Source organism: Mytilus edulis, chromosome 10 (assembly GCF_963676685.1).
Source record: "Mytilus edulis chromosome 10, xbMytEdul2.2, whole genome shotgun sequence".
NCBI lineage: Eukaryota > Metazoa > Mollusca > Bivalvia > Mytilida > Mytilidae > Mytilus > Mytilus edulis.
Window position 1 is genome coordinate 39399999 of NC_092353.1, and position 144179 is coordinate 39544177.

General features: G+C 32.3%; 7 protein-coding genes and 1 long non-coding RNA gene across 12 annotated transcripts in view; 4 read left to right on the forward strand and 4 right to left on the reverse strand.

The window, feature by feature from the left end:
* The first annotated feature begins 3629 nt into the window (after positions 1–3629).
* On the forward strand, positions 3630–14625 carry LOC139491106 (betaine--homocysteine S-methyltransferase 1-like). Its single transcript, XM_071278473.1, has 7 exons — positions 3630–3766; positions 6172–6362; positions 7300–7494; positions 8190–8301; positions 11282–11460; positions 13175–13256; positions 14106–14625. The coding sequence occupies exons 1-7, from the start codon at positions 3754–3756 to the stop codon at positions 14393–14395; spliced, it is 1062 nt and encodes a 353-aa protein (XP_071134574.1). The 5' UTR covers positions 3630–3753; the 3' UTR covers positions 14396–14625.
* Positions 14626–18037: 3412 nt separating this feature from the next.
* On the reverse strand, positions 18038–23335 carry LOC139491107 (uncharacterized). 2 transcript variants are annotated; one of them, XM_071278474.1, is made up of 2 exons: positions 23131–23335; positions 18038–19190 (listed from the first exon to the last, which is right to left on the reverse strand). In XM_071278474.1, the coding sequence occupies exons 1-2, from the start codon at positions 23212–23214 to the stop codon at positions 18069–18071; spliced, it is 1206 nt and encodes a 401-aa protein (XP_071134575.1). In that variant the 5' UTR covers positions 23215–23335; the 3' UTR covers positions 18038–18068. The 2 variants fall into 2 exon arrangements, with proteins under 2 accessions (XP_071134575.1, XP_071134576.1); XM_071278475.1 differs by lacking the exon at positions 23131–23335 and adding an exon at positions 20019–20133.
* A 6947-nt stretch (positions 23336–30282) lies between these two features.
* On the reverse strand, positions 30283–42737 carry LOC139491109 (chromatin assembly factor 1 subunit B-like). Of its 3 annotated transcripts, none has more exons than XM_071278480.1 (13): positions 42644–42737; positions 41301–41423; positions 39744–39849; positions 39271–39297; positions 38739–38850; positions 38237–38340; positions 37460–37556; positions 36449–36721; positions 35363–35469; positions 33918–33972; positions 33306–33431; positions 31657–31810; positions 30283–30646 (listed from the first exon to the last, which is right to left on the reverse strand). In XM_071278480.1, the coding sequence occupies exons 2-13, from the start codon at positions 41421–41423 to the stop codon at positions 30350–30352; spliced, it is 1581 nt and encodes a 526-aa protein (XP_071134581.1). In that variant the 5' UTR covers positions 42644–42737; the 3' UTR covers positions 30283–30349. The 3 variants fall into 3 exon arrangements, with proteins under 3 accessions (XP_071134581.1, XP_071134582.1, XP_071134580.1); XM_071278481.1 differs by having other exon boundaries at positions 31669–31810; positions 42516–42709; XM_071278479.1 differs by having other exon boundaries at positions 42516–42709.
* Positions 42738–42927: 190 nt separating this feature from the next.
* Positions 42928–87564, forward strand: LOC139491108 (DNA polymerase theta-like). Of its 2 annotated transcripts, none has more exons than XM_071278477.1 (27): positions 42928–43025; positions 47093–47227; positions 48152–48203; positions 48626–49640; positions 50413–50562; positions 50940–51094; positions 51572–51728; positions 56482–56608; positions 57083–57447; positions 57845–57982; positions 58507–58722; positions 58963–59105; positions 59774–60103; positions 60405–60729; positions 65487–65730; positions 66114–68884; positions 69934–70068; positions 71753–72052; positions 72401–72613; positions 72940–73067; positions 73972–74338; positions 75020–75190; positions 77663–77847; positions 79182–79293; positions 84089–84213; positions 85055–85190; positions 87124–87564. In XM_071278477.1, exons 2-27 carry the CDS (start codon positions 47148–47150, stop codon positions 87354–87356), a joined length of 8373 nt encoding a protein of 2790 aa, XP_071134578.1. In that variant the 5' UTR covers positions 42928–43025; positions 47093–47147; the 3' UTR covers positions 87357–87564. The 2 variants fall into 2 exon arrangements, with proteins under 2 accessions (XP_071134578.1, XP_071134579.1); XM_071278478.1 differs by having other exon boundaries at positions 42936–43011.
* An 11059-nt stretch (positions 87565–98623) lies between these two features.
* On the reverse strand, positions 98624–105014 carry LOC139492758 (uncharacterized). Its single transcript, XM_071280909.1, has 4 exons — positions 104342–105014; positions 103305–103441; positions 100840–101835; positions 98624–99271 (listed from the first exon to the last, which is right to left on the reverse strand). The coding sequence occupies exons 1-4, from the start codon at positions 105012–105014 to the stop codon at positions 98624–98626; spliced, it is 2454 nt and encodes an 817-aa protein (XP_071137010.1).
* Positions 105015–113824: 8810 nt separating this feature from the next.
* LOC139491110 (protein FAM151A-like) lies at positions 113825–120573 on the forward strand. The gene is made up of 6 exons (XM_071278482.1): positions 113825–114069; positions 115216–115365; positions 115781–116033; positions 116982–117469; positions 118614–118753; positions 119772–120573. The coding sequence occupies exons 1-6, from the start codon at positions 113961–113963 to the stop codon at positions 120285–120287; spliced, it is 1656 nt and encodes a 551-aa protein (XP_071134583.1). The 5' UTR covers positions 113825–113960; the 3' UTR covers positions 120288–120573.
* Positions 120574–123608: 3035 nt separating this feature from the next.
* Positions 123609–133761, reverse strand: LOC139491111 (uncharacterized). Its single transcript, XM_071278483.1, has 6 exons — positions 133684–133761; positions 130075–130146; positions 129522–129667; positions 125474–125650; positions 124845–124960; positions 123609–123943 (listed from the first exon to the last, which is right to left on the reverse strand). Exons 1-6 carry the CDS (start codon positions 133737–133739, stop codon positions 123797–123799), a joined length of 714 nt encoding a protein of 237 aa, XP_071134584.1. The 5' UTR covers positions 133740–133761; the 3' UTR covers positions 123609–123796.
* Positions 133762–143845: 10084 nt separating this feature from the next.
* LOC139492423 (uncharacterized) overlaps positions 143846–144179 on the forward strand; it is a 1515-nt gene continuing 1181 nt past the window's right edge. The window contains exon 1 of the long non-coding RNA XR_011656830.1: positions 143846–143938. This is a non-coding gene — a long non-coding RNA (uncharacterized lncRNA). The remainder of the gene's footprint in view (positions 143939–144179) is intronic.

The window sequence follows — 144179 nt, forward strand, 5'->3', positions numbered from 1 at the left end:
TGGTTCCCGCGTTCCTTTATTATAGATTGTCGACTGTTAATGCATTTATGATCGATAATGATAGATTGTCGACGATAATTTCGTAAATGCATTTACGACCGTAAAGTATACTTTACGCCGTACATCTATAATGGGCGACCGATAATCTATCATTATCCCCGATAAATTGTGATTATCTCATTTATGTGGTTCCCGCGTGCCATAATCCCACTATTTTGATAAATTGTATTATCTGTTCTCATTCATTCGATGGACAAGACCATTTGAGTTTTGATATTATATATTAGAGCGCTGGACACGAGGCTAAGCGATTGGAGTTGTAGTACTAGTGTATCAAAGTGTGAGTTCGGATCCTGTTCAGGGACAACAGCTTAAAAATGTCATTGTCATAATTTGAGGACTCTCAGGAAGATAACTGATTACTAGTAGTTTTAAAAAATAGGATCATCCTCTTCAACTTTAGATTATTTATTTATTTACACACAAATCAATCAATTATTTTATCATATACTTAGACTAAATAACAAATGTTTTTTACTGTATGATACTAACATTAAATGAACGTAAACTCCATATCTTACGCATTGGTGCTTAGCGGGCTGATATGAAAAGTTTATCACATGCTTCGATTGTTATCACATGCCTTTCCGTAACGTTATCACATAACATTCCGGTGATACTCGGCAAATATCGGAAAATACACAAATACACCTCAATGCTACGTGTTCAGTGACAAACATTACAAAGTAGTATACAACACAATTATTTGGATACTGGAAAGTATATTGTGTAAAATAATAAAAAAGAAAAACAACAAAAAAACCAATTATTAAATAAATAATTACATTACATGTATGTTTCATTAGAATCCGTAATTTTGATTGGCTGACAACAATCGCAAGGCACTCCAATTTCAAATTTTATTTCCGTATAAAATACTACAGCTCTTATTGCACGTGCTATCCGTGAAAAAATACAAAAATACACCTCAATGCTACGTGTTCAGTGACAAACATTACAAAGTAGTATACAACACAATTATTTGGATACTGGAAAGTATATTGTGTAAAATAATAAAAAAGAAAAACAACAAAAAAAACAATTATTAAATAAATAATTACATTACATGTATGTTTCATTAGAATCCGTAATTTTGATTGGCTGACAACAATCGCAAGGCACTCCAATTTCAAATTTTATTTCCGTATAAAATACTACAGCTCTTATTGCACGTGCTATCCGTGACAATGTTAAAACAATACCAAAGAAAAACCAAATGAAAAGCTTTATATATTACTCTTAATTTAATGGTTGTAGCGTACAAATATAATTATAAGAATTTAATGCTTCTTTTTAGAATTTTATAGGGTTGTAAAAGCGTGGATCGTGCGCACATTTTTAGAATGAAGCGCTTCCGCGCTTCATACAAAATGTGCTTCGGTCCACGCTTTTACACCCCAATAAAATGATAAAAAGAAGCATTCAATTCTTAAATGCATTTTTTAAGTTTCAAACATAATTTAGAAAGGTTACTTTAAAAGAAGTTGACTTTTCCAAACAGTGTTCATTATGTATATTGTTGAATTATTAATTTTGTTGATTCGTCCATATTAAAATATTTTTCTTCTCTGTTGAGGCATATATGACCCGACAATTGTTCGTTCAAAGTTCACATTTAGGATTTTGTATATTTTTATAAATGTTAGCTTTTTATTATTATTCCGAGTCCTGATTGCGTTTTAATAATTTATTAGTTTATTGTATTTTACGCTATTCAAAAGTTACTTGTATTTTACACTTAACTATAATCCTTTCATTCAGATTAATTATCAAAGATTTATATCCGTCTTGAAGATAAAAGGGTTCTGTAACAAAGAACATAGATAATTTGACACTAAGTGATGACTGCCGAAAGCCATTCTTGACAAACTTATAAGAAGCATGTTTTTAATCCGGCAAAACGCGAATTAATATTATCTAATAAAAATATAGTTTTAGTATTTCAATTGTTTAAATGTATGTTTAGGTTTTGCATTTATTTTATTATTCTAGACTTTGTCGTAAATTTAGGCATAAGTGTTTTACACAGATTATGTGTCATAATCTTGGACAAAGGTCTTAAATGCATTTACTCTATTTATTTCATTATTTATTCTCTGTGACAGTTTGGACTATAATTTACGCGTCGGAAACTAATTACTCTTTTAATCTATTGTTATTTCTAATTTGTCATTTGTTAATCTTCTTAATCCTTTAATTGATTGTGCCTATATTTATTGTTATTGTTTGTATGTTACTTTACATTTAGTTTGGAGTTTGTTGTTCGGTCTTGCCGGACTGCTGAAATAAAAGTTTAAGGAGCGAAATCTTCCTTCTTGATTTACATTTAGCCGGAACGACATTTCACCCGGCTATACATATAAGATTTCATATCGAATGTACTGAATCTGGGGTCCGACGTCCGTGAACTTTTCAATCTTTGAACTTTTATATTGGAACCACGTAATAGGATCATCATTATATGAATCTGTTATTTTTCACCATTGTTGAAGCATATGATAAAAAGATCCTAACATGTAATTTTTCACATCTCATGTATTATCAGACCTCGGTCAATATCAGCCATCGAGCCATGCGGCTCTTGTGCTGATTTTGAACCTGGGGCTGATAGTACATGCTATTTAAAAAATGCCATGTAATAATCTGAAACTATCAGATTATTACATGGCATTTTTCATAACTATCAGATTATTACACATGGCATTTTTCGTATAGTATGCATTATCAGCCCTAGGTACATATCAGCCAAAGAGCCGCATGGCTCGAGGGGTGATATTGACCGAGGGCTGATAAAACATGCGATATGAAAAATGACATGTTATGATCTTTTTATCATATGCTTCAACAATGGAGAAAAATAACAAATGTTGGACCAATGGGGAATCGGACTAATGGGGCGTCGAATAACAAGGATACCCCGTTCAGATTGTTTTGACATACGGTTTGAATGTTCCCCAATATTTGGCAAACCCGCATTGCATGTGTCTTTCGATAAAGATCCATTTCTTTTACGATCCGAATTCAGATCTAGCCGATTTTATCACATTACTTTACGATCCTTATTCTTTCATGGAAGTTTTTCACGGAGGGAAACTTAAATTAACATCAAGTAGTGTGCGAGGGTCTTCGAACAACCACGTACGTCCTCGTTAATAGAAGCCCGGTATAGATTACGACAAGTAATGCAGTTGAAGTAGATTATAAATTGACTTGGCGAGGATTGTGAAACACCCCTTTTTTTCTCCTTTATCCTTAGTTGAAAACCCTCCTTTTAAAACTATGTGCGCGAGCAAACGAGAAATTCATGGCCATTTAATACACGATAAACGAAAATTGAGAAAAAAAAATCTAACACGTTTCTTTCCCCACAATTTGTACAAAACACGGTTCAAATAATTGATCTACAAAAACGTAAACATATGAAATAACCATCGTAAACACGATGCACGAAAAGATCTCCTTTTACATACACTCCTCTATACACTCTCATTTAATAATATTTATCAAATATAATCCTGTTTGTTTACGTTAATATTTCCTGAGTGACAGGTCAAAAAGATTATATAACCGTTTGAATCTACAGAGTTAAAAATTAGAACGCTTAATTCTATTTATCTCGTTGAAAAATACAGTATCCTTGTTGTAAACATTGACCCGCGTTATTCAGTATAAGCTGTTATTTGCGTGAAAAGGATGTCAACGCGTGGTGAGTAAAGCAATTCTTATATATGTGTACATATATATTTTGTAATCGACCTATCTTTTTAGCATTCTAACATTTTCATGTGTTTATTTAACAACAAAACAACACCAGTTAATATATTTTTGTGAAGGTGCAATTGAGACTTAATTTTAGAAGTTGTTCGACCCATATCTTAACCTAATTATTTTTATTTGTTACAGTTTTATTTTTAACTTTTATTCAAATGCTGCAAGATATAGAAAATATATAACAAAACTGAAAATAATGCAAAATATATAGATTTTGCTAAGCTGTGTTGTATTTTATTATTGATTTCCACGTGTGTATAGTGTACGTAACGCACGGATATCATATATCATTTACTGTAGTGTGTTAATTGTGTTGCGTTATATCTTATAACTTATATGATATTTGTACTGTATAATAGTACTAGTCACTGATTAAATGGAGGGGTTTATAGTTGAGAATAAAAAGTAATGGCGATGTATTTCAGGGATATTTGTCTCTTCCGTCAAGTGCATTGCATTATTTGTACAGCTTCATTTAGAAATTCTATATGGAATAAGCTAATAAAAACTATTTCGGGACTATCACTTGAAGTTTGGTTGTTGTTGTTGGTTGTTTTTTTTTTTTTGGGGGGGGGAGGGTTGAAAGGGGGCAGTAGGATTTTTTCGGATTAATCATTTATTTTAATCTGTTGATTTGCATGCTTAATGTTTTGTTTCGTAAAAAGTCCTGACGCATACTGAACCGCTTTTCATTGATATAATAATAATAAAAGTACGCACTTAGGGGAAGAATTTAAAGCATTATCTATATTTACAACGGTAAACATAATATTTGTCTGAAGGTCATGATGAAAAACAATAGATAAAACTAAGTAATCCGCTTATTTACTGTAAATTCCATATAAGAGCTATTAGTACATATACTAGTTGACAAAAGAAATGATACAAGACAATTATATAAAATTATATATGTATTTTCCATGTGTGATAAAATTTGATACACTGTATCAAGGTAAATAAGAGTGTTATTTTCTCATCAATACCATTGATTTAAGGCAAACACACTTTTTTGATATTTTTTTATTTCAAAACAATTTAAAGCAAGTAATAGCTACACATGTCCGGCTCCTGTCATTTTTTTTTTGAATTTGTTAAGTTTTGTAGTTCTCAAGTTCTGGAACTTTAATGCCAGAAATAAAGGGAATGAGCACACAGAGCACTCAAGAATGTCGCGACTGTTTTCTCTGTATACAATGTATGCCTATAGGTACATAATTATGTACACAATATGCATATAACGTGTGTGTGTTACTAAACATGTTGTTTTCTTAAATCTATTTTGTTTTAAATCCCTGACCCAGTTTAGCGTACAAAAAAGCATGACATGTATACATAATATTATCACTAAGGCTAGTATGGTAGGTCATAAAAGCGTGTATTAAACTGTAAACAAGAAAATTTTCAAAGGTAACTTAATTTGTGCAAAATTAGTCTTTGCAATTTGAACAATTGTAAAACAAGTATATATGTCCTGAATATGAATAAGATATATCAAAGCTTTAGAATCATATTCAAAACAGTGTGGCTGTGGCCATTGATTGAAGACCTCAATTATCCCATTGACTGGGATAGATTATGTGAACGTTTGTCTGTAACGATCACTGCTCACTATATACTTGTTTAAGACACTGAAACTGTGGGGTCACCAAAGGTTCTCAACACCTAAATAAAGTAATCCGAAAAACTATTCAGGAATAATACGATGTTTTGATTTATATCAATAATATAAATCAAAACATAAAGGTTGTCCCTGATTAATTTTCGAATTATTTTATTATTAAAGGCGTTTAAGAACCTTTGATGACCCCACAGTTTAAACTCTATAATAAGTAAGTAGTGATCAGTGATCGTTATAGACAAACGTTCACATAATCTGTCCCAGTCAATGGTATAATTTAGGTCGTCAATCAATGGCCACAGCCACACTGTTTTGAATATGATTCTATACTTTGGGAAAATATTGCAATGATAGTACAGTCTGACACATCAGCACTTGAATCAAACTATAAGAAATATAAAATTGAAATTGGTTGTGTACATTGAATTTAGGTCGTCAATCAATGGCCACAGCCACACTGTTTTGAATATGATTCTATACTTTGGGAAAATATTGTAATGATAGTACAGTCTGACACATCAGCACTTGAATCAAACTATAAGAAATATAAAATTGAAATTGGTTGTGTACATTGTTTATAGCAAGTTGATTACGTAAATTCATTCTTGTGGGTAAGCCCGTTAAAAGTCCCGAACTTGCATGTAATATTTGTCGCTGGACATCTGGATTACCAATTAATCAATTTCTGTTCATTTATGAAACCATTTTCCATTTCATTTAAGGATTGATTGAACGTTTAAAGAATGGAGAGTGTATCCTCAATGCAGAGGGTTACATGTGGGAATTTGAAAGAAGAGGATATCTTAAGGCAGGGGCTTTTATCCCAGAAGTTGTATTAGAAAAACCGGAACTCATACGACAGATGCATTTAGAATTTGTACATGCAGGCACAGACGTTGTTGAGGCGTTTACTGTAAGTTTGATATAAATTGAAAGGAGATGTCAGCTAAAAAAATGCAACCCCTCCGCTCCAACAATAATAAATAAAAAAAAGCCAAAAAAACAACAATATTTAAACAAAAACAAAAACAAAATACACGAAGAGTATGCATAAGGTCTTGAACATGCTATGTGTCGATCGATTCCATGTCAAGCTCTAAATAAAGACGACAATAGTTAACCGATGTTTAAATATCGATTAAAATCGATTCTTGATTTATAAATAGATTATTGATTGATAAATCGTTTGTTGATTGATAAATCAAGGTAATGGAGAGAAGTTGAGGAGTTCGCCTACACCTAAAAGGAGCGAGAGCTGGTGCATCGACAGGGAAAGTTCATGCAAGTTTACACTCAGTAATATATGTTACAATCGATTAGCTTATACATCAGACGACTATACTGGAATCGAGACGACATGTCGCTAGTGAATTGAGACATCAATGAAACGTTATTAATCGCTCAAATACGGAGACTATTGGATCTACCATCATTATTGATCCTTAAATAAATGACAAAACATAAGCTCTGACGATATATATTCAGTGGAAATGGTAAGCATGAAAGTACTATAGAATTTATTTCAGTATTAAAAACCTCGATATGAATAATACTTTGTTCAAATAACACCTGGGCTGGCTGCCTGCTTTTTCAGCTAGTACACTAATTCCTGTAGTATTTTATTTGTTTTCTAGTCTTGATGTCGTTTTCGTAAAGCAATTTTGTTAAAAGTTACTTTCGAAATGTTCAATAAGATAATCAACTAGGTTCAGTCAATTTTAAATGCTACAAAAAACAACATCTCTGACTTGAAGGTTACGATCTTTTAGACGAAGTTTCTAATTTAAACTATAATTATTAAAACTTTTTCAGTTCAAGTCTTGATTTCCATTATATTATAAAAATTACAGTACTATGGTCATAGGGAAAAGTTACGTTTAATTGGTCGTGAAGAAGATTTGGAAAAACTCAATCGCATTGCCTTAAAAATAGCTAGAGAAGTTGCAGACGAAACTGGAACTCTAATGGCGGGAGGAATCTGTAACACAGGCATATATGTAGTCGGGGATGAAGAAGCTAGCAACAAAATACGAGAAATGTTCAAGGTAAATCTATCTTAAATTACCTTTTCAATTGGAACATCATATAATAACTAATAAATATTTTGAAAAAAATCTATAGCGTATATATAATATTGTTTACTTCTATTCATATTTTCCATTAAACAGACTGTACTGACACTGAACGAAGCAATTGCATGGTTTTTTTTTTTGGGGGGGGGGGGGGATTTATATGCTTCTTTTTTAATTCCACAATTTGGTGACCATTGTTCATCTTTTTATACTAAATCAATATGCTCCCAATCCCATGTTCGAAATTGCTGTCATAAGCCTAATGTTCCCGACTGTCTTGATAATGAAATTCTAGATCGGGAATAATATGGGCCAAATCTTCTGGAAAATATTACCCAAAAAATAAAGAATAGAGAATAATCATATATAATGGGCAAAATCTACAAAAACGATATTCCTACTAAAATATAGGGTAAAGAATCTACAGAAAAATATCACTCAGAAAATAAAGAATGGAGAATAACGGACCAAATCTACATACAAACAAAAAAATAAAAAATTAGAGAAATAGAGACCAATAAAGTAAACAATTTGAAGCATGAGGCACTAACATACTATAGAATTCAGAAAAATGGGCAAAAAGACAACAGAAAATTTACCTAAAACGTGAAAGAATACTGAAATGATGTCTAGAACACGAGATCGAAAGATTTGTTTTACATTTGAAGGAACAAGTAGAATGGGCAGTGGAAGAGAAAGCAGACTTTATCATCGGAGAAACTTTTAACGACCTAGGAGAGGGCCTGTTAGCATTAGAAGCCATTAAAAAATACGGCAATGGTTTGTATAGTTTTACAAGTCGCCATTTTGATTTGAGACACATTGACATTTTTTAATTTGCACTACAGTCGAACTCGGTTGTGTCGAAAAGTCGGATAAGTCGAAGTAATTTGTGGGTCCCGGTAAAATTCCCGTTTGATCAATGCATAATTACCTTTGATGATAATTTGAAGGGAACGGTACAATCACCTTGGAGCCGTTAGTTTTGACAATGAAACTGCTTGGGGTTTTAGAAAATGTGTACTGAATGTATGTACATTTTACAGTACAAATTACTAGTAGAAATTTGAAGTCTTATTTTTATTCATTCAAATCCAGTGCAAGTCAGGATTCCAACATTTTCTTATATATTTCTTCATTTTAATTCTCTTAAATCGTATCAACTAACACAAATGCACAGGTCTATACTAGGATCAATATAAATATATTGTTATTTTTGGAGCATTTGAAAATAAGTTGACAAACTAAAACCACGTACATCTATCTAGGTCATTAACTTGTAAATGGTCGTCTATCTATGTCATTACCTGTAAAAGGTCGTTGACCGATTGTACAATGTACATTATATTTAGGTACATAACCTCGATTATCAAATAGCATAACTTTAACTTGTTTTATCGTTCATCGGCATCAACTTCTATACATGCATTTATTAGAAGAGGTGGCACGAGTGTCAATGAGAAAACTCTCCATCCAAGTCACAACTTGTTAAAGTACACCATAATAGGTCGAAGTACAGTCTTCACCACGAAGTCTTGGATCACACCGAACAGCTGGGTAGTCCGCATATACATGCATTTATTAAAAGAGGTATCATTTATCAGCAAAAGTTCAGATTTGGGCAATTGAACTAGAAAAGTACAGCGATTCATATTGCCATATACAAAAGAAGTAATAAGCAGTAGCGGATCCAGAACTTTTCCTAAGGGGGGAGAGGGCGCTGATTGACCTAAAGGGGGGGGGCCTCTCCAGTCATGCGTCAGTGATTCCCTATATAATCAACCAAATTTTTCCCACGAAAAGGGGGGGGGGGCACGAAAAAGGGGGGGCCTGCCCCCCCTTGGATCCGCCTATGATAAACTATAGATTTGATGGGGGGATCCATGCATAACTAAGAAACATCTTCAAAATGTTACTGCAACTTTAAAATTTGATATTATGATACTTTTCCTGTTTAATCAAACTTATTGCTGTTGTAAGAACGACAGAAAAGATAAAAAAAAAATTGAGAATAGAAATGGGGAATGTGTCAAAGAGACAACAACCCGACCAAAGAGCAGAAACAGCCGAATGTTACCAATGGTCTTCAATACAGCAAGAAAATCCCGCATCCGGAGGCGTGCTTAAACTAGCCCCTAAACAGAAATGTGTACTAGTTCAGTGATAAATAACTCCCAAATATATAAAGAATACTAAAATTAAAAATCATACAAGACTACCAAGGCTAGAGGCTCCCGATTTTGGATAGGCGCAAACAATGCGGCGGGGTTAAATATGTTTTTAAGATCTCAACACTACCCCTTAATCTTTAGCCAATGTAGAAAAAAAAAACATACATGTAGTAATTTGATAAAATATTCATTTATAAATTCTATGTAGATCAGATTTATTCGTCTGATATCTTCAGGATTATCGCCACTCAGATATGAGAAGCTTACATCTAATACATAAAGTTTGGTTTTTGAAGCAGAAATGAAATTTGGGATGATTTTTTATTATCTTCCAGTTTTTGTTTCAATTATTGATCTGTGTTACAAAAAGGGGATGTACATTTTGAAAAAGAAAAAAACCATTTATTTAAATTTTTAAAAGTATAAAATAAACAGTTTACAGGGCATGATTTCGATAATATGTAGCTTGGTTTCGTGTTTATTTAAGTCTTGACGCCATCTCATTTACTAACGAGTTGACCTCCTAATACCTCCGATGGTCATATACACGATATAAACATAAATATAAATGTAAATACACGCAAACACATGTAATTGAATTTTTCACGGTCTGTTTAATTTCATTTTATAGATTAAAATTATATGTTAATCATCGGGTTTTCCTGTACAAGAATGATTTTTAGTAAATCGTATCAGTCAATTAAATGATTTACCTTCGTTTCACTTTCAATGTTGACATTATATTCCTTTAAATAACCGAACACTGCATGCATTATTCATCTATAGATAAGAGGTTAAATTGAAGTCCACATGAATACGGATTGTATGAGGTCGAATTATTCACTTGCAAGTGAAAAAATCATTATCAATATTTCTTAGTGTCATTTGACAAAATTGAACCATACTGACTGCTAAAGGCGAATTATTATTTCACTTTCATTAATGATTGAAAAAAACCCATCAATCTTTAGATTTTTTTATATATCTCGTAGCTAGTGTCCCTTTAAGCCAAAGAAAGAAAAAAGGATGGACATAGGTCCTCGTCACCCACTGAAGAAACCACTGGTTGTAATTATTTTGATTAAACCTAAGCTGTAATTCCCCCAAGAGATCATTCACATATGATTCACTGCTTCTGTTCTTGAACGCTTGTTTTATATACTTTTGAGCAAAGGTTTAGTTAATCTTATGAATAATTTACACAAACTCGTTAAGATGCTATTTCGTCAAAAAGAGAAGAATTCATAAAAGGGCAAAACCCACAAGTTTGAGGAAACGTAGACTCTTAACTAAAATCGACCAACGTACAAAAAAGACAACAAAATGCTACACACAAATCTGAAGATACAGCAACGTACACGAAACCCATCACGCACTGGGGTGAACTCCGTGCTATTCAGTTACTGTCCCATAAGAGGCACTAGCTGTGCTATTACGTGTGGCTAATAACAAATTAATTCAAAATTCGTTAAAATGTCGCATTCGACGATGTCACAAATCGGACATATTTGTTTATGAAAATATTGTCGAAAACATAAAGAAAGAGCAAAATATTTTTTCTTAAAAGAAATGTATTGCAAATCTTGTAGGTGTACCCGCTGTAATAACTTTAACTCCATACATTCCTGATGAAACAACTGACGACGTACCCTTCCCAGAAGCCTGTCGTCGTCTTGAGGAGGCTGGCGCAGATGTCGTTGGAATTAATTGCGGCAGAGGTCCAAGAACTATGATTCCATTATTACGAGAAATTAAAAAGGTTTGTCAGGTGAGTACACTATGAATATCTTTTGTTTTCAAAATTGTGTAATCCTGTGTTATAATACATGTACCACAAACCCAGTTTGGTGGAGGGTTTGGCGCCTGCAAACCGATTACTCCGTCCAAAGTCCGGAGTATGTCAGTGACTGGTCGTTTGTTGCTGCTTATCATATTTGCGTTTCGTTTTTGTTTTGAACAGTTTGTTCTTGTGTTTTTCTGTTGTTGCACTGTCCGAGGTTTGGGGGAGGTTTGGGCACCCGCTTACACGTTTGAGCCCGCCACATTATGTAAATACGTGCCTGTCCCGAATCATGAGTTTGTAACTCAGTAGTTAAGTTGTCGTGGGTTGCTATATACTAGAAAATGTATCATATTTGTGGTAATGTTTTGTGCATAAATCAGGCCGTAAGTTTTCTCATTTGATTGTTTTAACATTTGTTTGAACGACAAATGTGTAGTGTCTATAATTAGTGCAACTTAATATAAAAGTTGATGTTTCAAACTGTGAAGTTTTGTTAAACACCAAAGCCAATCATTAATACAATGCACATCATATTTTTTTGTTTATTTGGTAGCCTTGTTTCAACAAAACTTCAATATATGTAAACTGTCTTCTTAATAGTTATTAAAAATATTGTCCCTCAACTCAAAATCTTCAATAATGATATTCTATTTAAACATTTATTTATATGTTACATAATGTCTCTTATTTAACTATGCCACAACTAAATATGTTAAAGAAATCGCACATTATCTATGAAAATAAGAAGATGGTATGATTGCCAATGAGATAACTCTCTACAAGAGACAAAATGACAAAGAAGTTAACAACTATAGGTCGCTGTGCAGCCTTCAACAATGAGCAAAACATATACTGCATTTTCAGTTAACAAAAGTCCCTGAAATGACATATCAAAAAGAAAACAAATGGCCTAATTTATATACAAAACAATGAGCGAAAAACAAATATGATATACAGCAACAACGACAACCACAAACATGTAATTACAGACTCCTGACTTTAGTATACAAAATGTGGTGGGTTTAAACTGGTTTAAAGGCACCAACCCTCCCATTACCTAGGTTAGTGGTGTAACAGAAGAACATAAGAACATTACTTGGGTTAGTGGTGTAACAGTAGAACATAAGAACATTACCTGGGTTAGTGGTGTAACAGTAGAACATAAGAACATTACCTGGGTTAGTGGTTTAACAGTAGAACATAAGAACATTACCTGGGTTAGTGGTGTAACAGTAGAACATAAGAACATCACCTGGGTTAGTGGTGTAACAGTAGAACATAAGAACATTACCTGGGTTAGTGGTGTAACAGTAGAACATAAGAACATTACCTGGGTTAGTGGTGTAACAGTAGAACATAAGAACAAACAATAACAATCAGCTAAAGGGGGCTTAACTTATTAAACCAGAAAGACATCTAATATTATATGGTTCTGATTCAAAACCGTATTCATTTCGTAGAGATAGTTCGTCTGTGTTATTCGGTAGTACCCGAAGTTCATTACTGAATGAACTCGAAGAACTTTATTCTCGCAAAACTAAAAGGCATAGTTACAGAGAAAATATTTATTTACAATAACATAATATGTATATACATGTATAAGTATAGTAGTAATGGACTTCTGGTAGTACTGTTTTAAATCCAAAAGTTCTAGATTAATTTGTCATATACAATTATTGATAAACTGAATATATTATAGGGTCCAGTAGCTGCGATGCCTGTACCTTTCCGCACAACAGATGACCATCGAACATTTCAGTCCTTGTTGGACCCAGAAACAGGTTTGTGTGCTTAACGCTTGTCAAAGAAATTAAAAAAAAATGTTTAAAAAAGTAAGCCAAATTCCCTTTTTATTGGTAATTTTTCTAAAATCTTGAATCTCCAACAAATTTCACAGTATTACCTATTCCCTTTTAACTTAAGGTTAAAACAACATGACAAATTTCTTAACATTTGATAAAACCATAAATGTGTATCTATATGAATAAATGAAACGTATATACAGCTACCAATAAACATACAACTTGCACAAGATGATGTCTGTTTTGATAACACTCACAAAGACAAAAAACAATTTCAATTCCAATTCCAAAAAATAAATGAATGATAATTTGAATTTTGCGTCGAATTAGTCTTATGGGTCAATTGTTAGATGAGGGGGGTAGGAGGGGTCCTGATCCCGAAATCCCGGGCTTAAAAACACGAAATCCCGAGGTCCCGAATTTAAATATAGTTAAATCCCGGATCCCGAAATTTGAAAAACAGAATTCCCGGATCCCGAAGGGGTAAATCCCGAAATCCCGAGCTTAAAAACACCCAATCCCGGAGTCCCGATAAAGGTCCTATCCCCCCTCTTAGATAACAATGTGAGGTCTGTTTTCTGCTGTTGGGTTGTTGTCTATTTGTCACGTTCTCCGTTTTCATTCTTTATTCTGCTGATGCTTTTTAAGAACAATGTCATAGTGTTTATATATATTGATAGTTTTATTTTGATTTGTTATAACCTAATTTAAGCATTTTTTGGTTCTTTAAATATCTTTTTTTCGTGACCTTTCTGTACAGCTTTCTAGTGTATATAAACGTATCATATTTGGAAACAATATTAAAGATTATTTACGTCTCTCTTGTAGGTAAATCTTTGTATCCACTAGATTTAGCTTGTGCCATGTGTAGCCGTTCAGACATTCGACAGTTTGCAACAGAAGCAAAAGAAATGGGAATAGAATATATAGGATTATGTTGCGGAAATGCACCAAATTATTTCCGAGAATTGGCACAAGTTTATGGAAGACAGCCTGAAGCATCAAAGTATTCACCTGACATATCTCAAAGCTTTATTTTTGGGGAAAAAATAAGTAAAAAGTATTCAAGCTCTGACAAGCTTAGGCAGTACATGGTTACCGGAAAACCCACTGAATAAGCTATCATGATTTAAATAGCAATTGTTTTATTTTGATGCTTACTGCACTTGTTCACTGCTTTTTGGCTAGTGCAATTATTGACAAAAAAATACATATTATTTGTTATATTTACAAAACAAACGTTATACAGGCTGTATAACCTGCCCTACATATATTATAGAATTTATGATGACCATGCGTGTCAAATATATACACAAATAGAAATGAATAAAATTTAACGTTCAGAATGATGTTGGCTTTAATTATTTGATTTTAATGCACTTGGACTAAAAGTGATATTTTTTTATCACTTGGCGTCGTCGTCCGTCTTCGTCAGTCACGGCATTACCTTTTATAATTTTTTACTTCTTCTAGAGAACCACTGAAAGGAATGACACCAAACATTGCATGAATTTTCCTTATGAGGTGCTTACCAAGTTTGTAGCTGGTTCATCATCTAAGATGGCCGCCAGCGGGAGACGTCTTTTAACATAGGACCCTACGGACAATACATACACATGTCTTCCTTTAGAGAACCATAAAACTGGGATGCAACCAAACATGGCATGGATGTTCCTTATGAGGTCCTGACCAAGTGTTGTTACTTTGAAGACGATCCATAATCCAAGATGGCCACCAGAGAAGGACTTAGTTTATCATAAGATCCAATGGGAAATACTTACAAATGTTCCTTTTAGAGAACCACAAAAATGGAATGAAATAAAACATGGCATGAATGTTCCTTATGAGGTGCTGGCCAAGTGTTGCAACTTTGTAGGCGAGCCTATCAATCACCCAAGATGACCGCCTTCGGGGACTTAGTTTAACCCTATGGGAAACACATACAATTGATTTTCTTTTAGAGAACCACTGAATTGAATGAATACATTCATGCATTGAAAGCTTTATTTATAGTCGGCATGTTACATAACAAATAAACATAAGCTCTCTGATCTTTTATAACCGACGAATACATACATTTTCATAATAATCATACACAATACTAATTTTAAAACATAAAAGATATAATATATACTTTTCATGCACATTTAGGCTGGACTAATTTAAATACTATATATTATACACAAACATGAGCACTAAGCTAAAAGCAACATAAAAACAGCAATCACAAATCACAAAAAAGCAGCACTATTATGTTTTAAAGCTGTAACATAAAACATAAAAACAAACCAAAGCACATGCATTGCTAAGGCATGAGTTGCCATTCCATGAGTTTATTAGACTCTTGAATTGGGTAAAAGATGTTTCAGTTCTAAAGTGGTTTGCCAACTCATTCCATAGTTTGGCAGCAGAATATCTGAAAGATTTCAAGCCATACCTTGTTGTTCTTACGTCAGGTATTTCAGCTAAATTTTGTTATCTGAAAGAATATTTTGGTTTTTTTTAATATTTATAAGATCATGGAGGTATACTAGATTTTCATGATTGACTGTTCTGAAGACCTATATTGCCATGGTACTTAGACGTCTTACTTTAAGTGATGGCATTTTTTATTGTAAAAAGTAAGTCTTCATATGTGCTATTCTGATCCTGATAAATGAAGCGAATTGCTCTTTCTTGTACTTTTTCATTTCTGAAGTGTTGGCATCGCTGCAGAAATGCCAGGACAATGAGCAGAAATTAAAGTTTGACATAATAAAGGAGTGATATATTGTTAGTTTTCCAAGTTTGTTCAAGTATTTGCCAAGTCTTTTCAAGACATTTAGTTGTCTGGATGCTTTTTTGCAGATGTTTGATATATGTGTGTTGAAATTTAGTTCAAAGTCAACGGTGATGCCTAATAGTTTGACCTCTTTTTCATATTTTATTTTGTAACCTGCGAGATCAAATGTAATGTTTTGTCCATTGTTTTTTGGCCAATTGCCAAAGCTTGAAATTTATCAGAGTTTGCCTTCATTTTATTGGAAGAAAACCAGTCTATCAGAGTCAAACTGTCTTTTTCATTTTTGAAAAGTAAAGGACGAAGAATATTAATAGAACCTTGTGGTACTCCTTTGTATATGTTTTGCCAATTACTCACACTAGGGCCAACTTGAACACATTGTTTCCTGTTAGATAAGTAATTTTAATCAGTTTTAATGATAAAGTTGAAAGACCATATGCTTCAAGCTTAAGCAGTAGAAGATCGTGAGGAAGACAGTCGAACGCCTTAGATAGATCCATTAGTATTGATCCAATAAACTTATTTTGATCAAGTGCAATTTTCCAGTCCTCGATGATTCGGAGTAGAGTAGTTTGACATCCGTATTTTGGTCGAAAAGCAGATAAGTATGGATGGAAGTGTGTGTTGAAGTATGACATGAATTTTCCGATGAGGTGCTGTCGAAGTGTTGTTACTTTGTAGCCAATCAATGATCCAAAATGACTGCCAGTGGGGAACTTAGTTAAACAAAAGACCATATGTGAAATACATTCAATGGTCTTCTTTTAGAGAACCACCGAATTGAATCAAACCAAACATGGCATGAATGTTCCTTTTGAGGTGCCGACCAAGTGCTTTGTAGCAAATTCATCTATAAAGACAGCTGCCAACGGGGGACTTAGTTTAACAAAGGACCCTACGGGAAATATATACAAATGTCTTCTTTTGATGTGCTGACCAAGTGTTTTTATTTTGATTTGTCGTCCAAGATGGGTCCCAGCTGGGAGAGTCATTTCAACATAGACCCTATTGGAAATAAATGCAAATGTTTCCTTCTATGTATCCCGTAAATATAATGAAACTAAACATAGCATGAATGTTCCAAATGATATACTGACCAAGTGTTGTTACTTTGTAGCCAAACCATCATCCAGTATAACCGCCAAAGATGAACTTAGTTTAACATAAAACCCTATGGGAAATATATACAACTGCTTCTTTTTGAGGAGCACTAAATGAGTCGTTTTAGATTTTGATGATGTGATAAGGTGATAAATATAGACGCGAGAACACTTAGATTTTTTTCAGAGGCCTATAACTTCCTAGAAATATTAAGTCAAGTCAGTGCTGCTATTCGAACTATTCCGATTTGTTGTTGATACAAGTTAACCTTTGGCATAAATTTCATTTCACTCAAATAAAAAATGTTTGCAACATTGCTCTTTCAATTATCATTTTCTCCCAAAACTATAATTGGACCACACTTATCGATTTCATTCCTAGATATTGCTGATGTTAATTTTTAACACCCGTTTCATTATGAAGTTTAAGTGTATAAATCTTCTTTTTTTTAATTATTGAAAAATGTTTTTTTGTCGGAGTGTTACAGGGTTTCAAATTTTTATTCACGTTAATATAACCAGTTGTATATTCGGCGGGTATATATGCACTTAACATAAGGATTGTTGACATGGGTTGTGAGTTCAATGTTGATATTGACTAGGATTGTGAGTTTTTCTGCCAAAGGTCGGTTACTCCAGCTTCGCCCTTCATCAAAACCTTAGCGTCACAAAAAATCCATTAGTACTGAAAGTGGAGTTAAACACCAAATAAACAATCAATCAATAACTGGAAGAACATATGTATTTCTCACCTATCGTTCTGATATTCGTTGCAGTGTGTCCGTCGTTTGTTATGATCGACAATTTAAAAGTAAGTGTCATATTTAGATTTATTTTGGTTAATTATCAACATTTTTATAACAATAGTTTCATAAAAAAAAAAATAACAATTTAATGAAAGTCTTTCGATCATCTAGCATCTATATACATGTTAGAGTCAATCTGTCTTATCTTATTGTCTAGGAAATTTGTAATCTTATTTCTGACGGCATCGTAACGTTCCATTTCCATGGCTATTTTTTGTCTTGATCTGAGTTCGTCTTCATCAATAGTCTGTGAATTTCCTTCTGACGAATTCTTTCTACGATGATCTAATCCACTGTTCATTGAAACATTTGTGAGACTTCGTAACATTCCGGGTGTTGTCGGAATAGGTGGCAGTGCTGCTATGCTCTGTGACCTTTGCAAAGCAGGAACGCATACTGAATGTCTTTTTTGTTGGCTCTTCAATTTTGACACGTCAGGAATACTGGCAATTACCGATTGACGACGAGGATCGGACATTTGCTTTTCCAGAGCAGCAAGTTTCCTCTGCATAGAAGGCGGGAGTTCATAATTTGAATTTGACTGTTTTCGTTTCCTATCAATTTTACGCTTCATTAGTGCACATGCACCGTTTGTATAAACATTCAGATCTGCGTCACTTCTTGAAGGTCTTAGAACCACAGTTAGCGGAGGTTGGTGTTCATTTGCCTTCATTCTAGTCGATATATTTTTCCGCAGTATTTTGACTGCGTGTGTCATCTTGACAATTTTGTTAACGTCTAAATCTGTCACATTTTCTTGCTGATAGAGGGGAGTATCCGGGACTAATTGTTTTGAATTTTGGTTTTTAGGGATAGTTAAAGCAGTCAAAATCTCAGGAATAACAGATGATAGTTTTCGATGTTCCTCGATAAGATAATCGTTAACTGACAAATCTTGTGCAGCCTTAGCAGACGTTCTTCTAGCACGTGCTCTTGTCGCTGTCTCTGGTATAAATCCATTTCGGTTATATTTTCCCATTGCATTATTTAACTCGCTAATTGTTATCTGTTTCTTGCTATTTTGTTTCCATTCTTTCTCAACACGATTCTTTGCGAGATCCATTTCGATTTCTCGGTCACGTGATTTCAAATGAAGTTGTTCCAATTTATATTGTAGTTGCTGATCCTCTTTGTGGTTTATAAACAACATTTTCTCCATATATTTTGGAGGACCGTTTTTCCTCTTCTTAGAAGAAGACTTTGAACCCATTTTCATCACTTTAGGCTGAAAAACAAATTAGAAAAATGATAGATGTGCATGTTGAAAATAAACTTTTCATAGATACCAGGATTGAAATCTTATATTTGCGCCAGACGAGCGTTTCGTCTACAAAAGACTTATCAGTGACGCTCGAATCAAAAAGGGTTAAAAAGACCAAATAAAGTATGAAGTTGAAGAGCATCGAAGCACTTCTGAAGGCTAAAATGTAAATACAATTTTATAACAGCCAACCAATATTAAAAAAGATTTATTCGTTTATATTTTTTGGAACGGCAGATTCGTTTACAAATACGGCTTATGCAGACCTACAAGTTTCCACAAAAGTTTACGCTGTCTTAACTTTAGGATATAATCTACATATACAGAAGAAAAATGCCCATATTTCAGGGGAAACACCGGATTATTCCAATTACACAACACTTTAGAAAAGTGTAAACCTTTAATATTGGAAAAATTAATAAAATAGACATATTTTTTTACTAATAGGAGGAGGTTTTCTTTGTTAACATTTTTTAATATATAAGTATGATTTCCTGTGATTGGTGGTCAAAACATCTATGGCAACTTACGCGCAAAGCTAGTTACTGTTGGTTTTTTTTAACGTATAAGATAATTTAAAGCTTTTTAACTAGAATTTACAGTTAATTTTGTTTTTGAATATTCAATGTGTGTTTTATTCTGTTTGGCTTTGAAAGAAAATGCATTCAGTTTTCTTTTGTTTTCACACTTTTAGGAAAACGAATAGAGAAAATTAAATTGTAAATACCATAAATGTATCTGATTTAAATTATCCAAATAATTTCTAACGGAAGGAACTATTTAAAGCATTACCTTATTTTACGACTTAATATTCCAGTATATACATACGATATGTTAAGATTCGTCAGAGTATACGTTTTTATCACCAAGTAATCGAAACGAGCCTTCAAACTAGACATGCGAAAATGTCTCATGCATTGGTATTGTTTTGGTTTACAACAATCTTTAAAAAGTCATTTATTTCCAAAATTTATCAGAACTTGTCTTGAAGTTTATTTACCTACAATTATATTGTAGCATTTGATGTTGATTTTCTACATTCCCTGCCCAAGATAAGCCTTTCACATGGGGTGTCGAACACCTAAAGTTTGGTGATAACAGCGACGTTGATTTATACACATTCGGTTTTCTTACGTGATAGTTTGGTACTACTTAAATAGTACGACTAGCTTTACATGAAATATATGTACCTTTAGGTAAAACATACATAAAAAGGTCAACCTTATTTCGAAATCTTATTCAAAAATAATAATAGTAATGAAAATGGAGAGGTCTTAAGGAACGGAAACTAAGATTGATTTTCGCTCCGTATACGTAGGATTGATGATCCAGTACTTTTGAAGGAAAAACAAATTACGCGAATGGAAATTGTTTATGAGACTTTTTTTGTGACATAAATAATTCAAATACGGATGGAAATGAGCTTATCATCCCCTAACACTAAATCAGTACCGAAATAATCATTTTGCCAATTAAAGTATGTATGCAGGGATAGCGAACAAGGACAAATAATAGCCCCCCCGCCCCCCCTCCCCAGTATTTCAGTGAATAGTCTATTCCATTGGTAATTAGTCACAGTTAAAATTAGAACTGTTGTTATGAATAGCTCACTTCATTTTCCCCCTGTAATAGTATGAACTCGTTCAGTAACTTTAGTGACGTTAAAAACAACTTAATTCTACTCAAAATGCTTGAGATTTTTTTTTTTAAATAGTAATCAAATTTTTTTTCTTCTTCAAAATATAATATTTCTAAAGTCAAATTGTAAGTAACTTACCTGTAAACAGTTAAGTGACAAAATGGTCATATTTTAGGGGGTTGTATAAATTTTATATTACTTTTATTATGGAATTTTAATTTGAATATCTAGTTTTCGATGGAAAGTGAACTTGATGGGGCCTGGGGTAAACTTTTTACTGTAAAACTTAAGCTCGCAAAACAAAATTTTCATTAAATTATGGGGGATATGTTTAATGTATTATACGCGCCTTGTAATGATGTGTTGCTTAGATTGGAATTGGATGCTCGAAGAACAGGATGAAATAATAATAAAAAATAAAATAATAAAACGAATTTTAATCTCATTGAACAGTTTCCCCTTAGTCCGATTATCTAAAATATATAAATGGAATGTTGAATTGATATTGAATTGATGGCGTATACAAATACATTAAGGGTCTTGTATCTGTCACAATGCATACTCAACAACCCATTAAGTGCTTTATTGCAGTAACATTATCATAATTGAACTAGTATTAATATAAAGTACTATAATTTAGGAAATGAAACATGTCAATAGGTCAAGTATGTATTGTTTTTAAGCTTTGAGGTATTTATGAATAACTTTTACTCGATTCTATTTTATAGGGGAAAACAAATACATTGCATCTCCAATAAAAATATGAATTTTCCAAATTATCTATAACCTTTTGTTTTCATTTTTTACATTACTGGATATATACCTCTACTCGTGGACTCTCAGTTCTCGACAGTATCACCAGCTCAGTAGTCAGTACTTCGACACTGACATGATACTTAAGAAGCCTGTCTAAAACTGCTCTTTAATAAATTTCGAAATCATAAGGAAACCAAATCAATTTCTTTGAGCAAAGTTGTCCTAATGCGCATTTGACTATTTTGTTTATGTCCTTTTTTTGGTTATATACAACTGTGTCGGTTCTTATACATCATTGGCTTTCAAATATTCGGTTTGAGCGTGCCTGATGAAGTTACTTCAAGAAAAGCGCGTCAGACGCATGAAATATATAGTGTGTTGTTTTCATTTGTTTTTTTTTAAAGTTCAGTTATCTCATCTCTTTTAATTTGATAATACATGCAATTAAAAGGATAATAGAAATCACCCAAAATCCTGGATAGTACACAACAGACCACATAAACTACTAACACTCGACTACTCAGTAGAAAAAACAATGTGTTCATAGTACACGGATGCTCCACTCGCACTATTATTTTATATGTTCTGTGGACCGTAAAATTGAGGTAAAAACTCTAATTTGGCATTAAAATTAGAAACATCACATCATAAGAAACATTTGTAATAAGTTTCAAGTTTATTGGCCTTCAACTTTATTAAAAACTACATCATAGCTCAAACATACGACCAACAACTTTAACCTAAAACGGGCGCCGGACAGACGGACGAACAAACAGACGCACATAACAAAAAACATAATGCCCCTATTCTATCGCAGGTGGGGCATGTTGCATAATAGTTGGTGTCTGGGTGAAAAAGGGGGACGACAATGATCTTGTTAATCATTTACACCTATTCAGTAGGGATATATAAATAATATACGACGAAAAAGGCTAAGCGTTAATTACATCCTTTTGAATTCAAATAAGATTAGAGACACAATTGAATTGTATAAGTTGTTCCAAAGGTTAACTGTCGAACGGAAACTAACAAACATTAAAAACTGGCATCGAAACCAGTAAAACCCATCAGTAACTTAATCTTGTTCCAAAACTTGAAAACATGGAAAGTCGAATGTTAACGCGCCATAAATTACAGTCAGAGAAAGGAGAGAGAAAAACAGCGTTCGTTCAAATTTCTACGAAATTTTACACACAATTGATAACTTTTTTATACCTTTTAACACCCTATAATGTTCAGACAATTTTTACGAATCCGATGACTTTAGGGTCGCATATCCCCATCGTTAACAGAACAACGTATATTGCAGTCAAGACAACTACAGGCTACCAAAAAAAGTTCACACCCCAAATTCAAGCGAATGATTGAGTAATGGATGCTTAACGCCACCCTGGTGCAAAATGTTGTGTCTGCGTATATTCCAGTGAAAAAACACAAAACATCAAATTATTCAGCCATATAGCAGTAGATATTAATGAAGAATAATTAAAAATGAACAAAACACATTACCTTAGGTGGCCATAGAATAGATGCACAGGCAGGGTATACACCCCCATTAGTGCAATAATCACACGTTGTAAGATCCATAGTCATATCCAGAACTTAGTGAGATATCATATTCATATAGAGTAACAATTCATATGTAAAATATCAAACTGTTGCGGACCCAACAAAATTTTTTGCTGTACGTCTGCCGAGATCTAATCCTAATCAAAACTTCTATTTCATACGGATAATAGGTTCCCTCTGATTTAAATTTGAGACTGTAGAAACAAACACATAAATAACCAAATTACGTGATCTTAAATAAATTTGTATTTACAAGAATAAATGGATTAGACCTAACAACTTTATTTTGAAAGAAATTAGTGAATTTCATGTTTGAATCGGAGAGTTAATTGTATTTATTTAACACATAATAGATGAAAGGCCAATTGTTTAAAATCACATTAAATACTTATGGTTATTTCTTATTATTGTAAAATGTTAAATGTCTATTCTGGATAGAGTAGAAGTTTTTGATTATTTTTATGAAATAGAATTTTGAAATAATGTATTTGTACAAATTTGAAAAGAACAAACGTTCTCAACACAATGATATCTAAATATAATAACTTTATTAAAACATGAAACACTTTATATACCCTTGTAACTTTAGGGAGAAAGTACATAGTCAGTGAAACGACACCGTTATAACGACAGTCATTTCGTGTAGCATAGTTGGATACAACTGAAACTCTCTAAATGAGAGAGCAAATGAAACTCGCGTAGAAATGTATGTACTCGACAAACAAACAATATTTTGTTTTTGGTGTTGTTCATAAGTGTTTCTCGTTTTTTATATAGATTAGACCGTTGGTTTTGCCGTTTGAATGGTTTTACACTTATATGTCTAGTAATTTTTGGGGCACTTTATAGCTTGCTGTTTTGCGTGGAGCCAAGGCTCATTCATTACTGTGATTTGTAAAAATAGATAATTCTTACGTCCATTTTCGATTTGACCTTTATATAGTCTAATACAAGAGTGAACACACTGAAATGTCTCGCCTTCTTTACTAACCATTGGTATTGTGTTGATAGTCCTAAATATAAGGCTTTATTACAACTGTCACATAAACTTAACATTAACCAAGATTCGCACATTATATACAATGATTAAATCAAAAAATACTTTAAATGACCCAAAATTGTAATTACCCAATATCCTCCAACCCCAAAACTCAAGATTAAATTAAAAAAAAAGTATAATGTAGGTTCGTTTCTGACTAGCATTTCATGTTAATTCTACTCGTATGAATGAAGCAACTGTAGCAATAAGATATAGAATAGAATATGAAGTGACAATAATGTTTTATTTGTAAACAATTGAAGTGTCTTATACCTGTCAGTATTCATACCCTAAGTTATTTCAGTGGCCAAGTATGGTCATCAGATTGCCCTTGAGAAAACATTTACTAATTTAAGTAACATATACAAGTATTCAGTGTCAATACAAGTCAAAGACTTAAATGTCCAATGATGTTTACACCTGTACAACGTACCAACATAAATCATGTTCAAATGTTTGACCGTCCAGTTTAAACAACAGTACATACATTTGTAATTAATAAAATTGATACAGGAATCATCAAATATACTAGACATTACAACAAACCAAATGTCAAAGTTGTGTTTTTAATTCAACATTAAATATAAAAAAGAAACCACATTACAATTTGGCTCACTTCGAAGACTTTACCTTCGATATAATTCAGTATTTTTTTTCTGCCTGAATGCTTATTATTGTGCGATTCGAGTAAGTTTTTGGGAATGCATTCGATTGAAATTACTTTCATTTTCTAAACAAACTATACTAGGATATACAATTTTTCATATTTGCACCCTATTTAGATATTTAACCACAATTGCACTAATAACTCAGCTGAGCGAAGTGGCTATTATACACAGTGACCGTCGTCCGTTCGCACATTTGTATCGGGAATGTTAATGTTTTGATCTGAAGAAGTTTTATTCGGAATCCAATGGACTTTAGCATAGCTATACATATGAGAGCGTATATAGTATGAATTTGCGAGCTTATCGTATTGTTGCAAGTTTTGTGTTTGAAGAATTGACGAAAGATTTGAGATATAAACACCAGCTTTGTCTACTACGTTTTCGGGGGATTCTTTTACCCGTGCAATAAGCCTGAACAACCGTAAAAACTTTAATAACAAAATGGGCTTTATAAATATACCAACAGAAATTTTAAACTAAAGAAAATTTGACGCTTTTACCATGCACTCTTAATATCAAAGTTTACTCTTCATATTTCGTTTTGTATACAAACATGGACATTGCATTGGGTTTTTACGGCTATTTTATTTTAAAAAGCTGTATTTAACAGTTTTGTGCAAGCGTAAAAAATAACAACTTTTTGTCTGAATAGTACTATATATAACCCCATTTACATTAAATTATATTAACCTTAGAAAAGCGTTTAGCTATAGTTATTTGTGGAAACATATAAAATAAAATAAAGGAGTAGGTTCAGTAAGACCCCTTTTTGGCCCCAAAATATAGCAGATTTAGAAAATTGTGAAAATGTAATCTTTAAGCTTTATTTTGGAATGTAAAATGCTTCTGCTACATAAATATGAGCTGTTTTTGACTATACAAAGCACAAATATCGCGCTCTAGCATCATTAAGTCATGCTAAATTACTGAAATCTTCAAAATTATAGCATTTTGGTTAATTTTTAGACGGTTTCCGTCTAAAATGAAAGTGGCCGCATTCGTGTTCATTCATAATATTGTAACGTAAGTTGTATTTGATGATAATACAAAACATATATAAAGGTTGAGGATGAACACGGATGCGGCCACTTTCATTTTTGACAAAAACCATCTGAAAAGTGACGTTTTTTGGCACATTTGATAAATTTTTCATATTTAAGCTTGAATCAGAGCGTTTTAAATGACTAAATCAGTTGAAATAGACACTTAAGTGTTTAAAAAGTGTCCAAAAACTTTCGTTAGATGAACCTGAAATTTGAGGCCAAAATCGGCCCTTACCGGACCTACTCCTTTATTTTCTATTCAACAATTTGCATGCAAAATGTCAAAGATATGGATAAAACATTAAATTTAATTCAATCTGGCCTACTTATGCCTGGCTTGTAGATCTAGTGGTTTGTATATATGTTATTTTGAAGTTATACACACAAACATCAAAAGCACGTCAACCAAACATTAACTGACTTTATCTTACCTCTTTCTATAAGACTTCCATGGTTCTACTGCGATATTTTAAAGATTCTATCGCTTTTGTACAAATCGAATAAAAACAGTTGATAAAGGTAGAAATCTCGAACAAATTAAGATTAATTTCAAAGGTCTACATTAAGTCGAATTGTTTACTTAGTACGTACATTTGATTCTGTCTTTTATTGTAAATATTGTTTGTAAGCGGCCAATAGCATATTTATGACCGATTGAATGCTTAGTGTACATTGGGTGTAAGAAAATATTTATGGAAAACATCAAACAAGAAAAATTACAAAAAATGAAAGGAAATTAAGTTCAAATTAAATAACAATTTAGAATAATAACTAGCGTCACTGTACCTTTCAACATTCATTGTAACAATGGATAATTCTTACGGTCCATTTTCGATTTGACCTTTTTCTAGTCCTTGTAGAATATTTTTTTCTCAATTTTACAGAAGAATACAGTGTGTCTCTGGAATGCATTTTAATTTTAGGGAGTTACTATTTGATTTTTATGTAGTGGGGTCGGGGACAAATGAGAAAAAAAGGCAATATGAACTATTAAAAAAGCAAATTTCAACTAAAAAAATAATGCAAGACAAAATTATTCATCCTCCCCCTCCCCCCATTAAAATCAAACGGTATCTCCCTTAGCGGATGGAAGTTGAGACATATGATATTTGATAATTTATCAATTGACTAGAAGTTGGGGATCTCGGATTTGAAATAAAGGTGTGTGTGTGTGTGTGTGTGTGATTGTGTGCGTTGAGGGGGCACCAAGACAACGTCTTGGGTGTTACTTGAAAAAAGTCTATTAATAAACCTCATTTTTAGCTCAGATCCCCCTTTTTATTTACCTATGACTACGGGTTTTAATAGGACCAAGATTAAGGACATATATCTGTCAACACTAAACAAAGAAAATTGGAGGCTTTTATAATTTAATCGACTTTCCAACTAAATATGCATTACAAAACGCACCGGCATTTCGATCTTTCTCGCTTTGTAATGATACACTTTTCCCCTGTCATATGTTGTCTCTCAAGAAAAGTACTTGCTGTCATAGTCTTGTGCTTGTTAACAAATGTCAAGTAAAACATGTCCAACATATCCTTATTATTCAGGGCATTCAATTTTGTTCGCCCTTTATTCCAGTACTCCTATACCTCTGCATTATTGCAAAAGAAGTTGTTAGGTTGAGATTTTTATGCCCCATTTATGGGCATTATGTTTTCTGGTCTGTCCGTCCGTCCGTCCGTCCGTCCGTCCGTCCGTCCGTCCGTCCGTCCGTTCGTTCGTTCGTTCGTTAGTCTGTCCGTCCGTTCGTCCCGTTTCAGTTTAAAGTTTTGGTTAAAGTTTTTGGTTGAACCGGGTAGTTTTTGATGAAGTTGAAGTCCCATCAACTTGAAACTTAGTAAACATGTTCCCTATAATATGATCTTCCTAATTGTAATGCCAAATTAGAGATTTTATCCCATTTTAACGGTCCACTGAACATAGAAAATGATAGTGTGGATGGGGCATCCGTGTACTGGGGACACATTCTTGTTTTTAAGAGAAATGCATCACTCATTGATTCATTTATAACAATAATATCTTCTATTAAAGTAGATGAATATATATATATGTATCAACGTGTAATGTTGCTTTTAATCAATATCAATAATATATTTTCATGCAAGCTGTTCAACACTCAACACTGATTTAATCATAAAAAGTTTCTGACAAAATTTTCAATCCATACTGTATATATTCATCTACTTTAATAGAAGATATTATTGTTATAAATGAACTACAAATGATTTCTTTCGTAATGTATATGTTGGAAGGTTTAATCGTAGTAAATTCGAGAACAGTCGTAGTCAATGTTATTAATAATATGACAATGATCAGCTCAACCAGCCTATTGATGTGATATCGATGTTAATCATATCTAGGTCAGATTGGTTGATTAACCATGTTAACACCCAGTAGAGATTGTTTTATGCATATTCAGAACGAGAACATTTTAACCATTATTAACTGAGGTATAGGCCCTGTAAGGTGGGTCTACCTCGATGAAGGGTTGGAAACTTCAAATGACATCGGAAATCAAAGGCGTGTTGAGTAAGGGCCGAAATCTTGTTTTACTATGAGCCACCTATTGATTCAGTAAACACTTGTAAGAGCCTCCTTGAAGCAAGAGATTTTAAGTGTATAGGTAGCCTTAGAACCGACACTTCTACAGGAGGCAAAATATTTTTACTTCTCTTATTCATTCGGATCAGTGTTTTCCATTCAAACACTAACAGACTATCAAACAGCCATAAATATGTAAATAAAAACGAAACCCATATCTGTTCAAATATACAAAAAATCATATACCTATTATAAGCTCAAGTCATATCAAGAGGTGTCTACGTGACTGGAAGCTGGATTATTCAATTGTTTAAGATAAGGGAGAAGGTTTGGTACCATTAAAATGTTTAATCCTGCTGCAATTGTGTGCACCTGTCCTAACTTGACTCCGACTCCTAAGTCAGGAATTTGATGTTCAGTAGTTGTCGTTTGTTTATATGGTTCATAAGTGTTTCTCGTTTTTTATATAGATTAAACCATTGGTTTTCCTGTTTGAATGGTTTTACACTAGTAATTTTTTGGGGCCCTTTATAACTTGCTGTTCGGTGTAAGCCAAGGCTCTGTGTTGAAGACCGTACCTTGACTTTTATAAATTGTGACTTGGATGGAGAGTTGTCTCATTGGCACTCATACCACATCTTCTTATATCTATCTTACCGTAGTCTTATGGTGCTCATTTTGCTAAACTAGTACGATGTCAAATATTTTCACTCTATCTTAATACAAATATAGATCTATACAAAAAATGCCATATTTTAAATACAGCAACTCTTTGAAGTAGCATCATCTTTAAAGATGCATTCCAAGAACATGCTTCTTATATTTGAAATGACAAAGTCAATGTGACAATTGTCAAGATTTATTGGAACAGTGGGCTTCGAGTGTGGCATGTTAAAAGTCAAAGCATTCTTTTATTGGTCATATTTGCTTTTACAGTTTCTGTCTTTCTTTTTTAATTTTCAAAGTATTAGGCAAAATATCTAAAACAAGCTATTTAGGGGCAATAACTTCAACCAGGAGTTTAATTTAGCAAACTCAAATAGATTAATCTTAAATACAATCCATTTAGATTCAAAAGTCATAACAAACCTTTTCTATAGGTGTTTACAGTTGTGCAACTAAAACGGAATTAGGCAGAAAACTTGACAATTGTTGACCCTGCAAATGCCGGGAAAAGCAACATCCATGTCTCACCTTCTAAGACTTGTTGCAGAGGAGACAATAAAACCAAATTAAATCAGGACTCCCCAAATGTAGACATAAAAGTAAATTTATAATCTACAGTTTCAATCTCTCCTACCAAATTAGTTTTATAGAAAAGCATAAAGATCATTAAAAAACTTTTTTGTTAACTTTTGATATCATTAATGCATGAAATTGTATAGCACTCATGTAACTGTTTTCAGACTTTCTCAATGCATTATGAAGTTTCTTAGATTTCAATCATAAACATTGGGGTTTAAGACCACAGATACCTATATCATGGTTGCCAGTTTTTATTGGTGAAGGGAGCTGGAGTACCGAGAGAGAACCTAGAAATCCTTATCAATTAACATCAAAGTAATAATCATATTGCCAGGAGGAGGGTTTCAACTGTTGATTGACAGGCTAGTAATCAGTGAAGATAAACAACTGAATTCACTCAGCCATTGAGAGATCCCTTTGATTTCATGAAAATATGCAATCACAAACAATCATACTGTTAATTACTCAATCCAAATTAAAGCATCAAGCAGAACTGGACTTCAAAAATCAAATTGAATTATAATTTGATTAAGTACTAAATTAAAAATAATAAAAATATACATACATTTTTATTTCATTGATATAAATACATTAAAGTGACATTCTATATGATTTTACTAAGATTTATTTGATGACAATGTTATTAACTGAATACGTCTAGATTTCTGGTTTCCTGATGCTGATTTTATCGTAAGTCCTGTAGATGGAGCTGCAGGGGTTTTCTTATTTGCACTATTTTTGTCTGCCTCTGTTGATTTATTTTTGTCACCATTTTCACTTGCTGGTCTATCTGATTGGTCAGTTTTTGTTCCCTTAGTTACAGGACTTTCAGCCAACTGAACATCATCTGTGCTTGTTTCTAAAACCAGTTTCATATCTTCGCTGTCTGTATCCATGACAACTGGTTCCTCATTCTAAAAAGAGATAAAAAGATATCAGTAACTTTATCAAGACAAAACAAAAAAGTTTAATAATTTCTGAAAAATCAACATTATGTTATACTGTTATATACTTTAATTTTCACTCTAAAACATTGTAATGAATTAAAAGAACTTAGAAATACTACCATTACTTGAGACTTAAATATGTTGTCATATTCTTCATCCTCATTTTGTGTGGACTATAAATCAAGGACTTGACTCTAAACAATTACCTGGACTGACTCAACTGATTAAATAAGGATAACAAAAAGGTTTACTTCTTGAACATTAACACAGCTAAAAAAATCATTGTAATCAGAATGTAATCAAAAAGTAATCAGGATTACAGGGTATTTTGAAAAGTAATTGATTAAATTAAATTACATGTAATCAGATTTTTGGCTGATTAATGATTACAATGATTACTTGAAAAATTGTAATCAATTACAGCTGATTAACGATTACAATTACAATTACCCCAAGTCTGTCTGACTCAAAATCAGGTGTTTGAATAATGCAATATCAACTGTCACATCAGATAGTTTACAGTGTGAACTAAAAATATCTGGAAAACCGCTACCAAATGATGCAGAGAATAAGTGAAAAAATAAAAAGGTCTATAGATACTAATTGATTTAGACTCTTTAAATAAGATTGAGGTTGATACCGGGTGCATATATGTATGATATTTTTTATATTCTCCATTAATGTACTGAGAATTTTGTTTGAGTCATACTGGACTTTAATATCATACCAACATAATAGTATTTTTACTTCATATAGTCTTCATTTCAGAAATGACAACAGGTATCATCTATGATTTGCACTGTTTGGATCATGAGTTCATCATGATGAGGATCAGTTTGTAAAAAATATCAAAATCATAAGTTACTCTTAATTCTGCATTTTCCTTTTGTCTTAAATAGAATCGTACGTTCAGTTTAATCATTAAATAATATAGACATTTAAACACATATTGAGTTTAGAACATAAAAAATAATTACCTTAGAACTTACAGAGGATGCTAAAGGACTACTTGTTTTCTCAACTTCTTCAAGAGGTTCAATATATGGGACACCAAGTTCTTCTTTGTCAAATGTTACTATGGTACAATATCCATCTGTAGAACTCACAATGAGAAACTGTCCATCTTGGGACCTGAAATGGTAAACAAATCATCTGTAGAACTCACAATGAGAAACTGTCCATCTTGCAATCTGAAATTGTAAACAAATCATCTGTAGAACTCACAATGAGAAACTGTCCATCTTGCAATCTGAAATCGTAAACAAATCATCTGTAGAACTTACAATGAGAAACTGTCCATCTGGGGACCTGAAATCGTAAACAAATCATCTGTAGAACTCACAATGAGAAACTGTCCATCTTGCAACCTGAAATCGTAAACAAATCATCTGTAGAACTTACAATGAGAAACTGTCCATCTGGGGACCTGAAATCGTTAACAAATCATCTGTAGAACTTACAATGAAAAACTGTCCATCTGGGGACCTGAAATCGTAAACAAATCATCTGTAGAACTCACAATGAGAAACTGTCCATCTTGCAATCTGAAATTGTAAACAAATCATCTGTAGAACTCACAATGAGAAACTGTCCATCTTGCAATCTGAAATCGTAAACAAATCATCTGTAGAACTTACAATGAGAAACTGTCCATCTGGGGACCTGAAATCGTAAACAAATCATCTGTAGAACTTACAATGAAAAACTGTCCATCTGGGGACCTGAAATCGTAAACAAATCATCTGTAGAACTTACAATGAGAAACTGTCCATCTGGGGACCTGAAATCGTAAACAAATCATCTGTAGAACTCATAATGAGAAACTGTCCATCTTGCGACCTGAAATCGTAAACAAATCATCTGTAGAACTTACAATGAGAAACTGTCCATCTGGGGACCTGAAATCGTAAACAAATCATCTGTAGAACTTACAATGAAAAACTGTCCATCTGGGGACCTGAAATCGTAAACAAATCATCTGTAGAACTCAAAATGAGAAACTGTCCATCTTGCAACCTGAAATCGTAAACAAATCATCTTCAGAAATTAGGAGCTGTTCATCTGACTGCCTTTAATTTTGCAAAATTAACCTCTCAGGCTACCCACAAGGCAATATCAGGATTTCCCTCTGAACAATACTGAAGGACTGCAAGCAAAGCTCCTAAAATAAACCATAAGTCCCAAAATATCCATTGGTTTGAGTGGGGTTGTATCTCTTCCTATATAAAGGTACTGTAAATTCAGAAATTACTATGTGCATTTTTTTATTGTGATTTTGTCATTCTAAACTAAAATGCGATTTTTATTTTTGAGATATTGAGAAAAATGAGACTTTAAATTAATGTAATTATAATCCATATGCAATATTTACCATTATTTCTGAATACACACAGAAGTGCTGCTGGTATGGGTTTCTCTTTTGGAATGTCAAATATATCAATGTGGTGTTATTTCACAGAAGTAATTTACCAATGGGTAGACATTTATGTGTCGATTGGTCTTCTTCTTAAGATATGTCTGTCAAAATTGTGTTCTAATCTATTTATCAAATGATACATACAATTCTGAAAAGTTTCTATAAATTCTAATGAGAAGCTTCAAGGATACAAATATTAAACTATCTTACCATGCTAAATCACTAATTTGATGATAGTGTATATTAGTCACATGAGCAAATGGCATCTGTTGTTGTGTATCATAGAACAATACTGAGTCTTCTGTTCCTACAGCAAACACTGTTCTGTATGGTAAACTGTCAATAAAAAACACATATTGATTCCAGAAACTGAAAATGAGACAACAACAACTTAATTGACTTCTCCATAAACAACTCTTGTCATATTCCAGATATAGTTGAAACATAAGTAGCTTAACTCAGAGACAAAAGGTATAGAATTCTTGTGTTCACATTTTACCACATGGGACCTATAGCTGACTATGCGGTATGGGCTTTGCTCATTGTTGAAGGCCGTAAGGTGACCTATAGTTGTTAATGTCTGTGTCATTTTGGTCTTTTGTGGATAGTTGTCTCATTGGCAATCATACCACATCTTCTTTTTTATATATCATTGAACATCTAATTTAGTTCTTATGTTAGATATACTTGATCTTGACATCCCTGTATATGATACTTATTTCTAAGAACTTTATTTACAAAGGCATTATTTTCCCTTAAATTACTGCATTTATATTGTTTTAAACATCCTAGATTTGAAAAATATTAACACCTCATACTTACCTAAACATTGTTAAATATTTCTCCCATTCCTTCAAATTATTATTGTTGGTCTGATCTGAAAGAGAAATCATTGAATTAGAAACTGACTTCAAACAATAAGCACCTGAAAAATTAAAAAGAATATTACTGATTACCTACAAATATTTGCTTAAAGAGGTAGGAAAAAGGATCTGCAGTACTTTAAACCTTCTGTATTTGGTTCTAGCTGAATTTGAAAGATATCACTCAAATGTCATTTACTTATTTTTATTTTCCCATAATTGTCCTAAAATATTGGCACTCAAATGTCCTGTACTGTGACATTCAAATGTCCTTTTTTATGGCTGAAATGGTCTGCCATTTCTTTCAAATGTCCATTGACACATTTTAGTATACTCATGTATATGTGAATAAACAAATATATGGGGTATGTGTCTATGTGACAGAATTTCAAATCATGTGTGGTCGTTTTCATGGAAAAATCTGTATTCCATCATCAAACAGAAGCTAAAACTGCTAGTAAATGATTCTAGAACACTTCATGATTGTTAAAAAAAGTCTAAATCACACAAAAACTTTTTAAAAACTTGTGTGTTCGAACAGGAAGTTTGAATAGCATGTGTAAAAGAAGAAGAAAAACAATGAGAGTCAAAACCCCTACATAATAGATAACACTATAATTCATCTTTGAAAGTAACACAGTTTCTTCCTTATGAAAAACAGTGTTAAATATATCTATCACATTAATGTTTGAAGGGTTTTAAGCTAATACAACACATATTAGTGAGTATGAAACACCAAAACAGAACAAATTATAACCGATTATGCTTTTTTCTAGTTTACACATCGTAAGCTGGTTTACAGTTGTCTTTTTTACTTATTGTACCGTTTCATTCAAGTAGATTAAGCAATGCATTCAAAAGAAACCAGAAATTTGTAATGAATTGTTTAATTTTTAAATTTATCAGTATTAATTTGATATTGAATAAAAATAACTTATTAATATGGATTAGGCAAAATTAAGTTTGAAAATTATAAGAGCCCCCTCTACAATATCGATAACAAACAGGGCAGACAGTAAACAAACCACCTTGCAAAACTGATTTTTTTTCTCTTATTTCTTGCTTGCTTATTGTACTCTACAGTCTGCACACCTCTCTGGCAAGTAAACTTTGGAAAATAAAACAGATAATACAAGCCTTTTATTGGTAATAGAGGGTTGATGATTACAAACTGCTACTTCTGATTTTATCTATCATAGGTTCCTTTTATGTTTTACATTACTTTATTGCAAAAGAGGTAAATTCTGCATTTTTGTTAAGCTTTTTTAGTTTTCAATCATCAATTTTACTGATTACATCGCTGAGAAAAAAATTCTCAGCTGAGAATATTCTCAATACCCCTCTATTACTTCAAAAGTCATTATCTATCTACAAACTACAGAAGAGAAATCTACACATGAATACCTTCTGATCCAGATTCTTGTCGACTTATCTTTTTCAACTCAAATTTCTGCGGACAACACCGCACACATACAGTTACTTTATTTGGACTAGGTAAATATACAGAAGGCCTGAAAGAAAACAAATACATTCATGTCAGTATGTTGAACTTCTATTGCCTTGATTCTGTGATGCTGGTTTAAATTTGAGGGCCCTATATTAATGTATAACAAAAAGAATTTTGTGAACAACTTAAAGAGCAATCCTTTTTAGAAAACTATCAAGCTTGTCTTCCTTAGCAATCTTCCACAAAAACTTCTTTCATAATTAAACTATTCATACTAATGCACTGATATGTATGTGCAATTTAAAATGAATAAAATTTTATTTCCAACAACAGGAATTTTTGTGAAAATTGAAGAGTGAATGAAATATTAAAACCTGAATTGCATAATCTACATATATAATTTCTTCAATTTAACCTTATCAAATAATTTTTTGGAAATACATACCATATCTGTCAACCTGTGACGATGAAAATGCAGGTCATGACCTGCATTGAAGAATCAAATCTAGGTCATAACGCGTACGAACTTTTTCGAGCTGAATTTCAGTATTTATGGTACATTTTCTTATAATGTATATCAAAGATACCAAAATATAAGGAATAATTTTGAATGGTGACAATAAGGGGAAGTAACTCTAGTTCAATTTGTAAACCAATGGTGCAATTTATTTACGACCTAAAGCTAAGGTAATTGGTGTTAATTAACAGTGTGTTTGACACCAAAGCTGTCAAGTGAAGCCATGCACTTAATGGGTCACTTAATTTGACAGTTCATATAGCTAGATGAACTTCCTGTTCATGGAAGAATTACGAATTTGCCTGTATTTCAAAGGAATATTACTTATGAAATCAATCTCAAGGCTAAGAAATACGAGTGAAATCGGGTCATTTTCGGAATTCCCAGGTTATTTCAATGACCCAGCGGGTGTTCCGGGTGATCCCTCAGAATTGTGAAAATCTTGGGTCACACACGCAGAATACGTGTCAGTTGACAGGTATGACATACAACATTTACAGAATTTCTATAGATTGTCTATACTTACTTGGTAAGCAATTGTCGGGAAAACATATATGTAGAATTAATCAATTTGTCACCACATTCAATGCATCCAGCTGGAACAATGAGAATTTCTCCATCTTGTGTGAAAGTCAAACGACGAAAGAATGATCTCATTGTATCATCATGGAACATTTTGAAAGATTTTGGCTTAATTTCTGATGGGCTATCTGATGATTGTGTTGCTGGCTGAGGTAACGACATCTTTGAAACAGTATGTAAACACTTATCATTACTAAGATTAAAAATTCTCAAAGACCTGGAAAAAACAAGAAGATGAACCATTAACCTGCTTTTGGTGTATTTATTATCTATTTCAATAGGAAAAAATAACAATCTTTTGTTGGAGTTTTGAATAACAGAGATTTCGTAACTTTTTCAAATTAAAAATTTCATTCCTAAGTTTAATCAATTCCAGTATAATTGTGGTTTGGGATCAATTCTGGATCCAAGGGATAGAGACATCTATATTAAAGAATTAAAGTGTAGATGTTTTTAACTGCTTTAAATTCTTTAATGGCAATTTAGGACATCCCCCTTTAGCAGTTTAGATTGCCAAATTATTTTATTATACCATGTTTTTCACTATTAAATTATGATTTTTTTAGCATAAAATTGTCAATTTTTGTTTTTACTGTATTAGTATATAATCCATTTTAATGAATGATGCCTCAATCTCCCTTTCAGAAATCCTGGATAGTGTTGATTGAAGACATTAGACCAAACTTGTATGAAGAATTAATTATTTTTAGAATTACCCAATAAAAACTGACATATATATAAGACACTATATCCCCCTTCCATTATATATTTTGGAAGTCTTCAAACTATCCTGGTTGAACATTCCTGAAATAAGAACTAATTTTGATGGTCGCTTGAGTTTTTTTAGTGGTAGCTTTCAGCTGTTTTCTGCTTTGGTCGGGTTGCTGCCTCTTTAACACATACCCTATATCCATTCTCAATTTTATTCTGCATGATTTCTTTACTTTTACCTTACCTATCTGTACTTAGTGTAGCGACAAATTCATTTGAAGGATCAAATGCTACTCCTTGTACAAAACTTTTATGATCATTAAACAATGCCACCTTTTCACCTAGAAGTAAATAATTTAAAATAACTATTTTTAAAGCTTTCAAGGAAAGAATTGTGAATGTGGAAATTGGAGACATGGAAGTTTCGGAAAGAAATTTTCTATATTTTTAAAACAACTATTACAATGCAAACAAATCAACTAAAGATAGATGGAACAAGAAAAAGTATCTTTCAACCCTTAACATTCATCTCTTTTGGGAATTAGTTTTTTCTTCTTCAGTGTGCTTTGAAAACCATGCGTGTGGTATAATAAACTTACAGTGTTTAGTAATTTCAAGTTGAGCAAACTGCGTTTTTCTTCTTCAATAAATGAACATATGCAGAAATTGTCAAAAAATGTAAAATCATTTCAATACTTTCTCTTATAACATTTTAAGTTTAACATTTACACAATCTATGTGAATTATTAGGCATAATAAAAAGTATTTGTTTTTTCTGTATCCATACCTACCCTTATTTTTATCCACATACCCTGTTTTTTTTAAACATTTTTTTTAAACATTTTTTTTAAACAATTTTTTATAAAGCACTGATAAAGTCATAATATTGCTCCCATACTCGATGTACAAAAAATATTATAAATAAAATAAAAATCCTAACTACCTACCCTAATGTTTACCAGCATGTAAAAGTAAACACACATACTTTTTTGTTTTGCCTTAGCAATGGATTTCGACTTACCTTTCACTATGTCCCAAACTATAGCTGTATTATCAACAGAACCAGAGATCATTCTTTTCCCATCGGCTGACCAGCACAAATCATAAACATCTTCTAAGTGACCCCTGAAATAAAAAACACATAGATACAACTTTCAATGTTCTGACAGATATGCTAGATAATCTGCTTAGAGTAGAAATGTTATAATATGGAAACTATGGCAAAATTCAGATACCAAAACTAAATTTGACCTTTACACCGAAATCTTTCCTTTTTTTAATTTCTGCCTCTAGCCTTAAAATAAAACAAAAGTTAAAATATTTTTTTCACTTGATTTAGGTCAATCTTATTACAAACTTGCCTGAATAATCCAAAAGAAATAAGTTTTGTAGCCTATTTAAATATCAAAACACATTATTTCTTTAACATTTTTTCTAATAGTCAATAAATCTTTGAGGGTGGTTGGTCAGGAGGCAGGAAGTATATATTTTGACCTTATCTGTCTTACAAATTGTTTTAATACCTTAACATTTTGAATGGTGTCCAATTCTCTTTGTTATCTTCTTCATCTTCATTAAAAATATTATTTTGTGGCACAGGGACGTCGCTTAACTTCCAAAACACAATTACACTGTCTGAAAAATAATGATTAAATTATGTTAACTGGCATTTTCAAAGTATCAACCTGTTTGAATTGTTTTAACACCCAGGCTCTGTGTTGATAGCCATACTTTGACATATAATTGTTAACTTTGATACATTGTTACTTGGATGGAGAGTTTGTCTCATTGGCACTCATACCACATCTTCTTATTTATTTATATAAAATTAAGAAGATAGGACACAGTGGATGACTAAAATAGTTTGGATAATGAATATAAATACAATTTAGTATACTAGTTTCTTAAATGACAATATTTCAGTGAAATCTACATTTATTTGCTATGGAACTACGGAATCAATGAGATTTGGAATATTTTGTTTACTTTTCTTTAGAGAACTCTCAAATGTAATGTAATAACAGTTGAATATGTAATATGTTAACATCTACCTACCATCTCCTGCTGTGGCCAGCACTTCTCCTGTAACAGAACAAGCTAATATTACCTAATGAGCATACTTATTAAGTATATATTATATCAAAATTTACATATTCATGATATTTGTGACAGACTCCAAAGCCTGTAATTGAAGATATGTAAGTTGGGATTTTAACAATATAATAGAAAATTATAGAAATATAGTAAAAACTCGTTTGAATAAATTTCATAATAGAGACTCTTGAAACGTTTCGTAACACCATATGAGTTCATATCTATGAACTGAAAAATATTGAAAAATATCAAATCTTAAATCTGCATCATTTGTATTTAAATAATACCACATTCTTTGATATTTAAGTTATTTTACTGTTTTATTTCATATAACATATAAATACTAGGTACATTTTGTTATAATATGATATTTATTTCTGACTAACTTTTTCTCAAAACAGAAAACATAGCCAGAAAAGATGTATAAGTCTTACCATCCGGGGAAAATCTGCAGACATTGACAGATTTTGTGTGTCTTTTCAAGTTAGATATAAATTCGACTGTCCCTTTACCATCACCACCAACTTTGATTTCCCATATCTGTTTAAAAAAAGAATTGAAGATGAACCAAGAATGCATCTGTTGTCTCATAAAGAATACTCATAATTAAAAATTTATAAGTCTCGCCTACTTTTGCTGTTAATCACACACTCATCAAAAATGATGAAAAAAACCAATAAAATTATTCCTCTCGATACTATCTTTTGATTGTGAGAAGCTTCTGTCCAAGTTTGGTAAAAATCCAGGCTAGTTTCAGAATCTTAAAAATGTTTTAAATACTTTAACTGCAGACTGTATGTAATGTTAACTGGAAGAAAAACTAAGTCCATTTATAAGTAAAATACGGGAAAAAATGGAATTTTATTTTCACAAAATTTACTTCTGGATACTATCTCCTGATCATAAACAAGCTTCTGGCCAAGTTTCTTACAATTCCAGGATAGTTTAAGAAAGTTATTAAAATTTTAAAAACTTTAACCACAGAGTGAATGTAATGTTTCCTGGCAGAAAAAACTCAGTCCATTTATAAGTAAAATACGGAAAAAATGGATTTTTTTTTTACAAAATTTACTTCTGGATACTATTTCCTGATCATAAACAAGCTTCTGGCCAAGTTTTGTACATTTCCAGGATAGTTTAAGAAAGTTATTAAAATTTCAAAAACTTTAACCACAGAGTGAATATTTGTGGACGCCGCCGACGGAATGTAGGATCGCTATGTCTCGCTTTTTCGACTAAAGTCGAAGGCTCGACAAAAACCAGAGTAGGTGTCTTACAGACCCCAAACACACAGAAGCACTATTACTTATCACAGACAAAATTGCATGTATACAAAGTTCCTATATGTGTTTAACGCATGTTTGGTAGAAATGAAAACAAAATCATAATGTTTTCAAATTTTAGCAGTTATCTATTATTATTTATTATTTACTTTATTATTTACAGTATTTATATAGTGCATTATCTAATTAAAATTACCCTAAGCGCTTAACATAAAACAATCAATGCAGTTATCTACCGGTACATAATAAAACCTGAGTAAAAAAGAAACGGATAACATGCATACATGTATATGGTTAATAGGTACAATATTTCATGTGGAATCACAATGATGGCAGAGAAATACAATATTTAAACATGATTATTGCTGTGTGTTTGTTTTTTCTACATTGGCCAAGAGTTTTAGGGGAGGGTTGAGATCTAAAAAAAAAGTTTAACCCTGCCATATTTTCGCGCTGTCCCAAGTCAGCAGCCTTCAGCCTTTGATAGTCTTTTATGATTTTTAATTTTAGTTTCTTTATTTAGTTTGACTTCTATTATCACCATGATTACTGAACTAGTACACACTTTAGTTAGGGACCAGCTGAAGTATTGAAGACCCATTGGTGGACTTCGACTGTTTTTTTCTGATTGGTCGAGTTGTTGTCTCTGTGATACATTCCTCATTTCTTAATTCTTTTTAAATTTGCTGGTCATTTTCTTATACTTACACGTATAAACTTGTCTACACCTGTTGTAGCAATTCTTTTGACTTTTCTGTTACCAGGTTGGAAATCTACACTATATATTGGATCTCTTTCATGCCAAGATATTTCTGGAGTTGTTACTTTCATCTGAAATAAAACAATTTAACTTGCTTTATTTAATTATTTTTTCTATAAAGAATACTTATTTTATACATGTTATATAAAATGTGTTTCCATTGCCACTTTAATAAATTATTAGGATAATAGCATTAACATTTTTAACTCTTCTGTTTCTGTATCGTATCTTTATTAACTATGACACAATGGTGAATTCAGCTCCAATTATAATTAGGTAGTGTCTAGTCCAGTGGATACATATATGTTCCTGCTATCAATGACGATTTCATGGCAAAATCGGGAAGGAAATTTCTGTCTGGGAAAAATGGCTTCATCATTGTGACGTTGTAGGTAATAGTCACAGCAAACAATTAAGATAGTCTCTAAAGATGTCACATTTATTTGATCTAGATTATAATTTGCATGAATGACGACAAGATGCCTTATGAAAAATCCTGATAGAAATGAAAAGATGCAGATGAAGCAGTTTTAGTACCATTCATTTAAAGGTATAGACCCGAATTGGAACTTCTACCATTATCGCAATATCTTCATGAAGAATAACAGTAAAAATTCTTGCCAAATGACATCAAAGGTATTATTTCCTGCATGACAATAAACCTTACACTTTGTTTTAGACGATATAAACAAGCCACTGACTTTGAGGAATCACGTTAATTTTAATCCAAAAATAACGGCAACAAAAATAATGTCAGACCTCTGACTAATTTATACCCCTTATCGTTATTACTGGTTGACCCGAGAATCTGTACTGCTTGAACTTTTGACGTCATACAACAATCACTTTTCCATTGTGGCCTCAGATGTGTTGTATTATGACGTTAAAATTTTACGGGAGCCTTTTTGATGTCCAGTAATGTCGGACAAATACAGATAAGGATGTAAGGTGTATCACGACATGCATGATTAGGATATTTTGACATATCACAAAAAATATAAACCAATTTTACGCAAATGGCAGCCCAAGATGACCCTGACACCTCATATATAGAACATAATTCCTACCCTTATGAATGATTCTTTTAGCAGCATATTAAATTTAAACAAAAATTATTGAAATAACCATAAATTATTTTTGTTGACTTGGGGTAGTATACTTACTGTGTTATATTAGATTGTTTCAATATTTTTGTAGCCCTTTCAGAGTTTTGACATTTTGTTCTTAATAATTAAGTTAATTCTAAGTGTTCTAGTGTATTGAAATTTTCCTATGGTCTCTGTAATGGCACCTTCTTGTGTTTTTATTTACTTCTTTGTGGTATACATCTTTATAAATTTGGCGGTAGTTTGGTCTTAATCAATTTAGCGCTTGATATCCGTTTCTAATAAAAATCAACAGTATTGCGGTATAAGATTATAATGGGTAAATCTTAATCGAATTGAGTACAGGTTGTTAAATTGCATTGACCAGAGGTAATAGATTGCCAAAAAACATGAAAATATCAACCGTTATATTGCTATATTAATTCCGGAATCGCGTGTCCGCACTTGACCCGAAGTTTAGAAATCAAGCATAATTTTGACTTTGATAAAAGCGGAAATTTCGAAAGACTTTTGAAGTAAACAAAGTTTTCAGGCTACAAAAATTTAAACAAGCGTTAGTTAACATTGGTAATTTTTAATATCCCTTAATTCTACATTTACTCGAAACTTACTTTTTAAAGAAAAAGTTCACTTATACCTGTTTTTTTTCTCTCCATAGAAATTAAAATAATATTAACCAAATTATCGACTGCTAAAACTGTCAAATTGGCATCGGATTAGGCAATTCAGAACCGAGTCAGATGGGGACCTGGTTAATATGTCACCTGGGAGGTATCAGGTCTGTTCGCGCCCAATATACTTTGCACCCTTAAGGTACGCACCTCACATGTTTGCACCCGACACGTTTGCGCCCAATTTGTATTAGAATTTCAGTTGAATTATTAGATATTTTTTTATATATATATACATACCAAATAATTTAATTTTTTTATCTTTTAACATGCTTTGATGTAACTTAATGTTTAAAGTATATATGGCAATAAATATTAGAAGGGGGTCTCATTGGGGGTTCTGATCCCGGATCCGTTTACTGTTTTGCCTCAGATTCCCGTATCCCGCTTACACTACATGTACATGTATGTACGTAAGTAATTCTATATTTTTGTAATTTCCTGTGTCCTGCTAGACTTCATTTCGCGTTTTCATGGCACAATAATTTGACTTTCATGTGTCACGCTTACAAAAAAATCGGCAATCCTGTGTCCCACTTAGACCCCAATGAGACCCACTTTTAATGTAAATAACTGCATATGTTTCAGTCCGGAATCTACTTCGTCAAAATTATCTCCACATTACGTCAGTTTATTTTTATAACCGTAGAAATGGAAGCCATTGTAGGGATGACGCGCTTCGAATTTAGCTCTTGAAAACCGACAAAGTTATCCTCATAGCACCATTACGATCCTTATATATGTCAGTTGTATTATTAAAGGCAAATGTATCTACCAGATGACTAGCTAATGAGCATCAGTTAATGTTCTTGTATGCATTGAGTCAACTTAAAACTATTGTCTTATTGGTTCTCAGGTGGTATTTTCGAAAAATTCATAAATATTTAAAAAATTCTAATTAAATATTTCGTGGAAGGGCCGACTAAAAAAATTCAGTGGTTGTAGACTATAACCCCTAATTATTACAAACAAAAAATGAAGTGTTTTCGAAGATATGCATTTTTGTCATCCAACTTAAAAGTTGGTCGTCAAGTACTTTTAGTAAAAATAAGCTTTTAAATCACACCTACTCTGTTTTTGTGATTCATTAGAAAGGTATTACACTATTTAACCTTTTAGTACTGTGAATTTTTAATGTTATAAAGTCAACCTGTAGCCTTTATATATATAAAAATTCGTAAGGGTTCAACAGAACCCGGTGTCTTGCCTACTTTTTCTGTTAATCGCAGACTCAACAAAAATGAGGAAAAACATCAATAAAAATTTCCCTCACGATACTGTCTTTTGATTGAAAGAAGCTTCCAAGTTTGGTAAAAAAATCCAGGATAGTTTATAAATCTAATAAATGTTTTATAAACTTTAACTGCAGACTGTATGTAATGTTAACTGGAAGAAAAACTAAGTCCATTTATAAGTAAAATACGGAAAAAGTGATTTTTTTTTTTTACAAAATTTACTTCTGAATAATATCTTATGATCAGAAATAAGCTTTTGTCTAAGTTTGGTAGAAATCCAGGATAGTTTCAGAACATTATAAAAATTTTAAAAACTTAAACCACAGAGTGAATGTTTTGTTTCTGGCAAAAAAACTAAGTCCATTTATAAGTAAAATACGGAAAAGTGGAAATTTATTTTTACAAAATTTTCTTCTTGATACTATCTTATGATCATAAACAAGCTTCTGTCCAAGTTTGGTACAAATCAAGGATAGTTTATGAAAGTTATTAAAATTTTAAAAACTTTAACCACAGAGTGAATGTAATGTTTCCTCGCAGAAAAACTAAGTCCATTTATAAGTAAAATACGGAAAAGTGGAAATTTATTTTCACAACATTTCCTTCTTGATACTATCTTATGATCATAAACAAGCTTCTGTTCTAGTTTGGTACATATCAAGGATAGTTTATGAAAGTTATTAAAATTTTAAAAACTTTAACCACAGAGTGAATGTAATGTTTCCTCGCAGAAAAACTAAGTCCATTTATAAAAATGTATAAGTAAAATACGGAAAAAATGGAATTTTATTTTTACAAAATTTACTTCTGGATACTTTCTTATGATCATAAACAAGCTTCTGTCTAAGTTTGGTAGAAATTCAGTATAGTTTAAGAAAGTTATTAAAATTTCAAAAACTTTAACCACAGAGTGAATATTTGTGGACGCCGCCGCCGACGACTACGACGCAGACGACGCCGGAATGTAGGATCGCTTAGTCTCGCTTTTTGACTAAAGTCGAAGGCTCGACAAAAATGATAGAATCTGAATCGAGATGATGCATCAAATACTCTTGCTTTATATGTTTTCAAGACAAAATATTTCACTCAAACACACCCTAACATAAAAACGTGCACTCAACTTCTCTTTTCGATACAATTGATACCAATTTTTTGGAATTTTTTCTTGAGTCACATAATGGAAGGGCAGACACGAAAATTACAGAACTAATAGATTGATATGTTCTCCGTACGTGGTATTTTTCTTTTAAAAATCGGAGGTTATGCATTTTCTACATCCAACTTGATAGATACCCATGTCGTCGACATGATATCTAATAGTTCTGCTTAACTATGTTATAGAAAAATTGGAAACTTATGCACATGGTGTTTTTAAAATTAAATACTTCATAATTGAGCTGAAAATTGTCATTTTATTTGTTTCTATTAACTTTTAAAATTTGTGTTACTATAGTAAACATTACAGTAAGCATTTATCACCTTCTCTAACAAAGATCTTGGATTCTTTTGTTCTATTTCAACCGGGTTTCCACCTGTTTAGCTTGGTATGACTAAAACTTTGAAGATTTTAAATAACATATTGACATATATGAAATATAATTGTTTTTAACATCTTGTCTCCTTTGATCTCATGTGTGTTTGGTCAAGTATGACAATATGATGGCTAAATATTTATAGCAATACACTTTTCAAAACTCGTTTACAAATTATTAAACAACACGAATGGGTGCGAACGTGATTGGGCGCAAACGGACCCAGATTCACCTGGGATCACTATACACCTTATTCCTATTTGTCTGCCATTACTGGACATCAAAGGTTCCCCTAAAATTTGTACGTCGTTATACAAAATATCTGAGGCCACAATGGAAAAGTGATTCTTGTATGAAGTCTTTAGTTCAAGTGGGATAGATTCTCTGGTCAGCCAGGAATAGTGATAAGATGTATTATGGCAACCATGGTTTACATCATTCTTTTCCTTGTTACACATGTAAGTCGGTCTTATAGGCTTGTCTAAAAATACTTACATTCACTTCATTTGAGCTTTGGTGGATAGTTGTTTCATTGGTTTAATCATACCACATCTCCTTATTTTGCCGCGATATATTTTTGTGCTAATGCGGCGTAAAGCAGCCAACAATCAATCAATCTCATTTTTATAGCCATAGTTTAATTGTCCCGAAATGTTAGAATGTGTTTCTTTATATACATTTGTATATCAATGAACTTTTTAAGTGTAAATGAATGTTAAATCCTATTGATTTTATAATATTTAAATATAACTCTTTTTGTCCACTTTGGTTTGCCATGCTGCCTATAAATAAATAAATCTAAGTTTTAATAACCTTTGTAGACATTTTTTCCTTGAAAATGTTAGGAATAGAAAATTGTATGTACATTAGTGTTGGTGAATGAAAATTTAAAGGAAAAAAAGAAAAATTGATGGAAAATAAAAAAAAATTATGCTTTTTAAATTTAAAAAGTTGCATCCAAATCATAAATTGGTGGAAATGTCAATGAAGGTTCAAAGAGAAAACAAACATTTTTGCAGTAATTCCCAAGAGAGTTTGACATAAATCAGCTTTACTACAACTATTTTACTAGTATAACATACTGGTATACGTACATGTACATAAAGTACATGACCTACATTCAAATAAATTAGACATGAAGTTCATACCATCTATTCTGACCATAATGATATATCTATTGTTTTACATACATCTAGGTTACATCAAAATGAAAAGAAATGGATTCAGTTGACAGTGTTCTGGAGTGCTACCATGGCAACAGGGCATATTCAGACATCAAGAAGAAGACTGGGCAGAATTCCTGTTACTACAACAGCTCAAAGGAAAAACATGTAAACATTTTATAACAACACTTTTAATATGCAATGTCTTGTCTACAAATCAAAAATATTTTAGAGGACATACACTGTTGTCCTAAACTTACCAGAATCTGTTGTAATATGGATCATGTTGATAGGTATTTATTTTTCCTTGTACATTTTTAACAACACTACTTTTGTATAGATGCACATGTATGTAAAATTCATGATCTGGTACTAGTAGTACATTTGTACCTAAACTTCTTACACTTACATTACTTTATCACTAATTTAAACTAATATTAGACTAGGGCCACACACCATATTCGGACATTTGCGCCAATATAAAACATTTTATTTGCTCCATTTATACAGGTATATAGTATAAAAAATAGTTTTATTCAAAGATACACAATGATAACACATGTTTTATTGCATTATAAAACATGTCCCTCCAAAATAAGTCATCGTAACCATAATGAAAGCACTTTACACTGAAAATTTCTTAGAGAATTTTCATAATAATTTTAAAACAGAATTCTGCTTTAATCATAAAACATGTAAAAGAAAGCATGATACACTGGAAAAAAACTTAAAGTTTGTTCTGACACAAGACTGTGACGTACTTGTAAACACTGGATAACTGATATCTCACTGATATGTGTATTTTTTATTTGTTGGCCCATATGAAATATAACATTGTGGCACAAATGAAAGATTATATTATGTAAAAATTAGTGCAAACGCAATACCCATCAGATAAGAGAATTATCTGTGACAACAAATTACGACACCTGTTAATATTGATTAGCAATGGGTCATATATTTGCCTTTTACTTGAAAATTTCCTTAATTTAAAGCTTGAGATTTATTGTTTTATTTCTTCATTATTTTATGTTTTCCAATTAAAACAATCATAGAATGTGGAAAATAAATATATGGAAATGTATTTTTCAGATGTTTGAACCCAAATTCCACAGTAAAAAACACAGATGGAAATCAAAATAAGGTAATGAAAAACCATTCGATACTAAAACACAAAATAAAAAAGCAAGGTTTGTAGAATTTGTATTTAACTGCAAAAAAGAACATTTAGCTTGTTAAAATCCTTGTTGATTATTGCCAGAACATAAATGTTGACTCAAAAATCTTAGGCAGTTATAGCAATAATATACTAGAAAACCGTCAGACAAAAATGTTCTTAAAAATGAATATGAAAAAAGGGATCTGGTATTAGGTACTACCAATGAGAATAATAAGTAGGGATACAGGTTAGATCTTGAAAGGAAATTATCAGTCAGTAAGATGTAAGGAAGATTTTGTAAAATAGCGATATTATATATACTTATTTCTGAATTTGAAGCTTATTTCATAATTCAGAATTCTTATTATTGACCCTTTATATAATGTTATTTACATTCTTTTCTGCAGGATCAGACTACCAACATGAAGTCAATTCAAAACAAAGACATGATGGCATCTTTCTCTTCGTCATTTTGTACTGATTTGGATGTTGAAATGTTAGATGTAATGGATCAAATGGAGGAAAACTTCAATGTGAAAAAGTCCAATACACCAAAATCAAGAAAATGTCAACTTCAGATCCAGACGACCAAGTCACCAGCCAATCCAACTAATAAGACATCTGCATTCGTAACTAAAAAATCATCTGTTCATTCAACAACAAAGTCATCCATCACAAGAACTTCAGGAACTAATTTGATAAAAAATGCTTCAGAAAAGACAACTGTTAATTCTGGAGCTAATTCTGCCAAAAATTCAGCAGATACTTTGAAACAACAGTCCGCTGTTGGCGATTCAACTAGATTTCTTAGAAGCAAACCTTTAACTGGTGCACAAATTATTCCAGTAATGAAGAGCCACCCTACAACACCAAGTGGAACCAGTACATCAATTAGAAATAACGATGTTTTTAAGTCCCCATTAGATTATTCAACAGATGGAAAACTTTGTAATCAAAGTACTAAAAAATCTGTACATCATCTAAAAAATGATGATAACATTTCATGGCAAACACCAAAGATTGCTTCAACTCCTCAAACTACTCCTAATTCTCGTAAAGAATTAAAACTGACAGCATCTCATGTTAAGAGGCAAAATCATTTGTTAAAGTCATTATTTACACTTGAAACCTCTATGAATATATCTGATATAATTTTATCTCCTTGTGTAGAAAGTACAAAAAAGTCAGAAGTACAACAAAATAAATTGTTGAAACAATTCCCTTCTGTTAAAGAAAATAATAAGGAAAATACTGTCAGTAAATGTAAGACATCTCTGATAGAAATGGTGACACATTCACATCAAGCAGATGCAAACATTGATGGAGGTGTTGCCAGGCAACAACTAACAAAAGATCAGAATCATCAAAATAATCAAAAAGATAGGATGGAAAAAAACTTGAAAAGAAAATCTGATTTACATGGTAAGAATACAATGGTTTTATTCAATTTCAAGATTAGCTTGTACAAATATTTTGATAGATTATTAAAAAATTCATTCTTTTTCGTTGTATGGCCTTACTTCAAGTATCATACATAATTTTAAAAGCATTCCTGGTAAATATGGTCTTGTTAAAAGACTCAAAATGTTAAATTTACCCTATTTCATGAGGCCACACTTAAAAAAATAGTTTGGTTTGCCCAAACCCTACCCAACATTGAGACAGTGGGTAGGTAGGTAGGTAGGCATTTTCTTTTTTTTAGGCAAAGAGAAATTTAAGTATCAGATGTTTACTTGTCTTCATGCCTATATCATGTATAATATGAATAAAAAAAAAAAAAAAAAAAAATCACATCAGGACAATAAAAGATTTTGAGTAGGCAGCTATTTTCTTGGTAGGTAGGCTTAGGGCAAACAAACCTACTCTTTATTATGGCCTGATTAGGTTTGGTTTTGATATGCTTTTTGAATTAGAATTTTCTTGTATGTTCTAGGAGAGCATTCCAAACTGCTTAAGTAAATTCTTATCATGTTTTATGAAGCAATAATTCAAAGCTCTCCCCACAAATTTCATACATCATTCCAGTAGATTTGTTCTGAGGAAATTTTAAATACGTGGTGTTTCAAGCAATTATAGCATCACATCTATATAACAAATTCCATGAAGCTGAATGGCTTTGGGAGAACACTAAATATTCTAACATGGGATATATATGTATGTGCATATTCATTTAATCTATTTTGTTTTTACTTAGAAAAATCTTCTATTCTAAACATTAGTGGAGATAAACTTAGCCTTAGTAACTGGGGACTTCCTGAAACAGTGTTAAACCAGTATCACAGTAAAGGAATCACAGCAATGTTTGAATGGCAAGCTGAATGCCTTTGTAAAGGAAATACCCTGGGTAACAAAAGTTTTGATTTTGATTCATTTCTTTTAATTGTCAAACAGCATAATGATGATTCATATGTCAGATGCTAATTGTTAAAATTCAATTGATCTTGTACTTTAAAGGCATGCTTCATAACTGAACATGTACATGTAATGGAAAATTAAAATGAATCAGATACACATTTTAAAGTTTTATACAAAACCATGAAATATAGAACTTTACTATTACATTATTACTTATGGTATCATGAAAAGAGAGTCCTGTTTTGGGGTTTTCCTTAGCATATACATGTAATGGACACTTCAAGGGGTGGGAAATCTGGGGATACAATTTTGTGAGCTTTGCTCACATTTTCTATTGTCCTAAAATTGTAATGATTTTCATTAAAGCTGGTGGAAATCTAGTATACTCGGCTCCAACAAGTGCAGGCAAGACCATGGTTGCAGAACTATTGGTGCTAAAGAGAGTTATGGAAACTAAAAAGAAAGCTATATTTATATTACCCTTTGTATCTGTTGCCAGAGAAAAAATGTTTTATTTACAGGTAAGTCTTCTGAAAAATATCTTAATCGTGAAACTGTAAGGGGTAATTGGCACGAAATGAGGGAGTTTTTTTCCTAATAATAAATGGTATTTAACACATATGAAAGAGCTTATAACCATAGAAGTAAAAATCATACAGTTTACCTAGAAATGGTCTTTGAATAGTGCTTTATCCAAAGAACATAACTTTGAACAATAAAAAATGAAGAATTGAAATCACTCTTGTCTAAAATTTTCATAGCCTCTACCGCTTCAACACATATTTCTAAAACTTATAGCATTGTTAGTACATCATAAAACATTTTACATGAAGACTGCATCTTTTTCTAACAACATACGAAACTCTCAATATTTTCTATTGGAATAACAACATTTGGAAGCCAAATGTCTCTCCAGTTAGGTCTTTGCTCATGTCAGAATATTAATTACAAGTTCAGGAATTGAAATTATGCTGACTATTTGTTTTTATTGACAACAGCAACTTTATCAAGATGCTGGAATTCGAGTGAGTGGATTTATGGGGAGTTATTCCCCTCCAGGAGGACTCAAATCTGTAGATGTAGCAGTTTGTACAATAGAGAAAGGAAATGGTCTAATTAATAGGTTACTGGAACATAAAGAATTAGATAAACTGGGTAGGTATGAGACGTGAATGTTAGTATTCAGTGTTTCATTAATTTTATTTTATCACAAACTACCAACAAACAACATAAATCATGAACACTGTTTAATATGTGATAGGGTAATCTAAGCAACTACATGTCAGAGAAGAATTATATTTTGTAAACTGGCATGTTTTTCATATACAGTGAAACCTGTCCAAACCGAACACCCACAGGACTTTGCTTTTTGTTCGGTTTTCACAGGTGTTTGGATTGTAGAGGTAGACGGAAGTCGACACCAAAATAATTTTGACAAGAATAATAGGTGACACAACAGCCGACAGTTTATTTTTGTGTTGATTTAGATGTAAATGTAAAAACAAAAGAAGATAAAAGATAGACGTTTTGCTACATTTTTGTTTATAAATCAAAAGCCACTCCGTCAATCACGCTCGTTGTTGGGAGATGTCCGACGTGGAGCGATTTTGCTTTTTATAATTATTTTCTCATCCGTTAATTCACTGACCAATTCAGATTCACAGTCACTGTCATATGACGATTCCGTAGTTGAATCAGGAATGTCATTGTACACACGAGTTCTCGGACTAAACTGGTCACCCGCTGATTGATACTTCGGCACACGATAACAGTGAAACAACAGCAGGGGTCCAGTTTATTCTCGGACTTTATCGTTGCTAAATAGCTAACCGAAGTCTTCGGGAGCATTCAAATCAAATATATAGGGTCTCTAATGGGAATCCAGCAATCAAAATCCATTGACCTTGTTGTGTTTCACGACTTCTTAATCCGGTGAAAGGCTTTAAAACTATTATTTAATTAAACAGTTTAGCTACAGAATGGCAGTTTCGATTTTGTGGCCGTAATTATTTGAGTAAGGTGCATTTAATTGATCTGAGGGAAAGTTCCTTTCTTGTCATTATCGGCGATGGGGGTAGCTGACCAGTTTAACGTTTCTTTACAAAAAAATCACTTTATACATGCACACAGACATGCTAATTAGTTTGTAATAACAACTCACAAGTTCATTAAACCTCAAATACCTTCGGGGATACTCTGCCATCCTGTGTTTGTTTCATTAAATCATGCAAATAATTAATTATATTTTATTGTTTTGATATGTATTGATCGATTTTGACAGATAATTTTTAGATACAAATTTACCAACAAGCCTTCAAAAAGCGTTCGGAATTCGGTGTTGACAGGGTTCGGTTTTTTCAGGTTAGATTAACGTTAATTGATAGGGAAATTTTGTGGGACTTTGAAAATTGTTCGGTTTAAACTGAAATTCGGTTTTATCAGGGTTCGGTTTACCCAGGTTTCACTGTAGTAAAAGAAATTCTGTATATAAAGCCTTTTAAGTTTGCTATTTAATTCCTGATTTAAGCAACTTTAAGCCACAATTGAATGATAATACATTTAATTCAAATGTCAGATAGTGGGAATAAAAAAGTTCAGTAACAAATGTTTTATTTTTATACGACCGCAAACATTTTTGCAGTTGTATATTGGAATCACGTCGTCGTCGTCAGCGTTGTCCGAAGAAAGATAGTTTCCGGATATTAACTTAAGTATAAATTAATAGAAATCAATAAAATTTTAATACAATGTTTATAACCATAAAAGGAAGCTTGGGATTGATTTTGGGGGTTATGGTCCTTATGGTTTAGGAATTAGGGGCCCAAAAGGCCCAAAACAAGCATTTATCTAGTGTCAGGACAATAAGTTGTGTATAAGTATTTCAATTGTTTGATATGTACCACAATGTTTAATACCATAAGTAGAAGGTTGGGATATATTTAAAGGGTTATGGGGCAAAAAGTCTAGGAATAAAGGGGCAAAAAAAACAAGCATTTTTGTAGTTTCAAGACAATAAGATGGATTTATCTTTCTTTGTCCAGAATGGTTGTCATTGAGATCATTTTTGGAATAAGGGAAAGGGGGAGGTGAAAAAAATTGGGGGGGGAGGGAAATTTTTCTCATTTCAGATTTCAGAAATATAAAGAAAATTTCTTCAAACATTATTTTTTTTTTGCGAGGATTAATATTCAACAGCATAGTGCACTGCTCAAAAGCAAAAAAAAAAATTAAGTTCGTTAGACCTAATTCATTCTGTGTCAGAAACCTATGCTGTGTCAACTTTTTAATCACAATTCAAATTCAGAGCAGTATCCAGCTTGAATGTTGTGTCCATACTTACCCCAACCATTCAGGGTTCGACCTTGCGGTCGTATAATGCTTTGCCCTGCGGAGCATCTGGTTTATTAGCTCACCTGGCCCAAAGGGCCAAGTGAGCTTTTCTCAGCACTTGGCGTCCGGCGTCCGTCGTCTGTCGTCCGTCGTCTGTCGTCCGTCGTCGTCTGGCGTCGTTAACTTTTACAAAAATCTTCTCCTCTGAAACTACTGGGCCAAATTTAACCAAACTTGGCCACAATCATCATTGGGGTATCTAGTTTAAAAAATGTGTCTGGTGACCCGGTCAACCAACCAAGATGGCCGCCATGGCTAAAAATAGAACATAGGGGTAAAATGCAGTTTTTGGCTTATAACTCAAAAACCAAAGCATTTAGAGCAAATCTGACGGGGTAAAATTGTTCATCAGGTCAAGATCTATCTGCCCTGAAATTTTCAGATGAATCGGACAACCCATTGTTGGGTTGCTGCCCCTGAATTGGTAATTTTAAGGAAATTTTACTGTTTTTGGTTATTATCTTGAATATTATTATAGATAGAGATAAACTGTAAACAGCAATAATGTTCAGCAAAGTAAGATTTACAAATAAGTCAACCTGACCCAAATGGTCAGTTGACCCCTTTAGGAGTTATTGCCCTTTATAGTCAATTTTAAACCATTTTTCGTAAATCTTAGTTATCTTTTAGAAAAATCTTCTCCTCTGAAACTACTGGGCCAAATTAAACCAAACTTGGCCACAATCATCATTGGGGTATCTAGTTTAAAAAATGTGTCCGGTGACCCGGCCAACTAACCAAGATGGCCACCACGGCTAAAAATAGAACATAGGGGTAAAATGCAGTTTTTGGCTTATAACTCAAAAATTTAGAGCAAATCTGACATGGGGGTAAAATTGTTTATAGGGTCAAGATCTATCTGCCCTGAAATTTTCAGATGAATCGGACAACCTGTTGTTGGGTTGCTGCCCCTGAATTGGTAATTTTGAGGAAATTTTTGCCGTTTTTGGTTATTATCTTGAATATTATTATCGATAGAGATAAACAGTAAACAGCAATAATGTTCAGCAAAGTTAGATTTACAAATAAGTCAACATGACTGAAATGGTCAGTTGACCCCTTAAGGAGTTATTGCCCTTTATAGTCAATTTTTAACCATTTTTCATAAATCTAAGTAATCTTTTACAAAAATCTTCTCCTCTGAAACTAATGGGCCAAATTAATCCAAAGTTGGCCACAATCATCTTTGGGGTATCTAGTTTAAAAAATGTGTGGCTTGACCCAGTCAACCAACCAAGATGGCTGCCACGGCTAAAAATAGAACATAGGGGTAAAATGCAGTTTTTGGCTTATAACTTAAAAACCAAAACTTTTAGAGGAAATCTGACATGAGTAAAAATGTTTATCAGGTCAAGATCTATCTGCCCTGAAATTTTCAGATGAATCGGTCAACCTGTTGTTGGGTTGCTGCCCCTGAATTGGTAATTTTGAGGAAATTTTTGCCGTTTTTGGTTATTATCTTGAATATTATTATAGATAGAGATAAACTGTAAACAGCAATAATGTTCATCAAAGTAAAATTTACAAATAAGTCAACATGACCGAAATGGTCAGTTGACCCCTTTAGGAGTTATTGCCATTTATAGTCAATTTTTAACCATTTTTCGTAAATCTGTTATCTTTTACAAAAATCTTCTCCTCTGAAACTACTGGGCCAAATTAATTCAAACTTGGCCACAATCATCTTTGAGGTACCTTGTTTGAAAAATGTGTTCGATGACCTGGCCATCCAACCAAGATGGCCACCACGGCTTAAAAAAGAACAGGGGTAAAATGTAGTTTTTTGCTTATAACTCTGAAACCAAAATCATTTAGAGGAAATCTGACAAGGAGTTAAATTGTTAATCAAGTCAATATATATCTGCCCTGAAATATTCAAATCAATTGGACAACCAGTTGTTGGGTTGCTGCCCTCCAATTGGTAATTTTTAAAGAAATTTTGCTGTTTTTGGTTATTATCTTGAATACTATTATAGATAGCGATAAACTGTAAACAGCGATAATGTTCATCAAAGTAAGATCTACAAATAAGTCCACATGACCTAAGTGGTCAATTGACCCCTTAAGGAGTTATTGCCCTTTATAGTCAATTTTTAACAATTTTCATTAATTTGGTAAATTTATGTAAATTTTTACCAAATATTTTTCTCTGTTACTAATGGGCAAAGTTCATTATAGATATAATTGTAAGAAGCAAGAATGTTCAGTAAAGTAAGAACTTCAAACACATCACCATCACCAAAATACAATTTTGTCATGAATCCATTTGTGTCCTTTGTTTAATATGCACATAGACCAAGGTGAGAGACACAGGCTCTTTAGAGCCTCTAGTTTTTTAAATTGCAAAATGTTAATGCTGCCATACTAACGGTAATGTTACTTATATTCAATAAATGCCCCTGAATGTTAAGCAACCAACAATCAATCAATATATTCAATTTACATATATAGATACATTGTATTTATCTTGTCAAATTTAAGTAAAGCTTATTCATTTAGATTACATATTTTCTTCCAGGAATTATAGTTGTAGATGAGTTACATTTGGTAGGAGATTCCCACAGAGGATATCTGCTGGAACTTATGCTGACTAAGATTTGCTATGTAATGAGAAAAGAAAAGGAACAGCTAAATATAGACAACCAGTAAGATTTCAAGACCCCAGTTGTTGATATTTCAAGCTGTGGTATTTTGTGAAATTGTGCAGTTTATAATTTATCTCTGAAAGAAACCTCATAAATATCTCTGTGTCTTTGTATTTAAAGTTCTATTATGAAATCGCATTGATATTTAATTCTAATCAAGAGTTAAGAGAAAAAGATATGAAAATTTAGTAGAAAATCCAACCAAGGGAGACAATTCAGGATCTTACATCTATCATTTATATAGTTCAGAGACTACTTTGTGAAAATAATAAAAAAATTTCTAAATCATTGAAGAATGAAGAAAAGGAAAAAATGCTTTGTAATATTTAACAACTAAGAAATGGCCTGTCTTTTGGTAAAACTACTGAAGAAAAATCACTAATTTAATCTCTTTTATTTTTATTTTAATAATAAAAATTTAGACACAAACTCATGAATTTTGAAATTTATAAAGATAATGTACTTTTGTTTCAGATCTACAGATGTTCTCAATGGTGTGCAGATTGTAGGGATGAGTGCCACACTACCTAATCTAGATCTCTTGGCCAGATGGCTGAAGGCTGAACTGTATCATACAGATTATAGACCTGTACCTCTAACAGAATGTGTCAAGATTGGTACAACTCTATATGATAGTTCCCTAGTGAAAATTAGGGATGTTGATTTGACCTTGACCTTTAAAGATGACTCTGATCATGTGATACCTCTGTGCTTAGAAACATTAAAGGGAGGTCATTCAGTTTTGATATTTTGTCCAACCAAGAACTGGTGTGAAAAGCTGTCAGAGTCCATAGCCAAAGAGTTTTACATGATTTTAAGGAATTCAAAACCTCAAAATGGTGTGTTATTTTTATCACTTTAATATGCTGTTGTTTACAAACAAATGATACAAAGGTAACTGATACAAAAATATAATAAAATATATCATTTAATTTGTTTTGAATATATACAGTATTAACAGTAATCATTTCACAACTTTTTGAAGCATTAGGCAGAAAGTTTCCAGTTAAGAAGGCCTATTAGGCTACAAGATTTGACATTAGTCTAAATACTGAACAACTAGATTATTGTGTAGTAAAGCTTATATCAAATCAACAATTGGCTAGACTTTTCATCTTAATAAATGAAGCTTTACCAGAGCGCTCAATCAACACATAAGTTGACTATTTATTTTACATCTCAAAAGCAAGTGCAATTACTATTGAATACATTATTTCAATTGTTCTCTTATACTAGGTGAGAAGGAAGAACTACCTCTACCGCTGAATGGTAACAGTTTAATGGATGTTGTAGAACAGTTGAAGAGAACACCTGTAGGTCTAGATAGTACACTTGGGAGAACAGTTCCATTTGGTGTGGCATACCATCATGCAGGTTTATTATATAAATTGATATGGTGTATACTGTTATTCTGAAATAAATGCTATGCTTTGATAATGGGAATAATGTGAATAAAGGACTATTGCAATAATAAGAACTCATATTCTGATATCTAATACATATATATGTATGTAGATTTTCATGAAATCGCAAAAATTAATCTTGCATTGATGTCCATTCTTCAACCATCTCAGTGATAAATGCAAGCAAAATTTCTGAATTTACAGTATTCGTTATTCTTTTTCATGTTTTGTTTTATTATTTTTATTTCTAAAGCTGTAACAAAATTGAGATTGTTCTTTTAGGAATTTATGTTATTCCAATGATCAAGTTTAAATGTTGGATGATTGAGTGCTAAAAACCTTACAGTAAAACTTTATTGTCTGTCTGATGATACACCTGTCCAAAGTTAACATCCTTTCATTTGTCAACTTTAGTTCTAACTTATTAACTCAAGAGTTTGGTGACAAAGATATTTATGCCAATACCATTTACATATTTTAAATGTTTCATTTTAGGACTGACATTTGATGAGAGAGACATTATCGAGGGAAGTTTTAGACAAGGAATCATCAAAGTTCTAATAGCCACATCAACTCTATCTTCAGGAGTAAACTTGCCTGCCCGTAGAGTGATTGTGAGGTCACCTACATTCCATGCTGGCAAGATCATTGATATCTTAACATACAAACAAATGATTGGAAGAGCTGGCAGAAAAGGAGTTGATACTGAAGGTAAACTCCCATCAAAATGTATTCATTATAACACAGTTTATTGGTTTGGAGTTATACAACTGGTTTTATTTGAATTTGGGACTTTAAGACATTTTGAAAAGAAAGATTTAAATGCTTTCGATAAAAATTTTGCAAATATTTACAGAAAAATGAAATTGTGCAATTGATAGATTTTTCCTTTTATAAAATTATATTTCTGATTTGTAAATCACTTTTGTTTTATTTTAAATTTTTTTTTAGGAGAGAGTATTTTAATCTGCCGACCAAATGAGAGAGATAAAGCTGTAACATTGATATCCTCCTCACTACCTCCTGTACAAAGTTGTCTAGTCAGTAGGGAGGGACAGGAACTCAGCTCTAGTTTAAAAAGGGCCATTTTAGAGGTCAGTAGATTCAATTAATTGGACTGTCTTAAATTTCCACTGAGTTGTGAGTCTTGTTCTCATCTTGAAGGCCTCACTGTGACTTTGATAAAGAACATAAATGAAATCACTGTTTTTGCAGTAGGTCAAGTGTGTGTAGGAATTTAGTATCATGCATTTCTACAGCATACTACATCTTTTCCTCATTAAGTGAATTGAAGTCATCATGTTCTTTAGACTTTTGATCACAGTTAATAGATATATTGACAGCCAACAAGCGATCTATTTTTGTGATTGGATCCTGCTATATTAAAATGCACGAAGGAAGGTGGAAAATTGCAAAACTAAATTGCTCAGAAGTCTTTAACAAAAGACTAAGCATAAGTAAAGTATCTGGGTAAATAAGTTGGTTCACAGTAATTATAAAAATAAGATGATGCGGCATGATTGACAATGAGAACTCTTCACAAGAGACCAACTGACACAGAAATTGACAACTATAGATCATAGTACGGCCTTCAACAAGGAGCAAAGCCAATACCACATACTGGTTCACAGTAATGCATACTAAGACTAATATATCTTTTAAAACATTGATCGACTTTTAGTTATCTTTGTTAACCAAAAATTATGAAACTTCATTTTAAACCATACAAGTAGTATTTTAACAATGTAATATTTTCTTCCAGATTGTTGTAAGTGGTGTCGCCACTGTCCCAGCAGATGTTGCCTTGTATACATCCTGTACCATGTTATCTGCTGCTATCTCAGAAGACGACAATGGAAATGAGGACATGATTGCAGCCTGTATCAAATTCCTACAAGAAAATGAGTTTGTATGCCTACAAAAAGTTGCAGTGGCTGATGGGAAGGAAGAAGAAAGATTTTGTCCAACACAACTTGGATCAGCTGTTTTGGCTTCATCACTATCTCCCCGTGAAGGATTAGTGGTGTTTGCTGAGTTACAGAAAGCTAGGCAATGCTTTGTCCTAGAAAATGAACTTCATATTATTTACTTGGTATGACAAATGACAAAACTGTTTATTTTGTATTGATATGTGATCTAGTCTGTTTTTCAAACGTATTCTTTTTGAGTAAAAATAGCCAAAGCAAAAACTCCAAATGAAAAAAAGAAATGTATAGTAAAGGAAATGCATATTGGTTTATTGTTCTGTTTTATCCTAATTTTGTAAATTTAAGGAATTTTTGTGGTCAGATTAAGTTAAGAATTCAAAGTTATAAGTTTTAAAGAGATTTCTTTTGACAAAAGAGATAGGCAAATTGTCAGGTTCATATAAGTCCATATTATACATTTTACAGGTAACACCTATTTATAGTATGGACTTTGGTACCAGTTTAGACTGGTACCAATACTATTGTCTTTGGGAAAGCTTGTCTGTTGGCATGAAAAGAGTAGCAGAGCTTGTTGGGGTACAAGAGAGCTTCATAGCTCGGGCCATCAGGGGAAGGATTCTGACTAAAACTGAGGCCCAGATGAGAAGTCTTGCAATCCATAGAAGATTTTACACATCCCTTATATTACATGATTTGGTACATGAGGTTCCTCTTCCTGAGGTGGCCAGGAAATATAATTGTAACAAAGGACAGCTACAGTCATTACAACAGTCAGCTGCTACTTTTGCTGGTTTGTATTTACACGTTTAACATTTATAATATAAAATTGAAAATGGAAATGGGGAATGTGTCAAAGAGACAACAACCCGACCAAATAAAAAACAACAGCAGAAGGTCACCAACAGGTCTTCAATGTAGCGAGAAATTCCCGCACCCAGAGGCGTCCTTCAGCTGGCCCCTAAACAAATATATACTAGTCCAGTGATAATGAACGCCATACTAATTTCCAAATGTACACAAGAAACTAAAATTAAAATAATACAAGACTAACAAAGGCCAGAGGCTCCTGACTTGGGACAGGCGCAAAAATGCGGCGGGGTTAAACATGTTTGTGAGATCTCAACCCTCCCCCTATACCTCTAACCAATGTAGAAAAGTAAACGCATAACAATACGCACATTAAAATTCAGTTCAAGAGAAGTCCGAGTCTGATGTCAGAAGATGTAACCAAAGAAAATAAACAAAATGACAATAATACATTAATAACAACAGACTACTAGCAGTTAACTGACATGCCAGCTCCAGACTTCAATTAAACTGACTGAAAGATTATGATTTCATCATATGAACATCAGGCACAATCCTTCCCGTTAGGGGTTAAGTATCATACCATCATAACATATATATGAGAAGAACATAACCCGTGTCATGCCAACAACTGTTTTTAGAATAAATGTGTTTAGTTCCGATGCAAAGACCTTATCAGTGACTCAATATTAACGCCAAAATATGCAATCTTTAATGACTTGACAACAGAATCGTAATTATATCCCTTCTTAATAAGTCTATTCAAAGGTTTTGTAAGTTTCTGAGGTGAATACTGACACCTTTGTGCTTTATAAAGAATATTTCCATAAAAAATTGGATGTAAAATACCTGAACGTATTAGAAGTCTGCATGTTGAGCTATATTTACGAATGATGTCTTTATACCGATGATAAAATTTAGTAAATGTTTTGACTAGTTTGTGATATCGAAAACCCTGGTGTAATAATTTTTCAGTAATACATAAATTTCTCTCGTTAAAATCTAAAACATTGTTACATACACGAGCGAATCGTACAAGTTGAGATATATAACACCGTAAGATGGTGACAAGGGAACGTCACCATCTAAAAACGGATAATTAACGATAGGAAATGAAAAATCATCCCTTTTATCATAAATTTTAGTATTCAGCTTTCCATTAGTTATATAGATATCAAGATCGAGAAAAGGGCAGTGGTCATTGTTAGTATTAGCTTTATTTAAAGTAAGTTCAACAGGATAAATTTCATTAATATACATACAGAAGTCGTCATTATTGAGAGCCAAAATATCATCCAAATATCTAAAAGTATTATTAAATTTGTTTATCAGATGTTGTTTCGATGGGTCTTTGCTTATTTTTGTCATAAATTGTAACTCATAACAATACAAAAACAGGTCCGCAATAAGTGGTGCACAGTTAGTCCCCATTGGAATTCCGATAATCTGACGATATACGGAATCCCCAAAGCGAACAAAAATGTTATCTAGTAAAAATTCAAGGGCATATATAGTATCAAAGTATGTCCAATTAACATAGTTTTTTTGTTTATTGCTACTAAAAAATGACCTAAAGAGTTTGAACATATATATTCACATTCTGATTTTTTGAATGCCCATTTAATTAGGTGTGTGAATTTTTTCTTAATGAGAATGTGAGGCAATGTGGTATACAGGGTAGAAAAATCAAAACTTTGAACAGATTCAAAATCACCAATATAAGCATGCAATTTATCAAGTACTTCCAACGAGTTCTTGACACTCCAAAAGTAATTTATTCCACTATTTTCGAAGGCCTTATTTGAACAATTTATTATCAGGTTTTTAATTGTTCCAAGTGTGCTGGTAAAAAGAATAGACAATTTAGTAGTTGAACAATGACTTGAAGACGAAATAAATCTATATTTGTAAGGAGTTTTATGTAGCTTCGGAAGCCAATACATAGTTGGGACTTTCATTGTATTTGGCTCTGCTTGTAAAGCGGTGGCTAAAAGTTTATGTTTGTTACAGATTTCGTTTTCTGAAAATGGAGTCAGTTGGAATGTTGGTGAATTGGTGATTTCCTTTATCAGAACCTCAATGTAAAATTTAAATCAAACAATAATAATATTATTAGCAGCTTTATCGGCCGGAACAAAAACAAATTCCTTGGCTAGTTTTTTTAGTTTATGTTTGATACGAGAAATAGGTTTATTGTGGTTATTGTTTAAAGTAAAATGTTCTTTAAAATGTTGAATACGTATATCAACTATCTTCATTACTGAATTAAAAAAAGAGTCCAAAGATTTTTTGTCAGCTTTTTCCCGTTTTATCCATTTCATACAGTAAGTATGGAGTGAGTCGTGGATGATATTACGACACTCATTCCAATTAATAATTGACGGGGGACGATATTTAGGTCCTTTACTGAGGAATGATTTTAACTCTCGGTCTTGAACGATGTTAAGATCTCCTGTTATAACATGGGAAATGGGTCCATAAATATATTCGGAATTACTGCAATTACATGAAGTAGATGTATTTTCACTGATATTAATATCTTTACACAATTGACTATAATTAAACACAAATTTCCGGGTAGATTTCTTGTAAATATAACAAATAAGAGGTAGCTCAGTATTGTCAAAATATCCAGGAATTTGTTCTTTAACAGAATGGTCGTTAAATATACCGTCAATATTTACAAAATCAAAGCCTTTATTGACATACTTAATTTTAATAAAATGTTTTTTATGATCTTCAGGGCGATCAATTTTGGGAAATAATTTAGAATAACAATATGCCATAATAATTTGAACAATTTCATACTTAGGACTGCTATATGAAATTGTGTTGCAATCCTCCAAAATTTTATTTAACTTATTAACCGGTAACGAACAGAGTTTTGTTAACAGATAATGTCTGCCGTTGTTTTTTGAAATAGAAATTAGGTTCGAAATATTGGTATGATTGGCCCGAAATTTTCTTTGATTGCGATTTGTTCTACGACCGTGAGAACGTTTTTTACGAACAGTTTTAGAAACTATATCCAAAATGTTAACGGAATTGGTTCTAGATATATTACCAATTCCCATGATATTATCAATTATTTTCCGTGATCGTACAAACTTTGAATGCGATTCACCAGGCTGCTTATTTACTACTTCTAAAGGTTGAACTGCTAAATATTTAAAAGGATGGTTGTGCTTCTTAAGGTGTTGGTAAATGATACTTTTGAATTTATCGGGTCTTTTAAAACGATACAGATGTTCTTGAGTGCGTTTAGATAAATATCGCCCAGTTTCTCCTACGTACTGAATACCACACCCCGGTTTGTTTCATGTGAGTAAATCAATAATACTGTTTGTTTTTCAAGTTATATCAGTTTCAAAATTTAAAGAAAATGTGCGACCATTAAACGTGGACCTTACTGTATTGTTGGTGGAAAGACGGGGACATGTAAGTCATTTTTTGGTATGACACTTATCGATAGAAGGGTAACCACGATTTTTATTATTAAAAATGTTAGCGATGGTAGTATTTTTAGATAACCGATTTTGAAAATTGAGACGTGTAGATACCCTTTGAACAAGTTTAGTATTTAGTAATTTTCCATTTCTAAGCTTCATAATTGTTTTGTAAGTGAATTATATAATAAAGGAGCAAAGATTGGCGTCAAGAATATGAACCAGCATACAATAATTTAAGTTATATAAAATGGATAAATTTGTTCTGCTAAAAATTTCAAACGCTATCAGTATTAATTACCCGAAAAAGATAGGGTATATCAGGGTAGGACTGATGGCTGACTAAATAGTAGAATGGGGCTGAATATTGAAATACTACTTTTTGATAAATATTCCTAAAGTAATGAACTAGAGCAGTTCTGGCTCAGACACACACTCCATAATCTAGTATATTATAAGAGCATAAACCTGAGGCACGGGGAGGCACTCTACTGCCTCCACACGGCACTAAAGACAAACTCTGTAAAAAATAAAATTGAAAATGGAAATGGGGAATGTGTCAAAGAGTATGGCTGTAATGTAATATATAAATAAAGAGATGTGGTATGGCTGTAATGTAATATATAAATAAGGAGATGTGGTATGATTGCCAATGAGACAACAATCCAGTATTTCTAATGCAAAGTGCATGAATTGGTTGATGTTATATTCTATACTTAAGACATTAATTACTGGGGAATAGCTGATCCTAAAGTTTTTACCTGCATCCTACCTGAAATGAATTTCCCTTTAGTTTAACTTACAATTTTATTTGACCCTGATGCTGTTGATATCACCAATTATTTGAAAATTTCCACTATGCCATCATACTGTTTGAAGTATCTCACAAGAACATCGTCAAAAAGGGGATGCTTATTTAAAGTAAAATGACTAATAAAAAAACAAAAAAGTATGAAACATTTACTGCATGCAGAATTGAAACAAGCAATGTTTTAGTAAACCTTTTTGGAGAAAAGAGGTATGAGAAAAGACATATTTGATTAAAACAGTTGCTTTGAGGTAGGAAGGGTCTTTCAAAATCCACAAAAATTAACATCTTTTTTTTTTTTTTTTATTGATAATGCTTTCATCAAATGAATTAACTACCATAGTAAGTAAGACTATTTTTGAGATATGGCCCATGTCCAAAAATAAAATTCTCTTTCTACCCTCTCCACTCCTTTGAAATGGAATAACTGTTATAAGTCTTTGAAATTTTTAGTTTACAATCATTGAACAAGTTTATTAATTGTAGGTATGGTTACTGTATTCTGTGCACGTCTTGGATGGCATAACCTAGAATTGATACTTTCTCAGTTCCAGAATCGTCTAACATTTGGTATACAGCGAGAGCTATGTGACTTGGTCAGATTAACATTATTAAATGGCCAGAGAGCCAGAGTCCTTCACAATGCTGGTTACCATACTGTGACAGCACTGGCTAATGCTACTGAGGTGGATGTAGAATTGGTTCTGAAGAATGCTGCCCCATTTCAAAGGTTTGTTACTATTGTGGAGAGTTATATAAAATCAATTTTCATGAGGTAGGAAGAATCTTTTAACTTATTTGATTGGTAATGGTTCAAGATCAGCACACAAATACAGTAGAGCAACTAATTTTCACAAGTGATTCATTGACGCAAATTTGTCAAATAGAAAAAATAATTTAAAAAAAACAATCATTTTGTCAATGTGTCAATCCTTGTACGAATACTTCAACAAAATGAGAAAAACACCACTGGAAGTAGAAATCACTGAAAACTACTGGAAGGAGAAATCACTGAGAGTCAGCTAAAAATGGGGGAAAAAGTATCAATAAAATAATTTTGTAAACAGTTTATAGGGGTTAATCAATATTCCAAGTTTTATCTGTATTTTTCAGTAAGAAACAGCATGAGAATGAAACTGAATATGAAGCAGCACAAAGACAGAGTAGTAGATGTATATGGCTGACTGGGCGTAAAGGTGTGACGGAACTTGAGGCAGCCGAGGCAATCATAAGCGAGGCAAAGTCACTCATACAAGAGGAACTTGGTGGTCTTGGAATTCAATGGAAAAATGATCAGGATTCTGTCAACAAAACTCAAGGTCAAAATGAAAGGTCAAGTGTATTGGTGTCTCCAAACATTTCAAATTCACGAAACAGTTCAACACAGAAAAGGACATCCACTAATAGCTTTCATAGAAAAAAAACAAGTAAAGGAAGAAGGTGTTCTTCTACAGGATTGAAAAGACAAAGTTTAAAATCGGCAAATTCAAGTATAGCAAACGATGAGCTACATGGTCAGGCTGTTGTAAAACCACCGGTCTTAGAGAAGCAGGATACTAGAAGTAAGATAAACTCAAATTTAAATGAAACAGAGGAAAAGGTAATGATGAAAAAACCTGACACAGATGTAAACAATACAAACAATGGTGAGGCAAGTAAGACTGAAAGCTGTCGTCCATGTCAAATTGTACCAAAAACTGTTGACGTTGAAATTGAAAATGTGAGCAGAAATGTTGTAACGATACAAGCTGATGTACATCATGAAGTTGGTAAGGGTGAAGAAAAAATGCAAGTTGACCTTGACTGTAATTTGACTAATGACCTTGAAGATTTTTCACAAATAAGTTTTACAATTGGTAAACATTGTACAGATATTGAAAACATTGACAATAATATAAATGATCAAAACATTCTTCAGACTGAGAGATTTGAAAACCCTCCAAATGATATAACTGAAAAGAGAAATGGTCAACCAGTAGTAGAAAATATCAAATTAAACATTGAAAGGGAAAAGCATGGTGAGTTCTTTGGTGGACCTTTAGATAGTGTGAGTGATAAAAGAAAAATTGATGAGGTACAAGAAAGTGAAGATTTGTTCATTGGTTTAACCCAGGAATTTGAAGTGTCATGTCAGCCATTTGACCAACAGCAGCAGACCAATGAAAATACACTAGATAAACATTCAAGTAACTCAGACTTAAAACATTTATGTAATCTAGACAGAAAAAGTACCAGTAATCAGAAAATACATGTAAATAATGAAAATGGAAACTTTATAGAGTTGGAAAGAGATGGAAATGCTGACAATGGTCATGATGAATTTGAAGATAGTTTCTGTGTAGACACACAAGTTGCTATGGAACTTTCCCATCATGAAAACAATTCTAAAAGTCTTTTAGGGTACACTGAGGACAAAAAGGAAGGTAACATCATCAGAAATGGGAACAATACTAAAGCTAAGAGTTTCGATGAAAGGGGATTGCAAAGAAATTGTAATAATGAACTAAAATTAAGCGATGGTCAAACAGTTGTGAAAACAAAGGACAAAGTGACACCAACAGTTGATTGTGATATTATTGAAATAAGTCCTGTTACAGAACCACCATGTAAGACTGCTATGTCAGTCCCACGAGCAGCTACCCAAGATGCATCACCAATGATGGCTGACATTAAGAAAGATGATTTGCTTGATAGATCTGAAGTTTTAATTGCTGCTAGTAACTTTGAACGATGTATGTATGTTAATTCAGAGGACATATTTGAAGAATCAGGTCAGATCCCACAAAATGAATCCTACCAAGATTTACACATACCTTTTCAGAGTGGACAGGAAAGAATTTTTGAAGAGAATGAGAAGCAGCTCCCCAATGTTGTCTCTCAGTATCATAATTTGCAAGAGGACTTAGCTGTTGCCATGGAAATGGGAGATACATTTTCATCAACTCTTCTTGGTAATGACAACAATAAAAATCAGCAACAATTGGCAACTCAGAATAATGAACTGAGTGACTCGTTAACATTGTCAATGGTTGAGAAAGTTTTAAATGATGAATCACCTGTACATAAGGTTGGTAGTAAGAACAAGGATGAGAACCGAATTATTAGAAATTCAGAAAAGATTGCAGACGACAGTAAAACTGTCAAAGAAAAGAAAACAAACAGAAAACCAATGAAAAGTAAATTAAGCCCTGGAACTTTAGCATTTCTTGATAGTATGAATTCATTTTCTACGGAAATTTCATTGGAAGGAGATAAAAATCAAAATCAAAATGACAAAAAATTAAAATCTAAAAAAATTAAAACAAGTAAACCTGTAGCAAGCCTTTCAAATTCTAAGAATGATAGAAAATTTTTTAGTAATGGAAATACAAGTGTAGAAAATGACCTGTTGCCTCCAACACCACCAGAGAATAATGCATCGTGCATGTCACCTCATTTGACCTCTAAAAGAATGACCCCAAATAAGTTAAAATTGACACCTAGGAAAGGAAAAATAGGAAATATGTCTGCAAGATCAGTTCTGCAGGAGGAAAATACAACAGCATCAAAGAAAGCAAAAACAGCTGATGTGGCATCAGATTTTGAGAGAATAAAACATCAGATTTCTCAAGTGGATGATGAAGATGATATGTCAGATTCTGAAAAAGATGTTGATTACACGGAAAGAACATTTGACTTTGAACCAGATCTTTCAGGAATTACATCTACACAAACTGCACTTACTGTAATAGATGTATGTGCAGATACAAGACTGTTTGATACTTTTAGGAAGGAGTGGTCAACAAAGATGAAGTATTCTGTGTCTCTTGCCTGTGAGAGAAAGAAACCTGATCTTCCAAAAGGTGGAGGTATAGGTGGGAAGTTCATCAGAGGAAAAGAGAAAGGTGATAATTATTTCTTTACTAATTCTATCATTTTGAAACTCTCCATGATTTTTTTTATCATATATTTGTGACATTATAATCGAATATTTGACTTTGTTGTGATCAATTTAATCTAGACTTACCAACAATGATGTCAAAATGTGAGACCGAACATTAATCATGCACATATTTGTTTACCTGAACTTCTTTAGTATAATTCTCTTAAGCTTTTTAAAAAAAAATATTTCTTAGGCTTTTAAAAAAGAACAAAAATAATGGGCATATCAAAATGACACTAAGTTTTAACATTTGTTATAAATAATGTTGATTAGCAGCAGATAGAGCCCAATTGCATCTTCTAAAAATACTTTGCATTCATCAATTCAGAAAAGGGTAAGTGCAGGCTCATTTTCAAAGTGCATGATACGTAAACCATACATTATGGATACTAGCCACCATTAAAGACATATTTGTGTGTTTTCTTGTTATGTTTAAGTGCTCTACTAGTATTTGACATTTACTAAAATTTCTTTTATTGATCATTAATGTTGATTAGAATATAGGATTTCCATATGGAATATTGATAATAAAAAATAAATGGATAGTATATTTGATATGAGATGTTTCTTCCTACTTACCCAATTTGACTTCTGCATTTATGCCGGGAAACTATTACTTTGAGTTTTTCTGTATTTTAAAAGTGGTCTTTGTTTCTGTAGTTGTAACGATCAGATTGTACATTTAGTATATTTAGTCGGATTGAAATGATTTTAGCATACACTATTTTTAATCGTTTTTTAATTGAGTTTTTCTGTATTTTAAAAGTGGTCTTTGTTTCTGTAGTTGTAACGATCAGATTGTACATTTAGTATATTTAGTCGGATTGAAATGATTTTAGCATACACTATTTTTAATCGTTTTTTAATTGAGTTTTTCTGTATTTTAAAAGTGGTCTTTGTTTCTGTAGTTGTAACGATCAGATTGTACATTTAGTATATTTAGTCGGATTGAAATGATTTTAACATACACTATTTTTAATCGTTTTTTACATATGATATATTATATTCCAGTCCAGTACGTTGAAAAGATTGATAAGAATGAAGGATTTGCAGTTGATGGAACAGATCTGATCATTGTCGGTCTGGCCGTTTGTTGGGGGAACAGAGACTCTTACTACATCTCATTTAAAGATGAAGATACAGAAAGTAAAAAATTATGGTGTTATTAAATGATTCATATATTTTGCATTTTACCTTGTCTGTCAATGTTTAAGAAATATCTTGCAATAATTACATTAGAGGTAGGTTTCATTATAATACGTTATTCTGATTAGCAACACTGCAATCTTGCGTTATTCCTATAACAACTTCATTACACAATAAAATTTATCATTCATGATGACACGAGGTCCCATAATAAAGTCCACAGGTAAATTAAATAAAAATGGATAAAATGGATAAAAATCGTGTTTTCATGATCCTAGTAAAAAATGTAATTTTAAGTATTGAATGCTTCTTTTTGTAACTTCATAAGGTTGTAAAAGCGTTGACCGTGCACACAAATAGAATGAAGCGCTTCCGCTTCATACAAAATGTTCTTTGGTCAACGAACTTACTTACTTAAATTGATACTTCTAGTAACCATAAAAATCAACCAATTTTTCTTTTAGAAAGAAGCAATCAACACAATCTATATATCAACAATAGATGTTTTTCTCATCTCACTTTGGACTGATTGTAATTACCAACTTTTCTCGAGGCTCGAGGGTACAATATTTCAGAAAAATTAAAAAAATTTCATTACAAATTTTATTTATTACTTCATTAGTTGTTACTTATGGTACAAAAAATCAATTCATTTTGGTGCCAGATAACTTTTAAAATGTATATATCATTGAAAAAGCTCCAAATTATCTCCCTTTGGTGCAAAAATGAAATTTTTCAAGGGCATTAAAATTAAAATATATATTTTTTTACTCATCGGTGACCTATATTTTTTTATTATTTTTTTCAAATAAGCTGTACTGGAACTAAACTATTATAAAATTTGAGTGATTTCTGTAATTTATATCTTTTTTTGATTTCGATATTACCTCTGTTTCTTCTATTAGTTCTACAGAAAAAAAGTATGCTTCTTTTGAAGGCAGATTGTGAGCTTAAATGAAAGGTGACCCCATTTTTATGCCCCATTTATGGGCATTATGTTTTCTGGTCAGTGCGTCCGTTTGTTAGTGCATCCGTTCGTCCATCTCTCTTCAGGTTAAAGTTTTTGGTTGAGGTATTTTTTGATGAAGTTTATGTCCAATCAACTTAAAACTTGGTTGTCCCTTACGATATGATCTTTCTAATTTTACTAACAAATTAGAGATTTCCCCCTATTTTCACGGTCCATTGAACATAGAAAATGGTAGTGCGGATGGGGCAACCGTGTACTAGGGACACATTCTTGTTTTATTCTATATTGCTATTAAGTATATGATAAAAGTTCATTTATAGAAAAATATAGCGAAATCCTATATTAAATAAAAAAAATGATTTATACCCGCCAGCCCCCTTAAGAAGTGTTGTTAATAAACAGCTGTGTAAAAAATAACCATCATGTAAACTGGAGACAAAAAGTTTGAGATATCAATTAATAAATCATTTTAATAACAACAAAACCAAGTGGGCCTCAACAAAAAGGATAATAGTGTCTTACAGTCAGCTCTATTGCATAATGAACTCAATGTTAATTTTAGATAGTTTAGAAATCCTTCGTAAAAAGAATCTTTTCGTCTATGCTTATTAATAAATATTTTAAGTTTTTCAAAATGTCTATTTTAATTTTAATGAAAAACATACAGTGCAATACCATTATTCACTATTTGTTTTTTTTCTAATCCATTTTCAGAATGTCAAGATGATTCTTTAGCTCCTGCTCCTTCAGATGAATCAATTACAACAGAGGTCAAATTAAAGGTCATTCAGTCTGTTATGGAGAAAGCAATGTATAGAGGCAAGGCTAAATCTTTAATGATGTTTGACAGTAAATCTCAGTACACAACATTAGTTAGAGGGTGTGGTTTAATCCCAGCTGGGAAAATCCAGGATCCAAAAATAGCCTATTGGTTGTTAGACCCAGGAGCCAAGGAGAAGAACTTACATGGAATGGTACACAATTATCTACCAACAGAAGGAGGACTATTAGAAGGTATTTTTATTCTTTGATAATATACATTGACATTCCAGCATTTCAGTGAGATACATACACAGGAACTTCAATTAGTTGATTCAGAACTTTTAAATTGTCAAAATGTTGCTCAATCACCACGTGGCAATTGTTTATTTACAATTTCTTCATTTACATGTGGTCAACTTAAAGGCATGTTTTGATTTGATGCAGCCAGTTACACATGCAACCAATTAAAATCATTCCTTCTTAATTCAGCAATTCTAGCTTAATCTGCCAAGGGTGGAGAGGAGGGGCAGGATCATAAACCTCAGCTAGCAATGATTTAAATACCAACAACTGTACATTTAGACTTCTTTCTATTTTCAGGGATTGGTGGTGGGATAGGCTATGGTAGTATTGGACTGACTCCTGAGAATCCAGGATCTGGGAGGTTTAGAGCCACAACAGAATCGGTCCTTACGCTACACGTAATGGATTATTTTGTCAATGTTCTACAGAAGGAGGAATTACTGACCACGTTTTTGGATGTAGAGATGCCGTCCATTGTTACACTGGCTAGAATGGAATTGAATGGTTTTGGTAAGTGTCATTAGTGTAAGGATATGCAAGAGTGAATTATTGATTTTAAGGTAAAGTGCAGGGATTGCTTTCTCATTTTTTGCTACTGTGGCCTGCTTACCTACTTGTTTACCTATACATGTACTGTAACTCCCTCCTTTGTCAGGAGAACCAACAATCTTATGACTTTGACTGGATGTTAGTATTAAAGAAATCACTGATAAAAAAGCTAGATCAATATATTTGAGAAGTGTTGGTCCATATTTAAGACTACTATAGCAGAAATACTGAAGGAATTAGATAAATACTGTTTCTCCTTATATTTAAAAAAGTTTGGTGTTTTTCAGGGTACAGTGAAAATGAGTGTGAAAGTCAGATGAACATTATGTTAGCTAGATTATCATCATTAGAAGACCAGGCATATCAACTTGCTGGACATCCATTCTCATTAACTGCTACTGATGATATAGCTCAGGTAACATATACAATTATACAATTTAAAATTGACCTGAAAAAATGTAGGTTATAAGAATAAGAAGATCAAATAATAATGAATCTGATGGAGTTATCTCCCATGCTTGATTTTATGTTAAATTCTGTTTTTTGCCAGTTTCTATACATTTGTACACTTTCATGGCAGTCATTTTTATGCCCCACCTACGATAGTAGAGGGGCATTATGTTTTCTGGTCTGTGCGTCCATTCGTTCGTTCGTTCGTTCGTTCGTTCGTCCGTCCGTTCGTTCGTTCGTCCGCCTGTCCCGCTTCAGGTTAAAGTTTTTGGTCAAGGTAGTTTTTGATGAAGTTGAAGTTCAATCGACTTCAAACTTGGTACACATGTTCCCTATGATATGATCTTTCTCATTTTAAAGCCAAATTAGAGATTTTACCCCAATTTCACGGTCCACTGAACATAGAAAATGATAGTGTGAGTGGGGCATTCGTGTACTGAGGACACATTCTTGTTATTATTTGCTGAAACATGCAGCCATTATAAACCAGTGATATTCTGTCATTTAATGACAAACTTTGTCTCTTACTAATGACTTAGAGTGTCAGGACATTCATGACACAAAGTCAGTACATGCACAAAATGTGCTTTTATTGCTGTTTTCGTTCAGGAATTCTCAAAGTCCCAGTGAGGCCTTCAACAAGGACAAACAAACTCTCGCTTCAGTGCAAGTTTAAGATAGCCCATAGCACCAATTGAGTAAATTCTTTGCAAAATAATTCAGGTAGACTTTGTAAAATGTTACATCACCAAATTTAGCCAGGTAAAAAATATTTATGCATTGGACAATATTATCATTGATATGTTCTATTGGAATACTTTATTATGCTAGTTAATAAAATATGTTTATAAATCCAGTCTTTATTTTAGGTTTTGTTTATAGAATTGCAACTGCCACCTGATGGTGACCCATCAAATGTAGGTCAATTACGTGGAAACAAAAGAGCAGTAGGTCAAAGGAAAGGTCGTGGTAGAGGTACACTTAGTACTTCAAAGGAAGTTCTAGAAAAGTTAAAGCCCCTTCATCCACTGCCCAGTGTCATTCTGGAATGGAGAAGAATAAGCAGTGCTTTGACAAAGGTTGTTTTTCAGTTACAGAAGGTTAAAGTTCACAACACACGAGCAGATATGTATCGTATATTTTGTGAGACTCAATTTCACACAGCTACAGGCCGAGTCAGTATGACAGAACCTAATTTACAGAACATTCCCAAAGATTTTGAAATTAATTTACCAGGTAAGATTAAATAACATTAACATCCTTTTAAATTTTTATTGTCTTGCTTTTCTAGACTCCGAAGGGGGATTAATAGTTTAACTTATAGTATCTATACTTCTAAAGAAAGAAACCGATTTCATAGAGCTGTATCTCCTCTGAAATGATACATAGTCAGAAATCTTTGTAATATGACGTATAAATGTATTGTTTTGTACTTCCTAAATTTGTCTTTAAAACAATCTTTTTCCACAGTTTTGAGAAAATAAACTTTCGTAGACCTTTATCCATCCAAGTGTTATACGCTTTTGCGCTTGCTCAGTTGATGTACTGCCCACAAAATTTAAATCTTTGTTTCATCACTTAGCCAATTGTATCACAATGTGCGGGCAACTTCCAGTAATACCTTACAAAATTATCAGAAAAATCAACAAAAAAGTCCACACCAAACTCCTCGGGAAAAAAAACCCCAACACATGATCCAGAAAAGAATAGCTTTAAATATACACAATATGCAATTGGTTCCTTTTGTTAGAAATAAATTATGTTATGATGTGTAAAAAGAACCGATTAGATTTAATGAATTTTTTCCTGACCTTTTTAAGTTTTTTAAATAAATCATTTTTAGTTGAAGTGATTATTCATGGTATCACATACTTTACCGAACTAATTATTCAGTGATAATCATAATTTATCTTGTAGATGTTATAGGAGAGAGTCCTACACCAGAAAAGGGACCCCCTACAGGGAGAAAAATAAAAGGAAAACTAAATCAGATGAAGAGTGCTTCAAAATCAACAGCAAGAGTTGAAAATGTAAACAGAAGTAGTTCATATTCTGTCAGCATGAGACATGCTTTTGTCCCATTTAAAGGTACTTAAAATTATTATAATAAATTGAATAAACAGACAGAGAAAACAAGAAATATGAAAGATGTATCTTTTATGTTTTGCAGTAAAAAACAAGAATGTGTCCATAGTACACAGATGCCCCATCCACAATATCATATTCTATGTTCAATGGACTGTAAATAAGGGGGAACAATCTCTATTTGGCATTAAAATTAGAAAGATCATATCATAAGGAACATGTGTACTAAGTTTCAAGTTGATTGGACTTCAACTTCATCAAAAACTACCTTGACCAAAAACTTTAACCTGAAGCGGGACGAACTTACGAACGAACGAACAGACGAACGGACCCACAGACCAGAAAACATAATGCCCATAAATGGGGCATAAAAATGCAGGTCATTAAAAGCTGTTATTAAACGAACTGAGAATCCTTGGCTTCTTATGAATTTGCACATCATATAACATTGTTCTATTAGAAGTACAAATTCTGAAAAGAACCTAATAAGAAAGATTATAAATAGTCATTGACAATGACAACACTAGAGTCTTGCATAGGTGTGTTCAACCTATGCCAACATTTGATAGATATATATTCAACATATGACTACAAACAAAATACAATAGGTGTTGTCATAATTTTTGTCGAGCCTACAACTTTTGTTGCAGAAAGCTCGACATAGGGATAGTGATCCGGCGGCGGCGGCTACGGCGGCGGCGGCGGCGGCGGTGTAAGCTAACTTCTTAAAAGCTTTATATTTTAGAAAGTGGAAGACCTGGATGCTTCACACTTTGTATATAGATGTCTCATGTTACGAAGTTTCCGTCAGTCACATGTCTAATGTCCTTGACCTCATTTTCATGGTTCAGTGACCATTTAAAAAAAAAGTTCAGATTTTTTGTAATGTTGAATTCTCTCTTATTATAAGTAATAGGATAACTATATTTGATATGTGCGTACCTTGAAAGGTCCTCATGTCTGTCAGACAGTTTTCACTTGACCTCGACCTCATTTCATGGATCAGTAAACAAGGTTAAGTTTTGGTGGTCAAGTCCATATCTTAGATACTACAAGCAATAAGGCTAGTATATTCGGTGTATGGAAGGACTGTAAGGTGTACATGTCCAACTGGCAGGTGTCATCTGACCTTGACCTCATTTTCATGGTTCAGTGGTTAGAGTTAAATTTTTGTGTTTTGGTCTGTTTTTCTCATACTATATGCAATAGGTCTACTATATTTGTTGTATGGAATGATTGTAAGGTGTACCTATCTAGCGGGCAGATGTCGTGTGACCTTGACCTCATTTTCATGGTTCAGTGGTCAAAGTTAAGTTTTTGAGTTTTGGTCTTTTTCTCTAATACTATATGCCATAGGTCATCTATATTTGGTGTATGGAAATATTTTATGATCTTTATGTCAGTCCCGCAGGTTTTATTTGACCGTGACCTCATTTTCACGGTTCATTGCACAGTGTTAAGTTTTTGTGTTTTGGTCTATTTTTCTTAAACTATAAGTAATAGGTCAACTATATATGTTGTATAGAAGCATTGTTAGCTGTACATGTCTGCCTGGCATGGTTCATCTGACCTTGACCTCATTTTCAAGGTTCATTGGTCTTTGTTTAGTTATCTTGGTTAATGTTAAGTTTATGAGACAGTTGTAATAAAACTAAGCTTTATACTTAGGACTATCAACATAATATCAATGATTAGTATAGAAGGCGAGACATTTCAGCGTGTGCACTCTTGTTTTTTAATATATAGTAAAATTTACTCTTTAAAAATTAAAAACAAAAATGAAATATTAGCAAAATTGTGTTGTTGTAAAAATGAATGAAATAAAAAGACAAAATTTATAGAATAGAACACTTGATATATGCAAAATGTGTTGAAGTAAATACTAAATTATTAATAAACAAAAATACACAAACTTGAACATATAATACTTACATAAGTGTTATATATCCCCAAAATAATACACCTGCTCTACATTTTGATAAGGTGAGCTGGGAATAGTTTACTATGGACATATATTTTGTTTATTCTAGAAATAACCTAATATTGAAGTTTTTAAGTTCTTTTTTATATTAAAATTTTTACACCTCCCAATATTTTAAGTGTGAAAAAAAACACAGAGAAAATAAATTTCTACCTACATGCTATCCTATCATACTATTCCTAAGAAGAAACAATTACTGTGGATTCACTATTATTCATGGGATAACAATTTTTCATGGATTCAATATTATTCATGGAATAACAATTTTTCATGGATTTCAGGGATACCAGTGAACCACGAATTTAAATGTTCAACAAATTTCAAATTTTCTTTAAGATTGTATGCAGACTTTGGTAAACCACAAAGTCAAATATCCTTGAAAATGCAAGTTTTCCCCCAATCAATGAAAATTGCTACCCACGAAAATAAATGAATATACAGTAACACACAAACCTTTGTGTTAAGCCTAAATTATTTTTGTTCTTTGTTAACAGGTGGTATTTTGGTAGCAGCTGATTATTCTCAGTTAGAATTGAGGATGATAGCACACTTGTCTAAAGACCAGAAGTTGATCAGGATATTAAATGAAGATGGGGATGTGTTCAAACTTATAACAGCTCAATGGAAAGGGATTTCTCCGGAGGAGGTTACAGCTGTAGAAAGACAACAGGCTAAACAGGTAACTTTTGAAATATAAGTGCATGGAAATTAGAACTGATTCAGATTAAGATCTATTTTGGAAATCTTTCTGATAGATATCTGCATTTCTTTCAAGTTTGTCTTGACTTTTTCTTGCTTCCTTTTTCAGTAGGTAAATATATCAAGGAGCAAAACTGTAATAATTGTAAAATTGTATTGGTCAAGTCTTCTATATAGTCAAAAGAATTTAAATAACGAAAGAATTTTTATAAATGCCATACTATATTTGAAGCTTAACCTTAAAAACATCAAATACTTTTCCAGAAAATTAAAAATTATAAGACAAAAGTGACAGGCTACTTACTGGTTTCAACTTTAAATGCCACCGTGTCATTATATGTGTGTCCGAAAATTATTTTCTGTTCTCTTATTTTATTTGCCTTAACCAAATGTTATGAAACACAAGGCTTATTACCTCAAAATACAGATCAAGATCCTATTTGGAAGGGGTCACTTTTACCTTTCTCAAGTTACTATTATACCCTTTATTAACTTTTATGCTATCAGGGTGCACCATCTGCATCTGTGTCCAATTGACACATTCTCCATTTATTTTAAAATTCAAATTCAGCCTCTTCAATGTCACTGTTAGCTTACACTAATAAACTAGTGTGTTTTAATTTGTATAAATTGTTTTCATTCTGAAAATACATAAAATTAACCTAGAGATGTAAGCAAACAACAATCAATCAATCAAATGGTAAGGCAATCAATCAATCAAATGGTTAGGAAATCAATCAATCAAATACACAAGTGCAAAACAAACACATGATTCCACACACAAAACTGTTGCATGTGTACACAAAGGATGAATATAGTGTAATCTGCCTAATATCTGATACCTGAGTATTCCAATATCCTGCTTGGAAAACACCTTTTTCTGGTCTAAAAATATGCCTATCCTTGCAGAAAAAACCTGAGTATTCCTACACCTACTAAATTGGACAATTTTTCTGGTCCCCCAGTGTGTCAGATAACACAGGTTACACTGTATCAGTAACCCAGTGTGTCGGATAACACAGGTTACACTGTATCAGTAACCCAGTGTGTCGGATAACACGGGTTACACTGTATCAGTAACCCAGTGTGTCGGATAACACGGGTTACACTGTATCAGTAACCCAGTGTGTCGGATAACACAGATTACACTGTATCAGTAACCCAGTGTGTCGGATAACACAGGTTACACTGTATCAGTAACCCAGTGTGTCAGATAAAACAGGTTACACTGTATCAGTAATTTAAGGCTAGTTTTGAATATCTGCATATTTCAATTGTTTTGTGCTTTTTATGAAGTTTATTGTGCTATTACAGGTGTGTTATGGTATGATTTATGGGATTGGTGCAAAAGCTCTGGGTCAACAGTTAGAAGTGGATGAAAATGATGCTGCTGTATTTATAGAAACATTTAAAGCCAAATACCCAAGTCAGTATTGCCATTTAACCTAAAAATAAAAAAAATGAAAATTTACACATGGACATATATCTATTTTAAGGATGTTTGCTACTTTTGTTTTTGTCGAGCCTGCCACTTTTGTCGCAGAAAGCTCGACATAGGGAAAGTGATCCGGCGGCGGCTACAGCGGCGGTGGTGGTGTTACCTAACTTCTTTAAAGCTTTATATTTTAGAAGATGGAAGACCTGGATGCTTCATGCTTTGTATATGGATGCCTCATGTTACGAAGTTTCTGTCAGTCACATGTCCAATGTCCTTGACCTTATTTTCATGGTTCAGTGACTACTTGAAAAAAAAGTTAAGATTTTTTGTAATGTTAAATTCTCTCTCGTTATAAGTAATAAGATAACTATATTTGATATGTGCGTACCTTGCAAGGTCCTCATGCCGGTCAGACAGTTTTCACTTGACCTCGACCTCATTTCATGGATCAGTGAACAAGGTTAAGTTTTGGTGGTCAAGTCCATATCTCAGATACTATAAGCAATAGGTTTACCATAATTGGTGTATGGAAGGACTGTAAGGTGTACATGTCAAACTGGCAGGTGTCATCTGACCTTGACCTCATGTTCATGGTTCAGTGGTTATAGTTAAGTTTTTGTGTTTTGGTATGTTTTTCTTATACTGTATGCAATAGGTCTACTATATTTGGTGTATAGAATGATTGTAAGGTGTACATGTCTAGCTGGCAGTTGTCATCTGACCTTGACCTCCTTTTCATGGTTCAGTGGTTAAAGTTAAATTTTTGAGTTGTGGTCTTTTTTTCTAATACTATACGCAATAGGTCAACTTTATTTGTGTATGGACATATTTTATGATCTATATGTCAGTCGTGGAAGTTTTATTTGACCTTCACCTCATTTTCATGGTTCAGTGGTTATAATTAATTTTCGTGTTTTGGTCTGTTTTTCTTAAACTATAAGCAATAGTTATAGGTCCACTTTATTTGTTGTATGGAAGAATTGTTAGCTGTACATGCCTGCCTGGCATGGTTCATCTGACCTTGACCTCATTTTCATGGTTCAAAGGTCAATGTATAGTCTAGTTTTATCCATCAAGTGCCAATAAAATTTGCCAGCTGAAGTCATTTTTTGTTTTCATAGTTTTTATTAGATCTAGTTTAAAAAGACATTTTTGAATTTTTATGAAATCTCATCAACCTTTAATAAATTTGAAAAGAAAAGTTGCCAATGTTAAATGTATTACAAAAAATAGAAACAAATGATTTATGCTATATTTTCAACTGATTATATCTGAAAAACATGAACACAGACCTTTTATTTTTTTCTGCCTTTTAATTTTCCATATGTTATATATACTACCAGTTTATAACAATCTTTTAAAAAGCTTGAAATTTTGAACCAGGAGAAACCACCCTAAAGGTAATTTCACACATAGAGAAGACTTCAGTAAGGATATTTATTATTTACCCTTAACCTTTATTCATTTCAAGTTTTATATACATAGGTTTTGCCAGATCTCTTTGATATTTGGCATTTACATAAATTCACTTTCCAAAACCTTTTAACAATATTCCCTTTTGTTAGAAGGGGAAAGTTAAATGTAAAGTATTTCATGAAAGATCTGAAAATTTGTAGTTGATTTTGTTTGAAAATGGATGCATTTCACACCTTATATATATGGTAGATAATATAAGATTATTTGTTTTCACTGTACTAATTTTTGTCGTGGTTGCATACAATTTAGTGCAAATCCTAATGATAGTTTGGTAATTGATAAGCAGTTGATGTATGGGTAGGTGTAGTAAAAGTAGGGTTCCTGTATCTATTTAAATTTTCTTTCTCAGAATTCAACCCTTAGCCATCATGAAACTTTCTAGAATACAAATAAAATAGATGTGCATTAGGTAAATAAGATTCAAGATTCAATAGTTTATTAAAGTCTCACCACATACATACAAGTATAAACACAATATAATATCAAGTACACAATATAAAAATTTAGAATGCATGTGCCATTCTTAAAAGAACTATGAGAGACTGTTATATACAATTATAAAACAACAGAATTAAAACATAGTTTTGTTATTTACACCAAACATAAAAGTGCAATATCACCATGCACATTCAAGGATAAAACCTGATACATGCACAAAATAAAAATAACAATGATTTTTAACAGTATAAGATACTATTTCTTTACAATAAAATATTATGGCAGGTTTTGGCAACAGAACTACAAACATTTTCATTTCTGAACAAAAATATAAATTTTTCATCATCTGACAAAGTTAAAAACATATTATCATGTTGAATTATATCAATAAATAAAGACTGCCTTAAATCTTCATATAAGGCCAATTAAAATTAATTGATAGATTTTCATCCCCGCCCGCCCCTCTGAAATCTTCCCGCCCCGATTTTTTTTATTTTTGAAAAAATTACGATTTCCGGATTTTTTTCGTTTCCGTTACCGGTAACCTTCATTAATTTCGTTTCAATCAAAATTTCCTGTTTCAAATTTCGGTTTTCGTATTTCTTAGAGTATTCTTACTAAATTATTAAGTCGATATATTCTGCTGATCTATGATGACAACATCATTTACCGAGAATAGAGATTGATTACGAGAAAGGCATGAAATATTAGGGTTACGAGTAATATGCTGTGTCCAAGAATGCAAATCGCCGTATGTCACAAATGTTTGTGATTAGAACACATTGTCCTTGGATTATTTTATTTATACAATAACTTTGTGTCAAGAAATTTGGACTGTGAATGAAACCCAAAAGCGTAAGAATCGTGGAATACATTGGTACAAAAATCATGACTGAAATAAAGGAATTGACACAAACATAAACTTGTTAGATTGGTGACCGTATATTGAGTTCAGAAAGTCGACAAACATACGCATTTTTAATTTATTAATTTATAGCAAGCCCTTAGATTTAGATTTAGTCATGCCTTTCGATTTTTGTAGACAAACAGCAAACATCCTCTGTCCCAATACCCACAATAGTCATTAAACAACTTTATGTTCTACATTGTAATTATATTCGCATCTTGCATATTTAAAAGGACCAATCTTATTTTTTCAACACTGTGAGTTTTCATTTTATTCTGTACTTATAATACTTGTGTTGCATACCAATGCATTTGCTTCATTTTATTAGGACAACAAACGATTGCTTAGAAAGCAAAATAAAGTTGGTGTGGGTAGTCCAACTGAAGAGAGCATTTCTCCATGTTTCTGCTGTTTACTATACAATAGGTTTCTAAAGCGGCAATTACATTTAGAACAGTGGTGGCCAATCAGAGATATGTGTTTAATGTATTTTAATGTTGGATGTGTACGGATTGATAGTTTAGTCTTAGATGCATGATTTTTTTTATTAGTTGTTGATGGCTTTGAACTAGCTGTCAGATAACTGCGAGTACTCTCAGATCTGTTCCTAGTGTCTTTTTGTTATCAGGATCATAAATAAGGCCGTTAGTTTTCTCTTTTGAATTGTTTTACATTGTCATATCGGGGTCTTTTAAAGCTGACTATGCGGTATGGGCTTTGCTCATTGTTGAAGGCTGTACAGTGACCTATAGTTGTTAATGTCAGTGTCATTTTGGTCTTTTGTGGACAGTTGTCTCATTGGCAATCATACCTCATCTTCTTTTTTATATTAAGCATTTGAAAAATCATACACAATACCTTATGCATGTATTTACATGATATAAGCTTATTATTACACTTGCATATATGAATAACACGTGACAAGAAGGTTTCATATGAAATAAAATTTAAAAAATAAAATCCTCCCACCCGCCCCATTTTTTTCAAAAATTTGGATGAAAATCTACTAATTAATTTTAGTTGGCCTAATGGACATGTTAATAGTACATGTTTTTCATCTTCTATATCATCACAATTGAAACATAAACTTTTATGTAAATCTAATCTTTCGTAACGACCAGTTTCAATTTTTAAAGGTGATACTCCACATCTAAATTTTGCCTATGCACTGCCATATCGAATAAGTATATTTTGCAACAAATGTTGTTCAGTAGAGTATGAAAATTTAAACAATTTATAAGTTCTCAACTTATTACCTTGACCATAAGATTCAAGCCTTGTACTCCATTCAGTTTTATAATTTATCAAAAATATTAACTTCTAACTGATGAATTATATTTGCCCAGTGTCTTAAAATGTTAGACCACTGTTTAGCATATGGAGGCTTCCAACCCATGTCACCCGAAACAGCATCATTGGGGGTATACTTTCCAACTCCCATATAAAATCTCATGGCTTGGTTCTGAACTGCTGAGATGCAGGAGAACTCACTTGTACCCCAAATAGCTGAGCCGTAATGGATGACTGACCAAACTAATGTGTCAAACAATTTGGTGAAAATATTGTGTTGAAAGCCACCATGTGCTTTACATTTTACTATAAGAAGGCCTAATGCCCGAATTGCTGACTTTGCAACTGCCTTTGCCATAACTTTATAATCTAAAAATTCATTTAATACTAAACCTAAATATTGATAGCTAGAAATATAATCAATGACTACACCATTTATATTAAAAACAAAATCTGATCTTATCACAGAGGGATTTCTAAAATGCATGATTTTTGATTTATTTAAATTAACTTTTAAAATTTTCAGATCTTTCATGAAATACTTTACATTTAACTTTCCCCTTCTAACAAAAGGGAATATTGTTAAAAGGTTTGGAAAGTGAATTTATGTTAATGCCAAATATAAAAAAATACTCCAATATTTCAACGACAACATACTGTTCTATTTTACAGGCATGAGGAAATATTTGAGAACAACAGTAGAATTCTGTAGAGATAAAGGCTATGTACAAACCATGACTGGCAGAAGACGATATTTACCATCCATTACTTCTACTCAACCATATTCCAGAGCTCATGTAATTATCTCTTATATAAACAGATTCATTTATTTTCATGGATACCAATTTTTGTGGTTTGAGGTAAAAATTATATTTTTATTGATATAAGATTCTGAGGCCTGCATACACACCTATGGAAAATATACTTTGTTGAATATATAAATAAGTAGTTCCCTTACACCCCAAAATTGATGCAAATTAGTGTCTCATGAATAATCATGAATCCACAGTATATCAATTGTTTCCTTGTGAAGTAACAAGTAAAATAATTAAACCCAATATGTCAGTGTATGTCAGAAGAGTATTGATATTTACATTTTATAGTTATATCACATCAAAATGTTCTTGTCCTTGATGACAGATAACGTTGAACCCCCTAGACAAATATAGGTCAACAAATATTAAACTTAAACATATAAAGTATTTGAAATATAGTTTTTACCATTTTTTATGGACATGTATTTTGCACCTATGAGATAAACTTTAAAAATAGTTATCTCCCTTTAAAGTTATCTTTTGACAGATGAAAACTGGTCTTGTTAGAAAAATTACCATGTTAAAAAAATCATGTTATAATGAATATGCACCTGTAAGGGACATAATGTAGACCAACTTATTTTTGCAGATACTTTTTCAGGTTACCCATTCTAGCAGATGATTTTTTTTTTCCACTGTTTCCTGTAATTATTCTAATGTATTTATATAAAGGAAGATCTGAGTTCGACATATTCCCGACAATTCATATTCGCTTATTTGTTTTACCTGCTAAAGTTATGAAATTGGTTGCTATATAGAGATACAGAGGGAACTTTGGAAAAGTCAAGTCTTTTATAGACAAATATTTGCTTATCTTTTTCAGGCAGAGCGGCAGGCAGTTAATACTACAGTACAAGGATCAGCAGCTGACTTGGTCAAAACAGCCATGAATTGTATAGATGTGAAATTAAAGGAGGTCTTCCCACAATCAGCATATACTCATTCACATAAGTTTATTGGTAAGAAATTGTCATTCACTGTCTGATAGTGACTTTGATATGAAGCCCTAACCCTTTGCTTTTTGGTGTGTTTTTTTTTGCTATGCCCATACTGATTTTATGTGTTTTCTTTTATTGTGGCGGAGTCAAAGACCGAGACATAGGTATGCTGTTTCCGGCGTCGGCGGTGACTGGATCAACAATGTATTAGTTTGTTATAAGGTCTAGTTTATGGTGAACCACAAGTGGTAGGTCAGTCATATTTGGTATGCAGTTGTATAAGCATTGGCACATCTCATTTCCATGGCGATTATTTGAACCTGCCCCCTCAGTCATGGTCCATTGACTTTTAAACTTTTGCTTATATACATGCATTAGTTTGTGATTAGGTCAGTTTATGGGGAACCACAAGTGGTAGGGCAATGATATTTGGTATGCAGTTGTATAAGCATTGGCACATCTCATTTTCATGGAGAATATTTGGCCTTGCCCCTCAGTCACAGTCTAATGACTTTGAAACTTATCTTAGTTTTCACATACTAGTTTGTGATTAGATCTGTTTAACATGAACTGCTAATGATAAGTCAGTGTTATTTGGTATGCAAATTTAATGTCATTTGCAAGTATCGTTTCCATGGAGATTATATAGCCCCACTTCCCTCTTCATGGTTCATTGACTTTGAAACTTTCACATAGTTTAGAAGTTAATGTTTGTATTTAGGTTTGGGAACGACTTATAATAACGTCAGTGGTATTTGGTATGCAGTTGTATTAGTATTGGCACATCTCATTTACATGGAGAATATTTGGCCTTGCCCCTCAGTCACAGTCTAATGACTTTGAAACTTATCTTAGTTTTCACATACTAGTTTGTGATTAGATCTGTTTAACATGAACTGCTAATGATAAGTCAGTGTTATTTGGTATGCAAATTTAATGTCATTTGCAAGTATCGTTTCCATGGAGATTATATAGCCCCACTTCCCTCTTCATGGTTCATTGACTTTGAAACTTTCACATAGTTTAGAAGTTAATGTTTGTATTTAGGTTTGGGAACGACTTATAATAACGTCAGTGGTATTTGGTATGCAGTTGTATTAGTATTGGCACATCTCATTTACATGGAGATTGTTTAGCCATGTAACTCAGGCATGGTTCATTGACTTTGAATATTTGCATAACTTAATTGTGTAAGATGTTAAGTATTGCTATTTTGATTTCAACATTTGCATAATCAAAATTACAAAAAGGCAAGACATAATTCTGTGATAACAGTTTATGTTGTAAATGTTCTAGCAAACAGACAAATTTTTATGCCCCACCTACGATAGCAGAGGGGCATTATGTTTTCTGGTCTGTGGATCCATTCGTCCGTTTGTTCGTCCGTCCGTCCGTTTGTCCATCTGTTTGTTTGTCCCTCTTCAGGTTAAAGTTTTTGGTCAAGGTAGTTTTTGATGAAGTTGAAGTCCAATCAACTTGAAACTTAGTACACATGTTTCCTATGATATGATCTTTCTAATTTTAATGCCAAATTACAGTTTTTACACCAATTTCACGGTCCACTGAATATAGAAAATGATAGTGCGAGTGAGGCATCCGTGTACTTGAGACACATTCTTGTTAAATACACTTTTGAAGTGGTCAGTCTGGAAATCTTCATACTTTAGACAATATAGCTTTGAAATGTAGAAAAATTAGCAGTGAAAATATAAACTATTGTTTTCTCCTACTGTATAGTTAGAAATTTTTGTAATGTTTTCATTACTGCAAAAAATTTTGATGGAATTGGAATCTCAAAATAAAAAAACTCATAACTCATGATAGCATTTTTGTATGTAGCCTTTACAGAAATCATAATGATCAATCTTGCATTTTTGTCCTTTTTCAACAATTTCAACTATACATACATGCAAACATTTCTGAATTTACAGCTACTCATTATTATTTTTTGTAGAAAGACGCAATGTTAGAAGCAGAAGTAAATCCACAACAATGAAATTATCTGCTGGCTACCTTGTCCTACAGCTACATGATGAACTGATTTACGAGGTCTGTCAAGATGATATGATACCTGTGGCACAGATTATACAAAGTGAGATGGAAAATGCCATGAAGCTGTCTGTCCGTCTGCCAGTTAAAGTTAAGGCAGGACCTAGTTGGGGAAAGCTTGAGGAAATAAATTTGTAAACAAGTAGTGGAACAGAAAGTACTGCAATTGTCTCTGTCAAAAGTTATAAGAACAGATCTTTATCAGACATGTCAGGGTTATTCAACTTCCAGTGAGGTCTTAACATTTTTGATAACCAATCACTATCAGGCATGTCAGGGTTATTCAATTTCCCATGAGGTTATAGTATTTTTGGGGACCAATTACTATCAGGCATGTCAGGGTTATTTAATATCCTATAAGGTCATAGTATTTTGGAGGACCAGTCACTATCAGACATGTCAGGGTTAATCAATTTCCCATGAGGTCATAGTATTTTTGAGGACCAATTACTATCAGGCATGTCAGGGTTATTCAATTTCCTATGAGGTCATAGTATTTTGGAGGACCAATCACTATCAGACATGTAAGGGTTATTCAATTCCCATGAGGTCATAGTATATTTGAGGACCAATCATTATCAGACAAATGTCAAAATTACTCAACTATTGATGAGGTCATATAATTCTTGAGGACCTATCACATGCAAAACTCGTTTTTAGTTAGTTAAATGAAGTGAAGTTGTAAATCGAGAATTAAAAAAAAAATGTTGAATTTTAGTGATTTCTTTTTTGTAACTGTAAATTCAGACATTATTGAGTGTATTAATTTTGGGGATTTTTGAAGAAAGTACAATAAAGCAAGTTGAATTCTTTTGAATTGAGGAAAAGCTTCTTATAAATACATGTATTTGATATCAAAATGCCAGTTCTTATTATTGCAAAACTCAAATAGTTGTATTATTAAAAAACCTTGTGGAAGTATCTGAATTTATGATATATAGTTTTTTTACATATCAATATTTCTAGATTCTGGAGATTTGGAGACAAAAAGTAAAGCATACATTAAATTATTATTTAATACTTACTCATGCCTCGTTCACACGTACCTTTAATTCAAATCGAATTCGAATCGAATTCGGTAATCGCGTTCACACACTCTTTTTTTTTAATTTGAATTGATTCGAATTGGCTAATTCGAATTAACTACTTCGCATTGGAAATACGTTTTTTTTAATCCGAATTAAAAGTTAACGTTGTAAGAACAGTAAAGCAAATTTAACGCGCATTCCAATTCGAATTAGAATTGACGTTAGGACGTTAAACGTTTCGAATGCGAATTAAACTAATTCGAATTAGTTAATGCGAATCGAATTCGAATTACGTGTGAACTCAGCATCAATGTTAGTTTGTAGTATTCATGTTCACTATAATCTTTGTGAGGTTTTACATTGTAAATTAATAGTCATGACCTGTTCTACACCAATGTGCCAAAGGATATGAATGTTAGTGTGATATTTAACATGTTTTGCCTGTTATAAGTCTGCACAAGTATGCAATCAACATGTTTGTGTCAGTTGATTCACATTGATTTCGGAATGTGTGCAGACCCCCAGTTTTTGACTGTTATACATCTAATCCTTAAATTTGTATAAACTTGTATACAATATCGATATTAACTTGTTATTATATTTTCTCACATTAAACTATTTAATTGCACTTTTGCGTTTCATGGTTAACTCAATCTACAACATCAATTTACTATATCTGCATGTTTGTTATTGAATACCAATAGAAACTATTCAATAATAGTAAAATATGTACATTCATACATTTACACATTTAATACATTTTCACCTTGACAATTTTTACTGAAATATGATACATGTCATTAATTACCCAGTTAACCCATATTTATTAGCAATTTACCAAACAGGGATCATCAACTTGATGATCATTTTTAAGCCAGTATTTTTGTTTTTATGTCATCTCTCAGCATTTGAAGATTTGTAATTTGGTCGAATGAATCCTATATTAATGGCCTATAAGAAAACTATAGATATGAAAAAGAAAGTATAAAACATTATTTTCATATCTTCTATCAACAAAGGACTAGGTCCGGTAAGGACCGATTTTGGCCTCAAATTTCAGGTTCATCTAACGAAAGATTTTGGACACTTTTTAAACACTCAAGTGTCTATTTCAATTGATTCATTTAGTTTATGTGAAAGGTTTTAACTGAATTATTCATTAAAAACGCTCCGATTGAAGCTTAAGTATTAAAAATCTATCAAATATGCAAAAAAATTTCACTTTTCAGATGGTTTTTGTCAAAAATGAAAGTGGCCGCATCCGTGTTCATCCTCAACCTTTTATACATGATATGCATTATCATCAAATACAACTTACATTTCAATATTATGAATGAACACGAATGCGGCCACTTTCATTTAAGACAGAAACCGTGTAAATTTTCTTAAATGCTTAAATTGTGAAGATTTCAGTAATTTAGCATGACTTAATGATGCTAGTACACGATATATGTGCATTGTATTGTAAAAAACAGATCATATTTATGTAGCAGAAGCATTCTACTTTCCAATAAATAGCTAAAAGATTACATTTTAACAATTTTGTAAAACTGCCATATTTTGGGGCCAAAAAGGGGTCTTACTGAACCTACTCCTTTTCATATATCATTTGACTTTTAAAAAATGAAAAAAGTGAAGTCGAACAGCAAAGGCTTACTTGCTAGTGTGTCCTTTTCAGTCAGGTACTCTGCCATTTCAAAATTCTTGCTAGAACACTTTAATTAACTGTTACCTTAAAAGTAAAATGTATATACCTTGTAATATATGAAAAGGATCTACCTTGACCGATAATGGTTTACTTTTACAAATTGTGACTTGGACAGAGAGTTGTCTCATTGACACTCATAACAAATCTTCTTATATCTATTTATCAACAACAAATTGAAATTAAATATTTGTAAGGAAATTATTTAATGTATTTAAAGATTTTCACATAGCTGTTTGTAGTTATTGTTACCTATTTCATGCACAGCAGCTACGAAAAAAATGAAATGGAAACAATTGTTTTTGTACAGGGTAATTGTAAAGGCAAATATTGTACTGATATTTTTGTAGATGTATACAGCTATAGTTTAAATATTTTTTAAATTAAATTAAGTTAGTGAATTCAGATACCATCTTTGTTAATTGTTAATACAAAAAGAAATCTTTATTAGAAACAGTTGTATTTGAAATTTATGTATATTTGTAAACAATAAAAAACATGATGCATAGATTTCTCAATAATTATTGTTTGATTCAGATGCAAAATAGGTTATGTTGGTTCATGTCTGTCACATTTATTTTTCTAAACAGTTATAAATTAGGCCATTTGTTTTCTCAATATAATTGTTTTAAAATTTTTCATTTTGGGGTCTTCTATAGCATACCACACAGTATTGATTTTTCACATTGTTGAAGGCTGTAAGGTTGCCTAAAACTGCTTACATCCACTTCAGTTAGTTGTGTCAGTGGCAATCATACCACATCTTCTTTTTATATAAGCTGGTTGTTGTCAAAACAAGGAAATAAAAAGATAGAATTTGTAATAGACTGCAAAATTTACCCATACTCCAAGTTATTCACTTCGATGTCAGAGGTCAGTTGATAGAAAGGAAGGAAAATGGTGTATAAATAAAGGACACAAAATCCCTACATACACTTTGACCCCAGTAGTCAGTACTTCTGTGTTGACATGAATTATTATTGATATGATCATAATTATAAATTAACTGCTTACAAAACTTAGGATTTTTTACCCCATGAAAACATTACATTAGCTGTATGTGGCAAATTCTTGTTGAATTTTGGTCCTCAACGAGTATCAACTTCATACTTTATTTTACCTTTTAACTCTTTTGATTTGAGCATCTCTGATGACCGAGTCTTTTGAACGTGTGTTTTGTGTATAAAGTTGTAATCCTGGTATCTATGATGAGTTTATTGTCAACATCTAAAGCTATTAATCTTCAGCTTGTTTATTTTAGAGAATAATAGAAATAAAACTGTGTGAGTAAATTGTAACATCAACAAGCAAACAAACCAATGATAATATTAATTTTACAGCTCTTATCATAAAGCTAGCAAGTTAATTGTTTAGTTGGCTTGCTTGCTTTGTAAGAAATAATGTTTGCTGAAAGACATCTGAAAACAATATATAAAGGCAGGGTTAAACTTGTATATGTTAGCGGCAATACGTGAAATTAGGCATTAAGCTTAAATCCTAGGCAACGAGCTAACGCCTAGGCAGTAAGTATATTGCCTAAATGATTTTAGGCATTAGTCTTAAATCCTAGGATTTAAGCTTGAACTAGGTTTATCGAAATTAAACTGTCCTGTGATTGGTCCTGTAAAACTATATTTTTAGGACAGAAATTATGATAAAGTAAGGACCAACGTACGACATGTCTCAGCATGCACATCGAAGCTACTTGAGCTTTACCTTTGAGGATTATCTTAGCTAGATTGTTCTAACCGTTGTCCTTTGTTTTGGCGTAAAAAAAAATAGCAAATGAAAAAATTGAAATATTGTATCAAATTTAACCAAGAACTTAAATTTAAAAAAGCGATTTATTATAAGAAAATACTTATTTAAAATTTAAAATTTTAGGGTAATGAATAATTTTGATATTAAAAACTCTATGAAACCAAAAAAATAAGTAAAAAAAATATACAACTACGTTTTATATTAGAATTGAATTGTAAATAGAATCGTACATCTTTCATATAGATACTGAGTACTTCAAATATTTTAATTACTGCAAAAGAAAAAAAAAATTGTACTGATGCCAAACTACAGGGCCCAATTTCATCCTAAATATATAAAAAAGAAGATGTGGTATGAATGCCAATGAGACAACTGTCCACAAGAGACCGCAAATAGAAACACTAATAAAATATGTTATTTGTATTTAAACGCTTCAAATAATAATATAAATATATGAAAACTTAATAGAAATTTGTGTCGAATTCATTTTGATATCACATGTTCTGGAAAACTTACTAATTCAATAAAAAAAAAATGGAAAATGGTTGATCAAACATTAATACAATTAAAGCAAGCAAGCCAACCAAACTCATTCATTAGGAAATCGACTGTAAATGAAAATGAAGGTATTAATTGCACTAATCATCTGTATGATAAACCAGACTCATAGGACCAGGAAGTGAAATAAAAAAGTGGCAATCTCATTGTTTAATTAAGAAACAATACAAAGAGTAAGAGTGAAGTGATGAAGACTAGTAGTTATCTCAAAATCAGAACATTCACTTGAAACAACCTAAAGCTAAGTTTAGTTGCTTTTCTTTACCAGTGATGGTAAATGGGCTATGTCACAGATCTTATAGGATCACAGACTTCGTTTTAACTATATGCACCATTCAAATTGGTGTACAAGTGTAATCTCTTGTAGACTGTAAATCATCGATTTTTGAAGTTTTCAACACGGTGACAGATTGGTTAATACACAAAAATTGAAGTTGGTGACCCTATAATTAAAACTGAAAATTTATGTATCAATATAGGTGTTGAACAACCAATCCACTCTCTTTAATTTAGAACATATGTCAATATATATGTTCCTGATGTATAGACCTTGCATCTTCTTTTATTCATATATATTTTGCAAAACTTTGAAATTTTTCGTATTATCATACCCTTTTCATCAAATTATAAACTCATCATAGATACCAGGACTAAATTCTATGTATTACCTCTACTCCATGACTAAATATAACTAAAACACAAATATAAATTTGCCGACAGCCCGTCGAACGTGATAGACGCCGTATTTAATTTGTATCTCAAATAATTTCCAGCAGTACACATTTTAACAAATATTAAAACATATATACAATATTTCAAATATCAATGTATCCACAGTGTATTCGCTTAAATTTCTGAATGTTACCCTTCATAGATAGTCAAGGCCGTCCAGGAAAAACCAACAATCGTTCACATGATATATGAATATGAATGGAAACCTGTATCCGTGCCAATGCTCGAGCCTATCTCCGGATAAAAGTGGCGGACCACACCTTTAATTAGCAAATACATATACAAATAGAAAATCAGAAAAAACAACTTTAATTGCAATCAGCAATTAAAAATAAAGGAGCTTACTATGTTGAACGACGGCTAGAAAGTGAAGCGCTTGAAAAACACCAATATATCGTAAGACAAAATTCAACTTCTGATTGGTCAATTTTGTCATGCCTTATGAATATTTATGAAAACGTAACGACAATACAATATTTTCCCGCTTTACTATACGAACCGCGGGAAAATACAAATATACGCCAGACGCACTGTTCGTCTACAAAAGACTCATCAGTGACGCTCGAGTCCAAAAAAGTTTAAAAAAAACCCCAAATAAAGAACGAAGTTGAAGAGCATTGAGATCCCAAATTCCTAAAAGTGTTGCCAAATACAGCTAAGGTAATCTATGCCTGAGGTAGAAAAGCCTTAGTATTTCAAACAATTCAAAATTTTGTAAACAGTTAATTTATAAATATAACTATATGCTGACTACTGGGCTTGTGATACCCTCGGGGAAATAAATCTCCACCAGCAGTGGCATCCACCCAGTGGTTGTAAATAAACTCATCATAGATACCAGGACTAAATTCTATATATACGCCAGACGCGCGTTTCGTCTTCAAAAGACTCGTCAGTGACGCTCGAGTCCAAAAAAGTTAAAAAAAAAAAAAAAAAAAAAAAAAAAAAAAAACCAAATAAAGAACGAAGTTGAAGAGCATTGAGATCCAAAATTCCTAAAAGTGTTGCCAAATACATCTAAGGTAATCTATGCCTGAGGTAAAAAAGCCTAATTATTTCAAAAAAACAATCTGAATTTTGTAAACAGTTTATTTATAATTATAACAATACCAATGATAATTCATGTCAACCCAAAAAGTGCTTGTTAAAATTTAAGTTTGCAAAGGAAGATTTGTAATCTAACCACCGACCATGCAAGAGCTGTATAATCAGTCAAGGTCGTTAAAAATATCCATCGTCGTAATCTAACTCACATATTTAGTTAATACAATCTACTTTAAGGACTGAGTAAAACTCGTATGTTCATTGAGTCGACAGGGTTAAATCTTTTATGACTCATTTCCGTTCTCTCTTGAAACGTTTTATGATAATAGGGGTGGTTGCGATATAAACATTTGATCGTTTATTCAAAGATATAGATATTTCAAGAATAACATCGGCCGCATGAGTTCTGGATTTTAATTCATTTTTGAAGGTGGTAAGGTACGGTCACCTATTGTTGATTACTTAAGTTGTATTTAACAAAGTTTTTAGGGATTTTTGGTCCTCAAAGCTCTTGAACTTCGTACATTATTTGGTCTTTTTAACGTTTTTTTTTATTCTAGCGTAACTCGTGAGTCTTTTGTAGACGAAACGCGCGTCTGGCGCAAATATAAAATTTCAATCCTGGTATCTATAATAATTTATTTACAACCATTGGGTCGATGCCACTGCTGGTGTAATTTTTTTTTACTCAAAGGTATTACCAAAATAATAAATTAACTGTTTACAAAACTTTGAATTTTTGAAATACTAAGGCTTTCTACCTCAGGAAAAGATTACCTAAGCTGTACTTGGCAAAACTTTTTAACATGTTTTTATTCGAGTGCACTGATGACTCTTTTGTAGACGAAACGCGTGTTTGGCGCACATATTTAATTTCAATCCTGGTATCTATGATGAGTTTATTTACAACCACTTTGTCGATGCCACTGCTGGTGGAGTTTTAATTCCCCGAGGGTATCACCAGCCCGGTAGTCAGCACTTCTGTGTTGTCTTGAGTTATCATTGATATGTTCATGATTATAAATTAACTGTTGTCAAAACTTTGAATTTTTGAAATACTAAGGCTTTCTACATCAGGAAAAGATTACCTTAGCTGTACTTGGCAAAACTTTAAGGGATTTTTTTTTTATCATCAAATGCTCATCATCTTCTTTCTTTACTTGGCCTTTTTAACATATTTTTATTCCAGCGTCACTGATGAGTTCTTTGTAGACGAAACACGCGTCTGTCGCATATATCAAATTTCAATCTTGGTATTTATGATGAGTTTATTCACACCACGTTGTTTGTATAGTTGAGTTGTCTCATAGGCAATCAATCCACATCTCCTATTTTCTGATTAAAGGTTAAACAATTCAAGAAATACTTAGTGTAATAAGATCGGCCGCTGGGACAAAAACAGTAAACGAGGTATGGCAAGACGATACAAACCGCCGACATTTGTAATATTGGCAAGTAGATGGTCTTCTGGTAACAGAAGTAACAAAAGTTCTCTAATGGAATTAGAGGGAACGAGTAGTCCGTCTCCACACTGACGCTAGGCCATAACCTAAATAATGCTTTCCCAAGAATTCGGCATATTGTAGCATATTGTCTAACGTAGAATTATAGGGCCATCTTGCCAGATCCCATATTTACACTGCACTAACACTGCGACAACTGTATAATATAATACGAAAACAATTATAGATATCAAAATACATAAGAAGTGTCTTTTTTTGTAAAAACGCGTATGAAAAATAAAATTCTTAATATTAAAGTTTCACTTTTCTAAATCTTTAAACTTTCACTGACTATAGGCTAGGATACGATAAAATTGAACAATGTCTGTTTATAATCAGTATATTAAGTACTTTAAACGGAGATGAAACAACTTTCATAATAGGTGCATTTTGATATCACGTTATCTAGCGGAAGGGGAAAATTATAATGAATAACAGACTTCGGAACAAGTTTGCAATTCCGCTGAGTGCAAAAGTTGTCACCTTAATCTTTGGAGGTAGGTCAAAATAAAGTTGGTAACTTGGTTGGTATTGGTTTCCCTGATATTTTTCCTAAAAATTCTTAGCTCTAGTACCACTGTTGAAAACGTTATTGCATTTTTTTTTAAATTTCCTCAGAGGATTTTTTTTTCTTCCTCGAGTGAAAAAGATTTTCTGTAGGACAATTGTTGCATATATTTTTCCTTTGAGGAAATTCTGTTTCCTTTAAGGAAATTTACTGCATCAAATTTTCCTTAAAGGAAATTCTTTTTCCTGTCATGAAATCTTGTCAACTACTATTTCTTTTGATGATTTTTTTCCTCTATGGAAATTTCTGTACATCAAATTTCCGCTAAATGTTTTACCCAATTTTTCCATGATGGAAATTTCTTAACAATACAAACAATATGAACATATAAATATAATTTTTGCCAGACTGAATAAATGAAACAAATGATATTTTTAACTTTAATTCAGGAATGACAGTAATATTTTTTCTGTCTATGAAGAAATAACATAAAAAATGTGGTGCACACTGAATAACGCGCGTAGCCGGTTATGTAACAGTGTGCACCACATTTTTTATGTTATTTCGAATAGTCAGAAAAAATATTACAGTGATTTCTTATAATTTAATTCTAAATTCCATTTTAAACCGTAGAAAACCATGAAAAAAACGTTGATGACGTTACGGTCACATGACTAAATTATGTCTATGGGCTCATAACAAAATAACGTCAGCCAATCAGAAGACGCGTTACATCCAAAAGTAAATTATTAGATTTTAACTGATATGTATCATGACATACAAAACAATACAGACTGACTTTTAAGGTCTAGGTATTGTACATACTTTATATCACTTTAATTTTGATTTATAAAATATTTTTTGTAGCAAACTTTTTTGTGTTTTTTTTTTCTTTGTTATTGTTTTATTGCAATACATTGATAGGCAACCAATGAGAAACCTCTCTGTGCAACAAAAAATATTGAAAAGAAACGGTTTTGGTCTGTGAATGATATAAATTCTTCAAGCATATGTTTAGTTTTATAATACTGTAAAGTGGCATAAAGTATAACACAACTCCACTTAAATAGAATCAATATTTATTCATGAAAAATATCAAACATTTAGCAACACATTTGAATAACGAACGTCTAATATTGAAAATGAAAACGACAACAACAACGTGTGCACCTATCTAGACAAAGTAAATGACAATAAATAAAGTTGAACTCGTCTGTTAAATCGTTCAAAGTGCTCAACATAGATCAAATATATACATATATACCATACACTTTTATAACATACAAAACATGTAACTTGAAAAAAGACTAAGTGTGATAGAAAGTATTATAATGCAGAATTGTACGTGTATGACACACTTCATTAAAAGCTACGTACAAATGAGTATGTTTGACAAAAAGTTACAAACCTGATCGAATGAAAGGAAAACAATTCAAAAGTTTTATGTAATTTTGGCTATCTCATTCGACAGGATTTTTGTATGCATTTTATAAAAGTTGCATTACACCTGGTTTAAAGACTTTTACAAATAGTACAGAATCTTATTATATTTCAATATCTAAAATCAGATTTACCCCGTAGAGTTGCAACCTAGAAATCAAAATTAGCATGGTTCTTAAATCGACTTGAAGTTCAAAAAATTCAAGTCTACCCCATATGCAATGTTTTCGATCTATGACACATTTTTGTAGTGCACAACGTTGTTAAAAGATACCGAGGTCCCTCTTTTTGTTTATGAAGAGTTCGACATGTAATTCACCCGTTACAATTCATCCGACAAACAATATTAAAACATTTCGATGATACTGCGATATGGAAGCTTTGATATTTGATTGGCATACCAGGAAGCAGTCTATTTATTCTGGATCATGTTCAAGTAAAAAGTGATCAAGCATTGGTTTAAAAAACGCTAACAGACCTGATTACATGAATGATGGGAAAACAACCTGATTGTTCGATTAGTCATGTAACAAGAGGCTGCATGTTACACTTTCATTTGACTAACATGGAAGCAAACGCCTACAAAATATACGGTAATTATTCATATTACTTGCAGAGTCCAATTTGATAATAAAAACTGCTTATCTGTGTGGGAAATTATATCGTATTTTAGAGCATGAAAACCAAAACAAAAATACATATACGAATCGGAATAAGACGATACAACATAAATATAAACATTAATGTTTGCCCAATATTTGGAAATCTCAGCTAGACCCTACTTTTCTTTTCATGGTTTTTTTTCTCATAATTTTTTAAAGGTAAATTATGACAATGTTAAATGGAAGAAAGTCTAGAGAAAATTTTCCCTGCCACCTTTTCAGTGGCTTACATCTCGAGAACAAGCACACGAAGCCTTCATATTTGTCTGCCTTTATCTATATACTATCAATTTATAATAAATATACATTTCTGTAAAATTCAAGACATTCAATGTAAAACACTTTTAAAACACTGACACTAAATAAGACAATGGTAATAATGCAATATTTCTGTATTCAATGTTTTCTAATGTACACGATAACTGTATTTTACCAATCGGCGCAAACAACAATTAAGTTCAACATTTAAGAGATCTTTGATGTTTTTGTAATAGGGTAGCGTTTAATACACTTTTCATGGCCATTTACTTCATACAGTGAATACAATCTGATACTTTCTCGAACACTTTCGCTATGATTATATTTGCACATACCCAAAAACAAATTGTATACTCGTTTGTTACAAACGAAACTAAGGAAAATGAATAACCCTTGTAAACCTGTAAGTATGGTGACAACAAACGAAAACACTGATAATGGAATAAATGAGTCTACTATTTGCCCAATCCACGTGATTCCGGTTAGCGAGAAAAGCTTAATGTACACATAAAAATCTTGTTTATCGTTTGCGGTGCTCCGAATGATTGGTCTTGTGTATATTGTGTAAGCTGTGAACCCAAATAACCAAATATTTATCACACAGATGAGCCCTACTGGACAAATAAACGCAGCGATTTGGGGAATATCTGATATAAAACAATTAGACCCACCATAACCAATGTTTGCTCCACCTGACAGCATAATTTGAGTGGATATATTAATGATAACTATAATGAAAGGCGTTCCGTATGAATAACAAACATATCTTAAGAAGAGTCCATTATTCTCCGACATACTACTGGTTGGTCTGAAAGTGGTAAACACAGAATACATATGATATGAACACACGTTCATTAATAGTTATCCCATAAGGACGCGGTGTGTCAGTGTAAGATCACCCCGATGGCCGGAGGCCAGAGGGTGATCTAACACTGACACACCAAGTCCGACTGGGATAACTATTTTACATCCCAGCTGTTTAAGATTAGACGAAAAACCATTTACAATTCATAAAATCTAGTTTAGAACGCCACACAACCATAACAATATACTTTATATATTACTATATGATGTATACCCTTTTTGACCCCCAAACACGATGAGTAGATATCAAACAATCTCAACTCGCCCCACTTGCCAATCGGCCCACGCTATATCGCCACTTTATAAAAATATCGTCCCAATCTTGTTTACTGACTTGCCCCACTTTGAAAAAGTGTAAAATCAAATTGAACAATCAGTCTGAAAACTCACAAATTAACGTAAAAGGTTAAAACCCCACTGAATAAAGGTTTGACAACTCGCCCCACTAATAAAAATATCTTGCTTCCTTTAAGTATGTCAAATTACTATTATTTTGTATCAAGTCGTCTTGGTGTAGTGGTATGTGTCGTGGCTTGATATGCTAAAGGTCTTGAGTTCGAATCCCAGCATATCTACTGGATTTTTTCTCCGTGAATTTTGATAGATAGTCTTTTCCGTAAAATTAATTATAAGTTTTATATTGGATTTGACATTCCCGCCAAAATGTTACAGAACAAAGGAAAGCATGCATAACAAGAAACTCAAACTAGGGTGATCTGGCAGGGGTGATCCGGCTCAGATCACCCCTGTTAGAACAAAGGAGCTGGGATGTAATTAATAGTTATCCCATAAGGACGCGGTGTGTCAGTGTAAGATCACCCCGATGGCCGGAGGCCAGAGGGTGATCTAACACTGACACACCAAGTCCGACTGGGATAACTATTTTACATCCCAGCTGTTTAAGATTAGACGAAAAACCATTTACAATTCATAAAATCTAGTTTAGAACGCCACACAACCATAACAATATACTTTATATATTACTATATGATGTATACCCTTTTTGACCCCCAAACACGATGAGTAGATATCAAACAATCTCAACTCGCCCCACTTGCCAATCGGCCCACGCTATATCGCCACTTTATAAAAATATCGTCCCAATCTTGTTTACCGACTTGCCCCACTTTGAAAAAGTGTAAAATCAAATTGAACAATCAGTCTGAAAACTCACAAATTAACGTAAAAGGTTAAAACCCCACTGAATAAAGGTTTGACAACTCGCCCCACTAATAAAAATATCTTGCTTCCTTTAAGTATGTCAAATTACTATTATTTTGTATCAAGTCGTCTTGGTGTAGTGGTATGTGTCGTGGCTTGATATGCTAAAGGTCTTGAGTTCGAATCCTAGCATATCTACTGGATTTTTTCTCCGTGAATTTTGATAGATAGTCTTTTCCGTAAAATTAATTATAAGTTTTATATTGGATTTGACATTCCCGCCAAAATGTTACAGAACAAAGGAAAGCATGCATAACAAGAAACTCAAACTAGGGTGATCTGGCAGGGGTGATCCGGCTCAGATCACCCCTGTTAGAACAAAGGAGCTGGGATGTAATGCAGGCGAATGTTGACAACCAAAACACATGAAGGATGATACCAATGGCTTTACAGATGAGTATACGATCAGTCCAAATGGTTCCAAATTGCAAACATGTCTGTGCAATTAAAAGGGACAATATGAGACACATATTATTTTTGCCAGGTAAGGTTCTTAGTATCGGGAAAATGCAGTAGGTAATAAAAGTTACTAGCAAGCAAAATAAAGAAACGCATGTACATACAATTGTCGTTATTTCCAGAGCATATTCTGTGGATGATTTGATATATCTATTTAATAGGAATGAAAGGAAATCATCGACACAAATTCTAATTTTGTTATTTGAATCTATTAAGAATATGTCGTAATGAATTATTATTTTGTATTTTATGAGTAGAACAGAATAACCATCTATTGTATATTGGTCGGCGTCAAAAACAAACTGTGGGCAGACAATTTGTCTATTGATTTTTGTTGATTTATAATTTCCGTATTTATTTAAAAGTTCGGTGTTTTCTTCCAATTTCCAGCATTTCGACTCATATCTAAATTCCCTAGCCATGTGAACAAAAGTGAGTAGATCAGAGAATGCGGAAGCTAGAGATATTTCCATGCTAAATGTATCATTGTCCTTCTCAAAATCAGAGTTTTCAGGAGCTATTTTCAGAAGTGATTGTTCAAGGTCATTCCGATAAATGTTTGATTCTATGAACACATCAAATGCAATATACGTAAATACGTTTGGATTTGACTGACCTAACGAACATGGAAAATTTGAAAATGTTTCAGTTTTAAGAATAACCAGACTAGTTATACCAATTGAATGATTTCTAACAATATTTTCAAACCATCGTAATATGATTTTCTCTGTTCCATTAAACTGTTTTGGTGAATCAGCATTTCTAACGAAGACTTCTAAGTTGTATCTTATATTCCTGGTGACTGTGAACAAAGGGTCGCAACTTCCACCAATCAAATGCCTTCCTGGAAAGCACGTGATGTTGCGACAGTTTTTCTGAAGAAAATGAAAAAAACAAACAGTTGAATTAAAAAGTAATCAATTCAGAATACGATATATCTATGGAAACCATTAAACGAGTGGTTTAGTATGTTCAGATGATGTATCCCAATGTTGAAAGATTACAAACGTGGACCGGATACAAATATTGAAATTGTAATTCACTTTTCAAAGCATAACACACAATCGTATGACGGATAGAACTACACAAGACATTGCAAAGATAACTTAATATTTAGCAGCACTTATCCAATAAAACAGATGGTACAATTTGGTGTTGGAATACCAAAATTCAGAATCAAGAAAAGATTGGCCCGATATGCTTTTGAACGAAGTAGACAATAATCAATAATCTTGAATGACTTTTAAAGTAATTGTAGACCTGCTACAGAAACAACATGTTTGGACAAATACATGATCTAAATTATGAATACCCTTCTGAGATCCAGCAATAAGTTTGTGTTGCACAGTGTTAAGTTTTGTATGTAGCGTTTTGTAGATTTTGTCTCTTGGTCTTTTTTTTGTTTTTCTTTAAGTTAAAGAAATGACAGTTTGTTTTTCGAGTTTGACTATTCTTTTGGTATCTTCCGCCTGTCTTTATACCTTCTTCTTTGGTGAATGTGAGTCATCATCTGTAGTTTATAAAGCTTATAAAAAGGTAAACTTAAATTGACAAAAATAAAAGATTTGATAAAAACGAATAAAACTAGACAAAATGTTATAGCGTTTAAATTGTAGCGCTTTAAAAAGTAAAATATTATTAAGATGATGACCATTTACGTCAGGAATTTAAAGACAACAACACAATTTTAACTTCGACCAAGGTAGAAAAAACAAGCAACGCATAGTTATCATAACACGAGCAAATCTTTTGTCCATAAAATATATCATAAAACAACAAGGAGAAATAAGATCCATGATAATATCTATCCCATAATTGGGCTTTGGATGTGTTTGTTTGACCATTATCTCGAGTGTACGTGATGATAGTTTAAAAATACGTGTAGTTGCGTCTGACATAGTTTATCAAGGTTAAACTGTTTCTTGTTACTTCGTTTCCCGAATTAAATTTAGGCACATTTGTTTTTATATTTTCATATAATTATCAAAAAGTAAAGTCACAAAAATACTGAACTCCGAGGAAAATTAAAAACGGAAAGTCTCTAATCAAATGCCAAAAACAAATGATAAAACAAATTAAACGAATGAACAACAACTGTCATATGGTCATATTCCGGACTTGGTACAGACATTTTCAAATATAGAAAATGGTGGATTGAACCTGGTTTTACAGAGCTAAACCTCTCACTTGTATGACAGTAGCATCAAATTCTGTTATTTTTACAACGATTCGTGAACAAAACAGACATAATCGTTAAACAGTCAAAATATGGTAACAGCTGTCATCACTGTGTTACAATCTTCAAACAAACAAACATTTACTAAAAAGCATAAAATGTACTTACTTCAATTTTGTCGTACAGCTGTCCATCAGAACAGTAATGAACATCCCATGGTTCATCACTTGTTTTTGTCTGATCAATTTGGAACAAGTTTCGAATTTTCACTCCCGGAATATCATATGGAGCAAGACATCCTGGGCCTAGACAAACACACTTATAAGGTTCAAAAGGGGGAAAACATGGACTGGTATGTGTGTCAATTTCAGTTTCATTGACTTGAAATACCATCATGCATGGTTGTTCGTTACAAGCGTGACAAAATTCGTTTTTATATGGAATTTCCCTGATTACCGTTGGAAAGACAAAACATCCAGTTGTTAAATTATCAGCCAAATACTGACACGTACCTGTTTCGTTACATTTCGATTTGATATTTTCATTAAAATTTGGAGGGTTACAAATCGAGCAAAATACGTTTTTAAATATCGTCTGTTTATGCTTTGTCTGAGGTAATACTGCATACGTTAGATTTTCACATGCCCACTCAATGTCGAAATCAAACTCCGTCAATATTCCGGAAACGTCGCACTGATGAACGATGTCGTTATATCCGTCCCTGTGACATTCTACAGGTAATTCGTTTTGCTTTTTAAGGCTTATTCTACAATTATTCAACATAGCCGTTAGAATAATATCAGATATAGACAAATAACGATCATATACAATGTCGACATCATTTTCGCAGATAATATTTATGTAAAACAGAAAAAGGTAACGATCATTGTAAAAAACCTGATCTACATCATCCATATACGTAACTTGGTTGCAGAGGAAGCAATGGAAACTTTTGTAATGAATATTCGTAACTGTGTCTACGACAGGGAGAAATGAATAAATGTCGTGACCATTTCCGGTACATTTTTCCCTTAATAATGTAGAATTAAGATTTTGAGAGCAGCTTTCTACCACGGCATACATAGATTCTTCGAGTTTATAGTCATCAAAAAAATTGATAACATTGCCCATACACATGAATGGATTGGTCAATAACACATCTAAACAAAGTGGTAAATTTCCTTCGTAAATCGCTGACAAATTACAACTACATGGGGTCATAATCGGTTTGATGACATCAAGAGCATCCAGGGGCAACAACTCTTCATTACACAATCCAGGAAGAAATGGATTATATGCATATGCCTTTAGCAAAGTATTTGTAAGGTTTAACGTAAAACTCTGATTTTCTTTATCATTGGCAGTTACTGGAGTAATTTTCATCTGATCATTCAAATATTGCTTATAAAACGACAGACTGAAGTCACTTATATTTTGCAAAGTATAAAAGGTAACGCTACCTTTACGTCCATAAGTGATACTAGCATTTACATCTACAAAGGAATTACTAAAAGTGTTATCTCTATTACACAAGTAGCAAAATACATTTAAAAATGACAAACTGTTGTCTGGGTTGTTATAGTATTGACAAGCATCATGGAGCCCTTGGTCAAAAGGTTTCCAGGAACCAGTTGAGTTACAAGTTCGAACATCTGTCGTGTATATGCGACGAATAGGATTACAAATAAAACAAAATATGTTTTTGTACACTTTGTAAACTAGTTTATATGTAGATTCACATGCGTACTGAATATCGGGATCGAATATGTCCCACATACCTGTCATGTTACACTTGTTAAAATGTATTTCTTCATTTTGAGAACAGTTTCGAACAGGAAGAGTATCTATCTGATACATAATAAAGCACTGCTTTTCCATCGCCTCGTCTATTACCTGTTGATAGGTTGATAAGAAATTGTAGTCAGAAAACAGGTAACAAGAAATATTTAAATCCCATTGGTGATACGTGGTATGTCCATGGCATGATGCGCAGTGTTTATTCAGGTATGTTAGTGGTATGTTGGTTGACGTCACGTGAGGAGTTTTCATACGTTCTACAGTTGTGGGGTTCCTCGCGCATAATTCAATTTCAGTATAATTTGACCCATATGGACAACTCGTCACCATTGGAAATATGGCAGTTACTGCATAATAGGTTGAATCGAGAATTATGGAATCTATGCAGGTTTGTTCTGGCATTTTAAAAAAAAAATCCGGGCAACAATTTTCATTTATTATGCATGTTGAATTACAAAAACATTCAGGACATAGTTCTATGTTTTTGTATGAATTGTTAGGTAAGTATGTGTAATTCATATAGGCATGGTCACACATATAGTCTGGGCCACACATTAAAAAATGATTATGTATGATATTGCTATAATTATACATCAACGTTGGCGTGAACAGTGTAATGAAAATTAAAATGAAGCCCATCATGAAACCTGTTTTACTAATCATGCTTAAAGTGACCGATATTCGACTCCCATCTAATGATGAAAATTGTCCGATACAGAATATTGAAACATCTGAAAAGAGAAAAATTATAGTCTCAATCAAGCAAAGACATGAAAATTTTCTTTTCAAAGAAATCTTGATGTCCCAATAATAAAAGTATCAAATTACCCTAGCAGATTAAATATATCACTAGAAAAAGGCACGATGTGCGTTCGTTACATCAAAAATGTAACTGTCGGAAGTCAAAATACTAATATCTACACAGAAAGTTACAACTTACATTGAAAACAATTGATGTTTATTCACATGTTTCCATAGAGGGGCAGCAGAAGGTCCCTTTTTGGGCCTTTTTTGCATGAAATCGTGATTGGGCTTTTATTTTGGGTTTGACCGTTATCAGGAATTTGGAATTAATAATATTTTTTTAGGATCTGGGAAAAATGCCTTATTTCGTCTGGAGTTCGGGGTGACACCTCCAACCGCACCTCTCCGTATTTTAAGCTCGATGCCTCCAAGAGTTGACTTCGTCACACAGTTTGTAGCTTGTATGTTTTGAATATCAATATTTTCTTCTAAAATCTGGTATCTTTAGGAAAGTGTCTTAAAAAACCCCAAATAAACTTGGTTAACGATTTGAACGCATTTAATCAAAACATAGTAATTTTATTAACTTCAATACCTTACCTTGTTTACACACACACACACACATATAGTTTAAGCATGAACAGCTTTTTTATACATAATTCAATTTGAACAGATTTTTGAAAGACAATTACGACTAATATGTATACATTAAAGATAACACATCAATTATACTTAAATAATATCCAATCGTCATATTATTTAACATCTAAAACTTCTCAATATGGTCCAAATCTAAAACTTTCCCACGTCTTTTAATAATACAACTGTCAGTTTTGACACATAACTAACATATAAAAACATCTTTATGTGCGAATATAAGATACATTTTCTAGAAAAATTATTTTTAACTGCAGTCATTATCTGTGAGGCAAATTAAGTTGATTACCAGAAGGTTTGACAGGTACATTTGAGTATTCAACTACAAAGTATTCCAGGATTGTTATATTTTACCGGATCCAGGTCCAAAATCAAGTAAAGCTTAAAAAACAGACATTATTTTTGGACTGTTTATACTACTGCGGAAAAAAGATAACGTTAGACATTACTGCTACTGATGTTAATTTTGACCCCAGTCCTGTATAAAATAAAATAAAAAAGATTTAATTAAATATTTCACATTTCCAGAAGCTGATTCGTAGATTCTTGTTGAATAAAGCTTCCGACAAACATTTTTGTGAACAAATGCATTTCAAAATCAAATTTTTGTTTGTTTCCAAAAATATAGAATATTTCATAATCTTTGAAATTATGTTGTAATTCGTAATTTATATTTTTAAGGAAATTACTTAAAACATGTCAGATTACATAGTTAAGAACAAATAACCTGAATTGTACATTTAAACAAAGATCAAGATCTTCATGTCATATTGTATATAAATTTTCATCTATGTTGAAATATAGCAGTTCTTGAACATCTGAAAGATACAAAACTGGTTTACGAAAGCATCGATTATTAATAATTACCACATGGGTAATTTTTAAATGAGATACATGTATATTTAAAATGACATTTTATGTTTGGTAAAATGGGGTAGATTGTATAAAATAAACATCTGGAAAAAAAATAACAGAACGATTTTGCAAATCAGATCACTTAAACTTCAACAAAATATTTTGTTTGCATCAAATTCATTGGCTGGACCGTACAATTTTGTAGTTGATCTTCTGTTTCGTTTTAAAAACCAACACAAATATAAAAACCATTCTTCAAAAGTTAATTTAAGGTTTACTAAACCCTTTATAATCAATGTGTAAAGTACTGAACATTCTTGCACTGACCTTGCAGTTTTGTTTAAAAAAATTGGAAAGAACAAAACATTATTATTTTCATTTTTCTGATCTTTTTTTTGTTTTTCATGCATAATCGACTGTGAATTTATTTACGGTCGTTAGTTTATCTGGGACACACAAAATTATTTCGTGGAAAACTTGTTTTCATAAAGTCTGCTTACAAGCATATACAAAATTTGTACCTAGTTGAACATTAAATTTCGGGATTCACTAGACCTACACAATAAGTATCCAAAAGATAATAATGTCCTCTGTTTTTTGTTACATTTTTTAAATTGTTTGTCATATTTCAATCATATATTAATAAAAAAAAAAAGCAAAATGAAAAAATGAAATAAGAAAATTACCGATCTCTATCGAAAATTCAAAACGGAAAATTCCGTAAGAAATTGCAAAATCAAAAGCTCAAACACATCAAACGAATGGAAAACAACTATCATATTCCAGACTTAGTACAGCATTTCTTTATGTAGAAAATTGTGGATTAAACCAGGTTTTATGACTAGCTAAACTTCTATATTGTATGACAGTCGCGCAAAAGTTCATTATATTGACAACTATGGGTGAGCAAAATCTGGCTGTTATAACAATGTAAAACAAAACCCAACCTATTAAATGTTATAATGTATCATTAAATGTTGCAATACCACATTATCAAATGAAAATGTTTGAACGGCATGAAATGCTTTACATATTCAAGCGTAACTGAGTAATTGATACACTTACGTAGGATTATGTATAAAAACCTTGACATTATCTGAAATAATTATTTTTTTTTGAGACTATTACAAATTTTAAATTACATTTCCCAGTATTAAAATGTCATTAATCATAGAATGCTATTTTCAATGCACCCCCATTATATTCAGTTAAATAAAATTTATCCTCCCGAAAGCATACTATCTCCACAAAATATTTTCTAGTTCTTCTATGTCCACTTTCCTGACCTCAAATTTAATAAAACTACTAAAGTGGTCATTAAATTAAAATCTGTCTGCCTGAGTTAAAATCAATTTTCCCAAACTCAAAAAAATGTTTGTCGACCGGTTTCTTTCCAATATTTACTATATGTTGCGTAAACCGCAGTCAACGTATACACACTATAAAAAGACTGGCTCCAACTATTAGAATAATAACCGTTGGATAAAATAAAAATTAAATAAATACATTACCAAAAGATTCGTATTCAGGTAGTTGCCGATTTGTTATTTCTTAATTGATTAGAAGATATCGTAATGTTTAACTCTCTTAGCTATGTATGTACGATTTTGCAGGCGTTTTTGAAAATATTAAAGCGATTATTTAGTTTGGCTGAGTGAAGACATTAGAGAAAAACAAATTGGCATAATTGGTAAATTAAGGCAACAGTAGTATAACACTGTTCAAAGTCATAAATCGATTTCCAAGGGAAACAAACCAACTATAAGAGGAAAACAACGGAACAACAGAAACACTGAACTGTAACAAAAACATCGTCACCATACATAGAAAAGGACTATTTGTGCTATATTTCTGACATTTTAAGAAAAAAAGTGTGGATAAAATCTGATTTTATAGCTAGTGTTACCTCTAACTTGTATGACTGTCGCATATAGTTACATTATATTGACAACAATATGAGAAAAAAAAACCAACCAACATAAATGTTTCCATTCTGACTAAAATTATACATAACGAAACAATACGTCATCAATGCTCTTTAACTTCGTACTTCATTTGCCCATATTTGATTCGAAATTCACTGATGAGTCTTTTTTGTAGACGAAACGCGCGTCTGGAGCAATTACAAAATTTCCATCCTGGTATCTATCATGTCTATGGTGAGTTTATTTATCGATGCAACTACTGGTATAGTATTAATTTCTCAGTCTAGTAGTGAACACTTCTGTGTTGACATGAATTATCATTGATATGGTCATAATTATAAATTTACTGTATACAAAACTTTGAATTCTTGAAATATTAAGGCTTTTCTAGCTCAGGAATAGATCACCTTAGCTGTAATTGTCAAAACTTTTAGGAATTTTCGGTCCTCAATTGTCTTCAACTTCGTTCTATATTTGGACTTATTGTTTTTTATTCGAGCGTCACTGATGAGTATTTTGTAGACGAAACGCACGTCGCGCAAATACAAAATTTCAATTCTGGTTAATATGATGAGTTTATTCATAATACTTCATTGTCAAACTTGCTTTTCAATAAATGGCATATTTTTAAGCTCTGAGATTGGAAATATGAATTATTGAAGAGGGCCTTCTGTCATCGATTAATGCACCATATCCCTTCTTCTCTATTATAAAAGAGGACATTTTGTTAAATATCAAGGTATGTGTGTTTCTTCACAACACAGTTAACTAGGTACTCAATAAATTTCCAAACTTCGGATTTCTTTTTATTTTGATACTGTACTTTGTTCTTCATTATAAAATATTAAAGGCGCCATCGAAATTATAAGCCAGGTGTTTCAGTTTATTTTAACATTCTTTAATATATAATGTTGTTAAAGAATCAAATTTCAGCTGAACTGGAAGGAAAAATTATAATTATTAATAACCACAAATGTCGTATTGCGTCGGATTCATGGTTATTTGTAATTATACATTTTATCAATTTTGTAGGACTTCAACTGACAAGGACAATATCGCATGCTTTTGTCAGTAACAGAAGTAGTGTAAATATTAAAGTTCTCTCCTTTAAAAAAAACCAAAAACTAATAAACACAGCATTAGTTAAACAGTTTTCAAATCTCGTAAATTGATTGAAGAGACAAATCAGAGTAACTTACAAAAACTACAAGAAAAGCTACAGGAGATTGTAGTTGCGAGAACAAAGTAAGGATTTCCTAATATGCGTGCATCACACGCCATTCAAATTCTTTCCAGACCAGATGTCAAAATCGAGAATAGAAAAAAAATTGGTTGAATCAAATACCAGTGAACCTATTCTGGTATCTTTAGATCTGGAAACACGAAAATATGTCGCTAGTGAATTTGACTTCGAAATATCGTTATGGTCAAACAATTATCTATTCATGACTTGAAATAATTTTCATTTCAGGTTTGGTTTGGTACAGTTCAATTTTCGGTTGCCTTGATCTTATTTTCTTTAAATTTGGAGAAAAGAAAAAAAAAACAAACTCAGCTATAAAATGTAAGAATTCATAATTTTTATGCAAGGTAGATGCTATATAAAATAAAAATACACAGAGGTTATAAAATAATTATAAAAAACCACCTCTTCTTCAAAAAGGATCTGCAAGATAATGTTTTCATGTATAAAGCATTGCATTTTAAAAATTATGTATGCATTTAAGTACCAGCATTATGTCATTGGAAGTGCATGCTTTTTTTAAAACAAATTTACATGCACAGAGCAGAATTCGGACTGCGTTTGTAGCAAATAACACACACCAAGTGTATATTTTGGTTTATCGACGTCAATTGTAGCTAACAAATGATTTCAAATTGTGTGCTATAGAAAAAAATATAACTAAGGGAAATGATATAGAATATTAATACACTATCCAATGTAAGAGATTTTGCAAAATGTTGTGAACTTATTTCTTACCAATTGAAACAAGTATCCATATTTTTTATTTTAATCTAAAATATTGCAAATTAAATCATTATATAAACAATAATTTGAAATAATAATTATTAAATAGAACCATACCTTTATTAAGCAAACCTTGCAAGACAAAACCTAAATGTTCTGTCGAAAGTATGCGACCACACGATCTTATAAGAGAAGTAACACCCAATAACGATCAACTTTGACTCCTCTTTTTTTATTATTTTTTGTATCAAATCATATTTTAGTGAAAATTATCTATTATTTATCGTATAACATTTTTTCTCCAAACGTTAGATGACCGTTTGAATATGTCATGTTATATGAACTTTCCCTTATTGAATTTACCTTGGGCTTCGGTATTTTTTAATATTTTTTTATGAAATTAATTTTTGGGTGCCCGGAAACAAAATAAAATTAATTCTTACTTTCAGACGTATTAAACAACAATGTGATATATTCGTGCTCTTGTAAACAATACCTTTTTAATATGTTTAATAAGACTAAAACTAAATTTCTTCAATCATTTTATGATTTTGTTTTTATTTCTACAACCACGTATATTAATATTTTTACATTTTTTGAGTGGAATACCTGGAACATTGCACGACTTCATTTTTCTAACTGCATTTCGTAGAATATCTTGGTAACTTCAACGCGCGTCTGGCGTAAATATAAAATTTTAATCCTGGCATCTATCTATGATGAGTTTCTTTGCAACCACTGGGTCAATGCCACTGCTGGTGGAGATTTATTTCCCCGAGGGTATCACCAGCCGAGTAGTCAGCACTTCTGTGTTGACTTGAGTTATCATTGATATGTTCATAACTATAAACTAACTGTTATCTAAACTTTAGATTTTTCAAAACCTTAGGCTTTTCTACCTCAGGAATGGATTACTTCAGCTGTTTTTGGCAAAACTTTTTGGAACTTTTGGTGTTCAATGCTCTTCAACTTCGTACTTTATTTTGGCCTTTTAAACTTTTTTTGATTCGAGCGACTCTGACGAATCTTTTTTAGACGAAACGCGCGCCTGGCGTAAATATAAAATTTTAATCCTGGCATCTATCTTTGATGAGTTTATTTTCATCTTCTATGATCCTGAAAAGTTCAGTCATCAGTAAATAAATGTTCACAATCTATCATGGCATTAATGTAACTGGGGCCTTACACTGAGCCTTGTGTTATTCCTGATGTTTCTTCTTTCCAGTCAAATGTTTCACCATTTACTGAAACTCTTTGGTATCTATATGTACGAACACTATAATAAAAAAGTCTTAATATTAGATAAGTTATCCAAAATTTTTCAATTTCTGTTCGTGTCTCCTCTGTGGTTCTTTGTCAAAGGCTTTCATGAAGTCTGTAGATGCAATCTACCTGGAAGTCATTATGTAAGGCTCAATACCATTTATAGATTACTTCTAAAAGTTGTATCTCTCCGAAATAAAGCCGTACTGTTTGTTGAGAATAGTATATCATGTGACTAAATATATACTCTGCTTCATTTGTGAAACACTAATCAAGTATTCTTATAATATTACTGCTTTTTGTTCATTATATTATGTTTTACTCGATTTTACATCTACCTGATCCAAATGTAGGTCACCGATACCTCATCTTGTCTTTGATTTGGATTTGATATAACTCCATATGGCTTTGGGTTATTCGTAACGTTTTCGAATAATCTTTTTTTAAATAATTTCTTCTGTTATTTAACAAATGTTTTAGTCTGGTTTCTTAAAGTTTACTGTTATATATTCTGCTCTTGCTTCAGAGTTTTTGTTAGTTGCAATGTTTTAAACAGAACGTTTTTCTGCCAATTCAAACTTTTTTTTATCTATTGGGAATACGATTTTTTCCCCCAATTGGGTTATATAGTTTAAGGTGGTAGAAGTCAGTTAGATTTTGCGTTTCCGAGTTATGGGGTTTTATTCACTGAAAAAGGGGGATTTTCCAGTTTTCGGTCAATCACTCTAAAACACTTTCATCAATTTGCAAAAAACTTTGGTAAGTTGATTATATCGTTTACCATGAACTTCCTTTCGATTTTATAAATATTCACTGAAAAAGGGGGATTTTTCAATTTTCGGTCAATAACTCTAAAACACTTTCATGAATTTGCAAAACACTTTGGTAAATTGATTATATCGTTTACCATGAACTTCCTTTCGATTTTTATAAATACTAGAGTTTACATTTCCGAGTTATAGGGCTTTATTAATTAAAAGGGGGATTTACAGTTGTCGAACAATAGCTTAAAAACGCTTTCAAAAATTGCATGAAACTTTGGCGTTAACTTTATTTCGTTTTTTTTTAATTTTTTTTTTATTGATTTTATGGATTTTATCAATACAAAAAGGGTGATTTTCATTTTTTGGACATATCATTAAAATAATTTGAGCATTTTCAATTAAACATGAGACTGTTTTATATCTATTAAGATAACCTTTCTTTAGTTTTTATTTTCTGATATGAAACTGAGAAGTTTTAGAACTTTATTCTTAAAAAATGCAACGAGCGTAACATGCACTCATGGCGCAGATGTTTATTAACGATATCGTCCGCCTCACTTTTAATACCAATAGGAGAGGAGTATTCCATGTAGTTTTGTGGCCTAATTCAATCAATTGTCGTTATCTATTTTGAAAGAAATCTACTTTCTTTATCATTGTAAATGGTTTACATTCTCCTAAGTTTGACCTTGATTTGTTGACAGTATCTTTACAATTTACCTGTGTACAAGAAACGATCATCCGGTGTTAGTTTTAGGATGATTTCAACTATTACCGAAGACGGAATTCACGTAATAATACGATGAACCATTTTTACAAGTAGTGTGTTTTCTTGTTGTTAACTTTTAACATGTCCACTAAAGGTGTCACCAAGCGAGCAGTTATCGTTACAGCTATTGTGGTGATTTCAGGATTATTTATTGCTGTTATTGTACTAGCGATACAGAAACGTGAATGCGGTAAATATTTTTACATTTTTAAGTGTGTCAACATAACTAGATTATGTATGTAGTCAAGTGTAAACTTTATCACTATCGTGTTATATGTATCGTAATATAATTCACTTGTCAATATAATCGTCAAAATAATGGAATTTGATGATACTGTCATACAAGTGAGAGCTAGATATACAACCAGGTTCAAACCACCATTTTCTGCAGAAGAAAATTCCAGTATCAAGTCAGTGAAAATGGCATTTGTTATGCAATCGTTTGAAGTGTTTCAGCTTTTGATTTTGTCATTTGCTTAGAGACTTTCCTTTTATACTTTTCCTCGGAGTTCAATATTTTGGTAATTTTACTTTTTACTTAATACTAGTTAATGCGATGTTGACTTTCTGGTTTGCGTGATTTTTTTAACAGAAAATATGCATAATTTACTTATAATATCATCGATTTAGTACCTTGCAATAAGTATTATAGTTCGATAGTCATTGTTTGTTTTGTTTTGTTTTTAATCTTATATCCATCCATTCTATTTGCCTGAAACCAAATTATAAACACTTTGCGTGCACTATCATATTTTGTTGTTATTCTTTTACAACTGCAAACTTGTACGGTTGTTGAATGACTGAATCAACAAAACACGTGTTTATGTGTTCGTCACACGATGGTTGACCAATGAGGTGTCTGTTTCTCAATGCATGTCCTATTAATGCTATGTAGCAGAAATCTCTTTATAAAGTGCGAATTAAATGCTCCAAAATCAGCATATTTTGTATATTGTCGTACCATGACAACATTTTACCTCTAAGAGCTTATAAGAGCTTAAAACAATTGTGTGCGCCATCTTTGATCCAAAAAATTCTGTTACCAAAAGGTGCCCATATTTATACAGAATCCCTAATCAAACCATATTGGGCAAACATTGATGTTACAACAAATCTATGTATAATTCAGAGGTATTATATTGCAGTTTGTAGAGTTAATTTATTTTCTATCAGTAATTGCCAAAAAAATGTTTCCACGTAATGTATGGAAGTGCTCACGTCAAACAACCAACTCTTGGAGCTAATTATAACCCTTACACTGAGTAGACCTTCTCCTTTGCCAAAAGAACCTTATATATATTAAAACTTGATTTTTACTTATTTATCTATTGAACAGATATCAAAGACAACGATGTACATTTACCAATAGTTTCTCTCCAAAACAGACAATATATTCTTGACGATTTTAAGAAAGGCGATGGGATAAACATCCGATGGCTGCCGAATGTAAACAGTCGGACTCAAATTGATACAGCTTTATCGATAGGTCAGGAAATTAAGAACATGTGTAGTTACAGTGTATGCTATACATTTATTTATGAGTTAATTTCAATCGACAATTACGTTATTTATGAGTTAATTTCATTCCACAATTACTTAGAACTTATTTCACGAGAAATCACATATTAAAGATTAATAATCATCCAATTTTTTGGCTTGATCAACGTAATATTACGTATACAACATTTTTTAAATATCACTGCAAAAAATGTACATACAAGTCATGCAGCCAGTAATATTAAAGAAAAACAAATTTACTTTGCATTCGGCGGTTAAAATATACAAAACAAATTGAATATGTTTCAAAGTGGACAGGTTTTTTTTTTGTTTTTGTTTAGCAAAAATTTCAATGATGTATTTGACATTTCAGTATCATGAAAACTAATAGTATAATATTTTAGGCAAATACAACATGATAGAAGTAAATATACAAACCTCAAGTGGAAATGATCCTGTTATTGGAGCGAGCGATGGTATTAAACTCCTAAACACGATAACACTGTTGAGTGATGCTAATACTGGCATTAAGATAAATGTGAAGGATAATATTGAAGCTCAAACGGTTTTACGTACTCTAAGAAATGTAGTCTTAGATAAACCAGTCCTGATATCCATTCCAATTTTGTCTCCAGGTTCCAGTTTCGACATAGACAGGTGATTGAATATTGGAAAGTTTAAATATTATTTTTATCATTTACAAACATAAGTAGATATGGTTTAGTTTTATATAATACCTATATATAAACAAGAGATATCAAGTTGGGAAAATGGATATCAAGGGGTACTGCTTTTTCGACTTTGCAGAAAAAAACCTAATAATATATAAATGCAGATATCGTCAGCATTTAAATGTTTTCAGAAAATACTGGTACTCGTTTTTTTTTTGTTCTGTTTCAACGTGCCCTAATTATGGTTCAATATTTATCTATTTTCTGTAAAGTGGCTTATATTTAATTAATTTATGTGCAGATTTACTAGTATTTTACCTTTTCATGTATTTGCATGTTTTTCCATGGATTAATGCTAACATATGTTCCTTGGTGTATAAATGGTGGAACGCGACAAAAGATATAGATACCAGCATATTTCACCATACGGCTTTCAACAATGAGCAAAACCATACCGTATAGTATAGCCAGCCGTTGTGAAATTTATTCCTTATTTATTAATATTAAAAAATTATAGTAAGGTAAAAAATGCTCCGATATGCCAAGATGTAAAACAATTTAAACTAGAACTCCAATGGCTTGATTTACAAACAAAATAATAACGAATATCATCCACTAGTTTGATAGACTGCAACCAAATTTAATTATTTAATTCAAATTTTTTTGTCGAGAAACATTTTGGATTTCAAATGCGATTGTTTTACAAGTGAAAGGTATAGCTATCTATAAAAGCATTTTCAATCCACCATTTTCTACACAAAAATGCAAGTCAGGAATATGTCAGTTGTTATCCATTCGTTTGATGTGTATGAGCTTTTAATTTTGCCATTTGAAGAGGGACATTCCGTTTTGAATTTTGCTCGGAGTTCAGTATTTCTATGATTTTACTTTTTATAAATACTAAATAAATTTGACAAATAACTTGTCATTTCAGGTTTAAGAAAGATTTGTCTCCTTTGTCAGTAAAGGATAATTACATTGGAGTAAATCTTGCTATTTCTAAAACTTTTTGTGAACGGTATGGGATAGAATATGGTACTTCCGAATACGTAAGTGACATGATAAAAAACCTAAATTTTCCTGTAACTAAGGTTACGATAGAAATGAAAGCTGCCATTATACAATCATCATGGAAGGGTATAAAATGGATTTTAGACACCAACCCAAGTGTGAAACTCGTAATCTCCTCAAATTCATTGAGAGTCAATTGTACAGCGTTTGATTTACTTCTGTTGAGGAATGATGCAGATAAGGGCAAATTGTTATATAACATTGATGAAGCCTTGTATCAAGATTTTGTAGATGTTTCATCCACTGCCGGCAGTCCTCTGCTATATTTTAATATTACGCCACGTGACGCGAGTGGTATTATTTGGAGCCATAACACAGACACATGGAATTTACTAAATACTGCCACACAAGGTAAATTTGAAGCTGATTTGACATTAAGTGGATTATAGGTAAATTTGAAATATCAACAGAAGTCATGGAGGGGTTGAGGGAGGGAAGTCTCTCAGCCTATGATTAAATTGAAATGAATGCAATAACGATTCGAATATCATCAAAAAGTCAACGAATCAAGACTACGGGAACAGATCTTTATTTGCATATTGGAAATGAAATGCAGGAGATCACACAATAGTTAAATATGAGCATGTTTTATTATAGGAAAACTAATGACCTGAATAAGTTAACTTTCAGAAGTTGGTGAACACCTGATCATACCTTGTATATCATGTAATTATAGACCTTGAGAATGACAAAAATCCAACTCCAATTAGTATTGATAAGGCCTTGAAAACAAAATAATTGCCTACAAGGGGACAAACAGATTGTCATTTTGTGGAATGTTCGTCGTCAAAGAGGTGTATCTAGATATAAATTTGGCAGTCTACAATGAAATTCTTACATATAAATTGCTTAATACGCTTAATGTAACAATTGTTGATCGTCCATAACAAACAATTTCCGCTCGTGAACACCTTGGAGTTTATTAATAACACCTGAAATAATAACTCTACACGACAATAAGGTGTCTTAAATACACAAAAATAAGGTGCGTCATAAAAAGAAAACCGAGCAGTGTATCGCCGGAATTATGAGCCTGTAAAATTATTTAACCTGTTACAATTAACCATCATTGACAACTTTAAGGGAGTAAACCTTGGTTCAGGGAGATAACTCTTTAAATCAGTTATATACATTTGTAAAAGTCAAGTTTCATCAATTTATATTGAGCATTTACCTGAAACAGATTGAAATGTAGGTATGTAACCTAGGAGTTTAGGACATATCTATGAAAATGGTTGACACAAACATACTGATGATTTTAAGAGTTGTTTCCCTTAACCTAGGTCTACCTACTTAATTCGTACATTTATATTGTTTCGCTTTACTAAACTTACTAGTTATTTTGATTGTTGTTTTTTTGTTGGTTTATTTTCAGAAAAGCCACATAGCGGATGTTTGTTCGCAAATGATAGTATGTTTCCGTCATAGCTAAAATTCTATTTTGATATCTTTATACTTTTTATTAATAACTCAAAATTTGTATAAACTGTTGTAGGTGATGTGATGATGATAGAAGGTGACATCATGTTACTAGGACAAGATACAGCTAACCAAACAAACATTCCCATAATGGCACATACTGTCGGAGATAACAACAACATTACGTTCGAACAATGGATCGACGAAATTATTAAGGTATTCTGGCCATTAAGTTTAAAAAAATAATCTTTTTCAAAGTATATAATAGATAATGAAACTAAAATCGAAGAAATAATTGAGCTTGTTTTCGAGATATAAAAAGTAAAATCACAAAAATACTATGAACAAATAAGAAGGATTTTATCATATTTATTATTAATTCTACATTTGGATTCCGAAAACCTGACAAAAAATCAAAAAAATCTGGACCTAGCTAACATCCTTAAGGCGCATAATTAGAAAAACTTATGTACCACAAATTGTGTCTTCGTGTCACAATGCAGCAAAATTGATATTGACGCAATTATCGGACATCAGAATTTCATCTCAAAAACTTTGATGGACCAAGGACATTAAATCATAATACCGCAGTTTCTTAAACTAACGGTTCATGTCGTAGAGTTACATTTGTGTATAACTTATGTCAAATACAAAAAGTGCATTTGATTAAAATTGAACAGAAGATCCTGTTGATATAGAGAGCAATTCGTAAAAATTAATTTGTCGATTGCCTTAACGGTTACGAAAATAGCAATAACAAGAATCCCCGTGTTCGAAGATACCTTTACCGATATAAAAAGTTCGGTCAAATACGGTTTAATTTTAAAGTGCAATAACTGAAAAGATCGATGTCCTATACCAAATATATAATCAGTTTTCTGAAAATTATAAAAAAGTAGATGAAATAAAGTGCCAGATGAGGAAAAAATCAAATTAAGGCAAGCCCTATAGGTCTCTCCAGGGATAAAATGAAATAACAGAATGTTGCAACACGAATTAATGAAACAGAGTACGTTTGTGTCTGGTTGGATGCCATTTACTTCTATGTTGCAGAATATAAAACTCTAATAAGCTATAATAGTGAAATAAATGAAAACGATAATTACTCATACGTGTTTTGCATTTCATAAAAAGAATATTTAAAGTAATACTTTCAGAAAAATATATAATTAATCATGCAATATGTTCTTAAGGCAAGCAATATCGTGTAATGAATATTTAAGATGTTTTATAGGTCGATAAAGGCATGAAACTTGATCTTAAAAGTATAGATGCAGTTAAACCAGCATTACAGATTGTGTCAAGGAAGAGTTCCAGAATCAAAGGTCCGGTATGGGCAAATGCTGATATACTTAAAGGTCCGGATGGCATAGATCCTCGAATTCCTGCTAACGCGTTTTTGGAGGCAATTGAGGAATTTCCAAATGTTGTTCTATCTCTAGGTTGGACAACTAAAAGTAAGGGAGATAATAACAGCCTAAACTATACAATGGAAATGGTACAGGAAATGCACAATATTGTAAAAGATTTACAACAGCCAATCACTTTCCCTGTTAGGGCGGAGCAGCTGATTGACTCTTTAGATTCATTTGAATGGTTACTTGAGAAGTCCAGAGGTTACACTTTAACGGTTTGGACAGCACACAGTGATAATGTAACGAAAGCCGATATGGACTTTGCACGTAGAAAACTTGAAGCGTCGCGTGTATACTTTGATCTTCCAAGAGAATTAAGACCCTCTTTTATTTGATATGTCTGCTTTCAAGCGTGTTGCCCACAAAAAGAGTGGTAGCCTTCCTAATGTACAATTATAGTTGAAAAATTGAAAGTAATGTTTAAAGTAACATGATATCAGCAGATTATTTGGAAGTAAACATAATATTACTTTTTATTAAATAGCTTTATCCGAAGTTAAAGGATACTGCTAACTTCTTTTCTGTCTTCCTAAGAAGTTCCAGTATAAAGTCAATCAGGAAAGCAAGCATCTTAATAATGTCAGTTACAGAGAATTTCATAAATCATGCCATTTTTTTTCATCTAAATTGTTTTCGATTTTGTCATGTGAGGGCCTTTTCCAGATGACTATGAGCTTTGTTCATTTTTGAAGGCCGTTCGGTTACCTAGTATATTACATAAATCCGCTTCAGTTTAAAATCTGTTGGATAGTGTTCTCATCGGCAATCAATATTTTATATCTTGTTGTTTTGTTTTCACAGGATATAAAAATACACTAGTTACCTAGAATGTACCAAATGTGAAAATTCAGTGTGTTCTAAAGACAAAATGTAATTCTTTACGCGCTAAATTGTTTTCCTATCATGATTGCCTGGATAGAGAGTTGCAACTCACGCCATCACTAATTAATTGACCGTTATGAAATGTCTGTTTCACAGATGACAACGGGTATGTTCCAATCGTCGTAACTACAATCCCGTCACCCTATCCCCGAATGTGACCTACCGAATTAGACTTTTCAGCAATTTGACGGTGCTACATGTGATATCTGGTAACCCTTTCGGAGCACCTGCGATCACTCCAGTTTTTGGTGTGGTTCGTGTTGCTCAGTCTTTACTTGTATTGTTGTTTATGTCCTTTTTATTAGCCATGGTTTTGTCAGTTTATTTTTGACTGATATGTTTGAATGTCCCTTTGGTATCTTTGGCCTCTCTTTATTGAAAACAATGGACGAAAAATAAATAACATCGTCAGCAACTAATGACAACCACTGAACAGAAGTTTCTTTGGGAAGGAATATTTAGAATGTGGCAGTGCTGAACATTTTTGCTCTATTCTACTCTAACGTGCGAAAATGATGAAATAGCACAACTTTAACATAAAACTCAACTGTAAACATCAGATGGAAACGAAGCACAAATAATTACCATAAAAAACAAAAACTACAAAGTTCCGAGGTTATGGTGTACTTGCAGTTATTGAAGTCTAGTTCAAAGTCAACTAATAAATAAACCAATTGACAAGATAGAAAATATCCTTGGTCCAATGATCAAATTCTTGTATAAGTAATGTAGAAAAATAAGATCAAACATGATATATAATTCAATGTTATATTACATGCAACGGTACTTGACCGATGAATTTAAATCTAAAAAATCAATATAGAACATATTATCGTGACAAAAACCCCAAAGGAAATTGCATGAACTGCAAATGGAGCGATACCTTTTGCAACTATTTGGTTAACGTGCATATAGCACCGACATGCGAATCGACAATCCGGCATTCGCTATTGGGAAAGACACTTTTTTTCCTTCTTTTACAGATCAATACTGAAAAATATCCAAAAATATATTCACTTTATCATCTACATCTTTAAATGTCATGATGGATATTCAACCATAATCATACTGCAATATAAACAATACTATGATGACGAATATATGTTAAATTAATTTTTAAACATACAATGTGGATCAGTTCGAGATATTTGACAAATGAAGAAAGAAAATTTTTCCGTTTGGCAAAATTTACTTAATCTGTTGATTGAAAGATGATCGAGGAAGAACAATCGATAAGGAAAGGATTCCAAATTTCCGATGTTTCAACTTTAATGTTTCCTAAGAAACTCAATCATGTACATGGTTAAACGTTTTTAAGAAAGAAAAGCAGTTGTACGTTAAGTAACAATTGACTAAATATATAAAGATTCTACCACGGCATCAAGTGTGATACGATATTTATCAACTCGAGGCAGTTAAATTTTCTTATTGAAAGCGCAAGGCTCGCCGAACGTTTTAAATATTTTTAATTTAACTGTCGAGAGTTGATAAATATCGTATTGCCCGAGATTTGGTAGGGGAATCTGTTTCTCTAATGATTTTTAGCCGATATACAGACAATATTTATCATCTTTTCGGATGATCTGCAGAGATGTGTTCTTTCAATGCGACGTCATTAGGCATGGTCGCCTTTTTTCGTGACGTCACAAAATGAAATATAGAGAAAACAAGACGTCATAATCAAATTTTAACCAATGACAAACTGAGATCAAACGAACCACACGTTGATTTAATAAAAATATTCAACAGGTCAAAAAAGGGTAATCGGGTATTCATTAGAGAAATATATTATATATGGTTTGATTTTTCTTGTTTCTCATTGGTTAATTTAGTCACATGTTTCCCAACATATACTTTGTGTTTTTGTGGAGCCTGCGACATTTATATCGCGAAAGCGAGACATAATGCTCCTAGATTCCGTCGTCGGCGTCTGTGGCATCAACAATTAGGTTCAGTCTGTGGTTAAAACTTTTTAAGACATCGATAACTTTGTCAAACCTTCATGGAATTTTAGGGGAGGAAATTTGGACAGAAGCTTGTTTATGACTTAAATACATTATCCTGAGCAAAATTTCGAAAATATTTATTTTCATTTTTCAGTTTTTTATTGATAAATGGACTTAGTTTGTTTACAGTTAACATTCAGATTAAGTCTGAGGTTAAAGTTTTTCTCTCATCAATGACTTTGTCAAACCTACATGGCATTTTAGAAAATCTGGACAGAAGTTTATTATGACAGAGGCTAAGTTTTTTTTGTCGTATTTACCTGATAAATTTTGACTTTTTTTTTTTTTTACATTTTTAACAAGTAAATGCAGTCTGGAGTTAAAGTTTGTTATACATCAATTAATATATCAAACCTCCTTTGAAATTTATGAAATCTTTCATTTGACAAATTACGGATCCCTTCCGATACGTCTCTAAAGTTATGAGAATTGTATGTATTTTTAGTTTAAGCTTAGATTGACCGGAAGAGATATCTATCAATTTGTATTAATCAAAATACGTTACTTTCAGTCGGAAATATTTCATGCATATTCAGTACAACTAATCATAAAGAAGTATCCATATTGATATGCAAAACAAAAATTACAAGCGAAATGAAAAACTTATCCCAAATAATCATTAATCGACGTAAAACGTAAGAAATTGACGTTACCATTTAAGACGCAATATCGTGCTTAACGTCAAACACTTTTTAATCAGTGAGATAAGCTTTAGATAACTTGAAAACACATATTGTATAAATATGGCAGGTAATTCGAATAATTTGCTCAACAAACTGTCTAAAAAAAAAACCCACAAAACAATGTAGTGTTCATATAGGCATCTCAAATCCAAATATACCACACATGTAACTCAAAACTATACAAGAATACACTATTATGCCCATACTTGTTCGGATAACTATCTTTTATCTATGTTCAAGAGTGTTTTTCATTTAGACTGCAATCAATAGACATTAATTGGTAACCACAAAGCAAGACACATGGCTTCTAGGGGGCACATTATTGTACTGTTCTTTGAATAAATCGTCCTCAGATATAACGAAAAAACCTTCTGCTTCGTCAATAAGTATGTCCTTTAGTTCTTTTGCTGCCACACTCTTCTAAAATAATTTAAAAAAAATTATTTTTAGCAACACGATTTCTTGTTTAAGGACAAGTCTTACAAAAATCTTGGATGAATGTTCCTTGAAAATGCTCATGCAGAAAAATAAATCAATTGTACTGTTTCATTAATTATTTATATGTACATTTAAGCCTATTAAAAGAAAAAAATATCTGAAGAAAATGTAAATGTTACTGTTTATCCGTCAATAAAAAATCGTATTGAATTTGTTTGATATCGTACAAATCTGTTTTTTGTCACTTGAATGTTTGTATATTTGTAAATATTTTACTTTCCAATTCTACTGGCGTTCAAAATCATAAGCCGGGTATCTTTGATGAGTTTTTTTTAACATCGTAGTTCCTCCTCTATTATTTGCTTAGTAATACAGCAATGCATGCCTTATATAAAAAAGAAGATGTGGTATGATTGCCAATGAGACAACTATACACAAAAGACCAAAATGACACAGACATTAACAACTATAGGTCACCGTACGGTCTTCAACAATGAGCAAAGCCCATACCGCATAGTCAGCTATAATAGGCCCGATAAGAAAATGTAAAACAATTCAAACGAGAAAACTAACGGCCTTATTTATGTAAGAAAATGAACGAAAAACAAATATGTAACACATAAACAAACGACAACCACTAAATTACAGGCTCCTGACTTGGAACAGGCACATACATAAATAATGTGGCGGGGTTAAACATGTTAGCGGGATCCCAACCCTCCCCCTAACCTGGGGATTATAGTTTTATTATTGAATGTATTCTTCCCTATTTATTTTATGACCACATCATGTGCTATATGAGTCCTTTGATTCGATTGAAAATACGTCAAAATAATAAAACACTAATAAATGTTATTTATAATTGTATATATAAAACACGTACATGTCTTGTGGTCATTAAGAAATCAAATTGTCTCTTCACCATTGCTGACAGTAAGACCAAAGTCACCGCGCCCACACTGCTGACGATAACAATGCTTGCAGTGTTAAATGATGTTCCTGTTCAAACAAATAATAGAGAACATTAAAAAAATGATTAACAAATAAACTAATAAATATTGTTAATAGACATTTTTTTTTAAATCTCTCAGAAAACGCTTCCGTTAATGGCTTTGCATTACTAAAAAAATAAAAAAGTAAAATCACAAAAATACTGAACTCTGAGGAAAATTCAAAACGGAAAGTCCCTAATCAAATGACAAAATCAAAAGCTCAAACACATCAAACGAATGGATAAATGATAGGCCAAGATTATAGACAAATCCTAAATTCGCACAAAACGAGGCTAATATGATTTATTTTTTAAAACACCATTGATGTGTTATCATTTCTGAGACAAAAATCACCTTTACGTATGAACTTGCAATAATTGTATCATCGTTAAAGCATTTTGGAACACATTACACTTATAAACAGACTAGTTGTTTTATGTGTTTTAAAACATTAATGAATCCAGAGGTTTTGTGTTGCACATTTGTTTTTCTAGTTTCTTTGCTCTTTTGTATGTTTTACCTGCTTCAGTATTTGAAGAAGTGTCTATAGGATTAACTGTCCGAACATGAACCTCCGAAGCTTGTATGTTTTGTGTTGTATTAATTTCAATAGATGTTGAATTTGATGTTGATCCTCCAATGAAATAAAGGTCTGAGCATTCACAGAATATCGACGATTCAACAGCTACTACTGATTCTGCAAAAAAAATAAATAAAAAAAAATAGATAGGAAAACTTACGAAAGACACAATGTCAAAAATAACAAGCTTTTTAAAAGACGGTTATATATTGATAGTATATAAATAAACAAACTAGAAAGCTGAAAAAAATAGGGGTCCGTGTGCTTGTTTTGGAGATATATGTCATTTGGCGGGAAATAGTCCTCTCTAGATTTTTCATACAATTAACATTGACATCATTTGTCTTTCAAAAACAATGAAAAATAAAAAGGATTTTATAAGATTTTCAAATATGACTTATAAAATTATATGTCAGTAATAAAATTATATAAAGAAAAATAGGGCTTAATGGGCAAAATTTGTAATGGGCACTAGATATCTAAAACCAGAGGATTTCGAATATCTGACAAAAAATCAAATACATGAGGAGCGAACATTCTTAAAGGGAGATAATCGTAACGATCGACTAACACCTTTAGACAGATCGATTGTATCTTAGGACTAATGCATTGTTAACATTGTCTTAGGAACATCAATGATTCAAATTACTTTATAAAAATTATCTCAAGTAAAGATATTCCCCTACAATTTTATTCATAACGTTGTCTAAATACGTGTTTCAGTAGAATCAAATTTTTCATTCGTTTACAATGATGTTGATATGCTGTGTCTGTTTCTTTTAATGTGGTTTTAGATTATATATAGTAAAGACAAATGGCATTTATTCCTGTCAACATCAACTTATTGAATTAATATTGTATCGTATTATGTGTAGGGCGTTTTGGACATCGGTAGATTACTGTTGTATATATCTGAGATATTTGATACTTATACATATTTCGTATAGAAATTCTCAGATTTAGGTTATTAGATTATCTATATATTTCGTTTTAAAATGCCCATTTCAGAGGAATCGGTTGACTTTTATTTTAACTGCATGTCACATACAGAATCATAACATACTATAATAACAGCTATTATTACAACATGTATAATATCTGATTATATAACTTTATAAGTTTAAAATTTGAAGTATATAAATGTATGCAATGTTTGCGTTTATGAACTACATACGTTTCAGTATTGATAACATAAAACATACATAATGTTTCTTTAAAACATGTTTCCCAATCCCTTAATAGTGCAACAATCAATTAACTAAACTTATACCGTTATTGCGAAGGTGCAATATAATTAACAAGGAATTATTAATTATTGACAGACATAACGATTATAATTTTTTCGCATAATGTCGGACCCGTAATGTTGGAGTGTGGTCTAGTATGTATAATGTATATCATTGTTAACCAGAATAAAATGAATGATTTATCTTTAATTCACATGCAAAAAGTAACATAACAAATAAACTGAATTCCAAAGAAAATTCAAAACGGAAAGTTCCTTATCAAATTACAAAATCAAAAGCTAAAATGTTTGATACATTGTAGTAGATAAAAAAAAATATCTAAATTATTGACAATTTTTTGTTTTTTTTGTTAATTTTATCTTAACTTATTCAATTATTTTGACTCATGTATATTTATCTTCTTATGAGTATTATGTTATAAATACAGAATTGTAGTTCACAAGTGAAAACATTGCATACATTTATAAACTTCAAATTTCAAACTTGTTGATGAGATATAATCAGAAATCAAGTAATCAATGTGACCTCTAAACATATATAGAAAATAATCAGCTCAGTGCACACGACACTTATATACTCTCATGAATAGAGGGAAATATTTTTTTTTAAGTTGTTAAAACTATGTATTTTCTTATTAGTTTTACCATTACGAATTCCTGCTCTTGGCAGATCACACAACAAGCAAAAATGTTTTGAAAAGAAACTGTCGACATTGAGGTAATATACCACTTTACAGTTCGTTGCATTTCCGTCAAAAACTTTGGTTTAAGTGAACATCATTCGTGCGTTTAGGGGAATAGTCACTTCCTTCCAATGTTGAGCGAGCGGTTGAAAAAATATAATGCTATATTGCACGAATTATTCGGCAAATTAAATTTGTTATTGATGATCAGCATTGCTGTCATTATGGATTAAGTACCTACGGAACAAACATTATTTCTAGTTAATCCTGCATAATGACGATCACGAAGACGTTTGATGAAATTTAATAGTTCAGGGATACAGGTGACCCCCTCTATATGATAAATGACGTCATAAAGGCGCACACAATTGACAACGTTTTCGGTGAAGCGAGTGGTCTATTGTTTCATATCTACGTGTTATTATGAATATTATATTTGCGAAGATTTGGAATCGATTATTTTTAATTTTATTTATTTAACAACATACAAAATACCAACATTTTTCAGCACGTTAAAATGTTTTTTGTCATTTGAATAATTCACCAAATCATCAAAATTACAACTTTTGATACTAACAAATGTAAGTTAACACAAAAATGACACGAATGTACGGAAAACAGTTAATTTGAGGCGGTTGTAAAAAACACAAACAACACATTTTTCAAAAACGATAAGATAAAAAGATTTTTTTCGGTATATTAAGATGTCCAGTCACTCAACGAACAACATGTCAATGAATGTTTCCATCTCTTATATATCCATTTTTTTCATTTCTCAGCAGTAGATTTACCATTGCCCCATCGTATAGAGTTAACATATCTCAATAGATCTCAAGTTAGGTTCATGCATCAACACATATACGACTTCCTGTGTAGTGGTATGCTCCTGGCATAAAAACTGCTCCAACAGGGTTATGAGAAAGTTAAACCCTACATAGGTTTCTACCGTCACCATCAAAACTTGGTTATCGGATACGAACAATCACTACCGACATGTGTTCGTGGCCTTAGATCTTTAGACACTGCAATAACATTAACGGTACCAATTGTACTGCATTTAGAGCATTAATGATTCTTCTGTGGTGCTCAAGGTCAAAATATTTGAAAATCCAAAATATAATAAAAGCATTTTATGGTTGATGATAAACCCCAAACGGACATAACATATAACCATATTTTGACAAGGAATCAGAGATTTGCTTTAGGGAAATTTTTTCCTCATTTCAAATGATAACAAAACGCATCTGATCTGTAAGCATATTGATTCTTTGTTGTGACATTTCAACTGATCAATTTCGCATTGGGCTTTATGTATGCATATAAGATCACGCTTACTCTGTCGATGCACTAAATTCCGCTGCTCTTTTGAGTTCATGCAATTCCTCATGTTTCGTTTTCTCTTGATTGATATGATATGAATGGATTTATCAGAATTGAACATTTATTGTAAACTGTTGTCTCTAGTCTCATTATCGATACAACTTGTTAGTGTGTGAACAAACGTTTTCTGTGCTGTACTTTTATTATATAGAAAAAAGTAAATACAGGTAAATTGTATGTATAATGCAATAAATGGCAATCGTGCTGTATCAGCCATCCGTGATGGTATCGATATCAGTCATGGTTGCAATGGCTTTAACAAACCCATAATCTGCATGACGTCACGTAATCGATATCAGTAACGGTTACAAAAGCTTTATCAAACCCATGTATTACGTCATGTCTCATGCAAAATACATTAGAGAGGTTACTTGTACTTGAGGTACATGTATATAATAAAGTGTATATGATAATGCCTATTTCAATATCACACACCGTATCAACTCTCAACCAATATAATCTATCGAGCAGAGCTCTTGGGATTATATTGGTGTCTCGGGTTGATACAGGTGTGATATTGAAAAAGCCATATGATATTCACTATGTATCCCATTCGGCACATTTACTGAGTCTGGATCAAAGCGGTTAATTTATGCGTAGTAGGAGATGTTTACCAAATAAATAATTTTTCGCTAAACACTATTTGTATATTGCTAAAGATAACTTTATATTAGCAAACCTGAACACTTCATCACAGTTGTCTCTGAAGTAAGGGATGGTCCATTCAGACATGAGAATGTCACATCGGTGTCGTTATTTCTTTGTAGTATCCATTTCCATGTCAAGGCCTGCATACATCTACATTCGAAACATTCCATACACGAGCTTAAAGATACAGAAGAAAGTGATAAATCAGACATATAAAGGTGTTAAATGATGCCAAACTATAATATATAAACAGAATTGACAAAATAAGCATATTGATGAATGTAAAGTTATCGTAAAACAATCAATGGTATTTATATATATATAAAGCCGATTGTAGACTTTAAAATTTATAATGCTTCCGTTTTTCTGTAGAGGGGATTATAAATATATGGTACGCAAGTTATGAGTTTATCCATAGTTAATTATATCTCGGTATACACCACAAGAACAAATAAATAACAGGTTAACGTTAAACTTAAACAAATTGATACTCGTCATAACAGCCAGAATGTTCAAAAAGTTTCTGTATAGTTTTGACATGTTGAAACTGTTAGTAACAGAGTACAAAATAACTATTTACTTACATACTGAAATCAGTACGGTGGTTTTGAGGTAAATTAAATGCCAGATGTAGTATTGGATTTCTATTCAGAGATCTATGAAATACAAATATAAAACATTTTATTTGCCACTGTAAATACATTATTAAGTTAATGTTTCTCTAATCCGGATGGAATTTTGTTTATATCGAGTTGCATGAGTTTAGTATTTTTCCTTTCTGTTCCTTATGACTACTGTTTATGAATTAAATTTCAAGTCTAAGACTGTTGCTGAATTACATATTTTGAAATATTTTGTCAATGCCTCTTATTACCTTTTTCTATGATATTTTGTATTGTCTCAAAGTTTCTATGCACATTGAAAAGACCATCCACTTTCAACATCAACCTTGTGATATGATTTAAAAATAGTCACAAACTGCACGATAGTGAACAGTTGTGACATACAATAATACAGGGTTACTACATAAAAATTAAGCAATTTTGCATTATCATTTTGCAAGCGCAAGCTCAATGATATTTTGACAAAAAGTATTAAAAAAACTCTAAGGTAAACTTAAAACGGGAGAAGTACATAAATATCTGACAAATTTAAACGTTAGACTATGTCAAATAAAGGCAACAGTTGTATATCGCTGTTCAAAACTCATAAATCCATGGACAAAAAACAAAATCGGGGTAACAAACTAAAACCGAAGGAAACGCATTAAATATAAGAGGAGAACAACGACATAAACTAAAATGTAACACACATAGACAAAATCCCACGAGAATAACAAATATAACATATATATATAACATCAAAACCAAACACATGAATTTGGGATAGACAAGTACCGTGACACGTCTTATCGCAATGTGAATTTACACTCAAAAATTAGAGAAAACAAACGACACAACGTTATAATGTAATCCACACAGAAACGAACTATAATATAACAATGGCCATATTCCTGACTTGGTACAGGGCATTTTTAAAGGAAAAAATGGTGGGTTGAACCTGGTTTTGTGGCATGCCAAACCTCGCACTTTTATGGCCATGTGAAATATAACATCAAAATGACAACCAACGGAACGAATGGAAAGCAACTGATTTAACATCATTAATTTGATTACCCTTTTTCAAAAAGAGCCAAGTATAGTATTACAGTTTCATTGTTCAAACCATTGTTTCACATTACAATGTGAATTTCAGACTTCATGAAATATATTTGTTTAATACACCTATTTTTGTAAAGTAACCGATTTCTTTACGGTAACTTGTAATAAAAAAATGCATAATAACTGATTACATGGGATTGCATTTCAAAATATAATCGATTACAGCTGATTATGATTACTGATTACGATTACCCACTGCCTAACTCCAGGCACTCCGGTTCTTCCCCAATAAAAACTGACCGCCCTTAAATAGCCAATAGTTCTGAAAGTGGCTTTAAACCCAAGCAATCAATCTATTAATCCATCAATTCAAATTTTGATCACTAATTTTGGCATAATTACTAGTTATTACTTCGCAGTGTTCTGTATAAGATGTACAGGTTTATTCAAACTAAAGTTTAAAGAACTGTCACTTTTTACTTCTAGGTTTATACATAAATTGCGTTGCTGTTAATTTATAAAAATACGTTTGATTATCCATTGTCGTTCCTTTGTTTCAGTAAAAACTATATTTATAGCAGATGTTCAAATCATTCAAATGCTGATATTTTACTGGTCGAAAGGTGATATCATGAATTTAAATCTGTAATATAATTTAAATTGGTATGATAAAAACCCATGATGCTAGAATTAACACTCCGCCCACTAAATAAATCAATACTTTTTTGAAATATTGTCCGTGTGCTACTTGCAAACTGTTATGTTACAAGAAAAATTACCATTTTTTTAAGGTGCAAAGTACTTGACAAACACATTGCAAATATGAAAAAGCGAATAGAAATTAACGTTTTGAATGTCAAAATCTTTTCACAAATTTAGCTTCATGACATAAGTTAAAAAGTAAAATTGTGTGGTTAGTAAGTAATTATCTATATAGAATATAAAGGCGAAAAGCTGATTTAAAAAATTGTGCGTTATTTCTGTGATACAAAATTTTATTTTTAAATTGAATGCCATTTGTTTCAAGTGATTGTGCAAATGTATAATACATAACACATCTTTGACTTCAGCATTGAGATTGAGGAAAAATGCTTCAAAATAAGTAATAATCATAAATCGAGACATCTTCGTAGATTTTTAATTGTGAATTCTTCAACATCTTAACTCAATTGTTACTACCTTCAGCAAAAAAATGCGATTCATAAATTATTTTTCTCCGATACAAAGTTAACAGCAAATTTTATATTTTATGACATTGTATTAAAATGTTTAATAAAACCTTGAACAAGGGTAATTCCCCATTTTTTATAGTTTGTGTTGCTTAATCTTTATTTGTTTTTACTGGGTCAAGGTTTTGGACTAATTTTCTTTTGTTTTTCTTTCCCCGACAAAAGTTTATAGGCCCTTGATAACCTTCTCCTAAGGTGGATCATCACTATATATTTCCTCAGATAACATTCTCATTTTTTGCCAAAATGTAGATTTAACCATGCTTTTTCAAGAATATAATAGCAATTAAGGGTAACCGTGCTATTGTTAAAGCTACAAGTCGAACAAGGAAATATTTCATAGATTATTCATGAAAACACTTTTTTTCTAATAAAAAAGAAATCTTTTAGATAAACTTATGAAAAAAAATATGAGAAAATAGGTTTAATAATATGCTTTAAGAAAAGAAAAAGACAAAATGTTGTCACCGAACTTGTTTTCTTGATACAAAGTAAAAAATGAAAATTTCATTCACATTCCTTTACAAAAAATAATTGCTAAATGAATGTTTGTTATTGTTAGGAGGGAGGTTAGGAGGGGTCCTGATCCCGAAATCCCGGGCTTAAAAACACGAAATCCCGAGGTCCCGAAATTCGAAAAATAGAATTCCTGGATCCCGAAAGGGTCAATCCCGAAATCCCTTAGCTTAAAAACACCCGATCCCGGAGTCCCGATAAAGGTCCTATCCCCCCTCCTAAGTTGCAAAAGAAAATCGTACAAAACAAATATTTGGTATTTGTAAAAACAGTCTTTATATTCCAAATAAATCACTTATGTTTCCTTCTTCAGATAAACAGTGTAACACATTAATTGCCAATCTATTTCAAAACTTGCCGATTTAAGCAAAGAGCTAGACCAATTGTGTAAGGTTGTTTTACAATCCAAGATGACGGTATACAGTTTATCTACCTTAACATAACATTCGTCAGTTGATGTGGTTTTGTTGCCTGCATCACACATATTATTGAGAACAATCCATGGTGATATCTGTTTCTCTTTGACTTTTGGATCGTTCGTTATCCTTTGACTCGATTTCAATGATTAAGTAAGAAGGGGATTGAATACTATGGCTAAATCAAACACCGTATATATGTACATGAATATGCTTATTTTGGAGATATATACAGAAACAAATGTCATTTGTCTTTTGAAAAAGTAATGTTGCCAAGAAAACATAGTGCTGTCTGCAATCAGGAGGAAACAATAATCCAGTAAGAAATGAACAGTAATAAAGTATAAATTCTTTTATCAATTTATACTTACACATAAATAAGATATGAATTACATTTGAACACATCCTCGGTTAAAGTGCTTATCATGTTGTCGTCTAAGTATCTGAAATTATACCATAAGTATCCTTTAGTTCTAATAAAGATAATTTGTGTTATGTTCAATGCCAAATTACAAAACAAGTCCGTTTAAAAGAAATATATAAATCAAGGTAAAAACAAAACGCGTGGGAATTGGCCATTTCAGAATCTAAAGCAACATGGGTAATTTCATTGTTCGTACCCAAAAATGAAAATAACGTCACGTCATTGGTTAAATTTCCATTGTTTATGGCATTTTTAACCAATCAGGACGTTTTGGTGTACATTTTTGAAAATATTGTCCAGGATGCATTAGACTCTGAAACATATTACCAGTGAGTTGAGACACAGACACATTGTATCGGTAAATTAATTGTCAATATCGCATTTCCCAGCAGCAGTTACATACCCTCTAGACTGGTTCCCGATCGCAATATTAAGTATGTTACACATATACCAAGAGAATATAGCTTTTAGCTAATACCTGGAACGTAGTACCGGGAACCAGGATACATACCCTCTGGCCATCGAACGACGTTTACTTATCTCAATTATTACGGTACACTAGTGCACGTTCATAATATACGGACTCAATTAACCGGGGTTTGTTCCGTACACAGAAACCGACCCAATAAATTTGTTAGTAAGATCGACTGAAATCGACACTACATAAATTACAGGTTAACATTACGAATTGGTTGACCGATACAATGTGTCTGTGTATAAGTTACCAGCGACATTGTTTTTCTCTTCTAAGATTCTACGACATCAGAAAAATGTGTCTGGTCTGTAATTTTTATCAAACAAATCATGATGTATAAAAACAAGACGATCAGATGTGGTATGATTGCCAATGAGATAATTCTCCGCCAGAGACCAAATGACATGGAAGTAAACAATTATAGGTCACCATAAAGCCTTCCACAATGAGAAAAAAACCAATACTGCATAGAAAAATATTGCACAGCGATCAAGCAAATTATGATATATAAAAATAAGAAGATGTGGCATGATTGCCAAAGACAACTCTCCACCAGAGACCAAATGACATGGAAGTAAACAACAACTATAGGTCGTTATAAGGCCTTCCACAATGAGCAAAACCAATACCGCATAGTCAATTACATTATAAGGATGACAATGACTTATTGTACAATTGTTAAGTATCTGCCTAATGCATAGCTATGATTTCTTATTCTGGTTTGGCTGTACTATTGGATCCTTTTGGTGGTTATCAGCTGTTTAACGTTTGTATTAAGCTTTTTATTTTCAAATATTTAAGTATCGATCAATAATCATAATATTAACTGTCGAATAAACTCATCATAGATACCAGGATTAAAATGTGTACACCAGACATGCGTTCCATCTAAAACAAGGATCATCAATAACGCTAGAATCAAAAAAGAAAAAAAAGAGGGAAAAAAGTACGAAGGTGAAGGACACAAAATTCCGAAAGGTTTTGTCAAATACAGCTAAGGTAATCTACTCATGGGGAAGAAATGTGACTCAGGTGAACTGAAATTAGTACTGTTAATGTTACTTGTTCCTGGATCCTCTTTCAACGATTTGTCAACTTAATGAAAAATGCTGTGTGCATGGAAAGTTAACTATGAGTATTGAACCAGTCCTACGGTAAACTACATTGCAATACATCTATAGGCATGTATACAAGCTTCCTCTAAATCAATAAAACAGTACAAGAAATGAATACTGTGTTTGTGTGTAAATAGTCTAGTCAAAATAGCATTTGACCTCAAAAAAATTGCAACAGAATTTGTTTTGGTATTTTTCGATTCAAAATGGCTTTCTTTGTAACATACCAAAAGTCTACCAAGATATCTGAGTGGGAACATGATTTTTTTTGGGTGAAAAATAGCAAAATTTGTCAAACATAGCGAAAAACTGGGAAAAGCTTGTTAAACATTCATTTTTTATGATAATTATTTCAAATCAAAAGTTTTACAACAGATTATACAGTGTTTATGAAATGAAATAACAAAAAAATCGTGTTTTTTTTTATAAACATGAAATTTTAGGTGAAAACATCCAATTTTTGTTGGAATTTGAGATTCACATAGTGTGAATTGATTACCAAAACAGACAGGCAAATATAAAAAATGGTAATAGAAGTTCATTTTATTCTTTAAAAAAGACAAAAACCTTTATTATAATCATTCATAAACTTTACAGCAATTCCTTATTGGGTAAATGATGATTTTGGGTAAAATATAGTAAAATCAATCAAACATCGTTAAAAACTGGAAAAACACCAATTTGAAGTTTTAACTGTTTTTGAATCACTCCAAAATAGAAAAACGGAAATCTTAATATAATTATAATCAGATCAAACAAAATTCATTGTAAAATAATAGTAAAATAACTGATTTTAGGTGAATAAAGCTAAATTTGTCAAAAAATCGTCAAAACCTGGAAAAAAATACAATTTATATTTTTCAGAAACCATTTTTTCAACAGACACATCATTTGGTGTCACAGTTTGTTTACAGTTTCATCTAATATTTAAATGTTAAGAAGCTTATCAGGAGCAGGTGGAAGTTCCATTAAATTGGACAAAGTTTTCCATGTTTGATTTCCCAACCATAGTCTGCATGGTCTGTAGGATCTATGTCAACTTCTTCTGATAATACACTTGAAGACTATGAAATTGCCCTGAATCTGATGTTGGTGGTAAACTTTTCACCTGAACCAATGTGTTTCCAGTAATTACTATAGATTTGAATTTTCTCCAGAGAAGAATGTAAAGTCCTTCTAGAGAAAGTCCTCCATATAAACATGTGAGCACTTCTTCTCCTGCTTTGATGATATCTGCTTAAATGAAGCCTTATTCATGAAAACTTGATCTTAATGGAAGTCCTTTGCTTATTCCAAAAAGCCTAGATGATGAGTCACAACCTGTTATAGAATGCAAAAACAGCAACAAATTACAAACATCATCCCCAAGAAATCCTTTAGACTGTTTTATGTTCCATATTTTCATTTTTTTGGTTGATTGTCATTTATTCATTCATTGTTATGACTACTAAAGACAAAGCACAATCCAAAGCTGTTTGCACAATCTGCATCACCAGTCACATTCTTACATCTAATGTTATTATCTTTTAGCTTGATAAGCACGTTAATAAGATATAGGATGATATGGTGTGAGTGCCAATGAGACAACTCTCCATCCAAATATCAATTTATAAAAGTAAACCATTATAGGTCAATGTACGGCCTTCAACACGGAGCCTTGGCTCACACCGAACAACAAGCTATAAAGGGCCCCAAAATTACTAGTGTAAAACCATTCAAACGGGAAAACCAACGAGCTTGTTTGTTTTGACTGTTTGACATGAAAAGTTCCTTTTTAGTAATGGATAATAGATTTTTTTTCTTCATCAATACTACATACAACAGACCGTTTTTGGAGTGGTCTTTCTACAGATTTGACTATAGAACAAATATTGATGAGAAGTGTCAAATCTTGTGGAGGTCTAACCAGGGGCAGAAGAATGGGTGAATCAGAGAATGGGCCAGATTTATCAAGTACTGTGAATTCATTATTATTCGTTGGAAACTTATTTCGTGGGTACATATGCACCACGAATTTAAATAATCAACGAATAGCATAATACCAATGGGCTTTGTATGCAGAGACTGGCAAAACCATGAAATCAAATATCCACGAAATTGCAAGTTTTCAGCAATCCACGAAAATAAATGAATCCACAGTAATTAAACAACTAAGTGATAAAAAAGCTAAAATTGATATGCCAATTAAAGACAAAAACAACAATATGCTAACAACAGAACGAGATCAATATTTGAGATGGAAGGAACATTTTCAAGAGGATCTTAATAGAAAAGAACCAGATAATCTAGAAAAATTTCATGAGGCACCCTTAGACCTTGAAATAGACACAGATCCACTTTCAAAACAAGAAATACAGGCAGCCATTAAAAGCTTGAAAAACAAAAAGTCACCTGGCATAGACCAACTAAATGCAGAACTTTTTAAGATAGATACAGTGCTAGCAGCGGATACTGTACACCCAGTATTCCAGAAAATATGGGAGCAAGCTGTTATTCCTAACAGTTGGTCTGAAGGCAACATCATAACAATACCAAAATCAGGAGGCTTAACTTACTGCAATATTTGGAGAGGAATCACCTTACAATCCATTCCAAGTAAGGTCTTCTGCATAATTTTAATATCAAGAATTATAAAGGCTGTTGATAAGAAACTACGACAAGAACAAGCTGGTTTCAGAAAAGGTAGAGGCTGCATAGACCACATATTGGTCCTATGTAACAACTGAGAACAGTGTCATGAGTGGCAGAGAAATCTACTAGTAAATTTTGTGGACTTTGAGAAAGCGTTTGACAGCTTACACCGGGAAAATATATAGGGTAGTTCTGAGAAACTATGGAATACCAGGTAAGATAGTGCATCTCATCAAGCAGTTCTATACAAATTTCTCAAGTACCATCAACTCTGAAGCTGACACTAGTTTCCTTGTAAAATTAGGAGTAAGACAAGGATGTGTTATGTCATCTGTGCTGTTCATAATTGCTATTGATTGGGTAAAGAGAACAACCCCAGCAGAAAGTATTAAACAATGGACTGAGATGGACACTTTGTAACACAGGACACAGACTATGCTGATGATTTAGCACGTTTATCCCATACCAAAGACCACATGAAGGAGAAGACCAAAAAGCTAGAAGAAACAGCTAAAATGATTGGACTTAAGATCAATGCCAAAAAGACAAAGCTAATGTACCTCAATACAGAAAGACATCCTATCATATTTATAGAAGGAAAACAGCTGGAAACAGTAGATTCATTTAATTATCTAGGCAGTTGTATAACAACAGAAGGTGGTGCGGAAAGAGATATAAAGATCAGAATAGGGAAAGCTAGATCCGCATTCATTAGACTAGGCAACATCTGGAAAACAACAGCCTTTTCAAAGAAGACCAAGCTCAGGCTCTATAACAGCTGTGTACTTTCTGTACTCCTATATGGCTCAGAGTGCCGGAGAATGACTTAGAAAGATATCAACAGGCTCTCCAGCTACTATAACATATGTCTGAGGAAAATAATGAAAATATTCTGGCAATACAAAATCTCCAACAAAGACCTACATGAGATGACCAGCACTAAGGACATGGAGACTTTGCTGATATAAAAAAGCTGGAGGTGGCTTGGTCATGTTATACGCAAAACATCTGATGACATGACCATGGTAGCCCTTAGATGGACACCAAAGGAAAAAAGAAAAAGAGGCCGACCTCAAAGAACATAAAAAATAGAAAATGAGCTAAAGGAAAGATAATATACCTGGGGCACAATGGAAAGAAAAGCAAACAACCGAGAAAAGTGGAGGAAACTTGTCCTTGCCCTATGTGCCGTAAGGCATAGTAAGGACTAAGTAAGTAAAGACATGTTTTAAAAACACTTAACCAAGGATATCTGAAAGCGCATGTCAAGTTTTAATGAATAATGCTTTATTAAAGCAGATATCATCAAAGCAGGAGAAGAAGCATCTGATTCAGGGCAATTTCATAGTCTTCGAATGTATTATCGGTGCCAAAAATGGATGTAAGAAGAAGTTGACATAGATTCTACAGACCATGCAGACAATGGTTAGTAAATTTCATGTAGGAAAACTTCGTCCAATTTTGATTGAACTTCCTCCTGCAACTGATAAAAGTTTTAACATTGTAAGATACAAATGTAAGCAAAACTGCAACACCAAAGGATGTGTCTGTAGACACTATGGTCGGTATGATGCGGTGAATGTTGTGGTTTGAGTTTTTCTAATACTGTTCCCATTGCTGAATCTGACTTTACTGATGAAATGATATTTGTTGTATACAGAAAACTATGGAATAATCTTTTAAAAAAAATGTTTCCATGTATCTTATCATTTACTTTTAAATCATCCGTTTTGGTCAATGATACTTTTTACCCCTCATTATGCATGGTCAACAAATCTATGATTTTCGCTTAACATCTCTTGTTAGTTAAAATAGTATGAATCTAAGCATTGCACTTTTTCATATAAAGAATATAAGTTAATGTTATCTGAGATCTTAATTGATTTCTGAAAAAAAACTATGAATTTTGTCATTTTTTTCTAGTTTTGTCAATTTTGGGCCAAATTTTGCTTCTTTTTTTTTTTACACAAAATCAGTTATTGACAAATTTGTTTTACAATGAATTTTGTTTGATCTGATTATTATTCTATTAAGATTTGCATTTTTTTATTTTTGGAGTGATATAAAAACAGTTAAAATTCCAAATTGGTGTTTTTCCAGTTTTTAACGATTTTTTGATGATTTTGCTATATTTTACCCAAAATCACCATTTACCCTTTTAAAAATTGCTGTAAAGTTTTGGAATGATTAGAATAAAGGTTTTTGTTTTTTTTTAACTATCAAATGAACCTCTATTACCAATATTTATATTTTTCCAGTCCTGTTGGTAATCAATTCACGCTTTGAAGATCTCAAATTCCAACAAAAATCGGATGTTTTCACCTAAAATTTCATGTTTATAAAACAAAAACTATTTTTTTATTATAATATTTCATAAACACTGTATAACCTGTTGTAAAACTTTTGATTTGAAATTATTATCATCAAAAATGAATGTTTAACAAGCTTTTCCCAGTTTTTCACTATTTTTGTCAAATTTTGCTATTTTTCACCCAAAAAATCCATTTTCCCACTCAGATATCTTGGTAGACTTTTAGTATGTTACAAAGAAAGCCTTTTAGATTTGAAAAAAACCAAAAATAATTTTGTTGCAATTTTTTTGAGGTTGGCCACATTTTTCATCTTTTTGACTAGACTAAAAATAGTGTGTGGTTTTACATCTACTACAAACCATCGTCTTTTCTTCAAGCAAAGTTTGACTTTGCTTACATTTCGCACATGCACTTGGTATGCTTTCTTGTAATTGTATTCGAGTAAAACGTTACCAATTACTTCGTAGTCACATATTATAATAGTTGATATAAGCACATGTTGCATCCGAGGATTATCTTATACCCCCACTCCGTATCAGAAAGACATTAAAAATATATTATCAGAAATAAAGAAAAAAAAAGGAACGATTGCCTATAATACTAACACGGTCTGCAGGCTGAGGTTTTCAGAAAAGAATGCATTTGGTATCATCTCAATCTTATTATTTGCAAGGTATCTGAAATAAAGTACATATGGGGTATTATGCCAATTTTAAACATTCATAGAACTATAAAATCTCAATTGAAAAATGTCATCATAACCTTAACGGTACCTATTCAATTGCACCAGGGATCAGTTGTTCAATTTGTCGTTAAAAATAATCATATGATTAGTTTATCAGGTCGGGACCACTACCTTATATGGAAATGCATAAATTAGCATACTTATGTTCTCGCACATGTAATTGTTTATTTACATGAGACGCAATTTATTTTTACCTAGGTTTTTGACCAATCGACTAAATGAGTCACAATGCATGATGGACTACTACGTGTTTACAATCAACCAAGAACACGTGTTATTTACTGAAATACAACACATTTTTTCGTGCAATGCGGGATTCACAATTTCGCTTAGTTTTTCATTTTGTGTATCCTCATTTATAGTTCGTGATATAAAGTATTACTTCCATGCTCAGATTAACGAAGAGTTGTTTCTATGTGAAGAAAAAAGGGTTTGAATTACCCGATATATAGCCATTAACATGTTTGATGATGGCACAGAGATTTCGTGTATTTGTCCACCAGAAGCAACGAAACAACAGCGAAAAAACACAATTACCCATGAGACAAACTTACTGGTGTAAAGTAAGCCGTCGGTAACCACCGGTGCTGATATTCAAGAGTACAGCAAATTTGTATAGATAATTAAAGGCAAATGTGGGATCCTTGAATTTTGTGTTCGCAAAAAAGGCGAAGAAATATTTAAATACATGGCAGTGTTAACAAAATTTATAAGTATTTTTGTTGGTCACATTTCAGTATATGGGACTTCCAAACTGTTCCCTTTTTTTAAGGTAGTGAAGTCAGCAACTGTAGTTTCAGTTTGTTCGTTTTTTAACGGGCTCGGACATTTGCCAAACTGAATAAAATCATTACAGCAGATTTCTTAAACCTGCAAAGTAAAACTTTGATTGGCTTGCTTGCTTTGTTTGTATAGTTGTTTATACAAGCTTTGAAAATAAGATTGACATCTTTAAACAATATATATATAGGCATAGTTTAACTTGTATATTTTATATTTTGTACAATATACAAACAAGCAAGCAAGCTAACCAAAGTTTTGCTCCACATGCATAAGAAATAAGCTGTAATGATTTTATCAATATGTATGTGCGACAAGGTGGAAAATTTGATATGTCTTGTGAAAATTGCAGCGTTGGATCTATAATAAAAAAAGAAGATGTGGTATGATTGCCAATGAGACATCTGTCCACAAGAGACCAAAATGACACAGAATTAACATTTATAGATCACCGTACGGCCTTCAACAATGAGCATACAGCATAGTCAGCTATAAAAGTCTCCGATATGACAATGTAAAACAATTCAAACGAGAAAACTAACGGCCTTAATTATATAAAAAAAAAAATGAACGAAAAACAAATATGTAACACATAAACAAACGACAACCACTGAAATACAGGCTCCTATACAATATATATATATTTTTTTTGATGGGATAGATTTCTTGTCCTTTTATGTATTTAATTGGGCCGGTTTTTTTTTTTGTTTTTTTTTTTGTTTGGATTGTTTTACACAAGTAATTTTTGGGTCATTAATAGCTTACTTTTCAGCATTGGACCTATGACTGCTTACTTTACTAAATTATGTCTTTGTTGGAAAGATGTCTCATTTGGCACTCATACCTCATCTTCTTATTTCTATATACAAAGCACGTTTTAGAAAAAAATAATAGGTAATATGGCACCCACTTTGATCCAGAGACTTTTAATATTGGAGATATTTTACATATGTCAACAGGACAGCAGCCGAACGATAAAAAAAACCTCTGAGGTATATTTTGTGATAAAATTAGCAACAAACGGATATTATCGATGGATGAATTTAAACTATATAAATGTATTGAGCTATATACCGTACCCGCTCAGTGACGGATCCAGGGGGGGGGTTCCGGGGGATGGACCCCCTTTTTTGGACGATCAGTGCATTCGGATGGGGACATGTAGTTGGAACCCCTCCCCTTTTGTCCAGGGTTAGGACCCCCCCTTTTTAAAATGGCTGGACCCGCCCCTGCCGCTCTCATAACACTTCTTTTTAGCATACTGAATATTATGTTCTTACTATTAGTTCAGGTCCTGATAAAAAAAAATACACATTCAGTACAGAAAGAAGTGTTTCAATGAAAGTTTCAAGTTTTTCTAGGCAGAAATGATTTTGCAATGACATTATACAGGTTTAAAAGAGCTCAAATGATTTTCTTACTGGACAGTGGTCACTTCATTGGATATTTCACTGTGTCATGTCGTGAAATTAATGCAGGTTCAATTTATAACAATGCACAAAACCGGTTCAACTGCTTTTGCAAGGCGAAAAAGAAAGTCGAATCGTGAAGCCAATAAACAATATTTTTTTAATCTGAGCATGCAAATTGAAGATTACGTTATATATTTTACATTAAATATATTTGCAGAATAAAAACTTTGGAAATGAGAGTCCCAGACAATATATTAATTGACTGTTTTCCCACTAATTTCACGTGTTTTAAGTAGTATTTTACTCGTAGTAGCCCACAATGCATTGTAGTTCATTGAGTCGATTGGTCAGTTTTTCAAGGTCATATTGGCCTTGTGTTTTGGAAATTACTATGCAAATATATTCTGACGTCAGAAAATCTAGAGTTCTCGACCTGTTTAAGGTGGTTCCTAACACTACAGGGAGATAACTCTGTAAAATCAGCTAAACGTTTTAATAACGTTATGTTGTTGAGGGGGTATTAAGCTTCTCCATGATCAAAACTAGTGTTTGCCAAACTGCTTTACAGTCCGGAATGCGGTTCAATAAAATTGCTCCCCTTGTTTATTTCGCTCTCCTGTCAAATCATGTAATTTCACTACCTCCAATGGTAGACGCTACAACGATGGGTGTCGTCAAGAAAGATACGATTAAAGGAATCAGCTAGGAATTAGACGATCACCATTGGTATAGGTGAGTTGTTTAATAGTTGTTGCTTTGTGATAAATGCATGTTTTGGATTAATTGATAATCAGGAATAGCTGGAAAGGAAAGAAACGTGTTGCTACGTGAACCCGGAAAGGCCGGGACGAATTTAAAAAAAAAAATCTAGAGACGATCGTTCTGAGTGTGCCACCTACACATTTAAACGTGTACACAAGCACAATATTCCCTATCTATGTAGTGTGTTTTCATAATTATGTGATATAGAGCA

Excerpts from the sequence above, each read along its gene's own strand:
- LOC139491106 (XM_071278473.1), top strand. Across the intron at positions 6,363-7,299 it reads ACGTTGTTGAGGCGTTTACT|TACTATGGTCATAGGGAAAA; the intron begins GTAAGTTTGATA and ends TAAAAATTACAG. Across the intron at positions 11,461-13,174 it reads AAATTAAAAAGGTTTGTCAG|GGTCCAGTAGCTGCGATGCC; the intron begins GTGAGTACACTA and ends AATATATTATAG.
- LOC139491107 (XM_071278474.1), bottom strand. The coding sequence starts at position 23,214 with ATGACTATGGATCTTACAACGTGTGATTATTGCACTAATGGGGGTGTA. Across the intron at positions 19,191-23,130 it reads CTATTCTATGGCCACCTAAG|CCTAAAGTGATGAAAATGGG; the intron begins GTAATGTGTTTT and ends TTTGTTTTTCAG.
- LOC139491109 (XM_071278480.1), bottom strand. The coding sequence starts at position 41,423 with ATGAAAGTAACAACTCCAGAAATATCTTGGCATGAAAGAGATCCAATA. Across the intron at positions 33,973-35,362 it reads ACAAGAATCTGGATCAGAAG|ATCAGACCAACAATAATAAT; the intron begins GTATTCATGTGT and ends TTTCTCTTTCAG. Across the intron at positions 30,647-31,656 it reads CATCCTCTGTAAGTTCTAAG|AATGAGGAACCAGTTGTCAT; the intron begins GTAATTATTTTT and ends ATCTCTTTTTAG.
- LOC139491108 (XM_071278477.1), top strand. The coding sequence starts at position 47,148 with ATGGCAACAGGGCATATTCAGACATCAAGAAGAAGACTGGGCAGAATT. Across the intron at positions 51,729-56,481 it reads TAAAGAATTAGATAAACTGG|GAATTATAGTTGTAGATGAG; the intron begins GTAGGTATGAGA and ends ATTTTCTTCCAG. Across the intron at positions 73,068-73,971 it reads CTACTGATGATATAGCTCAG|GTTTTGTTTATAGAATTGCA; the intron begins GTAACATATACA and ends TCTTTATTTTAG.
- LOC139492758 (XM_071280909.1), bottom strand. The coding sequence starts at position 105,014 with ATGGAAAAGCAGTGCTTTATTATGTATCAGATAGATACTCTTCCTGTT. Across the intron at positions 101,836-103,304 it reads AGCTGTACGACAAAATTGAA|AAAAACTGTCGCAACATCAC; the intron begins GTAAGTACATTT and ends CATTTTCTTCAG. Across the intron at positions 99,272-100,839 it reads GGTTGTCAACATTCGCCTGC|ATGAACGTGTGTTCATATCA; the intron begins ATTACATCCCAG and ends GGATAACTATTA.
- LOC139491110 (XM_071278482.1), top strand. The coding sequence starts at position 113,961 with ATGTCCACTAAAGGTGTCACCAAGCGAGCAGTTATCGTTACAGCTATT. Across the intron at positions 115,366-115,780 it reads TGATACAGCTTTATCGATAG|GCAAATACAACATGATAGAA; the intron begins GTCAGGAAATTA and ends ATAATATTTTAG. Across the intron at positions 117,470-118,613 it reads ACTAAATACTGCCACACAAG|GTGATGTGATGATGATAGAA; the intron begins GTAAATTTGAAG and ends AAACTGTTGTAG.
- LOC139491111 (XM_071278483.1), bottom strand. The coding sequence starts at position 133,739 with ATGATAAGCACTTTAACCGAGGATGTGTTCAAATGTAATTCATATCTT. Across the intron at positions 130,147-133,683 it reads AATTCATATCTTATTTATGT|ATCTCTGAATAGAAATCCAA; the intron begins GTAAGTATAAAT and ends TGTATTTCATAG. Across the intron at positions 125,651-129,521 it reads AACTGTGATGAAGTGTTCAG|AATCAGTAGTAGCTGTTGAA; the intron begins GTTTGCTAATAT and ends TTTTTTTTGCAG.